This window comes from Anopheles nili, chromosome X, assembly GCF_943737925.1.
Source record: "Anopheles nili chromosome X, idAnoNiliSN_F5_01, whole genome shotgun sequence".
Classification (NCBI taxonomy): Eukaryota; Metazoa; Arthropoda; class Insecta; order Diptera; family Culicidae; genus Anopheles; species Anopheles nili.
In genome coordinates this window covers 7221309-7365487 of record NC_071293.1, presented here as the reverse complement: position 1 = coordinate 7365487, position 144179 = coordinate 7221309, and the positions used below count along the sequence as shown (strand labels likewise).

General features: G+C 46.4%; 4 protein-coding genes across 5 annotated transcripts; 1 reads left to right on the top strand and 3 right to left on the bottom strand.

The window, feature by feature from the left end:
• Positions 1–36791: 36791 nt before the first annotated feature.
• Positions 36792–42361, bottom strand: LOC128728810 (uncharacterized). The gene is made up of 7 exons (XM_053822457.1): positions 42322–42361; positions 42138–42232; positions 38489–39737; positions 37708–38411; positions 37124–37320; positions 36921–37025; positions 36792–36852 (listed from the first exon to the last, which is right to left on the bottom strand). Exons 1-7 carry the CDS (start codon positions 42359–42361, stop codon positions 36792–36794), a joined length of 2451 nt encoding a protein of 816 aa, XP_053678432.1.
• A 10096-nt stretch (positions 42362–52457) lies between these two features.
• LOC128728600 (uncharacterized) lies at positions 52458–124414 on the bottom strand. The gene is made up of 12 exons (XM_053822228.1): positions 124379–124414; positions 122790–123792; positions 94166–94213; positions 69770–69883; positions 67024–67166; positions 66395–66929; positions 65571–66316; positions 65146–65488; positions 60303–60401; positions 60010–60221; positions 58887–59958; positions 52458–53633 (listed from the first exon to the last, which is right to left on the bottom strand). The coding sequence occupies exons 2-12, from the start codon at positions 123168–123170 to the stop codon at positions 52458–52460; spliced, it is 4869 nt and encodes a 1622-aa protein (XP_053678203.1). The 5' UTR covers positions 123171–123792; positions 124379–124414.
• Positions 124415–125781: 1367 nt separating this feature from the next.
• Positions 125782–135926, top strand: LOC128729109 (ubiquitin-conjugating enzyme E2-17 kDa). 2 transcript variants are annotated; one of them, XM_053822759.1, is made up of 7 exons: positions 125782–125830; positions 128501–128563; positions 128650–128934; positions 132988–133051; positions 134670–134701; positions 135521–135704; positions 135787–135926. In XM_053822759.1, exons 3-7 carry the CDS (start codon positions 128911–128913, stop codon positions 135924–135926), a joined length of 444 nt encoding a protein of 147 aa, XP_053678734.1. In that variant the 5' UTR covers positions 125782–125830; positions 128501–128563; positions 128650–128910. The 2 variants fall into 2 exon arrangements, with proteins under 2 accessions (XP_053678734.1, XP_053678735.1); XM_053822760.1 differs by lacking the exon at positions 125782–125830 and adding an exon at positions 127326–127364.
• A 5859-nt stretch (positions 135927–141785) lies between these two features.
• On the bottom strand, positions 141786–142790 carry LOC128728598 (lymphokine-activated killer T-cell-originated protein kinase homolog). Its single transcript, XM_053822226.1, has one exon. It carries the CDS (start codon positions 142788–142790, stop codon positions 141786–141788), a length of 1005 nt encoding a protein of 334 aa, XP_053678201.1.
• Positions 142791–144179: the final 1389 nt, after the last annotated feature.

The window sequence follows — 144179 nt, the reverse complement described above, 5'->3', positions numbered from 1 at the left end:
CGAATCGGCAAACACGCTCGCATCGAATCACTGCGACATTTGCATCCCCTAAAACCCGCTCGACCCACCCCGTTGGTAGAAGCCACCCTCAGAGCCGTGAAACATTGTGTCTCGCCAGTAACCACCACCACCAGCAAGAAGGAGTGGCCCCATCGCGTACGGGATAGCGCACACTCGATGATGAATCAAAATAGTCACTCATCACGAAAACATCCATTGCGCCCCTGTGCCAGTAATTGTTCGTCGCCCGCCAGGCCCCAGGCTCGGTACGGGAAAAACGGGATTTTCTTCCCTTCGACCCTCGGCACCTGGAGTGCTCCTTTAACTCTGCCCAACCGCCTCCGGTGTTATGTTTTTTTCTTTCCTTTTTTTCATCGGAAAAAAAGAATGGCAGCAGAATGAAACACCATCAGCGTGCAACAAAAGCGCTAACGGGTGAGCAGGGAAGAGTGGGAGGATAAAGGGGTGGTAGGAGGAACCAAACAAGCCAAACCCACGTACCCCCCCCGCCGCACGTACATTCACTCCCACCCGGCAGATATGACACCCGGACCGTCGTGCCAGAGAAAGGGGTTCCTCGCTTGCCGCCGCGTTGAAGTCTTTCGATACGGGACGTTAGCTACGGTGCGCGGGCAAACCCGTGGCGGGCTGTATGTTGCCGTTTGCCACATCGTGGCGTGCTTTTTTTTTGGGGGGGGGGAAAGCGAACGGGAATAGAACCGATAGAGGGTGAGAGAGCCGAGAAAAGTCCCGCGCTCGGGATGAATGATTTGGGGTGACGTGCGATCGGGGGGGGGAGGAGGGCGATCGTGAGCAACACAAAGCCACCCCGCAAACCGTCATCGAAGGGCTAAAGCATCTATCAGTTCCGGGAGGATCTAAGCCCATTGTCAGGTCCTTGCGGGACTCCGATCGGGCCCTAGAATGGGGCCCAATTTACGGGCGCTAATCGGCTACGGCACGCCTAACCATCTGAAGGGACGTTTCGGGCGAGCTGCGAGAAGCACCATTCCCTATTGTCACATTCGTTGCGCCACGGCTGATAAGGGTGGTGTGTTTCGGGAGGGGTGGGGGAAGAGGAACGAAAAACTAATCATCGTAACGGGGCTCACCGGTGGAAAGCTTGACATTACAAAAAAAGAAAAAGCTCTACATCGGATGGGTACAGCTCTTTCATCAGACAAACGAAGTGGAAAATCCCTTTAAATCGGGTGGCATTTTTCCTTCCATCGATGGGTCGTTTTCCCGCGCATATCGCCAACCAAGAGGAAAATTGCAATCATAAAGAAAAAATAATCCCTACCCAGTGACCGATGCGAAGGCAAGCTTGCTTTGTTTTCGCAAGCTCAACCCCAACGCTGTTCGGTTGTGAGTTTTTCCACAACCTCTCGAGTCCAACAGCAACCAAGCCCGCATGGGTGGAAAAGCGAGCGATTTAAAAATAAAAATGCCGACCGATAATCGCATCCCGTACTCGCGCTGCATCCCCGAGGTCGCCACCATGGCGTGGTGATTTATATCAAACCCACAAACGGCCAGGTTTCGAAGAATTCGAGCACCAACCCTACGATCATGATGAAGATGAACATCGCCCTTTAGGTCTCGCGTCGCCGCGCATCGCCGTGCCGATGATTCCGGGCTTCAAGAGGGAAGGGCGAAAAATTTATGCACCGAAGAAAATCGATCTACCCGATCGCACGGTGTAGAACCATCACCCGTTTGTCGTGCCATGCACCAAGCGATGGCATGGAAATGGTTCCGTTGGGAGCATGGGAAGGAAGAGCTGCACGAGCTGGGGGCCGGGTGTGGTTAGATCGAAGACAAGAAAACGCGAAAGATTAACGCAACGCGCGCTGAGATTGGCCCAGGTCTTGATCACGGGCGATGATGATTTATGGGACGAAATTAAAGCGTTTCGAAAAGCGTCGCCCTTTCATTTATATTCTTCTATCACCCTCTCCTCCCCCTGTTTTCTACTTCTAGGCGAAGGGAGGCGATATTCTATTCTTGAGGGCTTAAAAAAAGGGCTCTTGCGAGAAGAGTTATCGCTGGCTCGTGATCGGGAGGTCTCCCTGCGGGGCGAAAGAAAAAACGCCTCTTCGAAATGATGGATGAGCTTGCTGGGAAGGGGGAAAGCGGGGAAAGGAAGGCAGAGAGGAGGGAGGGGGGGAGGACAAATCCTGACACCTTAGCAAAAGGATCGGAAGGTGTGAAATATTACAAACAAATCAATATTGTGGCCTCACACAGAAATGGCCGCAGAGGACGCTGAACCTGGAATTTCCACCATTTTTCAACGCAAATTAGGAACAAACGATGGAAATGTGAGTGAAAAGAAGCTGCAGTGAAGCTGGTGAGATGGGTGCGACTTGAATAATTACGTCATTTAATGCATCTGTTATTTAGTCTTTCGATAAAGCATGTTTTTAAATCTCTCCGAAAAAAAAACAACAAGCAACGAAAGCAACCAAAGTGTCAAAAGTTGTTTTTATTTTCTTCGAAATGTCAGAAACTGACCTCAAAGCCTCGACTCCAATAGGGTCCACCCCAGCAAGCACGCTCGAAAGTGGAAGAAATTTCAAGGTCCTCTTAACGTTCATTTCAACAAACGCAAAATGCCACCAAATGTCGCCATCGCGACGCTAAATGGGAAATGGGCTTATTTGTTTTGCCAAAGCACGTCCACAAAAGGCTCAAAAAAGGCACCAAAACTATTCCCTATCACCCAAAACCACTTTCATGTGCCGATCTGGATCGTGTATTCTAAATTTGAAACAAGTTTTCAAACGCGCGAAAAAAAAACCATCGCGTCGTTGTTCTTTAGCGCCTTTAGGAAAGGTCACTCGCGCTAGCGTTCCCGATTTACCTGTCCCGGAACCAGACCCGGATCGCGGGCTGCCCTTGGAAGCAGTCCTGTCCGTGCATGACAGGCGGCCATCTTTTTTTTTTGCCCCCTCCGCTAAACCCCCATTTTTATCGCACATAATTCTAGACCCCCAGAGGAATGGTTCCCAAAAAGTGGGTTAACGGATCGAAGATCGGCACATTATTTCTTTTCTGCTTTTCTTTTTCCTTTTTTTTTGACTTCCTCCCGCTTGGTTGGGGATTTTCTTTTCCTTTTTCTGCATTTCTGCGTCTTTTGTGTGTGTATGTGTATTGCTTTTGCGATCCGTTTTGCTGCTCAGCTTCGTGGCCCTTTTTTTTCGTTCCCACAAGGCTGCACAAATGTCGTTCGGTTTAGGTTGATTTATTTAGAAAGAACAACTCAACGCGATGGTCGCGGCATCATCAATTGCTGCCAAGCTTGGGGGAAGAGCTGACCCTCCCTCTTTCCCTTCCTCTTCTCATTTCCCTCCCATTCCCACCCGTTTGATATTGTATCATCTTCGAGCGCGGCTGGTGGCATACTAACCACGTAACATTTTTCCATCCAAACGCGCGCTAAAAATATTACCACACGGCAACGAACAGGCCGGACCGAGGATCTAACGGTAAATGTTCCTTAGCCCATCTATCGATGCCCCGATTTCCGTGGTAACTTCACCGAACCGCGATGGAGCGGCGATAAAAACGAACAAACTCGGGCGGAAGGCGAATCCACCTTTACCGGTTTTTTTTTCCGCACGCGCAGTTCGCTTCAGATCACGCTGCTGGAAGGGACTTTTCTTCCTCGAAAGCAACACAACAAACGGCATAAAAGAAGATCATCAACTGTCACGAGCCTTGGAATTGATTTCCGCTCGGATGGAAACCACACCGGACGCTGGGTGTGGGTTTGAAAGCGAACGAAAGGAGGAAAAAGAAAAAAAAAACGCAACCTTATTTCGCACCCGATCGAGATGTGTGTGTAAAGTTTTCCACGGGCGAGTCAGCTTGCACCGAGCGCCCTTTTTTGCGAAGGTTTAGGTTCCTTCGCCAGTCCTTTCCATACACGCGATCAAACCACGGATCGGTTTTGGGGCGGCACGGATCGGCTCAATTCTGACCCGCCATTCGAATGCCGAGCACTTTCACTTTCTCCAGCGTAGGGCCGTTGCGGTTGCGTAATCCCACCCGGTTTTGGTACCACCAACGTATGTGTGTCTGTGTGGACGGGTGCGGAATAATGGCAGCAAAACGGCGCGGGTCGCCAAACTGGCGCACAAATGTTGAGCTCCAGCTGAAGCAGGAAATGAAATAAGTCGCGAGCCCCCAGGTGCGGAAAAGCGCCCGTTTGGAGCCTTAAAGAGACGCGAGTTGAAGTGGAGCTTGTGGACGCGTACTTTCACGCAGCAGCATGAGTTATCGGTGGTGGTCCGTTGGCCGTTTTGGGTTGGATCGGCGAAAATATAACGCAAAGGTTGCAGGGTGGAGCTGAATGTGCAGGGCTTAAGGGCTTGCAGCTGGAATGGGGATTGAACTGTGTGGAAAATGTGGTACGAAATATGGAATACAATATGAAATGGAGATAAAAATAACAAGCCAAGATAGAAGTAAAGCAAATGCTAGCAAAGTAGAAAATAGTCAACTTTTTTAAACAAATAAGGCTAGCTGCAGGTGAACTGGTTAAAATGTTAAGTAAAATAATAATATAGGTCATTTCTTGATACAGCTCTCGAAACAAATGAGAATGCTTAAGAAAAAAAATATATTAGTCACTCCAAATGGTGTAAAATAATATTCAAAGAAAACATTTTGCATGATTTTTAAACTCGGAAACAAGAATGTGTGTTTTTATAGTTTTATTTTTAGCATTAAACCATTTTTCATATTTTATGTATAATAATCGATTTTAATTGAAAAATTCGAAAAAAAAAACTAAAAACTCTCTAAAAAGAAAGAAAACAAAATTTCAAATTTTAGAAAAACGTATTAAATTTGTATAGCTATTAAGCTTATGGCAAAATGTACTAAATGAAATATTTCGAAAAAATATAAATAAAAGAGTATTTCCTACAGATCAGTTTGACTAATTATTTTCATATTGCAGATTATTTTGCCTATAATTCAAAATTCCTACACTAGTGGTATACTCTTAATATACTCATCAAATCCACCTTTGCTCGAATTAATTACAAACACAAACATTGAGCCACACCAAAATTAGGTCAAATTTGTGGCATTAAACCGAGCGCGAAAAATCGATAGGATATATTTAACGACAAAACGTTCCGGAAATAAGTGGCAATCGATGCGTGACGACACGTTGCAGTAACCGGCAGCTGAAAAAGAGGGGCCCAACTTCGAGCCTGCACCATTTTACCATTTTCGCGCAAAACTGGGCACGTGTTTCGTGACAAACAATTGTCATCCAACGCGCTGATGGTGGTGAAATTAATATTCCACAAACAAATCACCGATCGGCAAGCAAACGGAACCCTCGACGGTGCTATTTGCATTTGCTGAGCAATTAGGGGTGGTTTTCTAGAACGCGAAGGTAAATAAGCAAAGTGGCGCTTTCTTCGCTTGAAGCAGATGTTAGCGCCACCCTTGGACGATGCCCCGGTGAATTTGCAGCACTTGCAGAGACCACATGCGATAAAAAAGGCTCTATTCGTCACCTCGCAACAAGCAGCACACCCTAACGGCCTTGATGTTAATGAAACCGAAAGCCACACGTTCCTTCCCAAGTGTGGGAACGGTAATTTTCAGAGAGAGAAAAAAAATGATCGTTCCATTTTTTGTGGATCCATCCCGAAAATGCGCCACCTGGAAAAGCCCGTAACGTAAACTGGCTGTAAGAGTGCGAAAAAAAAAACATCCGCTCGTCATGTTTACTAAACAAAAGAAACCGAGGGTTTTGGTGGGTTTTTGTGCACAAATATTGAGATACATTTTCGTCAGTGCTACCTAACGGGTGGGTAATTTATTTGATTTTTAACTTGAATTCGACCTTCCCGCTGTATGGGTGAGTGTGTTAAAAAAAGACGCCCAACTGTAAGGGGTGATTAGCTTAAGAAAAGAAGCCACGTTTGGCCTCAACCTTGCCAAAAGGAGTGCCACTCAAGCGAATGGTGCAATTTTGCCGCTAGCGTGTAACATTTCGCCCTCGCCCTTTACGGGACTGTGGTTAATATTTGTCATTCGCAATGTGTGTAAGTTTTTCAGCCTGGTTGCTTGAAATTGCGCTCATGATCATCGCTGGCGCAATTGGGGGAAAATATTTATCAACATTAAGAAATGATGAAACCTCCTCGACTCGGTTGAACGTGCAGGGTGCAGTTTGTTGTCAAACAAACAACATTTATTTGGTGGCTTGGAATCGAAATTGAGCCACAATGCGATGTTCAAACATGGCTGGATGGGATTTGTTTAAGCGTTCGAAGGAGCGGCTTTTAAAATTCATATATCCTACAAGATTGATAACTTTTATATTTATAACATATATTCATTACTACTATCAAGGCACTCCGGAAAAAGAACATATAGACCAAATCTAACGAAAACGTCACCTAATTGTAAAGTTTTGTAAACAAATATTTCACATACCTCTAGAAAAGGTTTTGGATAAGTTTAAGATGCGAATCGTTGTCAATAGTAATATAAATATAATTCAAAGATTCAAACCATTTTACGAAGTTTTTCGTCATAAGTATTTAGATGACATTGAATAAAATAAAATACACTTGCTGTTAATTTTCGTTCACTAAGTCAGAGTTCTAATCTGAAGAAGAATACTCATCCTTAAGAAGATCGTTCGTACAGCAAAATATAAGTAAAATTTGACAATCAAAAGGAGAATCGCAAAGATGATATATAATTTTTCAAACGGATTTAAAATTGAAACAAATCCGTTAATAAGAAAGGCGTGAAACGGAGTGTAGATGAAAGATACAAAATTAGTCGTTATGTTTAATGTACAAGTAGTCAAAATCTGTAAAATCAGATCTGAAATCCTTAAAAAATATTTTCCAAATCTAACAATAACCAGCCATTTAATAGGACACTTTTATATGCCGGAAAAATAATCCATCGTTTTCCTCTGATCTAGCAGATTTCAGGACGAAAACACCACTTCCTTTTAACCCTACCTTCAGTGTGGCACGTTCCGAAGGGCACGCTGGACGCGTTCGCCCTCGCCAGGACGCGTCCATATTCCGGTCGATTGATTGAAGCAAACAGGCGAGGCGAATCAGAGTTGATAGAGAGAAGAAGCGACAGAAACCGTGCAAAAAAGGGAAGTTTAGGCCCAGGAGCCTTTTGATTGGTGAAACAGCCACGGATTAGTGAATTAGCAACGCAACCGCGAATGAAAATCGGTCCCAAAGAATGACGCCATTCGCATCTCCTTAAGGTGCACGCTTGAGTTCGCAAACGAAATGTTACACAGTTTCTACACCAACAGGGCTTACGTTTTCTGCACCCGGCTCCAAACAGGATCTGGAAATAAAACACCGAGAAGGAAATCATTAATCGGAGGCTCGTTTGAGGAATTTTCAAAATAAATCAACACGCAGATCGCTCTTTAGTGTTCCGCATTCGCACACGTGAAAAAAGGAAGGAAAATGTTTGCTGCGGTTAAATATTTTCCATCACCCACCGGGTCGTTGTCACTTGGGTGGGAAAATCAACTACAGCAACATAGTGACCACCCTCGAGTTTTTTTGGCTTGAAGTGAGCAGAAAAGGAGCTTTTTTTTACCAAACCCACACACAGAAAAAAACAACCACACCAGTCCAGTTAACGGCTGAATATTCATGTTTGGGCCTTTGATTTCACCCAAAATATGCGGCCACCAGGTGCGTGCGCGCACCGCGAGAAATAAAACGAAATCCTGCGACACCCCCGAACCCCGACTAGTGACACTGGAGAAGGCCAGAGGTCAGTGGCCCAGTTTACGAAGGGTTCGCGACACCGCGCCGGAAAAACTGGCGTTGAATTTCCACACACCGAACTCGAGTGAGAATTGAAGGAATTTTTTTTCCCCCTAAACAGCGAAACACGCGAATGCAACCGGTGATGCACCGGGACTGGTTTTCAGGAACGGCCAGCAACCGAATTGCGCCACCGAAAAAGGTCCTTTCGGGGGTTTCACGTTGCGATTCCGCGTGTCATTTTCACGTCCCAACGCGAGCGCGAAACCACTTTCCACGAATCGCAGCTTACATTTCGTGTCGCAGCGAATTAGTAGCGTCTTCGGCGAGGAAAATGGATCGTTTTTTTTTCTGGAAAACGGAACCCGGGAAAAGGGCATACATGCCAAGTTCGGCCGGTCAAGCGACGGTTTTACCCCGGGGTTTTCTTTTTTTTCCCCGATTCCCAACCCACCAGCCCGCGGCTCGAGGCGATGTGTTGATTGTTATGATTGTTTCGGTGGATGATTCCGTTGAACTTTGACCCAATTACTCCCGAAAAGGCGAAAGGACGAACAGGCGAGAGCAGTTGCTTGGTTTCTTAGCGCTTTGTTGCGCCCTTTTGCTAGCGCTTTTTGCTTGTTTCTTTTTTATTTTCCTTCCACGTTGAGCATTTGCTCCTAGCGTGGGTGAGTCGATTTTGCCGGCCGGCGGCACTTTGTTTGCAGGGGTTTTCCTTTTACATTTCCTTTGAGTGAGCGTGTGTGCGCGTGTCGGTGTGTGATTCTAATCAGTCAATCAACCGGCACACGTTTGAGTACTGGAGGGTTTTTCGTTTCACCCCACAATTTCGTTGCTCTTCGTGCATGTACGAAGGACCTGCTAGTTTTTTGTTCCTGCTTTCGTTAAGATTGTTTTTTTTTAGTTTTTTTGACAGAGAATCTAAGGTAAAGAAATATATTGACTCAGGACACAGTAATTCGAGTGCACTTGAAAATAAAAAGGGCAGAGATGTGCCTTTCTTGTCTAGTTTTTCATTCCAACATTGAGTTTATTAACAATGATTAAATGATAAAAAATTACTCAATGATAAATGATTTGATATATTTTGATGATTGATGATTGAATTGCTCAACGTTTTACATAATAATAAAACAGCTATCGAGGAGCTAATTTACAAATTAAAACCCACCTCTCTTGCAGCCTAATAAAAGTCGCCACCAAGTACGTTTTGGAGCTCAATAATATTAAAAATTTGAAACGAATTCAAATCCACTTTTTTTTAGGCATGATGCCGAAGTAAACTGCAGGATCAAGAGATGTTATTTTGGGAAAAATTAGATAGAAAATACAAACAAATATATCTTTAACTTTTGAACAAATTCGAGTTTAAATTATAAACATGTTTATTTCAGTACTCTCTCAATGTCAGAGTCAATAAATATAATAAGAAGTTTGATTAAAACTATAGAATAGAATAAATGACGAATTTGATGATTAATCAACCTCTTAGCTCCTTTCCATGGATTTCTCAAGAACTTTCGAAGAAAAAATCCAAATAAACGACCTGCAATTTCCAACAAGTCAAAGTCAGTCAAAAAAGGAACAAATTTTCCCCGATCCCAGCAATATGGCGCCCACACTCAACGCCCACCAAACCAAGCGCTTGCTTGTCCTAATAACAATGATTGGGCGTGATGAATGGGGTGGGAAAACCCACCAAACTCGCCAACGGATGATTAATGCGCCCGGTGTTTTTCGTTCGAATGCAAAGCCCGCAACCCGCCACCAGAAGGGTCACGTTTTGCTAAAGGATTATTTCATTAAGGGTTGAAAAACACGCACACAAACGCACACGCACACAATATGAAACAAAACACGTGTGTGCGATTGTTAATGCCACTTGCGGAAAAGCGCTTCATTTTGAACCAACGACCTTTCTTGCCGGAATCGGTGACTTTGCAACATCGAACCACGTCAACAGGCGTGACGGAGGCCTGGACTTTTCCACCCCCTCCCACATCCTTGCGCACCCTGGAAAACCCCACCGGAACCACTGGCAATTTCGTCCTCGCTTCATTGTTGCGTTATAAATAAAACTTCTATTTTACTTTCTCGACCAACCGACCGACCGATGGCTTTCCCGGCCGTTTGCCCTTTTTCCGGAAATAAATAAATGCACACTACACACTCCCACACACACGCACGCACACGTATGCACTGCACCATACTGCACAGGGTGACCATCGGCGGTAATTTAGCTCACCCAAGGGTCCGACCCGGCAAAACCGGAAGCTGCCGGACGGAAATACACTACCACCCTCTCTGCCACCCTCTTGTGATCGAAACAAGCCCTTCACGACGATGTCACGTTACAGTAAAAGAACTGAAAGCCCTTTTTCCTCACCTCGAACGACGCTCCTGGCCCTCTTGAAGACGGCGTCCTTACGGCGACTGTTCGGTCGAGAGTGGTGGTTTTTGAGCTTGATTTAGCATTTGATACGGTTCACGCGATCGTTACCATTCATACGGAACATCCCCAACAACAGGGTGCTTCACGGCTGCCTTAATTCCAACCACAGGGTGCCTCACAAGCTGGTGCTTCGATGAGGACGATTTTTGTCGCTTCATTCACCGCCTTTTTGTTGGCTCCCGCACACGCATCCTCGGGCACTGCTCAGGAAAAATGATCACCACACAACCCGTTTTTCACGCTTTTCCAACTTTCCCTCCTCCTCCCGCACACCAGCCACCAGAACGCGCAACAGATGATCGCGGATTCGCTCGATCAACCCCCCGGCGGGGGAAGAAAAAAACGCGACACCCCACAGTCCGGGAGCTTTTCCTCCGAACACGGACGATTTTCCGCACACCGACCGGGGAAAGAATCGGAACACCGTCCTAACGGCACGCAGTTCACCGCTCGTCTAAGCCGCGGTCAGTGCCGGTCAGCGCATTTTTGTCGGCCGATTGCCGCCACCGATGGGGCGATTTTCCTTCTCACTCACGCCTCCCCTAAACAATCCGTCTTTACGAGGGGGAGGGGGAGGGGTGAAGTGAGACGTGTGCCACCGACATGCCGGCACACTCGCGGATGGAGCGTTCTCGGCGGGAAAATAAGAAGCGACAAAGAAAATCGCTCATCGGACGCTTCGCAGCGAGGAGGTCCTTTCTGGGGCAAATAACCCACCGTAAAGGGGTGGGTGCTGCGGGTCGGGAGGGGAGGTGGCGGGTGTCCAAACGGTCCACTTTCCACCCGAGCGGCCATGGCAACGGAGCTGACCACAACGAAAGGACGAACCCGAACGCGAAACCATCCACCCGAAGGACTCGTCCAGGAGGGTTGCGTATGTACGTGTTGTAATACGAAAAAAAAGGCACCCCACCAAAGAAAAATGCCGCCCAGCCACCGACCACGGAAGCGAGAATCCAAGGGGAAAATAAAACACACACACACACACGCATACATTTGCCAATACCGTTCGATCATTGGGAAGCTGCAAAACGGGTGAGATTTTTACTGCCTTTTAATGTGGCTTCTCTGGCGCGATTTGGATTCACTATCTCGCAGTAAAAAAAGAGCTCGCTATCTTAAATGCGCACCTCCCATCGCCCTCCCCCCCCGCGACACCGGTGGGATTAGCCGGCAGCCGTGGAAATGGTCGCTAATTCGCTTTTATGGGTCAATTAACGGAGTGGATGCAGCGCTCGAGTGGTGGTTTTTTATGCAGATGGATTTTTTTTTTTGGGGGGGCTGAGTGTGTTGCTCACCTTGCAGTTCTACGTGCTCCTGCCCTGGGATGGGTTTTGCATTTTTCTGTTCAAAACCACCCTCGCGCAGCTTTTATCTGACACCTTTGCCATTTGGTGGTGCAATAAAGTGCCGTAAAATTATAATTAACAAAACCACTTGCCCACACTCGGGTCGGGTTCGGTCAAATAAAAGGCTTTTTTTTTGTTCGGATAGCTATCTAAGCGGCGAAATATTTGCACGATTGTGCGTGGGGTGGGTGGTGGGTGGGCCGGAAAAAAAGGAGGGTTGAAATCACGTACGGTCAACGAGCGCCATGCCACGGTGTGTGAAGGCATTTATCAACAGCGCGTGTTATTGTTTCCCTTTATTTGTTCACCGCCGGGAAACATTTAACCTTCCCCCACCGCCCGGGGGTGGGGTAGAGGAAGTGCCAGGAAAAACCCAACCTTGCCCGATTTGAGCCAGTGATGAGCAACTTTTCCCAGCCCCCGGTGTTGGGGTTGGTAGTGAAAAATGCATGAAACGGGAAGGGAAAAGTCCCACAGCCATCTGTCAGTGACGTGATTTTGACACGTCTGCTCGCATGTCAAACAGTCGAGAGGTGTTTAATGTTAGAGAATAATTAACAAGGATTTTATACACGCTATTTAAGAGGTTTATTATTCCACTAATTATATGGTTTTTGTTATTTAAACCGCTATCTTTCCATATAATAATAACAAACTAAACAAATCGTCCATGACGTTTAATGCGTGATTTGAAATCTCTTCAAAACAAAAAAGATTTTCAGAGATTATTTATATTCAAGTAATTCAAGTTGCATATTCAATAACCTATTCTCTATTATGCCTCTTTCTTAATTGACTTATATAATTACAGGCGGATGAAAATCGTTTCCGTTTGTAATGTGCTAAAGATCCTTAGCAAAAAATGAATACAAAAATCAATGCATGTAGATTTGAGCTAATTTAGGTTCCAATGTGCAGGTATTAAAGCATTTTTTTACTACTAATGACAAACTATTTGCTACTTTTCGATTTAGATAAAATATTTAAGATCCTAATGCATCCCATGTCAACCAGGTAATTGATAAATATAATTAAAAAAGAAACGATAAAAATCAAAACCACTTAAAATAGAAACACATCTCCATCAGCCAGCGCGAGTTGCTCTTCCCTGATCCTTCCGTAAAGGCCAACCATGTGCGGGATGCGTGTCCTTCACGCCAAACCCAGCGACGGCACGCGACGCGTCAAACAGACAATCGCTCAAACTGCCCATTTTCCCGACCCCAGCTGTTCGATCGCTATCGGGCCGGCCAATGTCAGCCCGCGATGAGGGGCATTATTTAATTCTCGCCTCACCGATGGAAAGCGCGATAGCTCACGGCCTTGAAAGGCCACCATCGCGCTGGTAGATGGGGGAGATTTTCCACGCCTCCGGTATGGGGGGATGGGGGTGGATTTTCCCCGGCCTTGCCACAGATAGGCGTGCTCCTGCTCGTGTCTAATTTGTCTCCGGATGTGGCACAATTCCAGCTGACCTCTATCAAAAAACAGGAAGCAAGTAAGGACGCATCCTGTGCGGTGGAAAATGGCACCACCCGTTGGTGGGGAGCGGGAGGGTGAAATCACTTCATCCCACGTTGTTTTCCCTAATTCATAGCAATTTTCCTCTCGATTATTTTTCCCCAGTTCGCGGAGACCGTAGAGGGTTTTTGGAAAATGTAAGTCAAGGCACCGGATCGAGGCGCGATCTCATTCGCTCGATTAGTAGCGCACCTGAATTGGACAGGACACCCCCTTCCCCCTCTCCCTCTAACCCCCCCCCCCCACCCCTTTCCGCGTATATGGGGAGGGATGTTTAGCCAGCAAATCGGCGCGCTAATGGATTTTCGGCGTCGATTTTTTCGCCTTTACACATTAAAAACGAAACCGAAAAGCGAAGGGGCCACGGGCAGGTGGTGAGCCACTCCACTGACAGCCGGATCGGAATCGGAACAAAGTGGTGGTCATTAGTCATAAAAAATTATCACTCCCGTCTTTGTGGCACAGGGACACCAGCCGGCGCGCGGGAAAGCCAACCTCGCCACGAAAATCCAAGCCCGCCCGTGGGACGCAAACGGGTAGGCGGAGCGGGGTTTCTCGAGGGGAAGGAGGAGGGGGGGAGGGGAGGGGGGTACCCGATAAGGAGGGGCTTTAAACAAGCGCGATGGAGATCGTTCTGATTGCGTTTCCTTTTCGGATCGGCTGCCCGTCGACAAACTCCGTTGAGGGTGGCTAAATGGGTGCAGGGTATTTAAGCACCGCAAAGCACCTCTCTTGATTAACACATTCTAACTTGAATTTTAAAATTCCGGAATGAATTTTAAATTTCTGAAATATATTTCAACGGAACGATATTACCGAGTGATTAAAAATATACACCCTGTTTGTGCCTTTAAATGACAGATGGTTGAAGATTTTTGACACCAAACTTTATGTTGTTAATATTTTCTTTTAGTTCTTTAATTTTTTATCAAATTAACTGTTAAAATTTAATGTCAAAAAATCACCAATCATCTTAACGCCGATCGGGAAACCCTACCGGCGGCTCCATCGCGACCTTGGCGTCCAAGAAAAATGCCATTAAAAAAAGCAAATCCCCACCAAACATCAATCCAACAATCCGCTCCCGTCCATTATCAACGCCCTCGCTTCATTTTGCTTCGTCCTGATCCACCCGGGGCGCTAATCCTGCATTCCTCGATGCCGATAACGGGAGCGCGTGGGTCTTAAACCCCATTTTTCAACAGAACTCAGCGAAAGAAAATATCGAGTAGCATGGAAGCGAAGCAAAACAAAACAAAAACCCATTCCAAACAGGATCACGCGCACTTTCGTCCCCAAGGATGCGGACGCTCGTGCGGTTGGAATGTTTGGTGAACGAACGAAAGTTAAAATAAAAGCCAGCACGAGCGGTACGATCCCTGGATAAGGACATGAGGTCGCGGTTTGGGATGGGCAAATAAAAACGGTGCGGGAAGAAAAGCGAACCATTAACCGAGCGAATACAGGAAGCCACCCGGTGCGACCTTGAGCCGGAAATGTCCCTTCTGCTCCCATTCGAGCTGCTGCTTGCGAGGGTTAAGAGTTGGAATTTTTGTCCCCACCCACACGATTGCTTCGCGCTTCAAGGACGAACAAGATAACGCTAAGACCCGTACGGTGCGAACCGAAGGACGATGGTGAGTACGATTGGTTGGGGGTCGAAATGAAAAAAGGACACCCAAAGCTCACGTCACGCTCGGCACACTTCCCTAGAAAGATACGCCCTCAGCAGGACACGCCGGCCAAGGACACGCACAGGAAAGGGAACGAATTAAACGGAAAAAGGGCGCCAAACAGGACCAAGGATGACTTCACACATCCGGTGAGCGGTGTGAGTGAATTAAGCCGTTCAAAAGGAGACGGCCCCAAATTTAAAACTTCAACCACACGGGCGAAATCCGCACCACAAAACAGGAGACTTAACAGGGGGGTCCCTAACGAGCTCGGAATGGCGCAAGATGAATAATCCTCGCACGGGAAATGGTTGCCAGCGCTACCGTGGGTGAATGTAAATTGCCACTAAATTGGCATTAAATTGGCAATGGCTTCGCTTTTTTTTTTTTCGTTGTTTCGCTCGCGATTTCCTGCAGTCATTAGGGAGCTGGGTCGTTAGAAAGGAGCTTCCCCCTCCCAGATGTTTGTGTTTTTCATTTGCGTGCGTGAATCTCATGATGTCATTGGACTCACTAATCGATTGGCGCAATCTCTCGAGCACTCGGGCGTTCGAATTCCGCCCGATGGTGGGCAATTGGGAGTGAAATAATTACCACCGGTCGGTCGGTGGGGTATTATCGTGATGCACTTCGGTAAATGCAACCCCTCGCAGATGGGAGGATTACGATGATTGCCTGTGTATGGGTTTGTAATTAAGAGGAAGAAAAAACGACACTTATCGCATCTAGCAGGAATTTGCTGTGCAGCTCTACGCTGGGCAGAGTGATAGAGTAGTTAAGGGGGTGTTCTGAAAAGCGAGATTTTTCTGTTTTAAAATGTTTCAGCGCTCAAGAATATTCTGTAAAACGGGTGTTGTAAATAATTTTAAGTAGTTAAAAAGCTAGTTTTTGTGACACGGTATTTCTTTTGTGCTGTGTTTTATACTCCATGGTCAAATTATAATTTTATTTATTCTTTTATTTATATTTCTCTAAATCTTGCTTCGTATTAATCTCAGTTGTAGAAAGTTTGCTCAAATCAAAATCTTAATTTTAAAAAAAGATAATGAATAGTTAAGAAGCCATGTTAATTTTTCGATAATTTTTACCGACCATCTTTAGCTTGATTAGTTTTAAAATATTTTCACAAAACATTTATTATAATAAACAGATAAAATCGAATCTTTATTTCAATTGTATCCAAATAAATAGAGCTGATATTAAACGTTCTAGGTAATTCCATGTCTGGAATTTTCCTTATTCGGATAGCTTCTTACATCATGAACTTTGAAATTATCTAAATAGCACACATATGTTAAGTTTTGTTAGCTCGACGCTTCAAATCCCATTCGAATATTTAACATCTCATGCCTCTAGACTAGAATACCCCCTTAAGCTGGCAAGTCACTGAACTCGCGATCTCCAATCCGGCTTAACAAAGCCCTAAAGAGCATAATTTCTGTATTTCGGAACGGTGTCGCTGGCTCCACGACTCATCTACCGGTAATTAGCTAATTGAACTCTGCAAATAAAATACGCTTTTACGGGGACGGGTATTATCCCCAGCCAGCCAGGCAAACATTTCATCCCTCGCTCGATGAACTCACGATGAGTCTCAAAGTTCGATGAGTCAACGCGCGTTGGCACCGGCTTTTTGACCTTCGCGCGTATCCGTGGTCACCGTTTCTTTTTATTTTTTTCTTTAGCAGCCAAGTTCGCAATCGAAATTCGCGCCTGGTCGCGGAAATTTGCACGCAAACGGCGCGCCTCGCCCCGAAATATGTTGTAAATGGAAAGCAGAATAAAAAAAAAAGAGCTTAGCTTCGATTGATGGTTCGGGACGATTCGACAGGTCGGTCCCCGCGTCGGTGGGAATGGAATTTTGGGAATCGAAATTGTGAGTTGAGAAAAAAAAACTCACCCCTTTGGTTGATGTTTCAAAAGTCCAACCGTTTAGGGTACGACTTTCCGAACAAGCGCCTTATGGCGAAGATAAAACGAATTTATTATCCGAGACGATCAATTTTTAAACCCGAAATCAACTTCTAATTACACCTCAAGGATACTGCAACATATTTTACTACATGTTTAACTTAATCCCTACACTTACACGTAAGTGGTTCGCAAAGTTTACTGCTGATGGATTTCAAAACTCGGCATTTCGTTCGCAGCAAAATGCGCAAATTTAAATGTGGTCTTACATCAAATTAAATTAATCCTTCGTAATACGCCTTTCTTTATTACGCCCGTATCATTCCGATCCATAAACGTGATTGTAAAAACGCACACCGCTTCACAAACAAAACCGCTCGCGTTCATTTGCTCTCAAATACTGCTCGCGAAGCCTTATTGCACTATTAAACGCTAGCCGGTGGCGATGCAAATGCGCGGCTCGATACCGAACGAAAAAAGAAAAAGGAGAGAGCAGAAAAAAAAGGGCACACATCCGAGAGCATCCAACGGTGTCTCGTAAAAATATGGTTTAATTCAGTTTACGCCGGTGCGCTGCAATAAATTGCCACCCTTGTTGTTGCGCCCTGCACCTGCAACAGGTTGCGAGCCGCAATCACGGTTTCGCCATCGATCCAGAATACCGCGATTGGCCCCTGAAACGTTTCGATCGCTGGGAAAGGATGGGAAGGGAGAGTGAGACAGCGCAGGAGGGGGATACAAAAAAAAAAAGCAACACATCCCTCCAGTGACGGGCTGACGCTACGACAGCAAATGAATAAATCGCTTATCTTCGTCGCCCCTCGAGAGCAGCCTCGTTTTTGCATATGTTTTTAGTTTATTTTATTTTCCTTTAAATGGCCTCTTTCGGGCTCTTGTGTTCTTTGGTGCTTCTTCTTGGCTCCCTTCTTCTTCCTTTTCTTTGACTTCTTCCATCCCCGGGCACCGTCCTTCAGAAGGTGAGCCCGTTCGAGTGCCGGTTTTTTCTTTTCTGCTGCTTGTTTTAATTTCACGTTTCGCAGCCTCTACGCACTCGGTTTGATCTTGTCTAGCGGAGGAAGTGATTTCAACGGCTGTGGCTTTTCAAAACGTGTGTCGTTTGAGCGCAGAAAGAGCAACGATCTCGGTGCAAATGCAGCTACCAGTTAGAAAGGACGGCACGGGCGTCGGAAAATTGCTGTTGCTTCCGGTGATTTTTCCTGTCGTAGGACAGAAGGCTTCATCGCGGAAAGGACTTCTCCGAGCACCCGAACTGGGACTGGTTTTCGGTGGCGTGGTGAGGGATGAATGCCAAAAAAAAAAGCAAACCTCAAAACCCATCGTCTCAATCGCACAACTTCGAGCGATTCGCGCGAAGCGAAGAAAAAAAAAGCTCCCAAAAGCTGCCTCCTCGACGGCTTCGTGACGGGTTTCGAAAATGCCGTCGCGCGTAGGCGTTTAGATGGCGATGTTGGCGAGCTTAACGTGCCAAAAGAGCGAACCCAGGGAGGGCCAGCAAAATAAATAAACAAGCAAACAAAACAAAAACACGACACCAAAAATGAAGTTGTGTCGGGCAGCTTTTTTTTTTTTGGTTCGCTTGCGTTGGGGGCTTTTTTTTTTTGGTGTTGACCGCTCGTGTACAGATATTTCCCGTCACCGGTGTGGAGTGGGTAATTTAAATGATTTAAATATTCCACTCGTGTGTTCTTCAGTGGTTTGGTTTGATTCGACACGCACCCTCCCACCCCTGCCACCACCCTTCTTTGCCACCGAACCGATCGCTCAAATGTTGAGCAGTCACCTATGGCAGGATTTCATGGCTGCAAAGCGCCTCCGAAACGCTAAATGTTGGAGAAATTTATTTCGCGTTTAAAAATTGGCTTTTTGGAAAAGAATGCCATTTTTTGCTGCGTCCCGGATCCTTGCAAATACCACCGAAGTGTAGCGGGGGAGGAAACAACTCCAGCAATGTAGGAAAATGTAGCCTGGTTTGGTTTTTTTCTTTGGTATTTAGTTTCTAACAGATATATCAATAAACGAATGAATGCTGTACCAACTTTGAATGCGCGAGTTCTTTTCAAGTTATGTTGTAATTTTAATCAAAAGAAACAAATAAAATTAATACTTCGACTCTTGGATTGGATCCGCTTTTGTATGATTTTTATTGTCCTTCTTTAGTTCCAGAAGAAAATGCTTTTACTCGTTTATGGTGCTTTTTATGCCCTGTGGCTGTTGTTTGAATTATTTCCCATGCTTTTTCAAAAACTTGTAAATCTTCCAGCTTATTTTCCATATGAATGGATGTCATGCTTTCAAACTCCTTAGTAGCACTCTTCGCTTCATTTTGTTAACTCCTTATTTTCATCTTTTTTTACTTTATCCTTCTCCTGATTAGCTTTTATATTTTGAGCTTTTAATAGTATATGGAACTATTAATTTTATTGTTCTAATGTATATCTAAGGCTCTGAGTGTCTTTTATCTATCTTTAAACTTATATTTTTGTTTTATATCTTACTATCTCTATAACATTACATTACTTAAAACTTCGAACAACTATGAAAAGCTTTGAAATATATGACATGAATATATAATATAAAATCTCCATTATGAAATATGCAACAATGCACCGTAAATGAAGCCACAATAGACTGAGAACTACACACGAGCGGCGTTTCCAAAACCAACAACGCAACACGTTAACCGCCGAAAATGGATCATCTGGTACAATCGGAAGCTTAATAAGACGAAACAAAAAATATAGCATCCTTCACGCTTCTTGCCCCACAAGTTCGAAAATAATCTCGTAATTTTCAACCCTTTAACGATGCATTTAGGCGACTTCCAAAAAGCCCTAAGCGATTGCATCCAAAAAAAAAACGGAAAGCCATAACGCGTCCCCATGCCCCTGCAACACAGCCACCCCCGCGAACGAGACGAATCGAGATGAAATCGATCTTTTCTGCGTTTACCCACACGCACACACGCTCACATTTAATGCCCCCCCAAAAGAAAAAAGAAAAAGATCCCCATCAATGCCGGAGAAGAGACGAACCTCGGTTGGGAAACGAAATCCCAATACAACAAAAAAATCAAACGCCAACAACACCGAAACGTGGAGAGACACAAGAGGGAAAAGATCGATGACTCCTGTGACTCCTCTTCTTCCTTCACTCTTTCCTCCTCCTCCTCCACCTCCAGCCGCGATCGTCGCGACCGAGCGACGGGAAACTTCTTCATCTTCATCAGCAGCACCTAATTGGAGGCAAAAAGTTACTTATGGCAGCGTTTAGTGATAGACGTAGGGCATCGCAAGGTGGGAGCGAGAGGGCGGGGAAAAGTGGGGGCGTTGGAGGAGGAGGAAAGAACGAAAACGTTTTAGATCAGAACCTGCTGGCCCTATCTAAAAGGGCGGTGAAGGGCTCTTGATGGTGGAAATTTTCGGCCACAAACTCAACCGTCCATCCGGGAAGATAGATGGGCTATCTCTCTCTCTCTCTCTCACACACACACACTCTCTTATTCCTCTCAACGATGGAAGGGTGGCCTAACGGGTTCTCGACCGTTTGCTGGGAGCTTTCTATTGCCCGCAAAAGGGTGATCCTCCTGCGCAGGGCACTATCGGAAAGCGATCGGAATAATCGACCCTTATTAGAACGCGCTCGAATGCATCCCGTGCTTGAATAGCTAATGAGTGCGATGAACCGTGACTCCCAAAATCTGTGCCCACGGGATCGTGAAGGGCCCAATAGATACACATACACACGCGTTGGGTATATTGAATGGGAAGGAAACTGAAAGAAGCCGAGGAGCGATGTTGAAGTGACAAATGTTTGTCAACAAGAAATCTATTTCCCTGCAGCCGAAAAGATTGTTATAAATATTTAGAATGCTTAGAAAAGATGTAGCATCTTTAATCGCATAATCAAGGCGATGCAAGGTGATTTTAAATTTAAGAATTAATGTTAGATTGTTACTTTAATGAATTATGTTTAGATTCGTTTCCGAGATTTAATTATTTTTATTTTAATGCAATGCTCAATCATACAAAATGTTCACATTTTCAATACTCCACAAATTAACAATTCTTGCTTTAAATAAGCTATCTTATTTTTTTCCAGCGCTGGAAATGTAATGAAAACAAAAATCAATTATTCTGCAGGTAAAAAATGCCTACATTCTTTTAGGAAGGAGTTATTTATTTTGTATCTTTTTGGATTAAGCAATAGAATTTTCAATTTACTACCACCACCCAACCCGTGTTGACCCGCATGTTGTCCTATTTTCAGCACATCCTTGAATTAAATCAGGAAGCACACTAACCAACCTTCTCCGCCCTTACTAAAAAATCGATAATTTTATGAGTCCCCGCAGTAACAAGTGCCGCTTGAGGTAGTGGAACAAAACCGCGCTAGTAGAACAAGTTCCGCTCGTTATGGTTTTCCAGAAACGGTTTTCCAGGACCTTTCGAGGCGTTCGTTCTGCACCCAGGGAAAATTGCCGGATACAGGCCCAAAAAATCCGGCCGTAAAATGGGCGCTCGTAAAATGCAATTTGTTCGGTTTTTTTGTTACGCCTCGCAAAAATTTAACCCCTTCTTACCCCAAACCACGCTCACCACACATGCACACACACATACACACTCAAATAGTGGGAAAAAAAGAGGCAGCATTACTTTATTGTCCCCTTTCTTACTTTACAAGACAGGGATTTTTTTTTGCCTTCCACTCAACGTTCCCGGTGATTTATGAGTCCCTGTCTCTGGTTGCCCTTCCACCCACTCACCCACCCACACGTTGCACCAGCAGGAGCTGAGGAAAAAATGTGCAAATGAAGAATTAGGCGCTGGAAGGTTTCACACCCTAAGGAAGCCGATTGAAGCTTTCGACAACGAAACCGGACCGCTCGTGCGATTAATCATCATCCCACTGAGGGTGGAGGGGGGGGGGGGAGGGTGATGCAGAGGATAGGAGGTGCGACTCATTCATTTATTGTTTTATGAGCTGCTAAAGCGACCGTGGGTTTCGTTTGCGTTCTGGCCACAAATTTCCCTGAAGATCATTTCCATTTTTACGCCCTCAAAAACACAGTTCAATAATTAACCATGATAAAGCGTCTTCCACACACTGCGAACGATGTTTGTTTTTTTCGCCCCTCAAATAGGAAGCATTTTCCGGCAGCGGTGGCTAACCGTTTTTCCTTCGTTTCACTTTCACCGAAAAAAAGCGCAACAAAAAACAAAGCAAAAATCGCTCGCTTTGCTCCCAGCTAATTGGTTGTCATGATTTAGCGCTGATTTTCCCATCCCGATTACAACCACGGAAGAGCGAACGGGACGGAAGTGCGCACAAGCCCCCCGCCCGTAATTGTGCTTTTGATTTCGTGATTTTTCCGCTCTTTTCCACGCGGCCCTTTTTTTTTCTTCCTGCCATCCGATAATTGCTTCATTCGCGAACCCGCGAGCCAGTTGGAATCTGCGGAACGCGGAAATTCCGAAATGGGAGGAAAAAGCTGAGGTTATGTGGGAGGGAAGCAGGGTGGAAAAATCACGCGGAACAAAAAAAAGCCACCGTCGCTCCGGTGGGTGGGAAAATGCGGTCACGAAAATCGAACGTCCAGACTGTCGGTGCATTAAAAATGCGTCTCTTTCTTTTTTACCCTCTCTCTCTCTCTCTCGATCACTCGTTTCCTGTCTGTTCCCCTCCACCCTTCAACCCCTCTCGCTTCCCCTTCACTCGCTTCTCCACAAAGCATAGGGTGACACAGGAAGGTGGACAGTAAATCGCCTTAAAAAGGGGGCTTAAACGGCCTTAACGCTCCCGTCCACGCGGGGGCGACTGGCTAAAGCCTTAAAAACCGGATTTACCCGCCGGCCATTGCTCGCCTATGCTCGCTAATGCTCGCCTGTTATGCTCGCCTGCTATGCTAAGGCGCGTTACGCCGGTGACATTACACGCTTGATCGGTTCTAGACGGGATAGGGATGGTAGAGAAACAGCGGGGAGCCTGGAGGGGGAGGGGGGGTTCAGAAGGCCGCTTAGAAGGTGATTTCACTCCACAACCCGCTTCACCCCCTCCCCCCATCCGTGCCATCAAATCGCTAATCCCAAGCGACAACATCGATCGTCGATATTTGCTCCCTTTGGGGTAGTTTTCCCGCAGGGTAGTTTTCCCTTAGGTGTTGTGCGGAGGTGTGGACCCGCAAATTGGATTTGCGGGGGGAGGGGAGGAGTAGGGGGTTGGATTTGTCGTGTTTTTCTCCCATTTTTCCGCCTGGCACTGGTATGGGTTCGGAAAATTCGACTCGACACGTCTCGCGGCCGGATCTTACACCAACTTTATCGAACACAATCAATTTATTTGCCCTCTTGCGAGGTGTTTGTTTAATTTGTTGCAAAAGTTTGACACAATAGAGACTTTTTCCAAATCCTTTTGAAAGTAAATAACATATAAAATAGGTGAATTACTGCAGCATCAAATAGCAAATAAATGGACCATAAAAATTCATCGTTGCATTCGGCAATCGGCTCGATGGAGAAAGAAAAGGAAACCCATCGAGGGGTTACCCTCCAAAATTTAATTTGATTTCTCCCTCCCCCCCCCTCCCCCTCCTTACGAGGAACCACCCCCACCCGGCAACCCAAGGTCGTACAAATCGATATGGAACGGTTTCGTGACGCCACCCAAAAAAAAAACCGGCCCGCCTCGGGTTGATGAAGTGTTTATTTGGCGATTTTTGATGCGCCCCGGGGGGTGGGGGGTGAGTTTTCTTTGTTTTGTACCACCCCTTTTTCCTCTTTCCGAGCACATGGCTCAAAGAAGCGTAAAATAAGACACACAACAACAAAAAAAACTTCCCCCCGGGTTGGGAAAATCAGTGGGCCGTGTTTGTTTACAATTTCGCGCGCGGAAAAGCGGTTTAAAAGCGAAAGGGGGAAGATGAACCTGAGCGAAAAGGGGAAAGAGGGGTTTGTGAATGGAAAATGATTCAATTTTCACGCTGGGGCAGACGAAAATGATTCCCAAAACGAGAAGGGCGGGCCGTTTGCAATTAGCAGCTCGGGGGGAATTTTCACATCACACGAGAAGGGTGCCAATTTAGGGGTAGGTTTTAGAGGAAAACCATCCCTCGAATGTGTCACTTGAAGCACGATTTTCATCCCCCCCTCCCCCTACTCTAATTGATGCCATCCCTCTAAAGTATCGCGCAAAAAAAAACACTGCGACTCACTTCGCTCTCTCACTTCTCACGAGCCTCACGCTTTCCGACGAGGGTTGGTTTTTGTTTTCCCTAAGGATGTCCCGATGCGGTGCAGGCTCGTCGCTATTTACAGCCCTCACCCTGCCCTTCCTCCCACCCCATGCTCGGTTATGGACGTTTAGCACGCGGACCGATTTTATCGTCCTTTCGCTGCGAGACTCCCAGCCCCCAAAGGGCTCAAGGACATGCGTTCGGGTTTGCCGATCGAACGGTTCCTTCGAAGGGCTTCAAACGCCCTCCTTACGCACTTACCTGTGGACCAGGACCAAAAAAAAAGGACCTCCTACACCAGTGCACTTTCGCAAGGCACCGTTCTACAGCTGGGCCGTGGTTGATCGGTTCGTGGAAAGCAGCCAGACGCGTGAAAACCGCGGGCTAAACGCCAGCAACGGCAACAACAAACGCGCACACACGCACACGCACACGCCACACACCCACACGACAGTGTTTCGGAGCGCAAGGACCTCCAAAAAGCCGGTGGCACTGGTTTTTTTTCGGATCACTTGCTTTCGATATCGCACGGTTCCAATAAACTCTCGGGCCGTGGGTGGGGCATCCCTTTTTTCTCCCTCTTCTTTGCTTTTTCCTGCTTCCTTTTGTTTGCGTTGCTATTCTCCTCTCGCACACGCACCCAGCTTTTCCACCGCAAAAACCCTCCCACACACAGACGGGTCGCCAATTTGTTGCTCGGCACTTCGCGAAATGAAGAGAAAGAAAAAACCAAAACAGACGATTCGCACGCAACGACCCGCACGGGAAAGGAGACAATCGCGCGCGCGCACACACACACACACTCACACACGTACGGGCACGTTTAAGGGTGGGTGGGATGCCGCTCGGTGAATGCGAACCACCGAGGAACGGCAAGCGAATGAAGCACGCGGCACGCGTGTGTGTCCACCGTCGACGAATGGTCGAATGTAAATGCGTGGGGCTCCGAGAATCCGCCAAACGGTGGGCTGCCGTTGAGGCCCCAAAAGGGCCACGATCGCGAGCTAGCTTTCTCTGCCTTTCTCGCTCTCTCTCGCACGCACGCGTGCGCTCATAATGCTCTCGCTGTTTCGCTTGATCAGTCCACGGGGAGAGACAAATTCAAATTCGCTCACAGCTCTCACACAAAGTGACAGCGCGCATGGTTCGATCAACCGATCACCCGCGAGAAGCTCTCTCACGGGTGAGTGAGAGAGCAAGCGAGAGAGAGAGAGAGAGAGAGAGAGAGAGAGCAGAACGCGCGATCGGAGCAGGAAAATAAATCACCGCCACGGCAAGTACCGTTCGCGTCGCTGCCAGCGGTCCTTCCCGCAGGACAGAGCGTGATCTCTTGTGAGCTTTAATCGCGAGCTTTTTTTTTGTTTTGTTTTGCCCCGTTAGTGTGCGTTTTCCTGCCCGCCAAAGTGGGCGCAGAAAAATACAAAAAGGAGGGGGGGGGGGAGTTAGGGAAGCAAGTTCCTTTCGGGGATGGAGGTTGGGTGTTTTCCTCTCGCTTACAAACCATCGGTGCTTGCTTTTCGCGCACACCAACGACGTTTAGGAGTGGCTTTTCGTCCATTTTGTGTGTGTGAGTGTGTGTGTGTTAATTCTTCCTTTTTCGAAGTCGGAAGCTGGGCCCCGTTAGGAGGTCGAGTGTCTGAATAGTGCTCTAACGTCCCTGCTCTTATTGCGAGGAATTTTAGTTGCTAAAACATGACCCCGGGACGGGGTTAGAGATTTCGCTTAAATCTGGCTCGAATTCTGTCAAAAGCTCTCGCTCGAGAGGTTAATTCGTAGTCCAATAGCGCCCCGAAACGACCACAAAGCGCTCACTATCCTTTGCTTGTGTGTGCTGGAGAAATTCCCAAAGATAAAGGCTAAATGGTGTAGATAAAAGACGCACCGATCCGCTCGATCAATATTAGATGATCAAATATTTTCGCTTCCCTAATTGATCCACCGATTAACTTCGCGGACGGATAGGAGTTGGATGTATGGGGGGAGGGGGTGAAAGAATTTCTGCACCCCCTGAATGAGCCACCCCTTTAGGGACGTCGAACTCCATCGAGTTGCGATTTTTATCTAGCCTTCACCGTCGTCTTCACTGAGGTTTTTCGAGGTCCAGTTTCGCACGGATCGTCCCATGCTGCACGCGGTGCTGTGAGTGTGTTGGAGCGAGCAGCACGATCACCGAGGAAACATGACCTACTCGTGACCTCGGCAACCGCACCCGTCCCGAGCCCTTGGCGTGGCCCGTTTTTTTTAAGGGCGCACGGAAATTCTAATCCACGAAGCGAGAGCTCCATTTCCTCAACCTTGCGAGCGGAGGAAATTCATCACGATTGAACCCGCTGAACCCCCGCACCCCGGTCTACCAGGGACCCCTCCCCCCCCCCCTCCACCTCGCGTCATCTTATTCGAGATAACCACCGGCAACGGTTTTGGGTGAACGGGGAAATAACCGAGCGCCCGTTTCACCGCGCCGTGACACAATGTGATGTTTTCCCGACCCTTTCCGGTGGAACGCTACATTGTAGCTTGGGTTTTCCGTACCGTTTCGTCCCCGCGAGGGATCGTAGGTGAGGTTTGTGCTATCGCAGGCTCGAACCGGGACGGTGTACGAGAATGTTGAGATATCGCTCGAAGGCAAGCTGATGAAACCAACCTCGAGAGGCAGCGTGTTGACGGCTCTGCTGTCGGGGGTGTTTCTGTGCAAAAGAAGCAGCCGAGAGAGAGACTTTTAAGCATTATCTGTGATTTTTCTCACATTTTTTGAACCATAAAGTGGTAGAGCTGTGAAGTATAACAACACGAAAATGGTGGAAAAAAAACTCAAATAAAATATCATCGCAATACTTAACAAGTAAAGAACACTTTGTTCGGGATGAACGAATCTCTCTCCTCGTTGACGGTCAATCGATCAAATTGATAAGCATAATTAATGTCAGTGTCATCCAAGCCGGGTCAACGATCAAGCCGCATTTAGCTCCGTTTCAACATCGAGCAAAGGATCAACGGAATGAGATACGTTACCACCAATTGAGAGACTTTTTGCCCAATGGAAATAAAGTTCTTAAGTGAGTCATAAAGTTCAAGAACCCCCCCAATCGCAGCCCTACCTGAGACTTACAAGGTGCTTCACCAGCAGCTTCCAACAAGCGAACCCATGTCCCATACGTTAGCGTTCTTTAAGTGCGGTACTTTCAAACCATTTTGGAATGTTTATTTCGCTACGCACAACACCCATCGAAGCTTTATGTCCCACCAAGTATGGCCACTTCCTAGCGAGCTATCCCGCTGTGCCCCACAGGTAGCCGAGACTGCAACCGATCTCCTCTTCAACCAGCCGAACCGATGACCCTGTCCTCTGAGGTGGCTGGTTTGGCTTGGGGGGGGTAGGTTGAGTTTGAAAGAATACGATAATTGAAGTCACTCGCAGAGTCCACCGAACCGGGGATCTTGCGCTTCTCGCACATGTCCCGTTCCATTCGCTCCTTCCGGTGCGTGTGTGCGTGTTTCGTGGGGGGTTTGCATCTTGTGTTGGAATAAATTTACCACCAGTTCTGCCTTTCGAAACGGTAGATCTTCGCCATTCAGCTGCAGCTCGCCGGAACGGCCACAACGGCAGGGTTTAATAGCAAACGCAACATCCTGCGCGCTGGGAAATTCTGCGGGTTTTTTTTTTTTGGGGAAAGGGAAAATAAATATATATAAATTCGGATGCATAAACAACCACCGAAACCCTGGGAGTTTGCGAGCAGGAGGATGCCACGGGAAAAGCCCCAAGATTAACAGCGCGCGATTACGAACCGCAGCGTAAGCCCGGTAGCAGCAGAAACTTACGGACGTATCGATCGAGCGCGACGAGATACAACCGATACGGCAACCCTTACCGATGGGAGCCTCAATTTAACTGCATTCGCGATGGAAGCACCCTCCTTTTTTAGTGCTTTTTTTTATTTTGTTTTTTATTTCATTTTGCTTGCCACCAGCGCAAGGTTCGTCGCTTGCGGCCGAAAGTCTTTCGATTGAGCGCAAAATATTATCGACCCATTTCACGTCTTTCCCTGCTGGTCTTTGGTTGGCTTTTTTTTCCCTCTCTTCTTCTGCTTCTTCTTTGTTCGTTGCGTGTTGCTGTTCTGGATCGGGATCTTAATCGGGTCGAACCGAGCAGTGCGGGTGTCCCACGGTCCCACGGTGTTTCCCTTTTTTTGCTTTATGTATCTCTTCTATTCGTTTTGCCCCTTTCCCGATTACAACCAGGCTGCTGGAGCTTTTTTGACAAATTTTCCACACCCTGTGCTGCTGCTGCTGCTTGCTACAATCGCTTACCATCTCGCGGCGCATTTGGAAACGGAAATTAACGGGGGTTTTCCTTCGATCATGTGGAAGATCGTACCGGGTGGGTTTCGTTTCTCATTTGGGTTTTTTTTTTGCATAAGAACGCGAGTTAACCTTTTGCTGTTTTTCAACCCCCTTGCGAGGGAGAAAGGAACACACACACACGCACGCACGCGCGTTCGATGAATGATTGGTGTCCGGAAAGTGTGTCCGGCTAAATGTGAAACCAAAGGCCAGAGGAAAAGCGACCAAATCGATGGAATCGAAATGAATAAAAAGAAAAGCTCCCTCAACTAATGACAGAGCACTCACACACACACACACGGGGTTCTCGATCCGATCGGTGGCAGGGGGTTGAGCATTTGTTCTCCCCGAACTTCCCCCACTCCCCCCCCCCCCCGTTCCGCCTCCCGCACCATATGGCCCACCGGCGGGGTCGCCTCAACGTGGGTGATATGAAATTCCATCGTCGAACGCAAAAGGGGAAGGTTAAAGATTGTGGCTGGTAGATATTGAACCACGGCGGTCAGAACGACGGTTCCAAGCGGAAGACGGTCTCAGCAAGAACAACTGCCGCAGGCTTTCGGAGAGGGTGGTTAAGACAAAAATCTAACGGTGCCATTTTTCGGCTGCTGCCGGATGCGCGCTCCCCCGGGTAAAACGCGCCCATTAGAGAAAGCCGTGTGGGTAGGGGGTAGGTGAGAGGGTCGTGGAAGGGAGGTAGGGTTGGAAGGAAGGCAGGAGAGGAGCCGGGTCTCCCTGGGGGCACCATGGGCGCGAGCGTGAAGCGATCGATCGTAAATAGAAGTCTCGAGTCTGACCTCGAGCTGCCTTCTTTCACCGCCCAATGTTGCATCGAAGGTTGGTGGAGGTAGGTCGGTGGGTGTGGGGGTGGGGAAGGGAAGGGGAGCTTCCCAATTAGCTTGAGCTTCTCCAGCTTCCCCCTGTCCCTGTCAGCCGGGCAGGCCACCCAATCGAACGCGAAGGGCTATCGCGAGTTGGCCATCTTTTTGCGCGCGTTATCGAGACGGAGTCGAGAGAAGGTCGACCAGCAGAGTCGATGCCAGCGGCAGACAATTCGTCAATGTTGATATTGGGTACGGTACTTCTGGGGTCGTACAGCTGGCACCGTTTGGAGGATTCGCTGTTGGCGCGTTTGCTGAATGTGCTAGATCGAGCGAGTGAGTGGAGCCGATTGAGCGGGATCCGGAACGTTTACCGATCACTTTTAAGCTGCATACAGTTGGCGTATTTTCGCATATATTAGTGCCACTTCATCGAAAGCAACACGAGGCTCTATTTATTTTTATACATCGTTTTATGAAGTTTTTACTGTATATCTGATATAAGTTATGTTTAAATGATCAAATATTACCTTAGCAAAATTAATGCAAGCATACATAAATTGAAACAAACCGCAATATACACAAAATTATAGACAAATTTTGTGATTAGGCATGTTGTGGCAAATTAGGAAGATTTCAGGCATTATTTAAAAAGAAAACAATTACTTAAAGCTCTCATCGTAATATAAACTCACAATATGTTACTATTTATATGCGCTCGTGTAAGAGAATTAAATCACTAAACTACAGTTATTAGATATCTAAATTCAATTATAGAACGGTATTTTCAAATAATAATTTTAACCCTGCATTTATTTTATTGTTGTTTATAGAATATTTGTTCAACGAACAAATTAGTCACTATTATATTATATGTTGCTGCTAATATGTTAACATTAAAATTATATTGAATGCTGATGTACCTAGGTATAAATTGTATTGGTTGTTCTTCCGGATAATTATGCTGCAAATTACGGTAAGTGATGACTTTTTATGTAAGAGCTATTTGAATAAAATGTTTGCAACAATATTCTATTCCGAAAAAAGTGATGAGATTCAAGAAATTATAGCTTTGCCAATTGGTATTCTGGCGTCAGTTTCCTTGGAGGTCTAAATTTGTATGCTTCAGAGTGGATTTTAAATATTGCATTAACATCCCCTTTGGGCAAAATATATTGCGCCAATCAGACCTGAAACTATAAGGAATAGGTGCTACGAAATCTTCCTGAATCTTGATTTTTTTTAAACTATTATACAATTTGAATTCGTGTTCAATATAACAATTTAACAACGGAGTTTTGTAGATCCGCTTCCTGTCCATAAAACAATGACAAATTGATTCAGCACAACAACAAAAAAATCCCCAAGCAGGAAGCAAAACCCCGTCAATACGGATTTTGTTCTCATTTAATATTACTCCATTCCCATCCCGGCGGTTCGTCGCTTGTCGCCCGCGAGGATGGGCAATTTCCGGGCACCGCTTTTCCAAGGCGACGCCCGGCAATGGCGACGAAAAAGAAAGGTACAAATCGCGCCCACAAACACACCCAGACGGCCCCCAGACCGGCAGTTGGCCATATTGCGCCCCGGACGGAACGAACGGAGGTCAACGAATTGCACACGTGACGTCTGGACGCCTTCCTCGACCCTCGACTGCTGTGAGAGTGAGAGAGAAAGAGAGAGAAGGATAAAGGGAAGAGGGGAAAGGGGGGGGGATATGGAAAAGGGGTGTCTTGAGCACGATCTCGCCCCAGCAGCTTTTCGAGTGGTCTGAAACCACGGGAAAGCAGAAACATTGAGCGTTCCAGCCCCGGGGCAAAGTCCGCCGTTTTCGCGAAGCAAATTGCATTCTTGCATGCGCCATCGAATGGCATCTCGAGCGAGTACACGCACATTACGGTAGAGCGAGAGAGAGAGAGAGAAGGGTGGAAGGGTTCCGAAGGAAAGGCAAATGCATTTCATCATCAGACAGAGCAGAGAGGCAATTCGCTTTGCTGCGCGCGTTCAAAACGTCACCATCTCGTATTCACTGGGCTCGTGGTGTTTGTTCCTGCAGACATTCAAATTCCCCTCCACCTCCCCCCCCTCCCCCACCCTCCCATGCCCTCCCCACCGGTGGGTTTGGGATTCGCTAACGTGCGAGTTTATCCTGACTAAATACTGCCTCCTACGCACTGCTGCTAATTGCGATTGGCTGCGCGTGTGCCTTTTTTGTTTCCTCTTTTTACCAACTCCCTGTTCTACTTAGTTTTGTGGTGTTTGATGGTTTGTTTGCATACTTTATTACCGCTTTGATGGTTACTTTCTTGCGTTGAATGACGGCCGCGCTCTTGTGACTCTTGTTAATGCATTTTTTCTTTGTTACAATTATTAATTGTGTTTTCAGTTTCAATTTGAGCGTCATTTTGCTTATGTTTCCTCTTTATTGTGATGTTTTTTGTGCACTCTTTTGTTAGCATTTTGCAGTATTTGATTATTAATACGCATTTTTCTTCTCTTTGTCTCGTTTGGTTGAGCTTTTTGATAACTTTTGCGGATGGAGGCTTTCTAGAGGTGTTTTTTGTTTCTTTTAATTTTATGCGTTTTGTCCAAGACCTAACCGTTCCAATACGCACCACCCGGATCTAATATGAGAAGGCTTACTTCGGCATAATTACGCTTTTCCCACCCGCGAGCCGGATGAAGAAAGACCTTCGAAGGGAGCAACCACACGCAGCGGGCGTGTTGCGAAAATGGCATCCCAGCCCGTAACTCGATGACCTCCAGCCCGAAGACCACCGGAGAAGTCCCCAATGTCCGCTTGGCTCACCCAAACCAAACCCTACCAGGGGCCAGGGGATATGAGCACCATAAAACGTAAAGCTCACACTTTCAGCACCGTAGTGGGGTTTTTTTTTCTTTCGTTTTATGACCAGCAAACAAATCGCACCCCAGGATTACGGCTCTCGCAACTGCTGGGACCTCGTCCAGCGCCTGGCAGCAGTAAAGAACGACGGGACTGCGTGGGCGAAAGACGGTTCGCCTCATTTGGAGCAACGGGTTTGATAATGTCCCACGAAGAAAGAGAGTTATCCAGAACGATGCCGATGGAGTCACACATTGTAGCGAACGAGTTGGCTGGCGTGGGCGACGGCTTGGATGATTACAAATCGGTTTGGTTTCTTTTGTGCCGCTCGTCTTGGACACTTGGAGAGGCGAACGTAAACGTTGACGAAACGATCAGGATACACATTTAACCATTACCGGTGCGTTTACAATCGGTGTAGATTACAGGGCGATTGTCCTTGGATGTGTGCTTATTGTGATGGTGAAAATCTTCGTTGCACAAATTGTTTTATAGACTTGAAAAACAGTCTTTAAATGGCTGAAGAACGTGTAAATTAATTCCAGGCGCTTGTGGTAATCGAGAAATTTTGCAACATTTTAAGGATAATTTAAAGGAGTTAGCAACGAAACAAAAATGATACATTTTGAATAGCTACTTATGAACTTACAAAAATGCTTCGATTACCTGTGAAAAAAATATTAAAACATAATAACAGAAATGTAGAAAAATATTATAAAAATATGAACATGAATGTAAAAAAATTTTATGACAGAATAGCAAAAATGTAGAAAAATATGTTTTATCCCCAATTTTTACTGCAATAAGTTTCATTAGTCTCAGAGATTTCAAAAATGTGTTTTCAAAAACAAACCATTGAACTGAACGGTACAGCTTTCAGTTGGTATTTTAAACCAAAAATATCATCTAATGTTGTGGTTCAATTTTAACAAAAATAAGACAAACAGAACTATTCTGGAATGCTCAACCAACTAAAGCAATCTTCTAAATAAAACAGTTAAAGCACGAAAAAATGTATACAAAATACTAATTTTTAAAAAGTTGAATTGTTGTAGTTGCATTTCTCTGTATTTATGAAAGGCAGGACACGTGTCTTTAAATAATACAATTTGTTTTATTCAAATGTGCCATAAATGCATGTCTCTAGGCGATAAGATCGGCTTAAAGCGATTTCAACACCTCAGTATTATTCGTCACGATCGCGTACTTGTACTTTTCGAGTACACCGTAGACGAATTTATGACAGCCATTATTTGCAGATATTTGGACATAGTTAAGGATCTTTTTTAAGAGATGCTGCAGATGGCACTATCGATGGCGTTTGAAGGTGTTCAAAGCTGTAATATGGCTCACGAGGCGTAACGAATTTTATGCTTCCGAAATAACACAAAAAAAAACCAACCCAATGTTGCTCTCTCTCTCTCTCTTTCTCACCATGTCTCCCATAAGGCAGCAGAATTACCGCACGACACCGAAATTCGTTCACAACAGTATGTGGATCGACCTAACCGGAACGGTAGGTGAGGGATTGTATTTTACCGTCACGTAATAGCCCCCCCCCCCCACCCACATCCCCCTTTACAGTAGTTTGAGGCCCACAAAAGGGCGCGAGGGGATGCAGACGGCCAACCGAAACCGGTTCTCCCGTGCCGCGCCCCGGGAAACGTGAAAAGTGAAAGCCCTTATTTTGTGAGTGTGTGTTTTTTTTGCTTTTGCTCTCCCCTCCCCCCTCCCCCCCCCCACACCCCCTCAAACCATTTTTAACAGACGGGGCGTTTTCAAGCACCAAAGGATGCCCGGCTCCACAGGAACGGTAGCAGGACCTCGCGAGAAGGGGTCGCAAAACTTCGCCCAAATATCCCCGCGAATCGGCATGGGCATGGGTGTGGGTGTTGCGGGCTCTGCGAGCCTCGAGAAACGCCAGTTCCAGACATCCCGCCCGATTGCCCGCGACCAGGCTACTACCCCCTAAAACGTTAAAGATACCGGTTCTCCGATGGCTTGTTGGCCTATTCACGGTTCTATTGAAATTCACGCTTGGGCAGGAATTCGAGCTAAAGACGAAAAAGAAAAACAAGAAGCAAAACACACGCCTGAAAAGGTGAGTGGTGGCGGGGGCGAGCGGGGTTTTCAAGACGCCCAACCGACGGAATGATCGCGAACCGGTTCAACCACGGTGCATTGCGTTGGCTTTGGGGTGCAATTGAACGCAATTCCGTTTCGAGACACCCACCCCTGGTGGAAGGGTTCACGGGACACCCCCCACACACACACACGAACACGCACACTGCACGCGAAAAGTCAAAAAACAGCCGAGTGGGTTGTGAGGCGAGCGAACAAATGGAGCCACAAAACCCATCTGGAACCGTGCGCGAAATTGGTAGCACGTTTTTTAAGGTACACTTTTCCAGCTACTTTAAACAAACACGCGAATGTCCTTGTGGGGCGGACAACGAGGTGACCACCGGGCGTCTAATCCACCGGGAAAGCCAACCGGGAGAGAACCGGTTGTCCGCAGCAACGGCCATACTATACTATGTCGGTAACAGCGAAATTACGTTACGTTTCGCGAATGCGAATATTTATGCTAATATGCTGTCAAGCCGCGTGACAAACGACGGGCTGGCGCCAAACCTTCTTATGGATTACCGGTAAAGCAGAGGGACGTGTCCAACAAACGGGCGAAAAGCTTAATTTTGCACACGGTCAATGGGACTCTGTCAGCGTCGTTAGCACCTCATCGGTTTAGCGAAGGCCCCCTGGTAGGACAAGGTTTGATGAGTTTGCTGAAAGGTAGCTTCGGACGAAAGGCGAAACGCGGTTTGCCTTGTGGTTTAATTTAATTATTGATTTGTCTCTTGTGTCCTGGCTTAGCTGCTAAAAGAGGTAAGTTAAGAGGCTGAAACGAAACGCACTAAATTAAGCTTTCTTTCGTGCTTCGCTTTCAATCAACGACACACAAGCCACACATTTGCCAGAGTAAGAGATGTTATTCAATGTGTTATATTATCGTTATTGTGTCAACTTCGATGTTCCGGACCCAGCACGAGGGTTACCGGGCTAGAGAATAGCTCTACCGATCGAGATTCGCTTCAGATTACAAATCGCAAACGAACACCGGGACTCTGTTGCTCGGGAGGCCTGCACTGTCCGCTTCTCACATATATCTGCTCTCAATACTGGCTACTGCAAGACCTACTTCGATTCGCTCGGTTTTTAAATTACTTTTCTCGCTCCGGAACGCCGCAGGTCGAAATCGAGATATTGGGTCTGCCACCCGCCGGGTTGGCTCGTGAGGCACTCACGCTTTGATACATTTTTGTTTCCATAAGTCTAGCGTCATGCTCTTCTTGCGGCCGCTTCCAGACCTCCCGTGGACGCTAAAATACTATCGGTTCGTGCAAAAGCGGCTACGGCCGTGGGGAGGCAGAAAATTAGGCATCCATCAAAAACTGGGATACAAATTATTTGGAAATGAGCTGAACGGTGGAAACTACTCATCGGCATTTGCGATTGCGTAAAATGATTAATCTGATATATATATTCGCAAGGCTCGCAACATAATTGGTTTGATTTACGATGCGTTTCGACGCTTCTCTTCATTATTTTAACCTTTTTAAAACGCATTATGGTTGCTTCCCTAACAAATGTAGTTAGGGAACTGCAGTTCCCTAAGAGATATTAAAAAAAAGTGAAAGCATAATTCTAAAACAACACCACGGAAGGTCCGGAAAGATCAACGGCTTCAGGCAAAAGGATGCTGATGAGCGAGGAAGCACCTGGGACACTCAGTCGATTCGAAGCAGGGTCGAAACTGCTGTCTAGTTGAGGGGCCTAGTCTAGTGTATTTTTCTGCCTAACATTTACCCTAATTGAGTTGGGGAGCTGTTGGAGCTCGGGAAATACAAATTTCTGTTGCGGCGAGCTTCAGCTCCAAATGAGCGGGTTTTTGTTCGCTTTCCAACGTCACCCCACCATCGAGTCGGCGATCGATTTCGAGCACTTTGTTCATTAGCCTTAAAGCTTCTTGAGTCTTGATAAATATGTTGAGGTGATTGTGTTAAAGTTATTCGTTATTATTATTTCCGTTCGCTGCTCTACCCTCGTGTCTATACAAAAAACCCAATGGTGTTTCATCTAACGCCTAATGTCAACCCTACGCATCGCTTTGCGGCCTTCCGCTTGCGAACAGGGCATACTCGCCGCAAATAGTCTCACCTATTATTGTACCCGTTGCTTGATGCTGCTGATGCGCCTGATTTTCGTTTACAATTCGCTCGACCTGCCACTATTAACTATGCTGCTCATTTCCGCGGTGGCAAGCACCAATTATTTGGCAGTTAATATTTTTATACTTTCTTTCGCTAACGTCTGTGTTGTACCGCTGAATCGCATAATCCTTCTCGAGCTATACAAAAAGGGCTAACGCGGTAGGCGAAACGCTACCGTTACAAACAAACAAAATTACAGAACGAACAGAGGGGTGTTTGTTCCCTGGGTGTTTAAAATAATCAATTAAAATAAAACTATACATTGACCGGGTACATGCTACAGCTCGGGATAAAGACTTTAGAACACCCTTGACTACTTGCTTCACGGACGCCTACGTTCATCTTAACAACAAACATCAACAATATGATTACTATTCGACTTGATTGCTTTGTAGCCTTGTATGTTTTTTTTTTGGAAGGGCGACAACTAAACGATTTTGGCATGCCTTGCAGATTTCTCCTCATTGTAAGCGGAACCACAGTAACGCTTTCCTTGCATACGGTGTGCAGCGTAAGAAAAAGCTTCTCAACATCCCGCATGCTTTGATTTTGTTTCTCCTTCCTACAGCCTTACTTTAAGAGATTCCATGCGTTGTATAATACGCTTCCTTAGCTCGGCGAACCTGCAAGTGAAATGAAACGGCTGCACGTCAAGCTGATGTTCATAAAACACGCTGCTCGTACAACTTACTTCAATCGTATCCGATGCAGCTCACGCTGTTCCTCTTCATGGAATCGCTCCAAAATAGCTCGACACTCCGGGACGGAGAGATTCAGAAACTGTGCCACTTCGCTGCTACGCTCATTTACAAGCGAAAAGTGAAGAAAAGAACACAACATTCTCGGGGTTAATTGTACGTTTCTTTGAGGGGTTGAATATGTGAGTTTTGTTACCTTATTTCCTGCGTTTGCTGACCATCCATGAGGAACATCTTAGCGATATCCTCGTGTGGGCCAAGGATGACACGCGAAACCAGTGGGTAGTCATCTTCCTTCAGCTTCTTCTGCTCGCCATTATCCCGTACGATAAAGAGCGCAAAATTTTCCGCCTTCGACACAACCTTATACTTTTCCAACAGCAGATTGATCACCTGTAAGGGAGGAAAATCAAACCGGATGAGACATAATTAACATGTTCTAAGATCTTTATCATAATGTATTACATAAACAATGACCCATCAATCAAGCACAATAAAAAATCGATAATATAGTATAAAAGTTTGATCGATCGATCGAATTAGCATCAAATCTTTTGCTCTAAAAAGTTTCAAAACCCACTTCGTGGTCAGAAATTTATCACAAATCCTAGATCAAGTGCAGTTTTAAAATTGTTATTAAATTAGATCAGAAATTCAGCAAACTACATAAAGTATAATCAATTCTAACCTTTTTTTTGCACATTTTAGTAGATGCAGGAGGTTAAGTTCTTAATTGAATATTGAGTGAGAATATGTTTTAGCCATAATGCTGTAACTTACCTCCTGTGTGCTGACGAGAGACGTCACCCACACGTTCATCTGCGAACCATGTGGAGGCGTGAAAAAGGACGTCTCACGATTGTAAAAATGCCCGTTAATAGAGCAACGCCTCTTCAGCTTGGTCCGTGACCGCCGATTGCCGGACCGCCGCTTAATGGCGGTGGAACCCGTTTTCGGAGGTTTTCGCAGTATAACGCCATCCTCCGTGACCGGGTAGCCGCTCACGCTGTTGCTGTACTCCGATGTGGCCGTCGTAGTCGTCGCTAGAGTCGTCGTAGGCTCCGATGGGGTCACCCGAGCCGACGAAGGACTCTCGAGCTCGTCGTAACAATCCATACGGATGTGAATAGACGACGGCGGTTTATCCGAGGGTCGCAACGTTTCAGAACCGGCCGCATCATCCTCAGCATCACTGTCCATGAAGCTGTTGCCCGAATAGTGGTTGCTCTGTGACTTCGAACGCAACAGACCCCGATCGGCGGTCCAACTGTCCGTGTCCGTCCCGGGTGAGGTAACGCCACCGTTTGTGGTCGTCTCGGAGGAAAGCGCATCGGTTGGTGGTGCTCGTTGCAAGTGTAGCTGCTTTTTAGGTAACCCACCATTCGACGTCTGCCGGGTGAGGTGTTGCTGGTCCGGATGTGCTCCATTGGTCGGATGCCGAAGTGTTGTTTCATCTTCATCACCGTGTTCCACATGAAATGAACCTAACAGAAAGAAAAAGCGTGTCCTGTTAAAACTCCTCCAAAAGGACGAAAAAATCACAAACACCAATAAGCCTTACCCGTGATGTTGCCCGCAGGCAAAGAAAACGCCACATTCCGGCACTGCTCATCCGACAGGCTACGGTTCATTACGCCATCGTTGTACAGCTTAAGTGAGTCATTAATGCGTGCCGGATCGATCGGTTGGTTCAACTTCAGCGTACCATCCGTCGTTCCCATCTCCGCGGTACTGCTGATAAACTCGCGGCTCATTTGCATCTTAAACGCTTCGAAATCCTGCGTTCGGAGCGTCGCTTCCGGTGTGCGGAAATCGTCATCCCCATTCGTAACACTCGTGGCCACGCTTGTCGACGTGTCTGGACCACCGGTTGTCGTACGATCGCTGTCCGCTGACTCACCGGACGATCCACCGGTGGCCGTATTCGGTGTAAGCGTTTTATAGTCCGTATCCGTGACACTCTCGCTTGCGAGGCTTCGATCACCACCGGAACCGGTGCCTTGTGGAGACCCGGAACCAACCGGTAACGGGGATGGCATCGTTCGGTACAATTTCTCGCTTTCATCCAGCTTACGCTCGACCTGCAGCAGCTCATCAATCTCGTCCCAATCGAGCTGTTTCACGTCCAGCTTCGGTGGCAACGTGACGTACTTTCCGTGGCTTGGTGAAACCTCCTTCGAGGATTCACTCGACGATACCGGTTTCGAGTCAAAGTTCGAGTTTAGCTCCGATGAGAGGCTGAGTGTGTCGTACGAGATGCTCTCGGAGATCGTGGTTGTGTCGTTGTTGCTATCTGCCGGTTCTGTTAGACTGGAAGTGCTAACGCCCATCACACCCGTAACCCGGCCAGCTTGGACACCGGTTCCATCCACCGGTACATTCTCTTTTTCATCTCCATCCTCACCATCGTCGCTGTTGGCGTGCGTGTACGAAACCGGGTTGCTTTGGCGGTAGGAATTACGCTTACGAACCGTCACCACCGTACGCTGGTCGTCATCCTCCTTGAGATGGATCATCCCTTGGACACCCCAGTAGATGCGCAAGGCACCCTCGAGCACCAACCGGCCGTTTACCTCGCGACTGCGGATTTCCATGCTCTTATTGTTGTGGAATTGATTGTAACATTTCAGCTTCGACTCGAGGTGGCCTCGTGGGACGACTGGGCCTGCTGGTGACCGCTGGGTGGCTTGTTTTTTCTGATCCGGCTGACCGAAGCTCTTGTGTGACTCGACGCGGGTTCCGTGTCCGAACAGCAGTGGGCCAAATAACGCTCCATAGCAAGGCACGTGACAGTATGGTACGCCTTTATGCTGAGTGTGGTGAGAGACAAAAAGAGCATAAATGAGGAGGGTGTATGAGCTAAATGGGAGGATAAAACAACGCAGTAGATTTCATACAAATGGGAATGGATTAAAGTATGTATTTTGCAAAAATGTTTAAAAGATTTTCCAACGAATGTACGACTGCCTTAATAATCCCAGCATCAAACTAGGGAAATCTAAAGACCTAAAAATCGATTGTGCATTTTATGCTGACACATAAAAGGACTACAATACTGTAATTAAAACTATAGCCCTCGAAACTTGCTACCAAACAGCGTATTTAGTGTGAAACATTTAACAGGATAATTTAAGCAAAACCTAACATTCTATCCATTTTATAATTCTATCCGCTAGCCATGCAATCTTCTAGTCCAGGCCAAAAATTCAGTACACCATACTGAGCTAATTGGTTGTATAAAGAAGGTTGTATTATAGAAACCCATTGAGAACCGAACTATTTTATGCGAATGTTCACTTATGCAGCAGTAATATAGTCGCGATTATTTTCTACGTTTGAAGATGTTTTGGCAAACCACCTAAAAATAAGTTATCGACAAATAAACAATTTAGGCGGACATGACAAGCGAATCAACGCATACGTTCTTATATCAAATCCGAACCTTCCACATGGCGACCGTGAGATGTGATTTGATAAAAATGTTACTAGAAATCGTCATAGTATCTTGTGTTAAGCCCCAAACATTGGAAAGACTAATTGTAAAAAAGGCAAATACAGTGCAGATGCGTAAGTTGTAATTAAGAACCAACATAAAGCACATGCACATGTATTTAAACCACGAACAAAATTTAGTGATTATAATTCATAGGCAGTGCAGAGAAGCAGAGGAAAATTTAAACCGAAGAGGAAATGGACGAGGACTAAATTCATGGAGACAACCAATTGTTACCTGTGCTATCCTAAATTAACTCAATTAATTGTATTAGCCAATATAAAATTCCTACATATCTAAAAGATACGCATATCATATGTTTTAGCAATGATGTGGCTAGCTTAACAGCACTTATCAGACTTCAATGAAGGCAAAATTTTAGATCGAAACATAGATATCGCCGGAGAACGTAACATTTGTTAACGTAAGAATCAATAAATTGCTCAAAAAGTAGGGATAAACCATATATTAGAGAAGAAAAATACTTCTAACATTGAATTGAACATTGAAGCTTCGTTTACTATAAAGGTGCAAATAAAAAATCCATGCAGGCATATATTGTTATTACTCGCACAACGCTGGTAGCGGTAAAAAACCATATATATAACGTTTATAATCAGCTTTTTTTGTTATAAGCCTCTATTTGTTAATTTGATTTAAGCTTATATTTGTATTCGAAAAAGGAACCGTTTATACATTGTAAAATATGGCAAACAATAAAGTTTCACAAATAAGAACCTCATTTTCACAATTTAAAATGAATAAAGCCCTAATTATCTTTTCAATCATATAGCAAATCATACAATAGCCCCGCGCTTGAAGAAAGCTAATAAACTAGCATTTAAGCATAAAAACATTATACGGATATAGTTTCAAAGGGGCCACCCTATCCCTTACCGACTGCCCTCCTCTCAGTCCCCCTGCCGCCTAAACAAATGATAAGCACCAACCGCAAGCCCCTCAACCCTCCCATCGTGCCGTTTCCGCAAACCACCATCAATTGCTGATGGCTTATCTGCTTATGACGATGGCTCTGGTGTCACGGTCTCGAATGCCGTCGAATGGGCTGCGTAAACATTTCGCCTAGCGTTACAACAACAGCAATAAAAAAGAGAAAGAAAGCAAACACTCAATTCTTGAGCTAGCGCAAAGAAATCTTCCGATATTTGCTTATCTCTCGAACCCGCGAACGAGAAAGAAGATTACCAACAGGCTTTTCTGGCTGGCTGGCCGGCTTCAGCATTTCTGCTCGCGTCCGTTGCGGAACAAACAGGTTGCTGTGACCCTGGGCAACTCGGTGGGGAGGTCGGTATCATGTTTAAGGTTCCCTTCGCCCGCTCGCACACGTTTTACTGCCATCAGCGCATAGTTCGGCTCCCGGAACGGCTCGCAAGGGGACGCGCATTTTTATTTTCGCTTCTCTTCTGCTTCCCATCGACACCCACGGCCAGCGGGCTGCTTAAGGGTGGTTTTCGAGTGGGTGCTTCGCGTGGGGAGGGTGAAACGAATCGATGGCGGAAGGGATCGCTCACGCGCAAGCGCGCGACCAGAATGCTTAAGCAGCATAATTCACCAGCGGCGTTATGAGCCCTGGGTGGCGGCGATCGTGATGCGACAGCAAACATGATCCCCAGTTCGCGCGCCCTTTGGCCCTTGATTAGAACGGGAGGCAATGGAAAGGGAAAAACGACCCACCACGCTGGAATCGCGTACTCACTTCGGCGTGCTGTCCCGGGTTGAGGCGCTTGCCGCATTCCTCGCAGCGCAGACATTCCGGATGCCAGTCATAACCGAGCGATTGCTTGCGTTCCGCTGTCGGGAAGAGAATGAAAAAAAGAACCAGAAAATCAAGAATCATAAAGGGCCGGGCATGCCAATGGGAATACACGTGGGTCACTCACCGAAGAACACGGGTTTGCCGCATTTGTGACACTTCCACATCGTGCCGGAACCGTTCGCGTAGCGTGCAGATTAACCGGATTCCGTCATTCACGGATGCGATTTTTGGCCAGAGCACAGTGGGGGGTGCTTTTTTCTTCTCGGTGTGGCGTTGATCGATGATGGACGAACTTTGACGGAAGAAGGAATTGATCGTGAGGTTCTGTATGATTGCGAGCCCAACAGCTAAAATGGACCGGTTGATGCAATTACGCTGCAGTTTTCCGTTGCACCGGTTTCCGTGCAACGAACTCTAGTGCAGCTGCCGCATGCTCTTTTATGCTTCGTCAAACAGCGGAATAACAATACGCACATGCGTTTGTGTGCGGAAAGAGAAATAAACCAAAAACACGCACCGTTGGTTCTGCAAAATTATGAGAAGTAATTATAATCTAACACTGTTTTTTTTTCTCTAATATTTCGCCGACAAAAACGCGCACACACTTAGCATCCCGATGCTGAAAGGGCAAAGGGTTGACGACGTCACTGATCGGGAAGTATTACCCTCAACAGGCACGCGGTGCCACCATAATGTTCTATTTGCATTTCTCGGTGGCGTACCATTGAGCAGTTACACCGTTACACCGACCACCAGCGCCAACCGCCCTTTAGGTCTAGAATTGTCCCTTATGCTTCTTCTACACACACCCCACACGCTGACCTCGCATCGGAAACCAGCTACGCAGATAGACCTGCAGCTGCTGTTCCCTAGGGTGATGGGCTAGTCCTTCCTATCTGCTAAGGATCCCACGCCGCGGTATTAACCACCTAATGTGTTAAATTGTCTTATAATGCTAAGAATACGTTCTCGAGACGAGGGCGCTTATTCGCGCTGTATGTTGTGGAAAAACGAAAAATTCTTGGACTGCCCATTTCTGGCCCTTATACGACATGCATTACGTACCAGGTGATAGCTAAAGAAGCGACACAAATCAAACAATGTTTTCACTGATATTTTGGTGCTCTAATATAAACATAGTAAACGGCTTTGAAATAAGTTTAACTGAAAGATCGGTCACAGAACAGTACAATGAAACATAATTATACATTAAAAAGCACACACATCTCGACCCTTGCCATTCCTTTTTGGAATATTGCCTGATTGACAGCAATACCCTTAGGAAATGACAGCAACCGTGTTGTCAGTGCATGACTTTGATATTTAGAAGTGCGTTTATAATACTTTTTTCAACGCCTCCTTATTGCAAAATGCGACACGATAAGTGTTATTTATTACACCAAGTTATGTTAAAACTTCAAATAACTTCATCCACCACGTTTCAACAGGCCCTACACTTTGCTACCTTGTCCATTAACGTCTAATATTCATTTAGAAATACTTCGAAAAAACATGCATAATTGTTCTAATAACACATAAGCACATGCATTGTTGCCTGTTCAGTAGCTTATAATTTCTTGCTAAAAAGTACATTCAAACATATAACACAGCATCAGTGGCAAATATTACAATGGTCAACACTTATCAATACATCATTGAAAAATTAAATATAAATTTCCCATCACCTATTCAATAAAACTTCATTCGAAGATATGGTATGAAAAACATTTGATTCGATGATATGGTAAAATAACTAAAATAACGCAAAAGGATTAAATTTAAACCTATTTTTTCTTAGTATCAATCTTAACAATCAATAAAAAATCAAAAAATGTTTTTAAAGTAAGATTTGCTTGCAACATCCATAAGTTCGAAAAAAACTCTTTCTTTGAGTTAAAAAACTGAATCAATGCATTCTACGTCATTAAAGCCGGTAATTTGAATAATTTGACAGTTAACCTCTTGCGGTTGGCAAACCTTGCAACGATATCACGCACACACCTAAACCACTTTTTTCGCAGTTCAGCGTTACCTATAAAACGGCGCCAAAACTCTGTCACTCTCTTTTCTAACTGGGAACCGAAAGGTAGTGGGTGGTTTTTACGGTGGTACGAACTCAGCGTATTATGTACGTGCATTAGTGCTTAATAATAGCGAAATATAGCGCTTAGACGCTGGAAATTAAAAACTCCTCAGAGTGCATGTTATCAAGTGAATTAGTGCGTCTTTTGCTCGAAATAAACTTTAGTTTTTTTGTGTGTGCCTCTTGTGTGACGCGTCGGTTAAGTGAGGTTATTGTTCTAGCTTGGGTGGTCTGATCCAAGTTTGGGCGTCTCTTTCGCTTCACACTTGTAAGTTTCGCGCTTCCGAAAAGTAGCATGCATTATGCTGGCAACCATATTTGTTTTTTGCATATACCCATAGTTGACTCGCGTACATTCGTGCGTATGCTGCAAGTGGCGTGTCCTTCGTGTAATTTACCGGTGCGATTTATCAATCAACTATTTTCTATCAACAGCGCCATAGGCTACCGCCTTAGCCATGGATATCCATGGAGAGAACGCCGAGCCGGAAACGCCGGTGCGCAACCCGGCAGATTGCAACGCGTCCACCAAACTTGACAAACTTCCGTCCACTCCATTCCTGAAATTTCTCGGCTATGGTACCGGTATTCAGGTTGTGCGCATTCAGCGTTCCATGTCCGCGGATGTCGGAAGATCTCCATGGGCCATTAAAATGCTCGCGGGTCGAGGAGGGGATGAAAACGAAGTATTCAGAGAACGTCTCTTGGAGGAAGCGAAACTGCTGAAGTAAGTGGAAATGATGCAAAATGGATGTCATCGCAACCATTTTATTTTCTGGGGGAAGAGGGACAGTTTACTTTCTTATTCATTTTCTGTTGGTAATCTTTTCTGACGGTCGTCAATAGACGATATATTGTGCAGTTATTGCACATAATGGAAATAACTAAGCACGCTGGGTATTAGCTGATATTATAAAGTTCAAATGTTTTTTTTCAGAACCATCAACCATCCCAACATAGTAGGGTACCGTGGCTTTGGTACAATGCAGGAGGGTCGGAAGTACTTGGCGCTTGAGTGTGTAGGAGAAGTCTCGCTTGGAAGAATCTTGGAGGCACGTTTCAACAACAATACCGGGCCGTTGGAGGCACCGAAGGCGATGCAAGTGGTTTCAGAAGTCCTTAAGGGGCTCGACTATCTGCACACTAAAGCATTGATTCTACATGGAGACATGAAATCATTCAACATTTTAGTAATGAATGACTACGAGGTGGTGAAGATATGTGATTTCGGCGTGAGTCTACATCTAAAGCCGGACGGATTTCTTGATGCTGAAAATTATCCCACTGAAAAGTATGTAGGCACCGGCATATGGTCTGCACCGGAGGTGTTGGATGAAGATCCAAAAAAGATCAGCGTCAAGGCGGACATTTTTTCATTCGGGCTGGTCATCTATGAGATGCTAGTGTTGGTGCCGCCGCACACATTTCCGGGCATAAAGGACGAGAGCATTGCAACATCTGCGGAGTACGCTTCTATGCGTAACATTGTGCGCCCAACCAACAGACAGCTCAACATGACCGGGGATGTCATTGAGCTAGACGATGACGATGATGATGATGTAGAATGCGTGGAAATGCCTAACGATGCAACCGTTCCAGCGACAGGCTCTTCTGATGCGAATGAATTGAACGAACAGACGGAGCAGAAAGAGTCAACTGAAGGGGAGACAAAGGATCAAGGGGTTGAAGAGGCGGGAAAAGAAGTATCTTCTGGAGACGGGGAGATAAAGGTTCAAGAGGCTGAAGAGACAGGAAAAGAAACCGTTAAAGCTGCTGAACTAACGCCGTTGGTTGATGAGAAGGATGAATCTAAAAATAAAGAGAAAGCTGAAACGGAGGAAGTTACATCGGAAGTCTCCAAAGAAGTGGATCCTTCTATAGAGAATAAAATATCAGTCTCACAGAAGCGTAAACAGGGATCAACAAGCGACGTAGATGAGCTAGGTGAGCAAAAGAAAATGAAACACGACAGCGATCTGAACCAGGGTGAGGTTCCATCGACTAATGAATCTGTAGCTTCGGTTACATCCGGCCAAGATAATGGAAATGCCGATATGCCGAATACAGCGCCGGAGCCGGAGGCTACAGATGTTGCAAAGGAAAACGATTCGACGCAAAATATTCTTTTGGATAAGGATGAAAAAGAACTGCCTCTACATATGGTAGTAGCGAGAAAGAGAGCCGCGCCGCGAGTTGATCCGGATATAGTAACCATTGATGATAGCTCGGACGATGATGTGAACGTATACAATCAAGGAGAGGTACTTAACATCATTTCCGATGATGACGAAGACGAGATCTTTTCATATTCAGATTCGGAATCTGACGAAGATTGCGACGATGAAGAACATTGGGAATCTGGCTCGCTAAGCGGTGAAGATGTGGTAGACACTGACGAAATGATGGAGAGTGACGAAGAGGATGAGGAAGACGGGCCATACCTGAATTACGGTTGTCTCGGTACACGTCCACCTATTCCGTCAGAAATTACTTTAGGCGAAGAATACGCCACTCTGCTGGCGTTATTCTACGTCTGCACGATTTCTAACAAAGATGAGAGACCAACGGCAGCAGTCCTACTCCAAGGGCTCGAAAATGGTGGTCTGAAATTTGATGACCAACTGGCAGGGACGACTGCCACTTGCAGTTCAACATCGGGAACCACCGCCGTCGCTGCGGTTGAAGAACCGACAGAAACGGAAAGTCTCGAGGAAAAGAACGATAAAGAAAACAGCGGCCTCAACAAGGATATTTCAACGGACGGCGAAAACAAGCACGGTTGCGAAGAATCCATCAAGGATTCGGAAGCGACAATTCCATCCGCTTAAATGAGGATTGCACATGTTATTAGATTTCTTAACATTACTATCATTACTCTATTGATCATTACGTCATCATTATTTCCATCACTTTAATTTATATATATATATATATATTTTGGATTTTGAATTACGTTAATATACGGAAAGCCTTATGCTACTTATTTGAAAATTTTCAATGACATTAAAGGCGTTAAAATTAACATTTTACAAACCTTTAATGACAAAGTTCAATATCCGTTCTCTACAAATAATTTCATTCATTAATCATTTATTTGAAACATTGAACGACACAATTTTGGTTTATATTAGATAAGAGCAATGAATTCCAAATTAGGCACATCATTAAGAAGACATATTTTTTAATGCACAAAATTCTAGCCTGAGCAACCATTATTAGTATAATAATCTGAAGGAAAAGCTGAATATAATAGATTTAAAGAGCCCAATCAAAGTTTGAAGGATGTTCAGCAATGCGATGTTATTTGTGCGTAATTTAGATCGTATTGCAGTTAATTACCCAATATAAATTAGGAAGCCGGTTAGGTGTTCATGCATAATGAATGAAATATCTACCGAGATGCCAATTCCAATAGGTTGTAAATATTTAGTTGATTCCCAGCTAGGCTAGTTTGATAATAGAAAGTCGATAGTTGTTCTTTTTGTCTATATCTCAAGATCATGCAATCACCTCTAGGCTATTATTCTCTATTATTAATCACTTCTCTATTATTTCGTGAAAGCATATTTACAGCAGTATCCTGCTTATTCGAATAACACATTTGAGTTAACATAACGATTCAACGTTAATTAGTTGATCAATTAACTAAAAGTTGATTCAAAATTTATGTTTGTAGTGTCTTTTTTGCATTAGTAATATACTATAGCGTCGATATCGTTTTTCGTATTAGCTTTTTGCAGTTAATTCGTTCCGTTTCCATACTTTACATATATTTTTGTACGATGGAGAGAAAGCCTTTTTAAGATTAATGAGTATTTCTAGAAGCGCTTAGATATCTAAACGGAACATAAACACTCCGCATGCGTGCCTAAATGTGGGAGTATAATTTTACGCTCACTGGCGGTGTTGTAAGTCGTTATCTCAATTAACAAGAATAATTTACTTTGCAGATCTGGAATCAAAATGTGGAACAGGAAATGAAGAGAAATTTAAATGTTAATTAGATTATAATTTTTTTCTTTTTCTGTATAAGCTACAGTCTTTGCCATATTTTGTTTTCTTTAATTCAATTTAATTCCCGTTCAATTTTCATTGGTAGTTATAAAAGTAATATTTTTTTTGTATGAAATTATTATTAATAAAAAAAAGGATGGGAAGGAAAACTTATCTTAAGGATAGGCAGGAAACAACATTAGTGTAGTTAAAAAAAGCGAAACAAAGAGGCTGTCTTAGAGTGCAGAGAGTTAAATGTAACTTAGAAATCCCGTTATCCTTGGAGAAATGATAACAGCAGCGAACTGGGACAGCAATATTCGCACATTCAAGCACTGCGATGAAGCATTTCATATTTATAACAAAGCGAAACTAGAGCATTATGCGAACCACATTCTATCATTTCTCATCATGTCGAACAAATCAGTTGTAGAATTAAAAAAAACTGAATCAATGTTAGCGTTTAGTTCGATCGTTCATCATCGTTTCGCTTGGTTTGCAGAGTGAAGGGATTCATTGCAGGCTTTCGGCAGCCTATTGGTTTCGCACGCACTATTGAGAAGTGAGTTAATTAAGGATAATTGCGCCAAGACAGAAACGAGCAACTATAACTGTCAATCGAAAAAAAAAATTGTTCATTTTGTTCAATCGATGTAATTTTGTTTGAAAATAAATGACTTCGATTTGAAGTATGTGAGCTAAGGAAACCTCAGATGTGTTTCACTCTAATATTAATTGTATGTATAACGGGTAGACGGGACTTGCCAGAGGCGCTTCCACTCCTCTTGTCTGGGGACTAACAGTGTAGTGCTGCGAAAGTTAAATGAACCTGAAAAACTATCAGTATTTATGGTGATACGATGAATGTATCGATGCTCGCCATAACCAGCTGCCTGGAAATACTCAAGGATCAATTATTGCGTGAATTTGAGAGCCGGGATCGCGTCAGCTTTAGACGATGCTTGGAGAATCATGCGCTACTTTATCTCACCAGCGTCTTCCCGAACGTCCCAGAGGTTGATGTAGGTACATTTATAAGGGAACAGTTGAAGAACGATGACGATGACAATATTTAAATTACTTCCGTAGGCCAGAGACAAGATTTAGACTCGCCAGGCTCATGTGATCCTAATGGCACTGAATCTTAAATAACAGATAACGGATTAATTAGGGAATTCATAATTACCATAGCTGCTGATATGTGCTAAAATGTTAACAAAAAGAACAAGATAAAGCATAACAAGCGAAAATAAAGACATGAGCTTAAACAATGCAGTAGTATTGCGAAATAATTGTAAAAATATTGGTATAAGGTCCATTTCCCACAAATGACGAAAACTAATGTCGAAATATAAAATCTTCCAGCTTACCTTTTCATGGCACTCTCATGATTTGCAAAACATGATAAAATTCATACAAAAAATGTCTTCTTTCTTGAATGTTTAGAATCATACCTTCGTCTGATTATTGCTCACCAGCATTTAATGGAAAATGTTTCTACCCGGAAAATGCATGTTCTTTCGCATCCCTCCCTCCTCCCCCCCTCTCATCCCCAATGGACACGATACGCGAAAGGGTTTGATTTTGTTGTTGTTGCTTGTTTTATTATTTCCACTTTCGTTCATTGCAATGTTTTTTGCTTAATTCTTTGAAATACACAACTGTAATTTGAAATTTCAAATATATAACTAGAATTTAACATGGATGCGCATTTCGTGTTGTTTTCTCTCCCCCCATTCGTCCCTTTCGTTCCCCGCTTCCGGTCATCACCTGCGGGTATTTCATTTCCGTATTCCTAGCTGAAATTACACGCCGCGCACCACTCGCCTCCATTCGCAGTAGGTTAGAGTAATGACAGTACTCATCATCACCACTATCGTACCGATAATAATGATAATAGCCACGATAATGACAATAATAATTATATTAATAATAGTAATAATAATAATAATATTCGCAATAGCCTTAATAGTAGTAATAATCATAATCGTAATAATCCTGGTTCGCTAATCATCAATTCGTTCCGGCTTCGTCCTAGACGCACTAGACGCAGTCCTCAATGTGTTCGCTAACGTGTCTGAGTGTGTGTGCCCGTGCGAGTGCCAGCAGTAGTGCAGTAGTAGGCTGTAGTGTAACGGATAGTAGCAGTAGTTGGCGCCGCCTCTGCTAAGCCTCTATGTTCGACTGTTTCGGGAGAGCGGGGGGGGGAGGGGGTGGGGCAAAGGAATAATGCGGCTCGTGTTACACGTGAAAAGGACCTCTCAACTACTGCACCACCAACACCACACGCGAAGAGGAGAGCTTGCGTTTGTATGAGTATGTACAGAGATGGAGGAACACGCACGTCCTGGGGCTGGCGTGGGTGAATGGTGGGGGAAAACTAGGGGGAGGGGGTGATGGGTCTCAATCCGATTACATCCGGTTACACTGCTCTCACGCTATCCCGCTCTGATATTACATCCTTTCTGTGTTTTCCTTTCTCTGCCGTCGTTTTCTGATTTTTTTTTAAAAACGAAAGTGTATTTTTGTTTGTCTGTATTTCTTGTTTGTTTGGTGTTTATTCTATAAACCATTTCCTCTCACTGTCGCTTGCCGTTGAATTTATTATTTGATTTAGCATTAATATTACTCTTCCATAGCGATGATTTTCTTCTCACAGCAGGTCTGTGCAACGGGCTCTCACCACCACCACCTTTTTCCGTTCGCGTGTGTGTGTGTGTCGCTGTAAAGTGAAATCCTTGCAACCGAATGGTCAAAATGAGTTAACAAAGCTGAAAACGCAACCCTCAAAAGTCTAATACCACAAGTACCCCACTGCCACGAACCTAGTTACGCCCTGGATGGGTTGTTGGAAAGAGAAACTGAAGTATTGGACCTTTCTTAGACCTTTACCCTTTGCTTATATATTTACTTTCATACGTTGGTGGCGGATTGACCGAATAAAAAAAAAAGAAAACGAAGGAAATGCGAGTAAGCTCTCTCTCTTTTTGAGGTGTAGGGTTCACTAATTAATCACAATCCCTTTAAAACCAAAAGCTGGAAACGAAAAATAATACTTAACGTGTTTACCCGTCGGTGTTGCTCCCCAGGTTGGTTGGAAGGACAAATCAAAAGCCCCGAACAAAAGCAGCTACATTACGAATTTTGGGTGTTTATTCCTAACCACCTCCTACATTCGCGGATGGTTGGGAGATCCTGGACGTCCATTCGGTGCTTCTCTTACTTCTCTCTCTCTTTCCCACCCGCTAAGGTGGATAATTGCTTTCTTTTTTGTTTTTAATTCCATGGATTTCGCATAGGAAGCTCCTTTCTACCGAGTTTGAGGAATAGCCTTTGTTTTGGCTCTGTTCTCCCACCGTTAATATCTCTAGTGTAGTGTAATTCTGACGCTTTCCACATCCTTTTGCCTCGTATGTTTGCGTGGTTTTAAAATCTACCCATTTAAGCCTTTCTAAGCCTGCCAGAAACGCCTTCTAATATATGTCCCTAGTTTCTACGTTGCTTGTTGCCATCACTGATTTATGCACATTGCTTTCCCTGGGTTGAAGTAGTAGTTTTCGTTAAATGTCGCTGCTCCCCCGTGTGCTCCGCAAACGATTGCATGTCCTTTCGGTGTATCTTCATGCGCGCGTGTGTGAGTGTGTGCGCTCCCATCGTCTACCATCCTGGAATGTGAATAAGTAACCAAACTCCCGCACGTGGGATGCCATTTTTCGCTGACAAAAAAAGTGCGGCTCCAACTAGCCTGGACGTTACGTTCCCACGTTTTCGGTTTTTCACACAACGATATGTCATTTTCAAATAAAAAAAAAACAAACGAATCTACTCTAAAAACAGCTAAACCCTCGAGCCTCACCCCTGCCTCGCTGGTGGTGCTCGATCGCGAAAAAAGCACAACCCCCACAGCCACAACGAATTTGGAAGTATTTGTGAAAGGGGTTGGATCAGCTTCCGGCGGGAAATGTGAAACCGGTACACGTCTACGGACACTACGGCGCAGGTCGCCCGTGCCGACGCTGACTAGATTGTGCAAAGGACATTCCACGACCTTCAGCTGACCTTCACCCTTTAAACACACACGCATACAGACACACACACTGGTTCGCCCGGGGAAAGGCAACCGGTCGGTTAAGACTAATGGTCCGGTTGGACGGGTAAAATACTGATAATACAGCGCACGAGCTTCATTCGATTCCAATCGACCAAAGCATGCGCTTCCGATCGAGTGACGTCAACTCGGCCAATCCCTCACCACCGGCCGTACTGAGCGGTTCCTCATCCGGTGCATTCCGAGGCCGGCCAGCCACCGGCAACACCGGTGCTGGATGGTGGCGTGTTCCGGATTCCACAACGCACGTGCTCACCGCGTCAATGCTGTCATAGAAATCGACCCCATCCGACGAGCTGGTACCGGTCGTGCGAGCGATTGACACGGACGTGTTGGTGTGTGAGTTGGCCACCGGATGTACCAACCGGTTGACGTGGAAATCACCCGGCAGATCGTCACCCGGCAGAACGTACCGGCGTGGTTGAGGGCAATAAAGCAGACAACTTTGGCGGTCTTCCTCCGTGCTTTCGCTTTCCGACGCGAGCGTACCGGTACTGCTGCTGGTTGTCAACCCAACCACGGTCGGGAGAGTGGTCAGGATCCGCCCGGTTGATGCTGACCGGCGTTGCTGCCCACACGGACTCTCCTCCTGGCTGGCACCGCTCAGTTGCTCCCACGTTTTCAGGATGTGTGGATTGATTTTCCCCACCAATCGGCAACCGGGCGATGAACCGTCGTGTGGTTCGGCTTCCTTGAGCGACTGGAACGCCACCAGCTTCGTCCTTGGCACGATCAGTGACTCCGGCGTTGCGTTCGCTTCATCCGCAAGCTCCACATCAGCGGAATCCTCATCGTCCTCATCGTCAGGATCGTCCATCAGCAGCAGTGGGTGTTTGTACGCCAGCTCATCAATCTGCCGCTGGTGTTCTTCATGCTGCTGATGTTGCCGTTGAGGGCTGACGTGAAATATTGGTGGAGGTATCGAGCACTGCTGCTGTTGCTGCTGAGTGGCACGATTCTTCGCTGCCAGGTATTCACCGATCAGATCGTGCGTTGGTTGACACAGGGCGGATGTGGAGCTGGCCTGTCGGACGGTGGTCGTGGTTCCGGTTCGTATCGTCACGCTTCCGGTGGAGGTTTGGGATCTTACACGCACACCACCGACCGCCCGCACCGTGTCCGGGGTGGCGGACGCAATGTCGGGCAGGGGAGGCGGTGGTGAGGTGATACTTCCAACAACGGGATGATGAGGCACGTCCAGCGGCATGAGGGTCGGTTTTGCTACTCGGAATGTGTTGCTTCTTCGAGCCGCCTGCATCGGGGTTGGGTTGGAGATTAGATGAACGATAGAGAAGAGAGAACGAACAGAGAGAGAGATAAAGAGAGAGAGAGAGAAGAGAAAAGACAGAATGAATGTACAGTGGCAATGGTATGGTTGTAATATATGATAAGTGAAGTTTTAAATCGCTTTGTTAACCTGCTCTTACAGAGAACTAAACGATGGGAGTATGCAGTAGTAATAGTGCCGTGATTGCGCTTCTAAACATGATTTTTTGGCGGTTATACCCTTACAGACCTGTACAGAGTGTCTATGGTCCCCAACCCGCAAGAGCGAAATTATAAAAAAAACGTGATATAAAATAAGTAAAAAGCAGTGTAATAAGCACAACCTCGTCAAGTGCGTCAGTAGAGCGTGCACAAGCTAAGTAGGAAGAGAGAATAGAGTCCTGGGTGTGCAGGTGTTGCGCACCATTTTAGGTTAGCTTTTGTGCGGGAAAATCAACGCCCAACAGCACGTGAAGCTCAGGAACTCAGGAACTAAAACCTCCACCCGAGGACTACAGCGTCCACTACGAGTCGCTACAACCAAGCAGTAGGTAGTTGGGAAGGATGCGATATTTGCAGATGAAACACGACCGTTTGGAGGAAGCAAGCGCGTGCTGCTAGCTAATGTACATGCACCATACAATATACAGCCAAGGTGAGTTGGTGAGCTAGGAAGGAACGCGTTAGTAGTGATTTCGTGCGCTTCGCCACAGCAAAGGTTGTCCAACGTCCAGAGGAAACGGCCTACAAAGCACCGAGAGCACCCGAGCGATGGAGCGCCTGATTTGTGTCCGCTTTTTCGAGCAGGTTCCGAAGAAACGTCGGAACCCGGTAGTTGGCGTTTATCGGTGCTGGATTGTCTCTCCCGGCTGGCCTCTAGGTTACGAGTTTTAGCGATACTGCAACAGGAACGACGAAGGGAGCCATGGTAAGGATTGGGCGCTATGGAACGTTTCTGTTCTCGGTAAGATTATTGCTGACAGTTTTCTGCACACATTCTGCCTAAGAAGCTACTTTCTTCGAAGGGTTGGCACATCTGAAGGTACTCAAGGTTGTATGAAGGATAAAAGGTGTGGCGTTATCACGAGGGGTTGGAAAGGATCACACGGAGCAATCTGAGCACAGATATACCACCTACGACTGAAAGGGATCGATGCCGTATTTGGAGCAACAGGTGTTGTCTTGTGACAACAACGCATAAACGGAAAAAAACTGATACACAAAATTAAAAAAGTATTTATCGAACAACAAAACAAAACAAAAAAGTAAAATAAAGTAAAATGATCAAATTTAAAAGAATGAAACAAATATTGAAAAAGAAAATGCAGCAAGGCACGAAAGTCAAGGAAAGATACACGTAGGATTGGAAATAGTTCACGGTAGATGAGTCACGAGTGGCATGGAAAAATTTTGAGAGTATCTTCGGTAAAAAGAATTCGATATGAGTTACACTAATTGATCTACATTCACAGTACGAAATGCGTGTGATTTACAAAACGATGGAAAACCAAATGAAATGAAAGAAAATAATAAATAAAAACAAATAACTCGCCCATGTACGAAAGATTAAAACTCATGTGAACAGAATGAGCGAATTAAGGGGACAAAACTAGATGCACACGTACACGCGCAGCCACACAAGCATGCACAATGGCCGTGTCACTCAAACTAACGCTAGTACACCTGCTGACAAGTGATCGAGTCAGAGGGCTGATTTTGAAGTAACGTTGGTTCGGTGCTAGCAGAGTTTCTGAAATATATGGGTTCTATCTACGTTCTACTGCTTTGTACCTTGCTAAAGTGGCACAAATTGAACAAGTTCCTTAAAATCTGTGTCCAATCGTCCATTAATGCATGGCAGTGTTCTTGCATAGTGCCATTTTTTTATGGTATACCCTAATTCGTGTTTGTTTTACTTCCTAAATAAGGCGTGTGATTTGATGTGAGCTAACAACTTGTCCATATCTCTACCAACTTGTCAATATCCCCATCAACATCTTCTAACGACTATTTTTGAGCGGAAATGTTCAATCGACGTGCATGATCGTGTCTTTAACTAATTTACACTGACACCGACTAGACGGTAGTACAAAATTCTGTGCAACTCTACTTGCATCCTGTCTTGTTCATAAATACTGCCTACTTTTAGCACGTTTGAAACCAGAGAGAGAGCAAAAGTGAAGGGACTGACATGTACGCACTACACACTACCAAAAACGGGGATGAATGGGTAAATAATATGAAATGGCTTTAAGCTTTTCGATTGCATATTCTGGAATGGGTATTAGAAACGTGGATCGAATATGTCGTGGAATGAAAGGTCCAGATCCCTGTACAGGTCGGGCACTGACGATGTGCTACATGAGTGATCGAGTGATGGGAAAAAGTGAAAGTACTGTGAGGATGGACGTAAATACACACACACAAACACACGAACAAAATAGTTCTATTCCTACATGATGACACTACCCAAGGAGCTGAAAGTGAACCAAGCGCAGCAAAATGTGATGAAAATGCTCTACAAACTACGGATACCTCCTGAAGTATACATGACGGTGAGGGTAGAGCAGATAGCATGCAATGAGAGTGCGTTAAGTTAACAGAGAATGGTTGAGGATGAAGAAAAGTAGGGAGGAAAATTCATTTGAGAAAAGGAAAAACGAAAACAAAACTCCAATTGCGCGAGTATGCAGTTGCAAACTGTACATAAATGTAATATACCGCGTGAACTCTACTTAGGTTATGATGCACGCCAATTCAGTGACAAATGTATAAGATCGGGAAGAAATAGATAGATATCTATATAGACAAACAAGAGGGGGAGTGTGGAGATATAGAGAAAGAGAGAGAGAGAGGGTGGATGTAAAGTAAAACCAAAATAAATAACTAAACGCAAAAAAAAACAGGACTTACGAAACGAGAAGAAACAGGTAGGTACCACGCACTAGAGTAGCAGTAGTGGTGGTTGTGGTAGTAGCACGAGTAGTAGTTGGTAGTAGTAGGTGGTAGTGGTAGTAGTAATGGTAGTAGAAGTGGAGGCATTGACGGACTGTTCCGGGCTGATGGACCACGGGTGCTCACGACGTGCCTCCTTGCCTCGTACCGCTGGGTTTTGTGTGCTGTCCGGAAGTTTGCCGGATCCATCCACGATGTGGCCATCATCAATGAAGGCTGCCTTTGGTAAGGTCTTAGAGCAGCTTGGTACGTGCCTATTGATGTCTCCGGTGAGTATCCTTTATCCCCGTCCTTAGAGTGTTTGACACGACGGTGTGTTGATCCGTTATCCAGGCAATTTTGTGTCGTAGCTTTTAGCGGCCGTAGTTAGCTGCTGCTGCGCTATCGAGCAACAGGAGATAGATCTTGTTTCACGTGTACCATATCCTAACTGTGCAGGAACAGCAGAAGTGTGCTGCCTACCATCGTCTCCTCACTTTCATTGGCTCATTTTATCTTATCTGAATCCTTTTTTACGTACAAAACTTAGTCGAAATAGTGTGTGGGCGCGACACCCAACTCGTTCATCTCCCTTGTTGCATTGTATCGAACCAATTTGCTTTGACTATTGTGTCAACCGTGACGAAAGAGAGAGAGCCTTTCCCTGAGCACAGACGGGGTATAGGAGTCAACACCTGCAGGGCTCAATAACATGCGCTTAATGACAATTTTCCCCCCCATTTTGCCTCCCCAGAACCGAGCAGTGTACACAGAGATCCTTGCAAGAGATCTTGCGAACATGCACACACACACATAACCACGCAAAGAACACACAAGATTATGGATTTCAGCGGAGAACAGCAACATGGGTTAACAAATCGGTCGTATAAGTAATACAACGAATATGTTGGCAAACACACACACACACAAAGGGCTAGTGTAACAATGTAACGTGCAAAGAAAGAGAAAGAGAGAGAGAGATAGTTTAATCGCAGAACGTGAGATTTTCCTCAAATAACTCCTTCCGGCCGTTCCTTTCGCTGTTCGCTTTTCCATCTTTTGGATATCGCCAAAACATCGGCCTTTGTTGAGGTGTTATCCAGCACGGGCGGGCACAAACAGACAAACACACACACAAAACACACTCACACTCGAACGCACACACAACACACAGATTTGCAAGGGAACAAAAAAAACAACAACTAAAAATTAAGGACAAAAAAGGAAAACCCAACCCCCCCACGAGGGCCATCCTGCTGATCGGTTTTGTGGGGCTTTTTATGAGCCACATCCGTAATAACAACCAAACGAAAAAAAATCTAACCAGTAGTAAAAGCGAAGCGTTCTGCTTCTAAACTCTGTATTATTCACATAGCCATTTGCAGGCGGAATTCAGCCGATGAAAAAATTAACATTATTTAAGGGAGAAAAAAAAACTCACGCTTCAACTGTAAGAAGCGATAATTAAATATGAAAACGGATATGTTCCATTTGGCTTTTGTTTTCGAGATGCAGTACGCAAAGAGAGAGAGAGAAAGAGAGAGAGAAGCCGAGAGAAAGTGATAGAAAGCTCGTCCTTTCGGCGCTACGGCCACTCTTGCAGTCTGCCGAAACAACGTGAAAAGCAACCTATGCGCGGGGTCCCGTTTGCCTGAAGGGACATGCGCTGCAACATACCGTGTGTATGATGGGCCAGGGGTAGAGGGGGGTGGGGGGGGGGTAGAGTAGGTGGCCAAATGTCAAAAAGCATCTGCACAACTTGAACTTAAACAATTGTAAGGTTAAGCTTCAAATAAGGTGTAACGCAACCCTGGCGAGCGAAGCGACCGAAGAGTGAAGACAGACGGGCCACAGGCGCCCCCCGATGCTGGAGCATTTCCATCCCCCCACGCGCTCGCCCCCCTCCCCGGAAAGGTAGGAGTCCTGGCGGGAGTCCTGACAGGAGTCCAAAAAAGGGTGAAGAGTAAGGCCAAGAGAAAGAGAAAAAGACAGTGAGCGAAAGGGTTCCGTAGTAATGGGGGTTCGCAGGGTGACAGATGGATCCCTCCTTTCATCCCCCCCCCCGTTCTCGGCCATCTCCCCCACTGACGCAACTACACCCTCTGCAGCAGGGTGCCATCAGTTGGCGCAACCCTTTTAACTAAGGGACGGGGAAGATGGCGTGTTGCCGATGATGGTGGTGATGGTAGTGATGGTGGTTTGGTGGTTGGTGGTGGTGGTGATGGTGGTTGTATTGGTGCCGCTGCCGACCGCGCACGTCTTACATCTTCAGCCAGTTCCAGAAGGACGTGCCCCGGTTGCGTACCTTGACGTTACTTCCGGTACTGCTGGGTGTGTTGCTCCCATTTCCGGTCGACTGTGTGGACACCTCGTCCTGTGGACCCCCATTGGAGCCAAGGGAAGCGTTCGATGCGTGCCGCAACACACCCCCTCCTCCTCCTCCTCCTCCCCCGGTCGGGGTCATCTTCCGCTCGGTGCCACCCGTCGGTGTGACACCACCGAGCCCACTCAGCTCCTTCTTCGAGCCGGATTTGCTAAGCTGACCGCTCGACGCCCCGGGCGACACCTGCGCCGACTGCAACCGGGACAGGGAATCACAGTTCTTCACCTTGCTGGTGAGGGAATCGCGCTTGGCGCGTGGCAACGGCGAGGAGCAAACGGCAGCACCACCATAACCAACCGGTGGCGGAACCGGTGGTGGTGGCAACAGGGCGGAACCCTTCACCGCCGGGGTTGTCGTCGTCGTCGTCGTTGGGCCCTTCCCGGCCGAGATGGGTATCGAGGATGAGCGCAGCTTTTCGAACGACGGCGTGTCCTTGCTCGTCCGCCAGCTTTGAGCCGAATCTGGCCGGTACAAGCTGCCACTGCTGGTGCTCGATTCACGCGTCTGCTTTCCGGTTCCGGTTGGCTGGGAATGAGCCACCGCACCCGGTTGCTGCTGCTGGTGACCGAACGAACTCGAATCGGTTGATTTCACGTACAGACTGCCGGTGCTTTTGGTTAGGCTACGGTTCGAGGGTGGCCCGGAAGATCCGCTACCCCCGAGTGGCCGCTGTGCCGGGTTCGTCGGTGTGGTTGGGGTAGGTGTGGCGGAGAAGTTCCGCCCGGTCGGTGGCTTAGGAGCCGCCGATCCTTTCGTACCCGGAAGCGGTATTTTGGACGGTCGCCGACGGGGCGTTTCGGGAGCTTGCTGTTGCTGGTGAAGTTGCTGCAACCGACCGCCACCTATGCTGTCCCGTTCGGTTTGATCCTGTGCCGATTCCGTGCTGCTGCTGTGCTGTTGCTGCTGTGCGATGTCATCCATCGCGACCGGTGTCATCGCTTTCATCGAAGGTGTGGACACCTGCGAGGATTGCAAGCGCATCGCAAGCTGCTGGCTGTTCGTGGTGCCAGCTGCATTTGAGGAGCTTTCTGAGCGCAACGCCAGCAGCTGATGGTGGTGGTGATGGTGATGGTGGTGGTGGTGGTGGGGATGCGCGTGTGGTAACATCAGTGCCGTCGGTGGTGGTGGTGAAGCCGTACCGGACACACGTTCCGGGCTACCGGTGGCTGATGGTGGCGACGATTTGCTTGTCGATTTCGATTCGATCACGCGCAGTTGCGCCTTCGTGCCCTCGAGTTCGATCGATTTTTCCTTCAGCTGGAAGGGAAGGTTGCACGGAAGGATGTTAGTGAATGCAACAGGCTTTAAAGAGCGGGTGGGGACGATGGGCGTGCTTACCTGAAACCGGAGGTCGTCGAGGTCTTCTTTCGATTTTTCGAACTTCTCGCTGAGGAAAAGGCGCGACCGTGTGGCTTGGTCCAACCGTTGCTGTAGTAGCTGTTGAAAATGAAGCAAATAAGGTGTTGCATTAGTCGCACGATTACCTTTACAATTATCGCTGGGTCTCTCTATAAAACGAAGGTAATTAACTCTATCTGATTTTATCAAAAAGTGCATTTTTACTTCGTTTGAATCCCTCCAGGTTCATCACTTTGCACAGGCACATGTTTTTTCTTTTCTGTATTTTCCAGGGACTTCCAAACCGTTACGAAATTTCACGTTGGTGGACTCCATTCGATCGCGATAATCGACTTGTCACGACGACGTGGATGGGACCTTCCTACGGTCTTCTGTTCCCGCACTTTAATGTCCGAATGACGCCATCGTGCATTAACGGGCCCACCTTTAAAAGGAAAGTGATCCCGTCCCCGAGCCGCAACGCACATTGGAAATTATAAAACCACCTACACCCTCGCTCGTAGGGCGGCCATTGCACACGCGCATGCTTTAATGGGCACCATTTGGGAGAAAACTAACGCACGATCCTAACCCCTACGGTCCGTTTGGAGCTGTGGATGTGAAGCGAAGACCGCAGATAGCGAAGACTGCAGCACCAGCAAATGGGCGATGAAATTAAGCTCCACTCCGATGAAAATGTAAAACGAGCTGCCCTTTTCCGATCGCTCGAGCCCTATCGTTGGGTGTCGTGAGGGCCACTTTCTTTTTACTTCTAGATAATTTTTAATAACGATTAATAACGATCCCCTTTCTCTCTTTTGGGGAGGGGGTGAGCGATTTTTGGAAGAATTTCGATCGACCAACGCATCCCGCTGGGGCGCAGAGTCTTGTGGAGGTCTAAGGGCTTGGTAGATGTACTGTCATGTTGGAAATGGTCACTTCCGGTCAGAGCTGAACACGAGATGTTATGTTCGAGATGGTTGATCGGTGATGCCTTCCAACTGTTGGAAAAGCCGTTGATGGTGCGCTCTTTTTCTCTCTCTCTCTCTCTCGCTCTGAGTAAAACCGATTGGTTCATGTCACTTACGCAAAACAGCTCGGATCTAGCGTGTCAGACATCTTGGAGGTACTGGCGGAGATGTAACAATGGACTAGTCTTTCCAAGTCCACACCTTCACGTGACCGGAGAAAGGGAGCGCCATTATACGCACTGGACGTTGAGAAAATACTTCAAAGTACAGCTCACCGATAGACCGGGGGGGATCCGTAACCAAAAGCCCAACGAAAGACTTAGCGAATGGTCCGTCCTGTTAAACAAGCGATCGTACCATTTTACGGCGTACTACGGAGTCCAACCCAACCACGGAGGCAGAGTTGCAGAAGCTGGAGCTTGTGGGGTTTTTTTTGTGTTCGTCAATTTATTGACCCTCGTAATCTGCCATCCTTTCAAACAGACCTTCGGCCACTTCTTACTACCTCTGCTAAGGTGTATCTAGCGAGATCCATTGCGTTAGGTGGAGATCTCAAAGCTTGCTCTCAGGTCGATGCCAAATAAGGCGCTGACTGTGTGTTTTTTTTGTGTCTGTCTGATGTTCTTCTCCACCGCTCGGCCTAGTTACGACACACAACCGCGAGGCGGCCAACCCGTGATAGTAAACGCACCGCAAGAGCAGCAGACAAAACAACCCAAATGCAGCACCGAGCAGAGGAACGCACACAGTCAGTTAGTTACAAACTAAAAACTGATTAACTGCTCCGTTAATCGCACCAGAAGAACCGGTGCGCAAGCCACATGGAACGGTAATCATCCCAAGATGGAGCGGATGGGTTTCTTCTCGCTGGCCCGCTTTACAACATACAGCTGCCTGTTCCAATTCCTTCAATTTCTTCCCCGGCCTGAGCATTGTCGAACGTTTTTTTTTTGAACATTGTTTTCGTGCGTTCTATGAGCCACGGGCAGATGGCTGAGCGGAGAAGCCCGTTTGGGTTCGCATGATTGGGTACATTATTGGGGCAATTGGTCGACACCAAACGGAACGACTGGCAAGCTCCAGTTTTTGAGGTTATCAGTGATAGCCGCACTTTAGCGCCCACCATATGCAGGTGTTTTAAAACATTCTGTTCAAATGCACGATGAAAAGTGTTGTACACCATTAGACTTTAGATTTTTTTTCCACCATTAGACACAACTGCGGTGACACTGGAGGGCATTATTTCATCAACTACAAGCCACTTGTGGCGTAATAATAGTTAAATGTGGCGATAAAACACCTCATAAAAAAAGTCAACCCACTAAACGGAGCGTTAAAGGCGCGAGATGTAAAAGGGTAAAGAAATGCGAGAAGAAAGAAAAAAAAACCGCACACGCTATTTAAAGCCATTCTTCAGCGGGAATATAGCTGCAAGCCCCGCTAGAGCGGTTTATTCCCCCCCACCAACAACACGTCGTCAGCCATCGTGGGGCGGCAATCATATCATATCGTGAAAAAGAAAGATCTCATCTTCTCCATTTGGTAGCCGACGCCCGGCAATTAATCAGTTTTCGTTTCTTCCCAAATTGTGGCGTTAAAGTTTCTCCCCATTCGAGTTCCGGCAGCTTTATCCAGCGTCTATCCCGGCGAGAGCAAGCAAGAAAGAGAGTGAAGGAGACATTGCGGGCCCCGAAATAGCACGAAGATCATTTTCAATTCGTTCCCGCACGATGTACCAAACCGCTCTCGGGTGACGGCCCGATGAGGGGGGGGCATTAAATTAGATTGACTAATGTGGGGGGGCTTCGCTGTTGATTGGAAGCGCAAGTGGCAACAAAATGGCGCAAAGATGCGTGTTAATACGGCAGCTCCCGGGGGCTCCCGAGTGGACCTAACCTCAACAATGAGACTGCGTGTGGGACATATGTGAGTGGGACCGAGGGGGCTGAGGGGGGGTATGGCACACCTTAGGAATGCCTTTTTTCATTTTTTGTAATGCCTTTTTTTTCGCTCCTTCACGTGCCCTTCCCTCACTCGTCGCCCACTTCGCCCAGACGGCCGGATGCGTGTGCCGGGGTCACGTGGGTATAACGCCCTAATATGAGAAGGGAGGGGTGATTTTCACAATGCACAATTTAACAACCCCCTTCCCCATAGGTCCTCTTGCAAGTTCGTTTCGGGGAGGCCGACGACGCAGCATGCGATAAAAGGTAATGTGACGTGCTTTGGGTGCGACTATGGAGAGAAGTTGATCAAAAAAAAAAAAATTAAATAAAACAGATAGAACGATGTAGTCCACTGAAATATACGTTCGATTGGGTGGGTCCAGTCATTAACCAACTGCAGACAGGTGAGGTCTCTCTCTCTCTCTCTCTCTCTCCCCCGTACACACTACATCTCTCCAGGGGGTTGAGATGAGCACAAATGCCGTGAAATGAACATGCAATTTCCGACCACGCTATAAAAAGCGGAGCACCCGCTAAATGGGACAATCGAAGGCTGGGCTAACTGTCAGCTACGATAACCGTAACAATGAAGGTCGTTGACCATTAAATAGAATATTAATGCCAGTTGGCAGCAATGGGAAGGAACAAGCCGAACAAAATGGCTTCATTTGGGAAATGGAAAAATAAACAACCACGACGAGGTATGCGCACCGGAGGCGAGTTTCCAGTGCGAGCAGTGGGGCATCAATTAAGAAACTGTCAAACCAGCTTGATGAAGCGTCATTAGAACTCGAAGTGATTGCTACTGTAAGCTATCTCACCCCCTGTGTAGTGAAGCTCACCAGCAGTGGTGGTGGTTTTTTTGAACGTCCAGCGCTAATTTGCATGAACCCAAAAACCAATCTCACAGCACATCCGATTGCCGAACACGGCACCATAGAGCCGACGTTAAAACGGTTAACTAACCAAATCGAATAATGAACGATACCCCAACCTCCTCCAAATGTTGGCCAACGCAACGAAAGCTGCTCCCTTCTTAATAGGCTCAAGCATGACACTCCTCTTGCCGTGTCGTGTGCCCTGGGGAGAGGGAGTACTCAAATACTCCCTGGACACATAGGTTTGGGGCTTGACCGGCCACACCTGCGATGATCAACCCCTGCTGTGTGCGATCAAACGCGCCAAATGCTTCGGACACAAAAGCGGATCGAGCGCGCAATGATTGGCAAACCCTAATCGCGGACAAAGAACCCATCAAGCAACACAATACGCACACTCCCACCCAGCCACACACACACACACACGCTCGCAGGCGGCCGGTGTATGGGTGAAAATGATTCCAAAATAGGGGTTGCTAACCTGCGCACGGTGTAACGAGTGGCTTCCGCGGGTTTGCGCGCAAGGTACGAAAATTGGGGCCGCGCTTGCGTGCCCCTCCCCTCCCCTTTCCGCCCCGTGTTTTCCACTTTTCCAAACCCGACGCGCCATCCGTCGCGGCTCGCTGCGAACCGATGAGCAAACGGAACGGGGCCGCACAGTTGGCCTCCTAGCGGTATTGCACGTACGCAACATCCCCTGTGGAAGGGGGGGGAGGCAAGGAAATGCACCACCCGAACCGGGGGGCGGTACACACACACACGCGGGTGGGGGGCAAAAAAGGTAAAGAACAAAATTATACGTGAAATAAATTATACCACGAAGTGCGCACCGAAAAAACGCCACCTCGAGTTCACGCATGGGTTGCGAGAGACATAGTTAGAAGCGAGGAACACGGAACAGCTCGATCAACCCATCCAACGGACCTCGACCGACGTGAGGTGACCTCCACCGGTACCGGTAGCTTAGATAGTGAACCTGCGTTTGACTGACAACGCGGAAGCAACGCAAAAGCTCGTGCACAGGTGAGCGGCTAGAACAGAGCCCTACCTGGTTTTGTACCGTCACCGTCAACAGATGGCGCTGCAGCTCCAGGATGTTCGTCTCGAGCAGGATGGCGGCGAACTTCTTCGAGTCGAGCGAGCGCACCTTCTGCAACCGGGGCATTCCCAGCATCCCATCCAACCGACCGAGTGCGGCCTGTTCCGTCGTCGTCCGGTCCGTCGCACCGTCTGGTGAACCGTCCGGCGTTCCCAGTTCGCCCTCTGTCACCGCCTCATCGTCTTGTGGGGATTTACGGTAGCGCGGGCTCGACTTAAGTAGATGCGGTGATGTTTGCTGCTGCTGATGCGCCTGTACCGGCGGCTGACGGAGCTTAATTGACTCGGGTGAACTGTTGGGAACAAACGTGCAGAATGAGCGTTACATTAGCGTTACGGGACGTTCCGCGGCTGCTACCACCGAACAGAACCTACCTAGGCGCACTTCTATTTACAGTTTGCAGATGGAGATCATTAAGTTTACTACTCAGCTCAAGCTTCTGACTGTTGGCCACCGTGAGCTGCTTCTGCAGGTCGCGCATCGTCAGCGTGAGCAGCTCGAGCTCGTCCTGCATCTTCGCCGTCTGGATGCGGCTTGCGATCGTTTCCGCCTCGTACTCGGACAGCTTATCCAGCAGCCGGTCGCGCTCCTTGCGCAGGATTTGTACACTGTGGTCTTTGCCGTCGGCAAGCGCGACGCTTCCCGACCGACCACTCTGCTGTTGCTGACCCGCCTGCTGACCCGGTTGGTGCTGCTGCTGCTGATGATGATGTTCCTCAGCCAGCAGCGCTCGCTGGAAGTTTTTACCGGCGGTGGTACCCGCTGACACGACGACGGTGGCACCGGACGTGCCATGGGGAGCCACCGAAGCCGTGGCCGGGTTGCTGTGGTGGATGATGATGTTACCACCGGTACCGGCCGCCGGATGGTGATGGTGATGCAGGGTTCCGCCGGTGGCGGGCGTAGGAATTGGTACCGCCACCGCCGAATGGTGATGAACCGGTGGCGCATGGTTATTAATTGCTAAATTGGTTCCCCTAGTTTTCTCCCGCTCCAGGTGCTGCTCGACCTCCTCCCGGAGTCGGCTGCTTTTCCGGTGTATCACATCGAGCAGGTTCCAGAGTTCCCCGCCGGTTTCCGCCGCCAGTCGGTTGGCCGTCGTGGACAGGATGAGCGTGCCCTGGGGGTGGAGAAGGAAAAACCGCACCAAAATGTTAGCGAGCTTGCGCCGACGGTGCCGGATCCTAACCTAACTTACCTGTACGGCACCGCTCGTCGAGGACGCCGCACTGTGCGTCTCCTTCGAGGAGGACGTTTCGGTTGAGAAGCCCGAATCTTGTATCACACTACCGTTGTTGCCTTCACCGCTCTTTGGTTCCTTCTTACCGCTATGGGAGTTGCTTCGGCTGCGGATCAGCGAGGACGACGAGTGCTGCTGATGCGGGTTGCTGCCACTACTGCTGCCGCTGCTACCGTGCTGCTGCGTGTGGTGATGATGATGGGGATGATGGTTTAGCTCGGTCGCGTTGGCGTTCGAGGATGATGTCGAGGAGGCAACGGACGGGCTCGCCGTGGCTGGGTTACCATTCGCGGTGGTCGTTCCGATTGCGACCACTGACGTGCCGTTCGCACCACCGCTAACACCCGCGATCGTACCCGTGGAGGATCCGGTGGGTCCGGTACTGCCACCTGATATACTGCCACCAACATCGACGCAACCCACGCTAGCGCCGCCACTTGGATCTTTTTGCGTTAGTTTGCGCCGGATCCGTATTCCCGGTTCCCACTCGCGGCTGTGGAATGAGACAACCGAAATGGAGGGTGGTTAGCCGGGTTCGCGGTGGAAGCAAAACCCTAACCCAACTTTCTGGGGGTGCTGATGCTTACCGACTCCCGAGGGATGAGGACGATGGTATGCCGGTGAGGGTGCTGTTCGCCGCTGAGGAAGCCATCTTTGATTTAAGATCGGGAAAGGTTTCAATAACCAGATCGCGGAACTCCAGCAGAGCGGCGACTTCATTCTGCAAATCCTGCAACCGAATGAAAGTGCAATTAGTGTGAGGTTAGAACATTTTCTTTGGCGAGGTTTTATTACTGTTTTATACTGGAGCACAGTGTCTTGGGCCATTATGTATTAATCGGTTATTTGGTGGAACTATTCTATGGCCTAAATCAATGCAAAAATCGACAGTTTGCTTTCGATAGCGAATAAATGGCAAACTAGATGACTTTAACTCAGGGTATGACATTTCAAATGTCATGCGATTATTTATTTACATAACATTGATTTAACGGGTAGAATAAACATGGTTGGGTATTTTTACTTTCCCGGACAAACAGGTGATGCATAACACCATGAATAGAAAACAGAACAACTAATCCAAAAAAACACAATTCTCTCTTTCACTAGCGTAGTCAAGAAACAAATGGGAAGCGAGTTTAAGATGAAAATGACCTCAAAATCGTACTTTCCAATGAGTGCGTTTCCGGCATCTGGGGAATCTTAACAGACAATCCGCCTAGAGTGCCGCCCTATCGCAGCTTTTATTGGCAATTATTGCCCATAAATAGTTACCTCTGACCTGCTGCTGCAGCCAAAGCCACAAAGCCTCCGTTCGGCCGTGGGTCGAGAGGAAAATAGCTCAGATAGGAGGGTAATAAAATGCGAAAAAAAATCCCCAATTGCAGGCCGCCGGAATTTTGATCCGTTCTCTCGCCATGATTGATTGGTGTTCATCAAGCGGTGTACCTGCGACGCCACAGCTGCCGTTCCCAGAGGTGGCGACGACCCGACGGAAACGGAAGGCTTTTCATTTTGAGCCATCGCCATATGGAACCGCAGACACTCGAGCCAGGCAGACGTTCCCGGTGGGAAGAGAATTCGGGGTTTGGTCGATTTCGGGGAGAGTGCGCCCATTTTTGGGGGGGGTTTTTCCTAAAATTGGACGAAAGCGCGAGGCGTCCGATACCGCTCCCATCATTAGCGGACGCGCCTAAAAACTGCCGCGGGAGAAAGTCCCAACCCGACGCGTTCTCTGCCAATAGCGCATCCGACGTTGGGACCATCATTTCGCTCGGATCCACACGACGCGGTGTGGCTTTAAATTTAATGTTAAGCTAATTTGAGAAGGTACCAGCGGCTTCGCCACCTCCATTAGCCCGTCACGGACAAGCAGGGGAAGGAAACTTTGGGTTCTCCCAACGTCGGAATGGCGCTGTTAATCGCGTTTCGGCTAATGGCGGAGAAGCCAAACCACTGGTAGCGAGTGCATTGGAAGCCTCGCAAGGATCGGCTGGACGCAGCTACCGTACTGGGGAGCCACAAACGTGCCTGCAGGGTTGGTAACACAATACCACTTCAAGAACCTCACCACAGGGTTCTCGTCTAGCCACACAATGCAGGTGTGGGGCCGGTAGTGGACAAACGTTTGGTCACCGCATGAGCGATGCACCCTGAGAGCTAAGAAGGATTAGCAGACCCCGTAGTTGCATCACCATCCTCGTCGTCGTGTCGGTGCAATGTGCAACCAATCGATGGCGGGTGCACTGACGAGATGAGCCTGGTTTTGGACGAAGAGAAACACGGTACATTTAAGCTCGCCTTTCGCTTCCAAGCGGCACCATGATATGTTTCCATGTAAGGCAAACATACACTCCCTATCCGTGGGTTCTTGCCGTGCAAAAGGTGACAAGGTCTCCAGCGGCATCGTTACAAGTTTGCAAGCCCCTCAAGATGGCGCGTCAATTCCACACAAAAATCCACGATGATTTCACTGTAGGCTTAGGGTAAGAAAATCACGAACTGAGGAGGTGAATAATTTATTTTACTCAATTTTACCTCAGTCCCTAAACCGCGCATTACAACACTCTTTAGAATGTACATTCGTACCTATCCGTCTAGTGACGTTATCGCGTCAAAGTCCAGGTGACAGTTCAATGGTAAATAAATAATTATTTCGGGTCAGCAAAAATAGTCACGTAGCATGAATACGTCTTTCACCCGTACGCTTTAGACGTTCCAGTCATGTCCATGTAGGTCGGAATCTCAGAGCAACGAGTCTATCTTATCTTTACTTGTATATATATTGCATCCAGTTAGATAAACCTGAAATCTTCTGAAGCCGATAGCAAAAGGCTCAAATGCACCAGAAAAGGCAATCTGATAGCTAAGACAAAACAACATATAGCTGCAGCTTTTACGAGCATCGGAAATCAGGCCAGCCACTCAGCAATATGGCGCGAATTCCAAAGTTCGCAACCGATAAGATATACATCAAACAAAAGCTGCAACAAAACGCCGTTCTCACGGTGTCGCTAGAAAGGCGAACGTGCGGGAAGTGATTATCGGTAGTTTATTCAAATAACATGTTGGGTGGAAAAGGTGTGACTAATAAACGCATTCCAAGCGTGGTGTTGATATGATTTTATCACCAAACACGTGAGTTTAAATGCCATAGGAAAAATTGATACATCAGGAAATGAACTCTTAAAAACTGTCCATCAAATTGCTTTTCTGGATCGTTAGCTTTTCCGCAATATTACTTCAATAGTGAATGATGATTTGAGGAATATTTAAAAAGAACATCAAGTAAAGCAAATGCCCTAAACATGGAAAGGGCATCACACAACTTACCTGTAGTGACTTTGTTTGATCGGTGACGTGATGGTAGTGGTACGTCTCGGCAGCTGGAGTCCTCAATGGCACATACTCCATACCAGGTCGCGGAACAGGTGAGCACAGGTCACTCTAGGAAAAACACACAAGAGAAAAAGCAGGTTCGTTAGTCAGCGTCGTTCGTGGGTTCCCAAACTTTGGGAAAATAAAAATAGAAAGCACAAACAAAACCGCCCATCGTGTGGAGTAGCATGTTACTATGGATTTCCTTGTTTGCTCCGTCTACACCAGAGGGCGCTGCTTAATTGGGGATCAAACTGCCCCCATCAGGAAGGTCGCGATCGATCGCATGGAGTGGATTTGATTCACCTCACCCATCGATCGATCGCGATAAAGAGCCACTAGGCTTTTGGTGTTACCGCAACCGAATGATATAACTCGCCTCAGTTCGCCGATGGTTATTATTTTGGCAAGATAACACACCACGCCGCTCGAATGTGTGCGGATGTTTGCTTTTCCATCACGCTGGCGCGGTTTCATAAACGTTCATGGGGGCGCTTCTTGCGTGCCCACGCCTGGGGGTTGCTTTTCACTTTTGCGTGTGCGATTCGGGGGTGCCGAGAGCCGAAAAAAAATAGAGTAACTCCCGCTTCGTAACGCATTGCTCGTCACCTTTTTCCACCCTTCGATTGGCGTTACGGCGCAATGTCATTCCACGAGACTGACGTGACACACGGCGCACAAGCGAACGAGAGCATAACCACCGAAACCAATCGCACTAGGGCTGCACCAGCAGTACTAGGGCAGGCGCTCGTCGTGCTTGAGGTAGTGGGAATGGTGCAAATCGCTTTTGTCACATCCGATCGGTGACGGTGACTTTCGCCGATGCGGTTACGTTGGCGTTTGCTTTCACGTACACACCAGCGCTGCGGTAGCAAAAGCGCAACCAATAGGAACGTGATTGTTTTTCCTTTTTTTCTCTCCTGTACTTGTTTTTTTTTTCGACTTCACTTCTAAGTTGCCGGATAACGCCGGAGACCATGGATAGGGAGAAATTAAACCGAGCAGGGACAAGGGAATTGTACAAATCCGAGCCCAAGCGACAGCACCGGTGTAAGATCTCATTAAATTATTGAACAAGAGCGCCCCCTTTTAGACGGAGGAATTGGGGCTGGCTAATCTGGTCGCGGTCGCGGATTTCGCAGACCGAGACCGAGAAGGGGGAAATACCGTGCGGGGGGAATCGTGACCGCGAGGGAACCCGAAGGAAATCGGAAAATTGTCCATCGACAACCGATTGACAGCCGTCGGAAAATCCTCGAAGGGAACGCGCGCGCTGCGTGTTTTTTAACGGTGTGGAAATGGGCCGGGAACAATGTGGGGACGTTCGGTGGTTGGAGGCTCAAGGGAAAAGAAAGGTCGAGCACATGCGGGAAAATGTGTTAAATGCATTTAAAATCCCTTTCCGTAGGTGGGGAACTGCAATCGATGAAACAAAGAACGGCGGGCGTTACAGTGGCTCTCAAACATTTACTCGCTGGCGTGGTTTTTTGCAATTAACGAACGATGGGTGGATAGTTAAACTAATTGAGGAGTTTTCCAAGGAAACCAATCAACTCAAGAACGAAGGTTTTGTGAGAGTGGGCTTTAAAAAACAAAAAAAAACAAAAAAAATCGCAATACACCACCCAAATCACCAATCAATCTCTAGGCCACGGATCTACGGTCCGTGAGCGTGTGCCATAACGCAACCACCGCAGCCAGCGGCAAGATAATAATTAATGTTTGATTTTCGATTTTTCCACAACCCAAGCCCTTGAAGGCAAAAGGGCGCACCCCACTCACCACCACCACCACCACCACCCAGTGGCCTCTAAGAGGAGCCCCACGAGATGGTTCGGTAACTTTCGCCGCCGGCTTCTTTGTGCGCGCTCAAACCTCGAAGGCTGCCCGCACCGTTCTACCCCATTCCCTAACGGACGCGGTGCCCTTTGTCACCGACTCGACAGCAGCAAGCCTGAAGCTTGATTAACTCTGCCGGCATAACCCTGCGGATGCGAGATTTCGTCCTCGCGTAATAAGCGACCAGAGCCAGCCCGCCGCCGGTGTCGTGACACTAATAATGATTCCATTTTCCTATTTTCCGACCGGCCACTAATCACGGGCCGTACTCCGTGACCGTCGTGGGTATCGTGTCATCATCGGCAAAAGTCACACCACCGTGAAGGTCTTTCGATGGGGCGTTACGGTGCGTTACGTGGGGCGTTATTTGCGTGTTGATTTGCCACAAAAATCATTTGTTTTTTGTGATTGTTGATTGTTCTAAAAGCGATGCTTTATATTTCTTTCATGATTATAGCATACTTGAAAAAACAGAAAAGAGGAGTTTTCCATCATCGAAAAGGTCTTGCTAAGAAAAACGGGGTTTTCCACGCATAAAATTCATCGTACATTCAATTGTAATTAATCTCTAAAACCTCGCGATCTCCGAAAAGAAGCTACAAAAACCACAGCTCGTATCGTTAAAAAAATCAATCACACGCATTTTCTTCACATTTGCTATTTATTGATCTCAGTCACCTTCACCTTTTCCCCGAAAATGCGCAATGCTTGCGGCAAAGTCAAGCATAAATTGTTTTGTCGATAACGGCCGGAAGCGCCGAAGGCTCGAAAACCGGCTGACAAATGGACGCGACAGAAACAGGACGCACTTTGACGGGTGAACTGATTTTTTTTCTTTTCGCTATCCTCCATCGCTAACCGACTGTAAATCAACCCGCCAGCAGCAGAAAGATTTAAACCCCGAAAAAAAAATGCAATATGTGCAAGAAAGCGTGTGCGGACGCGGCCGCATTGAGTGGTTTTTGTTTTATTTTTATTTTAATTTATTTCATACTCGACCTTCACCACCTGCTGATGGTGCAGCTGAACATAAATCAACCTGTTGCGCTTTGCCAGCCGCGTCCAGAGGGTGATGGCACATTTTTACAACACCAAATCACCTTCAGGGGAAAACGAAATTTAAAACCAAAAGCTTTGTCTTTATCATAATTTCTCAAATTTTCACAATTAATTTCGCGATGCACTTCCTTCCAATGGGGGAGCTTTTTTTTTTCGAACCGTTCATTGTTCTCTAAGGCCATCGCTTGCTTTTCCTCACCCTGCCCCACCCCCCCCCCTAACCCCCACCCCCCTTACAATGGCACTCATCTTCATCCCTCCGGCAGGTGCGCAAGGGTAGAAGGGTAGAGCATAACAATCAAACTTTCTAATCGCATTTAATCGTCGCCTCTCGCTCGCACGCACCCCATCACCAGCGGCGTCTAATAACTTCCTTCTGCTTCTCATCTCGCTTGGCCTCCTCCCCTCTCTCTCTCTCTCTCTCTCACACACACACTCACACAGACAGCAATGAAAAGCTCCATAATCGCGCCGCAGCAACCGGAGCTAATAGTTACCGTTGGGTGCATACCGACCCACCGGGGTAGTGAGGCATAATTGAATTCTTCTACGAACAACGGCCAGCGTGAAGAAGACAACAACAGCAAAAAAAGATAAAGAAGCAAAAAAATTAACGAAGAAGAAAGCATCCCACTCCCTGCGTCCATTTCCGGCCAAGGCCCTTCGCGCGTTTCCGTGGCCGATTGCAGTTCGATTTTTATGAAAATTAATGCTGCGTGGGTGGAAAAAAAGGGGCTGCACTGCGGGGGTGGGCAAAGGGATCGCCGTGCGGGGGTGGGGGAAAAACCGAACGAAAAAAAAAAGAACAAAAGAAAAACCAAACAACCCACCATTCTGTGGTGCAACGCTGCCATTAATGGTTCGTGCGAAATTCAGCTGTGCCGCGTTCTTAACAGAAAAGAAAGAGCATCGCCACCAGGCAGGGATGTGGGAAGGGAATTGGTTAACGATGCACTTAAAGAATGCATTTACGATGCGAGCACATCTTCATCGCGATCGGGCACGCGTGCAGTTGGTTACTTATGTCGAGTTGTTGCACAATTGCGAGCCAACGAGCATTTGGGAAGGAGAGTGAGAGGGGAGATGAGTGAGGATGGGGGAGGGGGTGAGGATGGAAAACCCACCCACGCGATCGCCACCCTCACTACCACCACCACCACTCAACTCTGCTTCGGTCGAGACGAACGAACACGCCAAGGGAAATAGAAAATGCAGCCACAATTTTGCTAATGCGGAATTATGATTTTTAATGCGATTAAATAATGCACCCACCAGCGCAAGAGTCACCCTGTCCGGGGGTGGGTTGTGAGGGGAAGAAGGTGAAGAAGGGAAAGGGGGGCTACTTTCTTCGTACCGAGCACTCGGTACGAGCAGGCGTTAGACGATCGTGCACCAAAGATAGATCTAAAGCAGAAAAGAAGGAGTAATAGAGTTAGAGCGAGATCGAGAGAGAGAGAGAGAGAGAGAGAGAAAGAGAGAGAATGGGGTACGTGGAAAATGGAAGGCTTGTGCAAATGGGTTGCTTGAGATGCACAAAAGCTGCACCTTTGTGTTGCATTTCTGCAACAGATGAGTAGACAGGAGGGGTTGATGGGGTTTGGTTGGGTGAATATGGAAAATCCTCTCATTCGACGTCTCTCTCTCTCGCTCTATCACAGCCTCTTTATCTCTTTTCTTCACCCAAGAAGCCCATCCTAGCTTTTTGTCGCTTTTCTTCTCCTCGAATGGCTACAAATCGAACATCGAAAGAGAGCGAAAGAGATGGTAACGAGAGCAAAGGGATCCTCTCTCCCTCTTTTACCACCCCCACCCACCTCCCCCCTCACACCCTGCTCCATCAAACGAAAGAAAGCGACCCCACCCACCCACCCACCCACCCAAGCGCAATGAAGGGAACGGAGTAATGCAAAGGCTGACTCTTCAAAGTACGAAACGAGTCCACAACGGCGGCTCTAGGATAGTCTTTTACATCAGACGAATGGCGGATCTGGCCGTGTGGCGGAAGGAAGAAACATGACGAGCTGTGGGCGGAAGCCGCGACACCCGACCACACTTCCACCACCCACGGTTCCACGCCGTGTGGCGATGAATCATCTTCGTTCAACGGCGAATGCCCACGTTTCACGAGTTCTCGGAGCTGAGCGAACTCGAAACCCAACGGCGAGGCGATCGTCGCCTGGATGACGAAATAGACGTGTAGGAGAGGCACAAAAAAGGCGGAGAAGAACAACGAACCGCCGGGGGACATCGTTAGGGGTGGTTTCGTCCTCCCTTGGAACGGAAACGGGGTGCGTTTTGGGTGCATTTTAAAGGTCGTCGCGTTGGCCATTTTTTGGTGGGGCATTCACTTGGATTGACGTGTTTATTGTGTGTTGTTTTTCTGTCGCCATCCTTCCGTTTTGGGGTGGAATGCATTTATGGTCATTATTTTTTTGTTTTTTTGAGCAGCTCGTGGAACGTAAATTACATAACGATCGTGGTAACCTTGGACCTGACAAGCTTTAACGAACGCTTGGAGGGCAAAGGAGGATAAAACTTGAAAGACATAACCTCAAAACCTGTGGGAGGGTTAACGTGTGCTGAGCAAAAAAAGCTGTCTAATTTTTAGTAGCTAAAAAAGGAATAATCAAAATAACATTGCAATAAATACATCATGAAAGAGAAGTTTTAATCTCCCCAGGATAGGTGTTCAATTTCGCATTAACAGTCCCCTTAATCGACAATTGGTTTTCAAGAGCGTTGAGTCATCCGAGAGTACACCTTCCAGACATCCCAGGGTGCTCTCTGAGAAGCTAATAGCTACAACGCAGCCTAGTACCAACTGCTCCAAGATCACACAGAGTGGTCTAGTACACGAAATGGTCATACCGGCGATGATAAATGGTATCCTCCCACCGTGTATTCAACGATTCGCTCAGATCTCCAGGAGGTCAAACCCCTCCGGCACAAAGAAACCGCGAGCAGATGAACCACTGGATGGAGGTGTCGGGTTTTTGCAACAAACTCTGGAGTCTGGAGAAAGAGACAGGACATTGGGGATGAAGGAGACACAAACCAAGGCCGTGCGAGGGCGTTCTCAGGAAACCCACGGCACGTCTCGTCACCATCAATCCCATGTACGCTAAATTGGTTCGAGTAGGCCCCAATTGTCGAGCGGGCGAGAGTCGATGACTTGCCGCTCAGAATTTGCGTTACCTCGAGCGCCAATTCTGACGCACGCATGTTGATGGGAAGTAGTACTAGCAGGAGTTGATCGTAAGTTGTAGTAAAAGCGATATCCCATTCGACACAGCTCATTTTTTCCCGATCATAAATAATGTTGACAACTATGAGTGTTGCGAGTAACAGTTGTCGTGAATGATTTAGATATTTGAGAGAGTGATCTATTGGAGATCACTCTACAAAAAACTACATTAAATTTGGAGCTTGATGATCATCAAATAATAATGTTTTGAGAATAAATAGGGATTTCCTGAAATTCTTGCCTTATTAAAATGAGCTGCTGTTCTAGATTTGCTATTTTGAAATCGATATGTCTATCTAAATTTATTTGAAAGCCTATACAAGGAGTCCTCAACCAATCGCCATGTTCTGATCCGGGTTTAATAGGTTCTTTACACGAAAGAATATTCATCTTGTTAGCGATATTTCAAGGAAATAACTCCTCCTATTTATTGCCCCCTATCAATCAACTACACGTGACGTCTCGTCGCTCCCCAAAAGCACGCGGAATAAAACGGCAAGCAATATACGTGAAGGTGCGGCGTTTTGCGCCGCGAACCATACCCATTTGGGGCCGTTCTCGTGGTGAGGATGATTTTTCCTTAAAAGGCCACCCGGCCGCAAACCGAACCCGCGTGTCCTCGTTGAGAACAGCACAGGGCACAGGTTTTGCAACGTTTAGGCTCGACGGCACGCGTAGGGTTTGCTCATTTCGAGCTAGCGTTTTGGCGTTGCGCCGGACTTTAGTAACGCCTCAGTTACCGAACTAAAAACCCACAACGAAAAACGAAAAACGTAAAATGCCACACATCAACCCACTCCCCGGAGGTCGATAAATTTGGCACAACACATCGCCGAGGCCGCAAATTAACCCCCACCGGGGGCTTGGGTGAATCGAAAACTAAATAGCAATAATTTACAGCATCGAGCAATGCGCGCGCACATCGAATGCCCAAACATGGCCACCGGGCGTGGGTGCCGGGTGGTGATCATTTTACGATTAAATTGTGCTTTAGTTCGAAAGTAAACCGCGCGCCTCAAAACTCGCGCGACCGTAGTTCCGTTTCTGGGGGGGGGGGAGGTTTTTTTCTTCTTTTATTCGCCCAAATGTGGCTCCTTGCGCGTTGCTGTTTGCGTGTGGGAGACGGAGGAATATCTTCCCAAAATGGGCTTTCCTTTCCAATTAGTCGCCGGAAACCGTGGCGCTTGTTGTGTGCGGGCGTCAACCCTCGAGAGAAGGATGATTTGGTTAATTTGGTAACCGAAAATGGGCCGTATGTCGCTTGGACAGGATTTGGTTTGCGCTTTATTCGGCAAGGACCCTCAAATGGGACCTCGTGGGTGGAAATAAAATTGCATTCGACTCGCACTGACCTCAGATTGCGAAGGTGCAGCGAATGGACGAGTCCTGAATTGAACAACCAGATGTGTAAAAATGCACCTATTTGATTTAAAAAACATTCACATTTTACAAATCAAATTAAAGTGATAATAAAACCAAATGAAATTTAAAAAAATAAGCTGAAGATCCTATATTTGTGTGATGATCAAGCGGATCGCAGGTCTTCCAAATCGATCAACTCCTTTGGTCGAGACGAAAGCCAGACGGCACGTTAATTTATCTTCACATCCAACGAGAGAAAGAAACGAAAATAACTCGTCGCACGTCGTTCTACGGTGGAAATTCGAGCCCAAAAAAATCGTAACCCATCGGATGTAGCGTAAACAGGGCCGTACCGCGCTAAGTGAATCGTTCACTCCAAACACACACTCAAACAAAAAAAAGGAAAGCCGAAAACAAAACAGATACAAAAACTAAAACACCCTTTACACGCGCTTTTCCCCGCCAAAAACAATCTCCAAAACAAATTACTGCGCGACCGACCGGATCGCGGAAGGGCGCGTTTGTGAAGTTAAAATTTTCACCGGTTTTTGTGGTTTTTTTTTTGTCGAACAATTCGAGGACCACATTTCCGTGTTCGTTTCGTGTGGCCGAAACACCAAAATCGGGCCCCTCAAATCTCGATCAGAAATCGAAAGCGCATAAACGATGGAAAGCATAAACAAAACGAATAAAGAAAAACAACTCACGGAAAGGGTTTAATCTCTAACCAAGGTGTGAAGGGATAGATGGAGATGTTAAGCGTGCCGTTAAATACGTTGGCTAAGTGTTTATTACGATGTTGAAGATGTTGTAGAAGAAACAAAAGGCTTAGAGAAAAAGCATACTCAATTGTAACGATTTTTATCTAAATTTAAAAATTTTGTAAACAATAATGTAAACGATTTTTTAAACAGCACAACAAAAAAAAGGAAATAAAAGAAAAGTTTCACTTACAAAAAACGACAAACGTTTATTAACAGTTCATATAATATTTTAACTAAATTCCATACCAAATAAAAAAAAAGTATAAAAGCAACTCATATTTCACGACAATCCTACTTATGTTAATGATGCATTTTTGCCCTCTCCACCCGACACCATGAGAGTGTCACCAAATCAACTCCAACCTCCAACCAAACTCCCTTTCAGTCGAATCCTTGAACGGTGGCAAAATAAATGAATCCAAATCCGTTCCCAAGAACCAACCAAGGACCAAGAAGATGCACTCAGCCAAGGTGCCAAGGGTGATGCAACCGAACAACCCCACCACACGCCGGATGTTGCTGCACGATGCACCGAGGGACACCCCCCCCCCCGCACCCCTTCACCCCCTTTCTTCACCCCAACCGGGAGGCTCGAAAAGGGAGGTGACTTTCACACGGCCGGACGACGACCAGTCAGTGGCTCGTAGCCACCAAACCACCGCCAAGGGAAATAGAAACCAAAATAAACAAAACACACAACAAATGCACCCCGAACCAAGTGCGCGCGGTCGATTGTTTTCCATAAACCACCCCACCCGGTTTGTTTTTCTTTTTCTTTTTTCGCCAACCCCTGGGCGGGTGCAGGCGAATTTTAAAACCCATTGACAACGGGCGCCGCTCTCTAATGGTGTGTGCGGGTTTTTCCTTCTTCTTTTTTTTTGTTTGCTCCCGCAAAGCCGGCTACTGGGCGGGAAAAATGGCGGCATGGAAAATGCAAGCACACACGCACACACACACGCGCTCGATGGCACTGACCTCGTTTGCCTGGCCGCTCGCGGGTGTGCTTGTTTTACAATTCTGTTGCTGTTCTTTTTGTGCGGTTTTCTGTTTGATTGCGTTGTTTTTTGATCTCTTTTCCTTTTTTTTTCCGTTGCTCCTCCTTTACAAGAGCCGAAAGGAGGATCGATCTTACAAGGCGACCATGGGCATTGGGCGAGGGAACGCGGGCACGAACGAGATTTGATGGAAAGCTGCAGATATATTCGCGAATTGTGAGCAACCGGCCACGTGTAACGAGGAAATGCGCGCTCACAATGGCGCGTTTTCCCTTTTTTTTTTCTTCTTCTTTCGTCTTCTTCTTTCGCTTCTCGGCGTCGAGCTTAGCGGTTCACCCGGTGGAGGGCGGCAACGGGCGACGCGAATGGTGGGCACTTTCTTTCTGGTGTTTGGCGAGGTTTGGCGAAAATTCGCGATCGGCAAGGTCGGTGAAACGCCGAGCAGGCCGGGATCTTATCGCGCCGCCCGTCGTCTTTGGTTCGTTCGTTCCCGAAAAAACACACACACACACACACACATAAAATAAAACCAGTGCATTCAAATTGGGGTGGTTTTGCGGCAGTTAAAAGGAAAGTGCCGACATTGAGGGGTGGTTGGAGTAGGTGATAAAATGCCCGGGTACGGGAAGGAAAAAAGCCACCCCCGGCCGCGGGTGCGACCAAAAAAGCGAAGTGAAATCGCCAACGGCGCACGATTAGGGGTGCTGGAAAATTGCGGACAAATCGCGGATTGGTGATCGCGAAAAAGGGTCTGCGTAATTTGATCAACCCTTCTAAAAAATCCCTTCAAAAAACGCGCGAAAACCTCAACGTGTCTTTTTTTAAAACAAACGAAAAAAAAACGCGCTCGGAAAAGTGTTCGCTCGGAAAATAAGATGACGTAATGAGCCCCGTGGAAAATGGCAATTAATGTACGGTGCGAAAGATGGCAATAATTAATCCCACCGGGTGGCTTTTCTCTTGTGCATTTCCACCATTCAACCCAACGATGGGGGTGGGAAAAGCGCATGTGACGATATTCCTGTTACATTTGTCGCTGACCCCGCTGCAGTTGCATCGCTTCTTTTTGACCTTTTGTGGTGTTTTTTTTTCCTCTTTTGCTCATCGTAACGCGGCACGTGGCGACTAACCCCGTTCACGGGACTGTACTTCTGCAAGGGGCTTTTTCATGACCTCCAAATGACCTTTGGTCGTTCTGTTGCCACACGGTAGCGCAATAGTGGCGCTTCTTTTGTGCAATAAATGCATTATTTGCAAGCTTATAAGCCTCATGCTTTGGAATTTATTTTTACTTGAATTAGAACATCGTATGATTTTCAGATTTAGAGACTTTTAGAACGATATGACATGTTACCGCATTATAAAACTTTAGTTTCAACATTTAAAATTAGCACTCTCATATAGGATTGAAAAAATGTATTTTCAGGTTGATAAAATAAACAAATGTTTCAAAATAATTTCCCTGCGCATTGTTCGCGTTGCACGCGTAACTTTTACACAATCTCATCCACTCGACCCCACTTCGTCGATAGTTTTCCACCGATCGACCTGATCGACGATCGAACCACACTCTCGTGCGGGAAATTTTGCTCAATTTTCCAAATTCCCTCCCCCAACTCAAACCGATCACCGTACACCGTTGTTATCTTCATTATCAGCGTACCATTTTCCTCCCATCGACCTCAAGCGAATAAACGTGTGCGTGTGTGTGTGTGTTTTTTTTTTCACCTTACACTTCCTTATCGCCGCCACCCGCCGAAGGGAAAATGAAACGAAAGCTCGCCGGCCCGCGCATCTAACCGGGGCGGGTGAAGAAAGTTGTGACCTCAAAATACAGCAACAACAACAACAACAAAAAAAAGCCATCGAACCGAACCAGGCAGCAACATGCTTTTCGGGGTGGAGAGAAACACCGAGCCATCGACCGGGGACGGCGCGTATCAGCAAGCGCGCATATGAGCCCGCACACTAAAAAGGCACCGGGCGATAACGGGCGAAACAAAAAGGAAAACCACGGTGTGCAAAAGACCGCGAAGAAAAACACGAAAAAGCTCAAAGATCGACGGCGAAATAACGAAAACAATGGCACAGGAAAAGTGTGTATGCGTGCGCGTGTGTGTGCGTGTAAGTGAGTGTGATGATCGCGTTAGGGGTAGGTTTTTTTTTCTTTTTTTAATGTTCGATGGCCAACGCGCCCCCATATGTCATGGGGTGGAATGCTTTTGGGGAAAAGAAGAAAATGCTTCAAATATGCGATAAAACGTAGGTTCAAAAAAACGTACCAACGTCGATAAAGCCACCGGGTTGTTGAGGGGTTGAGAAATGGAATGGAACACAAAAATGCACATCCCGAAAAACGCTCCCACAGCGCTGCGTGGAAAATTCGAGTGCCAAACTGATGGCCGAAAAGAGGGTCGAAAAGAGCACCGAAAGGGGATAGGACAGACAGCTGTCGATGATGATTTCACTTTTATCTTTTCCGACGAATGACCAGCGTTTTTTTTTGGAGCCCAGAGGCAAATTTGAGGCTCGCGGTATTTTCTGGTGGCACCGATTTCACGAACCATTTACAACACCCGCGGCCCACCCGAAACGGCAAGCTGGTTGAATAAAAAAACTGCCGAAAATAAACGAGTGTCGGGGCTTTACATCACATTAATGCGCTTATAAATTGCTAAAACACACCACGCGTCGTATGGCTACCGCTCATATCGCGGTTCGTTAGCGTTATTATCTCGGTTCGCGATCACAAATGCAGTTCGGACGCACAAAATCATTATCGTGCATCATTAACTAATGGTTGCGTAGAAAAAAATTGGAATTAAAGCACTAGCTCCTCCTCGACGATTTATAAACCATCAACAGGCTACGTGAGTTAAACGAGATGCAGGGGACAAAAAGCAATAACGATGATAATTCAACGGTTTGCCACGTTATATAAAGTGATATGAGAACTATTCTGGCTATTTTGTGGCTAAGGTCACTTTAAAACAGCGAATGGAAACGTTTTTCATCGCCTGTAAGCTTTCCGCAGTTCTATAAACCCCTTGTTTAAATGAAAAACTTTGTAAGTGACATGCACCGCGTTGTTTGGAGGCAAAGTAAATTAATTAAAAAGGAAAATAGTAGATAATTAGAACAAAGGATTATAAAAAACTAGTGTCACTTTATTTCTTCGTGAATAAAAAAGAACCTAAGTGATGGAAAATGCTGTTAAAACATTCTTCCAACACAATGCTTCTGAGCTGTTTGCCTTGACCATTAAACATTTTTAAATACTTACTCTTCGTAACAAACATAATTTGGAAATTCTAATCTGCAAGCATTATAACATTTTGAGCAGTTACTATACTGAAATAACTATTGCAAGGCTATAGAAATAATTTGCTTTCGTTTCATTTTATATTATTGATTTATTGCAATTGTTGCCAACTCAAAAAAGTAATAGTTTAATTTAAAATAGCTAAATTTTACATTAATCATTGACATGTATGAGTGTTTCGCAACATACATAAACAGTGGGTATACTTAAAACTGTACATTTTTCTTACTTGACGTTTTCATTTCTTCGTAATCAGTTTAAAAATCATTCAATATTTTGCTTTGCTGGAATTTTTTAAACACCATGTATGGATTAATGCACAACTTAATTTGGCAACAATCTCATCCGGGCGCACTGAAATTCATTATAATTTATTGAAATCGATTCCGGCTGGAAATTCCCCATTCCCACCGGTACTCCTGGCCGCTTTCAAGCAAGCTGAGCAGCTAAACAAATGAAGCGAAACAAAAGCAGCGGTAGAATCGGCGAATGCCGACTCGCACTTTCTCCTCCCGAGGATCGCGCGACCAGCGAGGGAATCAATAATCGACAACGGCGGCATGCGAATAAAACACCTTCTACCGCCCTTTCGCCACAGAAAAGCGAAGACGAAGCTCACCTCGAAGGTGCGATTTATGTGCGCTGTGTGCCGAAAAAGAAAATATAGGTCAAACCAATCAAACCGCACAAAATCGGGCGGAGGAAAATTTTGACGAAACGATCATCGTGTCATCGTGCGCCCGGTGCCCATTTTTTTGTTTTAATGCTTTTGCTTTTGGAGAAGGTCCACACACCAAGGAAAGGGTGGTTTCTCGACCCACCTGGGGCCGGTTTCCGGCCGGCATCTGGCAACCGGTTTCCGTGCCAGCGTTTGGTGAAGCGAAACCACTGCGGCCTCTTGGGTGTCTCTTGATTGCTCTTGACCAACATTCGGGGTTTGACGGCGAGCTGCGAACGAGGTGCTGCCAATCCGCGAATCCAAAACGCACGAACATACGCGAGAAATTATGCTCCGGGTGGTTTTTCCGCGTCCTCGGAAGTTCAAGTTCAACAACATTCACTCTCACGCCCGATGAAGCGTGGACAAGGGATGAAATGGGTGGGGGAGGGGGGTATCGATCGCGGTTTCGATTGTGCCACACACACACACACACACACACGCGCGACATCCGAACACAACCCCTTTCAAGGGGGTGCTTTTAACCCCATGCATAAGGGGTTCGGGCGATTGTTTCGTTTAGTGCCGGAAATTGTTCAATAATGCTCCTTCACGGAACGTGCCCGTGCCGTGGGCACGATAAATTCGTGCACATGCAAAGCCCGGACACACACGCACACAGGCACAAACCCACACCATGGCTGCATAAATAGCAACACGGTGCAGCAGTAAGCGAAAAATTGATAGACAAAAGCTGGTAAAAACGCGCCTCGAAGCATTGTCAGCTGCTGAAGCATCGATGGTGGGACTTATCGATCAAACCCAATGTCGCTTGGTCGCGAGCTGGCAGGGCTCGAAAGGGCTTCCAATGGGTACCGATCGACGGGAAGGGCATGCAAACGACTTGCAAGCTGTTTTACGACTTCCTTTCGTGCGCGACCGTTTTTCCTCCACGATGATCCCCGGGGAAGGAGGGGAGAGAGAGAGTGGGTGGGTGGGGGCGAATCGATACAGAAGACAGAGGCGCCATTTTCTCGGAGTGCGAAATAAAAAATAAAATATCTCATCCCCAGCCGGCAGCAGCTAGAATGCGAAAGGAGACGCAGGACACGTTTGCGTTACGTCGGTCACGTGCGGCGGCGCATGTGGCGGATTTGGCGAAGCGAAGTAAGGAGGGGGAGGTGGGAGTGTCCAGAGGGAGGCATGCAAACGTGTGTGCCTGTGTACGTACAAGTATGTACAAATATGTGCATTCGAAACGATAAGCAATGGCCTCCTCGCGGCGAGAGCCCGTGGAATCGTGGAAGTCCGAAACGTGAGCGCATTCGGCACACGCCTGCAAGGGAAGGGGGGGATGGAGAGGGGGAGGGGGAGGGGGTGAGTGAGGAGAAAGGAGGGAGCTTGTTTGGCTGGCAACACTCAGCAAGAGGAGGTGATGGATGGATGGAGCCCGTCGATGTTTATCCACATCTGTTCGAGAAACACGACCCTCATTTTCCCACACTCAGATCGGTTTGCTTTTATTTGGGCAGGCAGAAAGGTGTTGGTGGGAGAAAGGAAGAGGTAATGAACGTTATCTTATATGCTTTCATTCAGATACCTGCAGGGACAATGAAGAGGCAATGCAAAAGCTTCCGACATATTTATTGCATCAATTGAATTCCGCTAGATAAATTAAGTTTACAAAAAAAAAGATTGAGAGAGGACAGTTATCAGAATCAAGATTCGATCTGGCATTCTACTGGGCAACAAAATGCCTAGCTGTTTACCATTAGGCTATCGAGGATAGTTAAAGTGGTGTATTAAAAACGTGATTATAAATACCGCATTAAATAAGACTACTTTCGTTAATTCTGATTTCAAAAGCATGTTTGCACAATTCGACGTGGAAATTAATATGGAAATGAATAGTGAATTAAACGGGAAATTTGTGCTTAATGCAGGTTGATTTTAAACAACAAACTCCATTCCAAACAGGGCTCCATAATGCAAGCGGCGTGATCTCACTCGATCGCATCCAAAACCTAAAGAAAATGCACACTTCACTGCACACCCAGGCTCTAACGCTAACTCCAACCAAACCTACCCAGCGCAGATAGCGCACTTTCGGCCCCACACCAGAGCCCATAATGTGGCGTTTCATTAGCACTTTCCGTAAAGCCCTTCACCGGCAACATCGGCACATCACTGGACGAAATTTTCCGCCGCGCTTCGTCACACATGCACTCGCGCACCGAGCGCCATAGCGTGGCCCTCCTGTCGTCACTGGCACGCGGTTCCGGTCCCAGTTGGCACCGGACATTGTTCTAGCCTCCGGAACATCGGCACGCCCGAAACGCCCGATCGGCTCGAAGCCAACACGGCGACTTGCACGCCGACAGGACGCGCGCGCGGACTCTGTTTGATCGATTTCCACGCTGCTTTTTGGGGGAAAAGTTCATAAATTTAGAGCACCCGAGTACGGTGGGGGTCGCAAACAGACCCAGCACAGGTAGGGCATAAATCAGCCACCCGGTTTCACCCTGCGCCACAGGCGTTGTTGATTGTAGATACACATCCACCCTTCGCTTGCTTCCCCAAAAAAAAAAAACGAAACCACCAAAGCACTGGGTAGTAAAGCCCTCATGGGGAGCCCTTCGGGAGGCGCCTAACGTGCGCCTAGCACGACGTACGGGGCTCTACGTTTAGAACCTGCCGTTTGTTGCCTCAAAAAACCCCCTGGACGCAAAACTACGTGAACCACGGGGATGAGCGCAACCCAGCGAAACGCACGCAATCTTCCAACGGCTGGTGATGAGCGAATGCACGCTAACGCCCTTCGCTGAGGGCTTGGGGGATACATTTTCTGGCGCTCCTCTTTCTGCTCGGTGGAAAGGAATAAATAAACAACCTAATCTCGGCGATGCCCGGGGGGGGGGGGGGGGAGGGGCTTGAAACGGTGTGTGAAGAGAGGCCATCACGGGGTGGACCTCTGGGGGTTGTCTTTGGTGGTGTGCTCCCGAGGGGCAATTTATCTGTTTATGGTACAATTTGCGTATTACGTGTCATAATTCACTCAGTCGCAGTATTTGGGAAGGCACAGAGAGAGAGAGAGAAAGAGAGAGAGAGACAAAAAAAGGCGCTGACCTTCAGGTCACCTTGGGGTGCGATGCGTCGAAGGCTGAAAGAATAGTCCGTCACTGTACAGCGTGTGACAGGAGAGTGAATGGCCCTTTTTCTTTATGGACCCGAAATTAAAGCGAAAGAAGCAAAAAAAAAAGCAGTAGCAACACCTAATTGAATGTAGCCGAAATTAATCTCACACAGAGCGGGAACAGCAAATTGGCGATGTTGGAGGAGGTGGATGATGATGCTCTTTTATCCTTTTTATTTGCAGAAAGCATTATCTTAAATGGACCTTTACGGATGACTAACGTTCTCACCCAACGCCCGAGGGAGTGTATTTTAAGCATTTGTAATTAAAAAACTAATGCAAAAGCATTGCAAAAAGCATATTCAATCCGCAATAGATGGAAAGGTAGCTTAAGTATGGTCATACGGCAAATGATCACCCCATGGGGCTTAGAAACAGCTGTAAAAATAGCTTCCTTTTTCTGATGACTAATAACGCAAAAAATACGACATCATCAGCCACTGCGAACGACATTTATCAGGGAATGATTTCGATTAACGTCCCCACGGTTTTCTTGTTGACGCTTCCGATCGTGCACCATGAAATATAATCGCTTCACCAAAAACCTTCAACCTAAGTGGAGCAACGTGTTTAAAATTGCATCAGAAAAAAAGACACCCAAATGGTCATTAGAAATTTGCACACACAAAAAAAACCGGCTGATGAGCCATAATTCACGGACCCGATCTTGTCAAGACCGCCGCGGAGGGAAAGAAATGAAAAAAGGAAGCAAATAAACTAATAAACAGCGTGAGGGAAGGGCAAAAAAACGGTAACGATCGGCCGGAAAAAAAAAATCGAGAATCGAATGGCGCATCATAAACACGCGCGGTGCACGCATACCCGCATACACATGGACGGGGTTTTTTGCGGACCTCCGAAACTCATTATAACTGCAAAAACGCCGGTTGATTTTTAATTTATTTCCCTGTTTTTCTTTTTTGGCGTGCCGCAAAAGCCCACTCATATGTTGGGTATGTTTTTAATTTTCTCTCGCTGTCTCTCTCTCTTTCTCTCCATCGGTTTCTTTCCATCAATTCCCTATCTCCCCAGACTACGAGCCGGTACGGTACACATTTTTCGTTGAGGGCCCAACGGCATAGAAAAGCGGCCCCTTCGGGAGAGACCATCCGCGGTCTCGTCGGCTTGATAGTGGCGATGATCAAAGAAAAGTAGCAAAAAAAAGGGAAAAAAACGGGAAAACTTTACGGGCCGAGGACCGTTACGTTTTTTTCTTCTCTCTACTCCTCCAGCACCACGGTTCAGAGCACTCGACGGGAGGGACGGCCGTTATCAATTTGCACTTTACACCTCGGCTTTTTTTTATATTTTGTTTGATTATGTCTAGCTGTTCAAGAGACGGAGAGAAGCGGACAAGGGAAATGAGATTAAAATGTAAACGAATTAAAGAAAAAAACATGCTCAACATCCAAATCATTCCCTAAAGCTGCTGGAGCGTTTTAACGGGCCAGCGTAACGGCCGTAACGTTGGAGCCCGTTACACAGCCAGTACGGTTACATTTTGACATCTGTCACCCGTCCGTTGGTAGTAAACGATTCGTTACTTAATGTAATGATAGGACACGATGTGTCAGAGGTTCAAGGACAATTGGGATTCCAAAATCGAACCCCACGAGGACCTTTCGCTGACGGTAAAGCAAAAAAAAGCAACTTCCCTTCATGATGATGTCATCGCGTAGTGGGGAGAAGTACAAGACAATGTATAATTTAAAACAACAGCACCCACACGAAAACCCTCAACCGCAGAAGGGAGACTCGCCACAAAAAAAACACCCCACAAAAGACGCGAGAAAGCAGCATAGCGCAAGGTACTAAAATAATGAAGCCCGGAAAAAGGGGCCGCACGTGGCATCGACGGACATTCCGCCACACGCGCGGTACAGACGACGGTCTGCAGGCGTACCTTAACGTGATGTCGACCATCGGTTCGTGGTCGTAGAAAATGTGCACTGTGGCAAATGCAGGACATTTACCCACGACCCACGCCTTTGCACAGGAGAAGCGCGAGCGAAGAGTTTGATCGATTGCTTTTTTCTTTTTGTTTTCCACGCTGCAGTTTCTCCTGAAGAGTCCTGAAGCGGCGCGCTGTAAATCACTGTTCCAGCTAATTTTGAGGGGTTATTTTCTCTGTTCGCTTGTAAGTTGGGTGCTGCTTAAATTCACCCCAGCTACGCAAATCAATAAAACAAACACCCGTAAGGCACCAAACGCGAGGAAGAAAAAACGCAAAAGCCCTTCCGAACACCCGTAACCATCATCCTCGGGGTTCAACAATTAAAATAAACAAGCGCATCAATTAAAAATGCATCGCAACTGCGCCACGCATCGTCTGGCGGTCTAGCAAACCTCACGATGCCACCCACCAAAAGGAAGCGTTCTCCACCGTACCGGTTTTGCGTGCGAATGTGCAAACTGCGGCAGGAAGTTGCATCACGCTTCACGCTTGCCCGCCGGTTTCGTTCTGACGCAAAAAAAAAAACAAACGCGTTTCGCGTGAATCATATTTTCCGCCCAATCGAACTCGAAACGCCCCGAGGAGCGTGCCGTGGTCCGGTTTTTTTTTCCGGGAGGCCAGTCTTCCAGCAAAACCCGGACCGACTGGGTGCGATGTTTCGTTCGCAGGGTCGAAATGGAACGTAGTTTAAAAATAGCATAATTGCATCCAACACACATACTCCCGGTGGTATCATCCGGCGTGCATGAGTGTTGCCTTCCGCCTGCGATCAGGTGGGATGATGACGGGGCGGGGGAAAACAATGAAAAAGAAGTCAGCAAAACCCGCACCACAACGCCGGCATATTTCCACGGCTTGCTTCCATCTGCTCGGGGGTGTATAATGCCTTATGGAAGCATATGCGCGCCTGCCGCTTCGTTTGATTGCAGTTCGTCAACCTTCCCTGCTCTAGGAAGCAAACCGGCGAGCAGTGGGAGAGAGGGATGCAAAATGGCACCCGCCTTCGTGGGTGCTTGGAAAAACCGTCGACTTCCGCGAGCGGATCGTGCGGCGCGTTTTGTTTGGATTAAGCCGTCCAGATTACCGACATAAATGGTATTTAATTTATATGTTCCAAGCTGGGGTGGCGCGTTGTGTTGCGCACGGTGGGCTCAATTTGCTTGTGGAATCAGCACGTTTGTTAGCTTTATTTGAGTTAAATGTTTGTGCACCTATAAATATTGACATAGAGCGCCAAATGTGCGGGTAAACATTTGCGTAGAGTGTTTAAGCGTTTAAATCAATATATTCGCCGCGGCAGAAAAAGATGCTGTAGCGTGAACTAGCCGATTGAGCTGGAATTTAGAACACTTTGAAGCTGGTTTCAAAATTCGAACATATCTAGTGACCATTGTAATTTCAAACATTATAGAAAATTAAAGCCTAAAAGTAATATGGTTTTTAGAAACTCTCCAGCAATGAGAGAACAAAAAAATGAGCCGTTTCTGTATTCACAATCTTTTTCTCGCATTCTATCTTTTATCTTGTACTAATATGAACTACCGAATGTCGACATTCGTTATCATTACGTTGTGTTCGTTGTCGACATTCGTTATTATTAGAGCGACATAGCCGCGTAGTTCCTTAACTAACAAATATAATTGAAAAATTTTAATGACATATGGCCAGTACGCATATAATTTTCCAACAGTAATGTCGATTATTCTAGTTCATGTAAAAATGCATTGTTTCTTTTTTCATTTCCAATTATATTATATACGACATTTTCCATTTGTTGATGGTATTAGTTGCTTTTTCAACCGAACATACCACCAAACATTGCAACAATTGCGATGGTCTCGAGCCGATACATTGTTTAAAGACGGTTCCTCGATTCCGGACGCGGTCAAGGCAGCACTCGCATGACAACCGAAGCCCACGCAACAAAACCCTCCTCCAAAAGCCTCGAACCGGGCTCCTCTTCCGGTGCGCGAACCGTACGTCTGCCGCCTCCACCATACCCGGCACGCCTGTGTTTGTGTGTATGTGGGCTGAGCCAACCGAATCAAAGACCGACGGAACTATAATTCATGGTCTCGACGTGAGCCGTCGTTTCGCCCGTTGCACCTCGATGGCGAGAACTGAGCGAAAAAAAGGCTGCCCCGCACACGAAACCGGAAACCGGCGAAGGTGAAAATTGGCGGCCAGACTGCAAGGGGGCTGTGGAGGGCGAACGAGGGAGAAGAAAAATCTGCAAGCTCATTACCGCATGCACATAATCTCGCACCCCCAACCGGTCCAGTAAACCACCACCCGAGAGCCCGAACCTGGTTTGTTTTTCGCCTGCTTTCCTATACCGCGCTGGCTGGCCGGGTTTTCTCTTTCCGGGCGTCTTTCATCGCTTTATTGCCAGGCTTATTGCGGCTGGGGTTTGCTCCTTGCTCGAGCGCCTGCCACCCATCGGGTCCCATTCGCCCACCGGAAGAGGAGTTTCGCGCGTCAATGCGCCAAGCTGGCTCCTCCTTTTTCGCCACTTGCCAATTACTGGCATTACTGCACTTCTGGCGCCTCGATGGCTGTTGGGATGGTGGAAGGTTTCCTTCCAATATACGCACCTTGGGATGAAGCCCGGAGGTGGTGATGTTTTGTTGGTTTCGTTTCGTTTTGAGTAAAAAAAAAACACGGCGAAATAAGGAAGCGAACGGGCACATGCGATCGCGATCGAAGGGCCGTGATCCGAGAGCTGCCAATTAACCTCGCTGACAATCGGGCGGGCTACAGCTGACAGGCTCTGACAGCCTCAAGGGAGGAGGTACGGAGGCTTACATACGCCTAGTTAATGCTGGAACATGAAAGTTCATTTTGGAAGCAAAATTATCTTTTCTCATTGTAACACAAGAAACAAGTAAGCAAGCAAGAGCCAATGTGTAAGTGAGAAAGGCAATAAAAAACCCAATAGAGAATAAAAGAGTTGTAAAAAGAGTTGTAAAAAGAGTTGTAAAAAGAGTTGTAAAAAGAGTTGTAAAAAGAGTTGTTAAAAGAGTTGTAAAAAAAGATAACAATCGAAATGAAATAAATCAAACAGAAAAAAGAATTGAATCGATAAGGAATCGAAAATATAACAACGAATGTTAGTATCATCAATTGTTGCAAAAGCATCAAGCAGTAATTTTGTAAGGAAAAGTGAAGCACTAATAAATGTTACAAAACAAAAACCTGGCTAATTTTCCTCCAAACTCCTTTACGAGCTTTACGAGCCAGAACTTCATAGTTTAACACTCATCCAATTCCCACGAAACCAACAGTTGGGAACTATTTCTGAGGCTAGGGAAATATTTTCCAACTACCGGAAAAGCCCACCAAAGCGAACACGAACACCAGCACCATTCGGCGCCTATATTTTGGAAGTGGACTGAGACTGGCTAAAGGTTCGAAGGGTGCGTTCCCTACATCCAGGCCACACACATCATTCTTTCCCACGCCCAACTCTCAGGCGCCGAAAAATGCGTCGCCTTCGATCTGCGGCTAAGGGCGGCGAGTGACATATTCGACTTCCAACACACCCAAGCGACAAACGGAAATCATTGACCAAAAAGTGGGGAGAAAAAAAGGAAGACAAAACCCTGGACTCACCCATTAATGATGCGCAAGCGGGTGCACGCCAATGGTTTATTTCGAGGGGTGTGTGTGTTTCTTTTTGGTATTTCATGCTGGCCATTGCTTCAACCACCTCAGATCGCGCACTGCAACAATCTCGATTTCACCCGTTTCATCATCGGCACCATCATTATCGGCAGCATCAACGCTTTCTTGTGCAGGCTAGCTGCTACACGAAAATTTATGTACCCAAAATAAAACCATAACAACCTCCTCGCGGTCGGAACAAGAAACGCAGCAACATGAGGAAGAAAAAAAACGCATTGAAAGCGCACTGATGAGCGGAAGAAAATGCATCTCACTTTTGCTAACGAGCCACCGAAGAAAAACTGCGAACCGGGCATGTGGGGAGAAATGAGTTGTCCGAAAATCGCTGCTCCCTGCTAGAGCTTGTGCTTGACGATTTGTGGCTTTTTTCTTTCACAAGCGGGGGGTTTTCCGAACGCAAGAGAAAGTGACACGAGCACAGAGCGGTCTAATGAAGCCGCGCGTGTAGTGTGAATCGATTCGGTTTCCTCATCAAAAACCACATCTCGGGCTCATTAAAGGCGGCAAGTCGAGGATGGAAGTGGGAAATTTAATGTACTTCTTCCGAAATGGCAGTGATGGAGGCAAATGAAGCCCAATCATAGGCACATGTTCACTTCCAGCAGAATGGAGCTGATTTAAGCCCAAACATTGTGGCTTGATTTTGAGTTCCAAGAATTTCTGAGCATCTTTGTTTCCAGAATGTATCAGGCGGTAGAGTGACAAACATTCAAGGTTCTTTAAAAAAACAGAAAGCATCCGTTATTCTCGAAACCATGGATCTAAAATGATTACGAAGCATTTTAAATTAAAATATTGGGGACCTAAACATCGCAACAACTCAAAGCTCTTTCAAGTCAACTCTTGCTACTTGAATCGTTGCAGGTTTAGCTGATGTTTTCCGATCTTCTTTGAAGAACCTCTTCACCAGAAGAGGTCAAAACCCTTTTTGTGAGTAGTAAACCTGCAGAAAAGCAACCAAAACAGTAGCTACAACCAACTGCAGCTGTACCGACACGTCTTCATTCCCATCTTGCTCGCTCTCCAACCCCAAAAGACACCCACGACGACGGGCTTCTTTCGCGCTGGAACCGATCGCAGCTGACCGAGACGACCCCGTTTGTTCCCGACTGCCTTTAGCTGCGACTCCACACAACGCTTCTTCTCAAACACATGGCCACAGCGTGGCGAAGGAACGTCACACTGATAAAGAACCCTCAGCCGGGAACGAAGAGGTTATCTTCTTTCACGCCGCTCTTCGAACAGCATAACGCTGGGCCGGGGAAACGCGAACCGAACCCCTAGAGTATAACCCACGACCGTGCGTGTTTGTGTGGGTGTGTGGCACTCGTCGCCACGGTCACAAGTCGTAAAGTGTTTTCAATTACTGCAGCAGCAACAATTCCAGCGCAATGGCACCTCGGGAAACTTCCCCGATCGAGTTGTTCTCTCGTGGGTTAGTCGTCGTGGCAACGTAGCATAAATAATGTTCATGCTACGGAGCATAAATAATAAAGCTGAAGGGTTCGGTTGGCGGTTTGAGGCCAGTTTGGTTCTGCTTGGGGAAAGCGAACGTTTGTTTCAACTTGAGGTCTGTTGGAATTGCCTAGCGAGGGTTATAATCCGTCCAATTAGTAACGCATTATGGCGCTCTGATTGCTGTACGTTTACATGGTTGTTTTAGAACCTTCCCTAGCAATGTGACAATACAAAACGTGTTACAACACCCATTCCAGTGTCATCTAACTAATGCTTTTTTTTAGAACGTTAAATAGTCGAAAAGCTATGACGATATTATCTCTAAAGCAAACCACAACAATGCTACATATTGTAATAATGAAACCTTCGAAAAGGAGAAAAAAAGGTTATCGACCTCACGCAAAGTGTCATGAATGGTAGATTGAGTTTTAAGCCTAAACATACAAAAAAAAAACCAACTTCACATTCCCTTCTTGAAGATTGTAAAGCAGCAAAAAAGCAAGCGGAAGAAAAAACAAGACAAAAGAGATAAACCACGTACCGAGCGGGATAAGGGCATTGGATAAGAAAAGGATAACTGGTTGGGCGACGTAACAAAAAACCCATAAGTGCGCGAAAAGCCGAAACAAAATAATAAACTCTACACGCGAGCATTAAAACAATGGCAAAACATTTGTGTATGGCTGAAAATAAACAAAGCCTTCTCCTCCCGAAGGACCCCAGAAAAAGGGCAAGGTACCGCACACGAGCATGAAAGACAAAAAAAAACCACCGCCCTTTGTTTGGCGCATAAATTAATTCGATTAGGAACGTATTTACCCGCGTGGGGTCTTCCTCCGGTTGGTCGAATACATCCAGCACACTCACCTAAAGGGAAAAAGAAGGGCGAAAAGGGAAAAGAAAAACGTATTAGAAACGACCTCAAAGCTGTTCGTTAGTGTGTGTTTGGAAAATAATATCATTATCCCTGTGGGAGGGAGTCACCCCACAGGTGTAGCTTGCCGAAGGATCTCCGAACCTCCACTGACCTCCCTTTCCGGCCCTTTCTTTCTCATCAACCCTAGCGGACAGGGTGTTGTATAATGATTAGGGGGTTGAATAAAAAAAATGTAAATCAATAATTTCAAAAAAAAACAAAACGATGAATTTTACCACCAATCCCACCGGCGGAGCGTCATTAGAGAATTTTGCTTAATGATCATTGATCGATCGTAACACACCCTTTCCTTCCCCGCAGGGTGCAATAGTGGGTAAGAAAAAAAAACGAGGAAAATGGAGAAAAAGCAATCAAAAGATGCTCTAAAGGACGAAGCCAGCGATCGTGCGATTGAGCGATGAATTGTGGTGCTTTTAAAATTCCTTAAATAAAATCCCCCCCTTCTCTCTTACACATCCCCTCTCATCCCATTGAAACACCCCTTACCCTCCTTACCACCCTTAAGCTCATCTCAACCCCGCTGGAGCGCTGGAGGGATTTAATTTTTATTTTCCAAATCAATCTCGATCGGGCTTCGAAAAGAGATTATTTATTGCGCAAGCAGCAACACCCCCCCCCCCTAGGGGGTGGCGTTACCTACCCACCGTTCACCCTCCCCTTCCTCTCACCGCCTGACTAATGCACCGTTATTAAGCGGATTTTATTCGGACGGCGGCGCTTTAGGCGGCTACCCGGCGTACGCGCGCGAGATCGGTGATTTGTTTCGCCGTCGGAAGGGTTCGCTGTGCGGAAAGCTAATGCGGGAGCACATTAGGTTCTCCCCCCCCCCCCCCCCCCCATCCCCACCTCGAGGGCTCGAGAGCGCTTGGACAATCGGCAAAATTGCATCCCACTGGCCCAAAGGGGTGGTAAAACCGCAGCGAATGGGATGCACATTTTTACGGTGAGAAGGTAGGGTAGTATGGGAAGCGCGAGGGGAAAAGGGCAGTTGTGAGCCGCGAGCGGGAGCCGGTTGCAGCATGGGGAGGCAAAAAATACAAAAAAAAGGGGGGAGGGGGGGCGCTTAGATAACGATTTTCTCTTCGACTTTTCCCACCCGCCCGGGCTTGACCGAGGCTAAATCGATCGATCCCTTCCGTTCGCCCATGGGGTGGCTTTCGTTTTCCTTTTGCCACCCTTCGTTTGGAAACCCCCGCGCACGTGCACCTGCACGATATATGGACACATTACCGGGACGGGGTTTGGAGCAATTTTTCTCCGATGTCGGGTAAGGCGCGTTTTTTTTTATTTTCGCAATGAAAAATCCGTTTTCCCTCTTCCTTGGGGGCATTTTTCATCACTTACGTTCCACGATTTCCGTGAACACTCGCTGCGCCAGACGGTAAGTGCATTCTGTGGGGTTTGTCTTTAAAGGTAGCATTAATTTACGCTCTCGGTCGGAGAAAAGCGTACCCTTTGCCGGGGCGAAAAGTGCATTTGAGTGGCAGCAGCGATTGCTTACATCAATCGGTGTTTTGGATCGTTCAGTTTCAAATCGTTCCCGTGAGATTGCGGTAATTATCAGACATGCAAAACCATATAAACTGCATTAGAATGCAATATTGAATTCGTTTATTTATGATTTCACTGCTTTTTATTCTGTAGAACGAAAAACATATCCAACCGAATGTGTTTATAACACATAGTTTGAGCGCGAAGCTGCTATAAGCACGTACATAAATGCTTTATAGAAATCATTAAAGGCATTGGAATGGTTACACTTTAAGTTAAAGCTCATAATCTCGTTAAAACGCGCCAATAAAATCAATGAATGAAAACATATTCCACACAAATCCCGCATCGTGGCTCATCAAACGCTTGACAGCCGTTTGTTTACGTTTCCAGTATCGCACATTTAAAAACAAAACACCAACAAACACCTTTTACATTATGCCACAGCTGTTTCCATGTAGATCAGTTATACATAATGCAACGAAATCGATTAACTTTTTTTTACCCTCCGCTGCCTTTTGCCTGCTTGGCGCTGTGACGTAACAACAATTGAGATTGCGGGCGTGTTTACTGGCGACGATCGACCGATCAGGATTACAAAATCGTGCCTTGAACAAACAAAGCAGCCAACCTTCCCACCCGAAAGCTGGCAGATACGACGGACATTGGAAACGGGCGGGAAAGAAAGCAAGGAAAAGGAATGACCGTAACGGAGCGGGAGATTACTCGAGCCAAAAGCCGCAAGGCACGCGTCAGCCCGCAGGAGCAGTAGTGGAATGCTGAAACAAGCGGGCGCCTAGTGGCGGTTTAATCCGTGGACTTCGAGCGCGAAAGCTAATTCGTGAACGGAAAGGTTCGAGCATTAGGGAAACTCAACAGCTTGCGGTGATGTCGGCACGATCTATTTGGGCCGGCGAGTTCCGTGATCGGGACCAACGTCATTAAGCAGGTGATAATGGAAGGTAATTCTGCTGCTTGACATTATAATAAAGTGCTGTCCTGATTGCTAGATAGAGCGTTGGAAACAGCCATTGATTAGAGCTTGCTGTAGCAGCAGAAGTTTAAAACACCTCCAGCGGGTCTTGTAGATGTACGCATTTATGTAGATTTGTAGCCACATTTTTAGATTTATGAGCAATTTTATGGTAGTCTCAAGTTACTTCTGAACGTTTTAGGAATAAGATTAAACCTCAAAAATACCTCATGGTCGTATATATACGATGGTATAGGAAGAAAACGTGATTCAAAATGCATTGGAATAAGAAATTAAAAATCAATATGGCCATAAATGCTGACAAATTGAATTCATGTAAGAGAATGCTTCAATGTGCTAGAATTGATGAATCATAATTTTCGATTCTTAAATACATTCCCCCGTTGAAAGCATGTCTTCATGTGCTTCTTAGTCTTGCCAGGACTCATGGCTTCTCTGATACTTGTTTTGTATGAACCTTTTTGGAAAACTAACCCTCTAAAGTAATGTCGTTTGCAATAACTTAAAATCCTAAACGACTTTTACCCACCACATTTGGAGGTTTAATGTGATGGAATTTTCTAGAGCATGCCCGAACACCTTCCGTACTCCTACTCACCCGTAACAAGTGACACACGCACACACACCAAGCAACACCAACGAATAAAAAAAAGGAAAATAAGAAAAATATCCGACAAGCTAAGGTACAGCGCACAGTCAATAGTTCACCCGCGGAAAAGTTAAAAAAACATCGAGGCAAAGCCATCTAAAATGGAAATAAAAGACTAGGTTTCCAATTGCTTCACGCTTGGCGCCACGGGTTGGTGCTTTCGCCCCCGGGAAACTTTCGAACACCCAAACCCCCGGGGGATGGGGGTTGAATTTTCGGCTCATCCCTTACCTCAACAGGGAGGGCTTGCTGGTATCGAACCAACAGCGAGCAACCAAGCGTATCGCGTGCCGTAGCGACATTAGAGCGATTCCGGTTGGACGCGAGGACCTTGTTTCGCTGGGAACGGAGTTCCTTAAGGTGCGATCGTCAGGGTCACCTTTCATCAGGACGGTACACACCGTGACGTTTTGCGAGGAAAATCGAGCCGCACCTTTGACAAGCCTTTGGATAGAGAAAGCGAGGTAGCGAGGCGGTAGATAAAAAAAATTCGTATTAGAGGGTTGCAGGGAGCAACGCGTGTCACACACACACACACACCTGACACGGGCGCTTTCTTGTGGTGGTGCGAAAGAGCACGACCGGTGAAAGCGAGACCGAAGAAGACGGTGGCGGTTCAAATCGATAAATGGGTCACACATCTGCACTCGTTCGAGTTTCTTTCTGTGCTTTATTTTTGGGGCCACCAACGAGCCGGTTTTGTGAGAACTTGCACTCGATTGCAACCCTCCAGCATTTAGGGGTTGTGTGTGTCTGCGTGCGTGTGTGTCGAGAGCTTTCACGCGGTTTAGGGTGGGCTTTAATTTTCATGCCCGTCTTTAAGCACGAACAGCTGTATATTATCAGGGCAGATTCATCCAATTGGTAGAGTCTGGTGCTGTTGGAAGGTTGAGTTTAATTATCCAAAAATAACCTCCCAATTCAGTAAATTAGTCAGCCAAATAAATCACAATTATATCTATAGAGATAGCAAGCAACGTGGTGAATCAATTTAATGTGATTTAAAGTTAAGAATTACATCAAAAATATCAAAACAAGTTATTGCATACTATGAATTTCCAGCAGTTTGCTAAAATGAAGCAGTTTAGTGTTCTCTATACACGGGAGCAACACTTTCACTACTGGTAATAGAAGTATAGATAGGTTTTTGAGAATATTTGCAATTCAAATTATGAATTTTGCTGGTTTTTGGAGGCTTTTTGAAGAGTCATAATTTGAGAAGTATTGGCATCAATTATATTAAACCTAGGCATTGAAATAATTAGTTGATAACAGTCAAGTACTTAATTAATTGTTTAAACATGTACAAATATATCTTTTACACGGGAAAATACGCTCAATATTAAATCGATGGCGGCGAAAAAAAATCAAAGTTTAATTAGATCACATTAAAAATAATAAACATGTATTATTCTATTTTAGGCTGCCTAATTTAAGCAAACACATATACATCTTTTCAAAATGATTCTTAAATTAATTAAAACGAGAGAACAAATGCCACAATCAACTCAAAGCTCAAATTGCTGTCTTTTATATAGGTTTCCTGCCACTTGGAGTCGCGGCGATGCGAACTACTGCCATACGGCGCCACCTGCCAGTTTTCACACTGAAATGCCATCCCTATCAATATGAGCGGCACTAAAATATTAATTTCCACAAAGTGTGTGCCGTTGTTTTCCCCTTTTTTTCTTCTCCACCATGACTTTAGACGCCTATCATTCTAACCTATCAATCCTTCAGAGGGTTCATTGGCATGCCCGTGGAGGTATGGAAACACGCCCTTCAAGGAATGTTCGTCTCACCCTCGCCCTCCCTACCCCCCCCCCCCCCCAAGAAAAAATAACCTCAACGTTACGCCCTCTCTCTCTCTCTCTCTCACTGGCATGGATTAATTAATTGATGGCAACCGATTCGCGCATTCCGCGTGCCCACGGCACCGTAACGCGACCATCCACCCCTGGCAGAGCAACGGGGGTTGAGGGGCGGAAGAGGGGGACCGAAAAATCGATCGACCAATCGACCATTACGCGCGCGAGCCACTGCGCCATTTTCATTTTCCATCGCGATCGCGATTGCAAACGGATGCGAGCGCGCGCGTGAAAATGAAATAACATCGTGAATCAAAGGAGAGAAGACGCACACACACACACGCGCACGAGCTGCTGGAGAAAGCCCAGTTCGAGTGCTTTCTGAAGGCTTCTTTCGCGGCTTTTCATTTTCCTTTTTTTTCCCTGTTTTTTTTTTGACGATAGTGGCTTCCGGGCTGAGAGATTTTGACTTTTCCACCGAAAGCCGAGTGATTTGCAGCCGTTGGAAGCAACATTAGGTGTACCACGAGCCGCGGGTAATTCGGCTCTTACTAGCCGCCTCACGTGTGTGCACTCTGACGCGTGCGGGTTTCGGCCATTTGCGATGCGCTTTTCCATTCGCTTTTCCCAAAAACCCCGCGGAGTGTTTGAATTGCTTAAACCGAGCCGAGGGGCTCGCGATCGGCATTAAGCGCGGTGAGGCCCCACACCAAAAATCACTCATGTAATGACCCTCCGCAACCGCTCCCCAGCCCCTGCCGCCTTGTCTCTTCCCCAATCGACCCCTCATCATCATCATGTTCGGTTCAACCAACTCAAAAAGCCAGCTGGATTTTTCGTTGCGGAATCGATGACGCGAAAGCGAACACCCGGCGAAAGGGAGGGGGAGAGGGAGAGGGGGGAGGGATGTTTCTTGCATGTGAGTTATTCTCTTTTTTGTTCGCTATTTCTCCACATTGCGTTGCCCTACTGAGGCGATGAAGAAAGGCAAGAGAAAGAACATGAAAAAAAGCACTCCACTTTTTTTTTCTGCGCGAGTTAGAAAGAACCAGAGAAAAGCGAGCGCTCCCGTGGGGAGGGGAAACAAGACACAGGGAGGGGCCTGCTGCGTGACATCCCCCCTTCCCCCCGGGGTCACCTTCCCTACCCCACACGTCCTCCATCCATCCGGAAAGGAGAGATTGTTGATTTTTCTTTTTCAAACCTCCCCGCGACATGACAAAAGAAAAAAAAACCGCGCCACCGCCCGGGGGAAGAAAAAGAAAATGGAAAGTGAAAAATTGGCGGAAACCTTTACGAAATCCTGTGCGGCCCCGCGAGCACCATTAATCGATGTAACGCGGACGGGGAAGGTCGTTAGATGGCGGTCGTTGGCGACATTAATGCTCGCGGGTGCGTAACATAAAAGGGCACGCGCAGGGCGGCTGGACTTTTTCATGATGAAGGCGGGGGGTGGGGAGGGGATGAGGGGGTTGGAGAAACAAGAAATGAACACAATCATCAACAAAATAAAGCGGCAAAGAAACGCACCGAAAATCCGCTGAAAATAATCAGCTGGCGATGTTTTGTTTTTTCGAGTTTCGCCTCCGTCAGTCTCGTGACGGAATGGCGTGCATTTTCTTGTTTGTTTTCTTCATTTTCCACGACCACAGGGAGGTGAGTTAATTATTTACGGTAATAATTTACACACGCCAGCGTTGTCAACGTCGCTTTAAAGCCCTCGCGATCGATGCACGCGATCCATTCGCGGTGAGGGGAGCAAAAAAAATAACAAGAGGAAATGGTCGGGAAATGATGTCGCCCGAAAAATCACCACCCCTATAAAGGGGCTGCGATTGGTGGAGTTTTCGGTGCGATTTTTGATGGCATTATTGCGCAACGCGCAAAAGTGCGTCTCTCAGAACAGTGCGGATGTAATTTACTAACGAAAAGAAAAAATCACACATATACACCAATTGGTTGGTGGATAAGCAGCGGCAAAGAGGGGTGGTTTTTGTGGACGAGCAGGAGGGTGCACTTGTCACCCCACTTGGGGGGGGGGGGGGGGTCGTTGCGTCATGATGTGGGGATGGTTGTGCTTATTGTTCGCTCGAGAGAGAGAGAGAAAAAGCAGAAAAAAACACTACATCACCGAGGAAAAGCGATGTCGCGCGATTGGAAGCGATCACTCACGCGGCGCGAGTGGAAAACCCACCCCCCCGGGGGCGAGTGGAAAAGGCCACCGAAACGTTTGGACGAAAATAATGCACCATTCGGCAAGGGGCAGAGCGCGAATATAATCGCCGTTCGGCGACAAATTATCTTCGCCCGAGCTCGCGAAAGGGAGAGTGAGTTAAAAGGCAACAGCAAAAAGAAACAAATTTTAAACACTTTACAAAAAAAAAAGCAAGTAAATGCTTACACGCATTGACGAACCACAACGGGGGGAGGGTGGACATTTTCCGCGAGGCGTCGAAAATGCAGACATTATTCAATCAAATTGTCAATTGACGGTGAAGCGAAAGAACACCATTTCGAATTTTTTTTTGTTTCGAAAGGCACTGGCGAATTTAAACCAACTGGGCAAACTGGGTGGTGGGGAAGGAGGGAGAGGATGGGGGGGAGGGTGAGGCCACGTAATGTTACACCGTCGCGTAACGCAGGATGTACGATGGGTTTGACGACAGCGAGAAGGATTTATGTTGCTGTGCCGTGGAAAAGTCAAACAGATAAATCAACCCCTAAACGAGCGAATGGAGAAACAACCCCATTGGGGAGGTAAGAAACAACAATAGGGGAGGGGGTTAGGAGGGGCAAATAAAGAAAGAGAGAGAGAGAAAAAGAGAAGGTAAAGGGCTAAGATAGCTCACTTTGATGAGGAGATATAAATTTCCCCAACACGGGCGATGAATTTATAAACATATTAACAACGATTTATAAATACGCCCATCATACATAATCGGCAGCAGCATCGTTTTCTTGCCACAGGGTGATTCAACGCTTGTGAAGTGGAAAACGAAAAATAAAAAAAAAACACCGTGTACCAATTTTTAATAACATCAAACAATTTCCCGATGATCGCATCGCTCCCTAGGCGCCCCGTTGCGATCCGATAGTTTGTTGCTGGATAATTTGTTTACCGCGCGTGGCCAATACGTTTCGTTACGATAATAACGGTTGGAAAAACGCCTTATGACGGCATCCTTCTGCCGTCTCACCCCCGGCCGGGGGAGAAAAAAAAAAACGACGGTGCAGAAAAACAAATGACGGCGACGATCGGGCGGTGGCTAAAAATAGAACCGGCTGCAAGCGGCCAGCAAACGAGACCGGCCCCGAACGGAGATGATGATCACAAACCATGCCCGGTGGCGTAACGCACCCTGTAACGCATCGCAACACCGTACGGGCGGAGCGCAGCAGCGCAACGAAAGCGTTCATTTTACGCGGGGGAATGTAGGCGAAATATAAAAACCCACCACTAATGGCCGTCGAACACGGAAGCCTTCGACGGGGCAGCGAGATGGAAGAAAAGTTAATACGATAATTTAGCTCTAACAATAAAGCACGCACGAAACACTGTTCGATTCGGAAGAGTGAAAATACTCGCGAAGCTGGTATTAATGCCAACAAAAAGCAGATCGGCTGCTCGCCGGGGTGAACGTTATTGCAGGTGACACAACGCGTTTATTGCATCCTTGTGAAGATAACCTTTTACGGTGACGCGCGCGCGTTCGTGCGATTTTTATCTACAATTTTACGGCCACCCGGTGATGTTGGGCAATAGCTGGCGTGCCAACAGAGTGGAGGCAATTTTTGCGGACACCTTTTGCAAGAAGTTCGCTTTTCGTTGCGAACTCCGCGAGCAAAAATAAACCCCCCAAATCCAGAAGCTTTATTTTGACAACTGTACCACCCTGTGCGTGCGGTGCATTGTCACTTTTTCTGACAGTTGCGTCTCGCGTATCCCACAATAGTAGCGTTTTCGCTATGTCATGGAAATAAAAGCACCAAAGCCAACCGAAAGACGTGGAGCTCCGATAGCGATGGATTCGCTTTCACGTAGGGGCAGAGGAATAAAAAAACATCGAGCAGCAAAGTGAACCTGACGCAGCATTTCCCCCCCCCCTCGCAGCCGGTGAAACGAAGCCAAACGAAGGCAGGGCAAAGTGCCAAAGGGGTTGCTACCCCTGTGCGTGTAAAGGTCGCAAACGGTGAGGGGTGCGTCATTAACATACTAACCCTTTACCGTCGCGAAGACACAACAAGATCAAATGTAACCGTGCCACACTCTCGCGTGGATGCGCTTTTCGCTCTCTCTCGCTGTGTCTTGTCTTACTTTTTCTACTTTTTATTCAGCCTGCCTCGCCTGCGGTGAAAATGCACCGTGCCGTGTCGGTTGCGCGTCAGTTGGAGGTCAAAGGGCGAGAAGAAATAATTACACGGTGCCAGAAAAGCGTGCAAAGGAAGAAAAGGGCCACAGCGAGATCGCGCTCGCTCGAAATAACCGCCCGCGAAAGCGCGCGCTGCATCGGTGGGCGAAATGTGAGCCACAAAAGGCTTTGGCGCCGCAGAAACGTACCGAAAATAAATTCACCCCAAAATTTGTGGACCAATTTTCACAAGCTCGTGTGCTTGGCGTGTTGGCAGATGTTCGAGCTGGAGCAAATTTTCCCACAAACACACACGCTTGCGCCAGATAGAGATCGCTTAATTAATTACGTGCGTTTTCGGTTTTGTTTTGTGATACAATTTCACCGCAAACTGAAAATGCAACGCTATCACGCAGCGAACGACGATTTGCATAATCAGCGACACCATTTAATGGGGGTTTGATGATGTTTCTGCGCTGTTTCGATTTTTTTTTCATAGTTAAAAAAAAAACACCCATTAGAGAAACGAACGTTACCCATTTGCGAAGGTTTTGACCAACACTGTGCCACTGTACATTGCAATTAATTCCCGTCAGCTCAGCTGTAGCAGGTTTTGAAAGATGAAAAGGTGATTTTATTGACTTTTAAGACAGAAAAATGAAACTCTTTTAAAAATCAATCAGCACACTTAGCAAAAGCCGTCAGGTGAAACGCGTTTTTAGGCCGTTTTTTTGGTAGCCAGTGTGTAATATTTAATTCAAACATTGCTTGGGTAGACAAAATACAAATTTCCCTCAAATTGAATCCCCTCGCGGGGGGAATTACTGTCACTGGGGAGGAATTTTCTCGCAAAACCCATCAACTCGAACGCACCATCTCGCTCGCCCCGTACGAACACCATTTAAGGTTGCGTAAAAATGGCAAACGTTTAACAGACACGCCACATTTTCGTAACCACGCGCGTTCGCTGTTTTTTAGATCCAACAACACGGAGCGGCCAAAAATTATTTGCTTGATGGAAAATGCCATTAATTCCATCGAGAACCATCGGTTGGCCTTCCCATCCTTCCTCGCACGTTGCTCACCCGCCTATTAGGCTAATGTGATCAGTAGTTCGGTCCGTTGGGAAGGAAAATAGTATAACAAAAAAGCACTAAAGCCAAACCCACCGATCGAATGGTATGAATCATCTTCAGCAGGGCCACAACATGCCACAAAAAATAAAAACCCCAGGATACAGTGCTGTCCCCACCAGTGGCGGGTTTTATGAAACAGTTCACCTTCCCGGAGGGTTTTATCGTTCTCGTCAGTAGCTACTCGACTTTAGCGTTCTTCTTGTTTCGTTTCGATCAAATTTTTTGCTCCCGGCTTGATTTAAAACACACACACCAAACCGGTACGCGTGGATTTAAATGCGAACTTGCGTGTCTTGCGAGAAAAACGACCACGAAGCCCTCGAAAAAAAGGGGGCCACACTCGAGCGCAGATTCGTTTGGGAAAGGAAGTCCGCCAAGGTCTCGCAAAAAGGCAAACCACGTGAACGCGCACTCGTTTGCCTTCCCCGAGATTGGGGTTGTAACATACTGCCTGCTGGGCTGGTGTGTAGGGTTTTTGTTGCCTCCAAAAAGTTCACCACCGGAGATGGAGACGCGGCACAATGGCCCCGCGAGGTGATCGCCCGAGAAACCCTACCCCAAGGGCTCTGGTAGGGCAGGTTTTCGGACTGAGAGCTTCACGCCTTGAGCGTCACTGGAACCAGAAGTAGCGCAAGGTTAGCATCCCTCGTGGTTCCCGAAAAAGGCGAAAACCCTCCCCACTGTATCCCGCAAGTTCCCCGTTTTATAAGGCGCACGTTAAGCTGCGTGCAGGTAAGATGCTTCCACACGCGCTCGTGACCTTGGAGGTCTTAAAACCCCGGGCTCGTCAACCACTTCCGTGGCCCGTTTGGATTTTCGTGCCAGTTTTAAAAACCTCCCCCCCCCAGAGCACACGCATAAGGCTCGCGCGCGCTTAAAACCCGCTCACGGGTGGCTTGGGAAAGAAAAAAAAACACAACGCAAAACCCGCGGAAGTGGCCCACTCGGGAAGGCGCACTCGATCGATCCGGAAAAGAGGTGAAAACGAAGCTGCAAACTGGAAACTGGCAACCGGGGCAAACCGAAAAACCGGTCCCACGAGGCACGCGAGAGCAGGATCTACTGATGATGAAGCTGATTTAGTGACACACTAAACGGGAGAGAACGAGGGGGGGAGGGGGAAATGAGAAAAAAGAAAATGCCAACCCCCTCCTGGCCACACAACCGGGATATTGAATTAATAAAAAAAAAACCGGGAGCCAAAGAGCCGGTAAAGCGCGAGCGGGAGAAAGTGCGAAAGTAAAATGGTCCTCCCCCTGTGACGTGTGTGTGTGTCAACCGACCGGAAGGGTAGGATTAGAGGCGTCTGGTTTTTCTTTTCGTAACCGAGCAGAAGCGCTGGCTGGCGAAGGAAAATTAAACCACAACCGGCAGAGCTTTTGCGACTCATAATGGCTCACATATTGGCGCGCAATTAAATGCTGTGACGTACCGCGAGAGTGGAAGAGAGGTAGGGGGGGGGGGGGGTAGGGAGGTGTAACACATCTCGGGCCGTGAGATGGCACCAACCGCAATCTCATTAACGCAAGACGAACGAGCCGTGATCCTTTGCATTAATCACCCTGGTGCAGGTGAAAGGAGTTAACGATGACAAGGAGGGGTGATAAGGAGGTATAGAAGGGGGTGGGAGGGGGAGGGAGTCCAGAAACGTCTTCCGGGCGTTGAACATTAGCATCTAGGTTGCATTTTCTCTCGGTCTATAGCTCGTGGTTAAGTGAAAAAAAAGGAATCCCTTGAGAAAGCTACCATTCGAAGGGGCAATTTGACGTTTCTGATCCTTCGCTCGGTTATGTTGCGATACATGGAAAGCCTCTGAACTAACCTCACAAAATGGGTCGAATTGTGAGTGAATGTGGGGTCGAAAAATTCCTCCAAAACAACGTCTAAAAGGAGCAGAACTTAAAGCAAGCTGGCACAGTAATTTTGGCCCCTAAAAGACAACCCAAAAAAAAGGGCTTAATTAAGTACTTCACGTCAGTACTAATTGTCGCAGATCATAGACACCATTCAGCGTCATTGTATTGGTATCTCATTTCGCGCTCCCACCAAGGCAATCAATTAAAAAAAAGAACTAACCGCCCCAGGAGCCTCACCGCAACCGTTCGAGTGATGGTTTAAGGTCTCTTCAACAAAAAAAAAAAGATTGCACACACTTTCAGAGCAAAGCAACACACCCAAAAGTGGGATCGAAAAATCGCTTGCCAACAGACAACAGGCGGGTGGAAGAAGAAGAAGAAGAAAAAAAGCAACACACAATCCCACCCCAATCGCGAATATGGTGGCGTGGTTTCGCGGTTTCGCCTACATGACCACGCACGCGCAGGAGGGGCAGGTTGGGAAGGCAGGATAGGCAGGGAGGGGAAGCCGACAAACCCCTCCCCCCCCCCCATCAACCCGTTCTGTGGTGCGCAATCAACATGCAATGTACCGCAGCATTGTAGAGCTCGATTGCATGCACCATCCATTTTACAGTGGTTCCAGTTTTACAGGGGATTTTTTTTTCTCCAGCTTTGGTGCTTTACCGGATACACACACACACACACACAGTCTCTCGCACGGAGAGTCAGTGTTCGGAACAGTTCTGGCACGACCGTACGACTACAGTAAACAACCCAACCGAGGGGAGAGGAGAAGAAGAACGAACTCATACACCGAAACTATCGGCCGGATTGGAAATGAGATTTTAATTAGTTCCGCAAAACGAACCGTGCAGCTGCGAAACTGAGGTAAGCAAAAGCAACAGCAACAAAAAAGCGCGTGCTTGCCTTCTAGCTAGTCTGGAATAGGGCACGGAAACGTAACGAAAACGAGCCAGCAGAAGCCAACGCAAGCGAGAACAATAAGCATTACATCGATGGTGCGGATGTGCAGCAGAGTGCGTTTATGCGGCGTTTTTTTTCTCTCACTTTATCTCTCCATCCCTCTCGAACGTTTCCGCTTTGCTGGTGCTTATGTTTAGCCCCACAAAACACCGTAAAACACCGCGCGATGGCGCGAACGCGGCGAAATCGAAACAAAAGACTTCAACGCCACATTCCGGAACGACGGCAAGCGACGAACCCCCCGGAGGGTTTGCGATGTTTCCCAAAAGAGCTTGGTATCGCGTATTTTCACCCCCAAATTCGGCACGAAGAACCTCTAGGCCACCTTTTACGTGAAACGGCGGCACAATTTGCTCATCACGTACCGATGCACCTTTTTGTTTCATACTCGTTTGACGTGTTTCAATGCACTGTCGATTTACCACCGCATAAATCCGCGTGCCTCGCAGCGTTAGTTGATAATGTAAGCGAAATCGTCATCAGCGATTGGGCGCGATATAGAAAGAAACAAAAATCGAGGTGTTCAGTTTATTCCACCCCATTCGGTTCGCCCTTATCAGGCGAGCTCGGAGGTGAACGCATAACGAGCCAAATAAGGTGTAACGAAACAGAAAAAAACGGGGTTTGATTCGCGATTGCGATAGCGAACGAAAAAGGTGGGCCCCCCCAAGCTGCACGTTCGGGTGAGATGGGGAGCGAAATAATCGATCAAATCTAACGTCTCAAGAGCGGAAAAATGCGTGACAGAAGGACGTCTAATGGTACGAATTATGCGCATTGGCAAGCGGCCGATTTCCTCACAATGCTAAAGTAAGAAGAAAAAAATAAATCAACAACAATCCGGCAACCTTCCAAAGGCGCACCTTGGATTCAGTCAACTGCGCTTCCTCTCCACACTCGATTTTTCTTATCTGTAGACCTTCTGATTAGGGGGTTAGCTTCGACGTCCGATTTTTGCCGCTTGGTTGCCACTTTCGGCCATGCTATTCACATCCGCCGGTTTCCGAATGGACCAGGGGGCTTCACGAGGGGTGAGTAGGGGGTAGAATTACCCCCCCCCCCCAACCCACCCCAAGAACACGTCACAAAAGCGAACAAATCTAACACACACAAAAAAAAGCGATCATAAAAAAGCATCAGTGTGATGTGATTTTTTGCCGCTTCATTTTCCCTTTCGAATTCCAAACTTCACGATCTGATTCTTTTACATGCCATTCGTTGAAATGGGTTAGATGTGGTGGTATGCGTACACCTAGTAGTGGTAGAAATCAAGCATGAAAAGCACACGTTTAGTGGAGTTTGCGTTGTAACTCTTAACCGTAGATTTGTCGGTTGAAAACCTGAAAACTGAGACATCATTAACGTTCCACAATTCCGCGACGCGCGAATTTTCTTATCTTTAAGATCACACTTCACTATCTCGCGGTCAATTTCACACCTTCCGTTCGATCGATATCTCCTTTTCCCCCCATCTTAATAACGCGATAAAGACGATCAACGATTAATGAATGAAAGAAAAAAAAACCCATCACAATCGAGATATCGAGATCCTTCGCAACACATAAAACAAAACTGCCGCTTCCAAGTGTGAATGTTGCACCCAATTGAGCTTCGTTTGATTGTGAGCTGGTGAGCTTAACGGAGGGGCAAAGTTTGCCGAAAACTGCACCACAAAAAACAAGTGACGAAATCCTGCAAATACCTACGATGTGTCTCAGCAGCGTGCCGATGTTGGCGGCGAAACATTGCACGGCCACGAAGAACGCAGGCACCAGCACCATTGGCACGGGGCCGGGCCGGCGCAGGGACGGCCAAGTGGCGGGGCGGTTACCGCCGGCACCCGGTACGAAACAACCGCCGGTTCTGCTCGATGCCGCGAAAGGGCTGCTGGGCCTGCTGTTGCCGCCCGCTCAATGCCCGAAATCGTCCTGCCGCGCGCACGGCTCGACGGCCCCACAACATCGCCAGTTCCGGCGGGAGGGGCGAGACAAAACGGGTGGTAGGGGGTAGGGGGGTGTGAGGGGGATACACAAAAACTCCGCGACAGGACGAATCACCAAACGCACGTGGGAGATTGAATTTAAATGGGGTTAAAGTTAAAGAAAAAAACCGTGTCCAAAATGCACACACGCCAAATATCCTTTTTTGAAACAACTGCGGGGGGGGGCTGGGTTTACCAAATGATGAAAACCGAAAAGAAGAAGAAACAAAAAAAGCAACGCGCACAAACAAAACCTGCACTCGGCTAAAGGATGTGCAACGCGCGGAGCTGAAGTGCAGGCGAATTGCTGCCGAAGCCGCGAACAGAAGAACTGAGCGGATGGTTTTTTGCTCGACACCGGTCGACTCCTAGGATTATGGTGCCTTTTTCACACACACGCACGCACGCACACTCGAGTGGTGTAAAAAGGCATGACACGCGCGAGCGTGTCTGAAGACAAAATCGACCCCCGAACGCACACAAAAGCACCCTCCTCCTCATTCATGTAAGCAATGGATCCTGGCGGTCATAAAGAGAGAAAAACCAACCCCCGCTTACGGTCGGTTAGCTCCCCCAGGGGGACGTGGGGGGAGCCACGGAGGGTGGGTGAAGGTTTTTGTTTAAGTGTGTGTGTGTTTTTTTCTTTAAAAAAAAATAATAACTTAAGACGATCACGCGCGCCACCAACACGATCGCGTACCTTCGAGGGACACCCAAGGGGAGCAAGAGCGAGAGGGAGAGAGGTGGTAACCAGCAAAAAAAAACCTACACGATAGAGAGAGAGAGAAGACATTGGCTAGGAGGAGGTCACCACAGAAAAAGGTGCCGTGAAGGCGATGAAGAAATTCTGTTTCGAGGACGAAATGAACCCCCCTGGGAGGGTGGGGTGGGTAGGGTAGTAATTTTCCGCGCTTTCCATCACTGGTGGCTTCTTCGTTTTCTACGCCTCGCGCGACCAAAACGCGGTCGAACGGAAAACGGGGACAACACGCCAGCTCAAGCGGATCCGTCCGTGGGTTGCGTTGTGGAATTTAGCTGGCTGGTAGGTCCCTTGGGGGGGGGGGGGGTTGTGTGATGGCGAGGGGTGGGGGGGCATGATGCGAGGAGTCAAACCGATGACGTGACTGATGATGCTCACGTACACCATCATCGAAATAACCGCTCGAAAGGAAGGTCACTTCGATGTCGAGGATCGAATTTTCGTGCGTTTTCTAGCGAGGAAGGACGGCGACGAGGGCGGGAGAGGAGGAGGGGTGGAGGATGCCGCACATGTGTAGCAGACGGTGTGTGAAGATGTGCGAGCGAAGCGAACGAATTTTACTGTTTTTCTTGGTTTTTTTTTGTTTAAAGACTCCCGCAAGGACGTTGAAGATCGCTTCGAAGCAGCGATGAGACGCGCGCTAAAGAGAGGGTTGAAAGAGAAGGGGGAAGAGGAGGTGAAACCTACCCGTAACAGCCTTGACGGGGAGGAAAAAGCGGCCAGGGGGTCAAACGTTGGAAACATATCGCCACCACAATCAACTTCAAAACAATCAACCGTTTAAATCGGCCGTTTTCTAACGATCAAAATACAAACGAAAAAGGCGAACGGCGAACGGATTCGATGCAAAAACAAAAGAAGCAACCATCGCGCACCACTTCCGGTTGGCTGACCAACCGAAAACAGGCCGGAAGGAAGCGCGATACGGAGCAACGGCGCACGGTGTCCTTGGCAGGATGCGCCGCGCACAGATGCGAGGGTGACATTGATTTATGAAACCAATTTACAACCGAGCGGAACCGCTGGCGTATCTTAAGTGCGTTCGGTGCATTAGCATAACGATCGGACACCCCTTCGGAATGGAGCGAAAAGTATACACAAACCGTCCGGCGATAGCGAGATAACGCGTTTCGTTGCCCAATTGTTGCGGTTGATTGTGATGGCAAAAAAACAAAACGAGTAGACGACGACCTCGAGTGTCTCACACGCTTGTTGGTGGAGGAACCGATCAGCAACACCAGACGTTGCTTGAATCAACAGTTGCGAGGAGAAAAACGGTCCGATCACGCAGGGATCCTTTCGAAAACGGAACAATAACGCATCCGGGTGGTGGTAAACAAAGAGCTGTCAAAATGAATCCGTCAACGAAGGTCAGTGTGGTCCGTTCGCTTTTCGGGGAGTTTTGATTCCCATCATTTATGGAAGCAAATTGGAAGCTGGCAGTGTGGCTGGCCCATTCTTATTATTACTTCTGTTTTTTATATTTCGTTACTCGGACGTTTAAATATGATTTTTTTTGTTTCCTTCTGCTCACAAGACAACGACATTCTTTTGTACATTGAAATCATAAAACGGCTTAGGTGGATAAAGTTCAAAAATAAGCTTAAAGTCAACAAAGTGCAAGGCTTTTGAAATGCATTGTGCTTTAACTCTTTATCGTCCGAAATTATCAATTTGATAGCGCTTGTCACAACATCCCGACCGATCGTTTATAACCCTTTAGCCGAAAGATCAAGATATTTTAGATTGCATTCTGCTTCGTTCATGAACGGATTTGTACTCAAAAATACCCTAAAAATCGCAGCTAACTTCAGCCAAACCAAACGACCCTCAGGTTCGTGATTTTCCGCTAGTTTTTCGTCCAAAAAGCGTACGATAAAAATACCTTTCGTTGCACTTCATACACCATCAACTGCACCGACACGCAACGGGGAAATAAAACGCACAAGCGGAAGCGGAAAAAACGCACCCAAATATCACGCGGGGAGGCTAATTTGCGGCCAAAACACGGTGCCCCGTTATCTTTCGGCTTCACCTCACCCGAAAAGGGTTTTCTTGCAAAAAAAAAAGCAAAACACAAACACACGCAAGCTAAAAGGGAAGAAACACAAAATGCCGATCAGCCCCCGGCGGACGAATCTCGATCTCGGTTCGATCGAAAGAAATGTGGCGCAGGAAGATGTACTTTATCCGCACCATATTGCCTTCGGCATGATTGGGGTTGGTTCCTCCCCTAAGGGCAGGGGGGTGAGCTTCACCCTGTAAGCGTGTAAGGGAGTAGGAGTTATGTAAAGGATGAAATTTTGGGTTCTGCTACGCCCCAAACTTAAGCCAGCCGTTAACTGTGCAGTTACAGTTAAGAGGGAGGAGTGGGAATCCAACAAGGGCATGAGGAGGGAAATTAGCGCAAGATAGATAGAGAAAAAGAATGGGAGAGAGAGAGAGAGAAAAGCCAAAAAAGCGAAATAAAGATCTGATTGAAAACATTCCCGCTACCGTAATGGAAATAATAATCACTCCCAAAATGCACCCGAGCTGGAAAAAAAGGAACCAGCTCCAGCATCCGGACCGGGAGATTCGACCATTGACCTCAGGTCGAATTCCCCTTCCTTTTCTTCCCTTCTACACCCCACCTTTTTCCACTCCAAGGCGCATCTGAATCGAAACAATCGGAAAAGAAAAACGCAGAGCGGACAGGAAAGAGCATCTGTATTTCTAAGGCAAAACGGAAAAAAATATTAGGAAAAAATCTTGGATACTTCACAGGAGGGAAAACATTGACCCCTCCCCCCCCCCTCTCCCACCTCATGCTCCATCACTCTCTTTTCCTCCAAGGAAGCTAAGAACCTCAGAGGTAAGAGCTAATGAAGTCACACCGACCGTGTGGGGTGTGAAATTTAACACCTCTAGCTCCCGGGCTCGGCTTCCCCAGATTTGTTGTTGTTCTTAAAACCCTCCTCCCTCTCCCCCTTTCTCTCATTCCCTTCCTCTAGACGGTTGGGAAATTTTCCGGAACGCACCACGAATGTTTAGAACGCCACCAACGGTGCGGCTCAGAAGCGCTCTCGAGCGTCCGGTAATTAATCACCCGAACGGAACGGATGTGAGGGAGAGGAGGGGAGGGGAGGGTATGGGCAGGTGCACGGGAAGGGGTGGTAATAACAAATCGTACGACTTAAAGTCAAACACCCGGCCACACATCGCTCGTAGGGACAAACTCTTCGAGGATACGATGTTTTTTTTTTCATGCAGAAATTGGCCACTGAATGTTAATGAATTGTGAATGAGTGTAAAAACACGCTTTAATCCAATTACACACTTAATTATTGCTATTTGCGTGTTCTCGTATCTGTCTGATGGTGATATAACGATCGATTTGACGATCATTTTGAAAGATACTCCCAGTTCAAGATGAAAATCTGGCGTTATTTTGAGAATCTTTGACTGCAGGTTCACACACAATAATATTAGTAAAATGAATAAGATTTTTATGTTATAAGAAATGGGATGCTGCTTTTCAATCGTTGAGATGTTGTAATACTTCCTAAAGATCGGTCGCTTTAGGAAATTGTAACATGAGAAGAGAAACATTACAACATTTAATTTTTCCTACTAAAATTAAAGTTTTTTTTGTGAAGAATGAGTAGAATGTGTAAAAGTCATGGTAAAATGGGAAAAGAAGTGCAAAATATGTTTATTACGACAACAAACAAACAAAATATAAAGCGATTTTTCTATTTCAGCACTCCAAAGATGGCGAAAGAAAATTCAGGGAAAGTGCATTTCCTCAAAACCCTTTCGAGTGATTTACCTTTTTTCTGTTGCGGATACTGCCTGCTGCCCCATTCACCGGAAGGAATGCAGCGCGAGACGCTCAAGATAAGGCTCCCTTTAAGGGCCAGGACACGTCGAAAAGGAACCGATCGTCCCGAGACGGTGTATTTTCGTTCGATCCTTGCCAACACGCCTTCAACCGGTTGCCCTACGTAAAGTGTTTGATTTCTTCTTCCTTTCTTCTCTCACTCTCTCGCTCTCTCTCTATGATTTTGAATTGCCTTCTCTCGCCCAACACCGCGTGCTGGGCCACCACTCCTGCCTTCCGCCTTCTACTTGCACTGGATGCAGCTTCCGTTTTCACACACGCACACACGCATCACTACAAGCGCACCGTCGGTGGGCGCAACGCGGGTAAGGGGAAGGAATTCGGTGCGCCTCGTCCTGCGCGCGATCGTCCTGCGATCATATCGCCCCTTTAAGGGTCCTTCCTACCGGAAGTGCATCGACTTTCTGCACCAAAAGTGCACCCTGCAGTGGATGGGTTCGTGAAAATGGAAATGCAACGTTAGCCTTTTCTCTTTCTCTCTCTCTCTCCCTCTCTTTCTATTTCAAAAGTACGTTCAAGGACGAAACCTCCCAGCAAATGGCATGTCTCTTTAAAGGAATCGATTTTCTTTTTTCCCCCGAGTCGAACGAATTTCCCACACCGTCAATTTCGTCGAGGGAAAACCTATCATTATTCGCTACCCTCGTTATTAGAGGTTCCCCTCCGTTTTTCAACCCATTAACCTTTTGCGACACACAAAAAAAAGCAAATAATCGCGAAAAGGGGTAGAAGAGAGGTTTTCTTTCCCCCGCCCCTCCTTCACGCTCGAATTCCGTCACTTCGTCACTCGAAAAATCTATGATAATGGGTTAGTTTCTCGTTGGACAAATCATTTCAACGGCATCATATTGTTTTTCTTCTTTTAATTCATCCTTTCCATTGCGCGAATTTATGATGCATTTTTGGCTGCCTCGGAATTTTGTCCAATTGCAAGAAAACGGTCTGCAAGTGAGCGTGGCAGGTGGGGGGGGGGGGGGGGTAGGGGGTTGAAAAACTACCCCCAAAACACAGCTCGCGATTTTCTTTCTCAATTATCGTTCCCTCGCGCGAGGGAAGCGAGAAAAAGAGTGAAAGATTTAGTAATTGAAGGAAAAATCCAGCTAAATATTAAAAAATGATAAAATGTAAAACCAAAAAGCTTGACGCAAGGAAAAGCCATTTTGAAATTAAAAAGGACTAATGTATAGGCACATGAATCAATATCAAGCTTGATTTTTCAATTCTGAATCAAAAAGGAAACGCTTTTCTTCTCGCTGGCTAAACTGAGGACCCAAATTGAGCCCTCAACGCACAAGAACACACGCACAGGCACGCTTAAATACAAATTAGTGAAACAAAACCAGGTTGATTGTTGCAGTTCTTTTGATCGTGGGTCAACACCAACAGGCGCATCCGGTTGATTGTCGATTGGAACAAATTTCCCTCTTTTTCGCTTTGACGATCGAACGATCGAACGATTTCAACCATGAGTCCTACCACCGGATGGAGGGTCGATCTTCCGTCTCTCTTTCACTCTCTTCTCTCTTCGCTTTCCCCTGAAAACTCACAAGACGATCGCGAGTTGTCGAAAAGGACAATTCATCACTCGGAATGGGGAGAAAAAAAAACAAAATTCCACAACCACAAAAGGATGTGTTCACCCGCGAGAAGGAAACCGGGAATACAAGGAACTGGTAAACCCTTCTGGCAAAGGAAAAGGAAACCGATCGAACCGGAACGGGAAGCAGACGCAATTAAGTGAGGTACCTCTGCATGTTTAGCAAGCGATTGTGGCGATTGTGTTGTCTCCGTGCAAAGTACGGAAGGAGCTTTTCATGGTTGGGGTGGGTTTTGTGGATTTTTCTTCACCAACTGCTGGTACCCACACATGAGTAGAAATTAACTGACGTTTAACGGAACCCGGGAGACTTTTGATAGCTCGCGCAGGAACGAAAATTGAATAATCCAACGATCGCCATAATTGGGGTGGACATAAAAATAGGGCTTGAGGGTTGGTGAATCGATCGACGAGATGGCCGATGGTAGGTGATGAGTCACCACGACATACGGCCTTCCTCCCGAGGGGAAAACAAAAACCCACCCAAGAGCGAAATCCGTCACCCGTGGGGAGCTTTTCCATCAACCACCGAAATGGAAACAAGTAACAACACTAACACACGCAGCACAAGGTTGGCAACCCCGAAACAATGGTTGCACGACCGAGCGCGGAAGAAAAATCCCAACAATTATCCGCCGGCCCTTTCGCGGGTTTTTCCCCCCGTGGGGAGGCATATTGGGGGGTGGTTTATTTCGTGGATGCGAAGAGTGAACGAGAGAGAGAGAGAGAGAGAGAGAGAGAGAGAGAGAGAGAAACTCGATCCACAATGCACGTTGCACACGTACACGATGCACACACCGTCACACTGGGCACACATACACACACACACATATATACGCACGAAGTACGCACACAAATCACAAGCTCCAAGCGCTGCTGTGATAAGCGCAAAATGATTCTTGAGCTAACCTTTGTAATTTAGATTCTTCTTTTTCTTTCCTCTTCAAAGCACATCCGCCATGGATTGACGAAAGGAAGTCGTTTGACGCACACGCGGGTGCCACACACACACACACGCACGCACACGCGCGTACACGTACTCACACGGTTGGGAAGCGCGTATTACTCAACTGACGGCTGGTGAACATCTGAGCTAGGTTTCGTTGCTGCTCGATGCCGCGAATGCATTTGCACGCGGTCACTCACGCTCTCTGCCCCACCAGCTGCGCAAGTGGCACTCAAATTGGCACTCACATTAGCGGCGCACAACATCGACCGATTGCCGAATCCACTCGATTGGAACGAACCGTTAGCGATTGTCGCTTTTTGGACGTTAGTTCTATGTTCTTTTATTATGCTTTGATGGACGAAAGGCCGTATTCACTCCTTTTCGAAAGAGATAAGGTATTTTCAATTTATTTCCATACATAAATTGAGAGTAGAAGCAAGAGTTATAGTGTAACTAATGGCTAGGTGCACTCGTACGTTGTGATCTTTTCAAAACTTTATCCATTAGACTGCTAGCAGTCTGTTTTGTTTCGTTTAGTACGTTAAATCTTTGATATGATAAGTATGATATGAGAGGATAAGTTGACAATATAATTTCAAAGCAATAGAGAAAACAACTTCGAGTAAAAATAAACCCAATGGAAAGGGAGCAATAAACAAATGATTCTAGTTTGCCGTATTTTCATCATCTTTGATCGCAAAACTTCAAATAGTAACAACCGTTCATAACAACCAAAAAGATGATTAATTTATAGCAATTTGATAGACACTTCGAGAGAAGTATAATTTACATTTTCTTTAGTTAATAAATGTCTTGAGTACAAATAAACGTACTAAACGGCATATTTTGATAATAACGGTATATTTTGCGACTAAATGATGCTAAAATATGTTATCGTTTAAGGTATCTATTTTAAGAAAAACAAAACAATTTGAAATAACTAATAAATTAAATAGTTTCTTGCCAATAACACCACAAAGTGTATACGCCGCTACCAATAATTGAGAGCCAGAAAAGCTAAGCCAGACACTCACGCCCTGGCTAGCGAACCAGAGCGAAACGAGCGCGAGCTCCAACGCGCACGATCGAGAGAGATCGCGCGAGGAAACTCAGAAACGATCGCCCCGGAACGGTACTCCCCAGCTAATTACAAACGGGAACTCACCGAATCAGCCGTTCTCTCACTCTCGCGATCAACCGCAGCAGAGTTCCTGAGTATTTAGCTCACACTCAACAAGGGTAGCTCACAGATTGCGCCGGTTAAAGGAATTTTATGAACAATTTCCCCACCCCCTGGTGCAATGTTCTGATTTAATGCAGTTTTTTTAATCAAAATGAAGCAAATAATGTCACTTTCCCTACAACGAAACAAGACCTTGATGCTGAGTCATCCTCCTCTCGTGGTTGAGCAAACGTTCAACTGCAGGTGCATCGCAATCGCAGCTATTTACAGTGTGCCATACCGCCGCTTGATAGCATTGCTCTATTACGAATGCATTTGATAAGCTTAAGAAACGTGGCACGTTCGTCACGCTGCAAAGGTCGCGAATTTTCGCTTACCCTGTGTATAGAGTAAACAGGGAAGTCACCGTCCATATTCACCTGGTAGATAAAACCACTCCACCGCCAAACGTCAGCGGTTTCGGTAGTGTTGATGCCACCGACAACCGGAATAAAAAGGGTACGGGTAATTATACGCCGAAATCGAGCAAACGTCAAAGATGATCACCGGGCCGATAGTAGCCTAGTTTTGTCCTGCCCTCAACCACACGGTGTGTGCAGGTGAAATCAATCACAAACACTACCAACAACGCGAATTGGTTCAGAAAAAACGCACCTCACAAACCTGCTGCTCATCTACCTACAGCGGCCATTATCAATCACCAACGTCAGATGATGCCTCTCTAACGGGTTCAAACACCATTTCTCTTACTCTCTCTCTCTCTCTCTCTCTCTCTCTCACTCTATGCCTCTCACTGGCCTTCATTTACGTACGGCACCTATTTTATCCACTTCTAATCGTAAACATCATAATCCCACGCAGCGTGAGTTACCCTGGTTATCAAATAATTAACCCAAAGCGCCGGGGCTGGGGTTTACTTTCTCTTTTCCACCGATGCCGGGATGCTCATTCGATCACTCGCTTGCTCCCGTGGGTGTACAGAAGTCAGAAGACAACAAACACACCTGACAGCTTCCGATGTTTTGCTTATCTCTGATAACCGTGGGGGGAAAATGACACTCCCCACACCTGATCGAAGGGGGTTCAAATTGACAGTTGCCGATCGCGCGCATACAAACGTGTGTGGGATTTTGGTTTTGGTGCTATTTTGGTTGTTAAATCTTCATTGGCGATCAGATGTCGTTACACAACTGCATCTGCTTGCCTTTGAGCATGTGTTAAAGGTAAAAAATGTAATCCACACGTCATTCGACATTAAACCATTTCCGTGGGACGTCATACCGGTTGCCAATCATACAGCAAGATTGTCCAAAAACGCAGGTCAACCACCTTTATCTGATCAGAAATGAATTTCCACCAGTGATCGATGGGGTTGGGTCATTTTCCGCGATGCAGGTGAATTTTGGAGCACCGAACGCTTCGATGGAGGTTTTTTTCCTTTTTTTTTGGGTTGAATTTCCAACCCAACAACCTCTCAACCACCCCGTAGTCTGATCTCCGGCTGGATTGACAAGCACAGCAACAAAAACGACACCCCCCCGAAGAAGAAAAAAAAAGAGAAACAGATTATCGGAGAGATTTACGAAATTCGCCCGCAACGGTGCCGGAACGTGTCGACAGAAGGAAAACAGCAATTCCATCGGCAAGCTTTTGACCAAACCGAGTAACACACGCGCGCACGCGGAGCACCGAATTTCCGGGCGAAAGTTTGAAAACGGAATCGAATTCCGGGGGCCTGCATGGAAATCATTAGCCCGGCTGATGGACGTGGGGAGGGAGAGAGGCGGGATGGTCTAAATTTCGAGTTTTCCAGCGCAGCGTTACACGCACGTCGATTTGAGGGACCTGCTGCATGTTTAAGCCATTGAAAACATGTCATAATAAAGCGCGCGAGCTGAGAGATGCTCGAAAGCAAGGGCTTCTGTATCTCTGCGACGTTTAGAAGCGGGTGAATGAATTAAATCACCATTTTCCTTTGCGTAGAAAATCACCTTTCTGACATTAATGTTCAACCCAAAAATTATGGGAGGTCGCAAGGCAGACTTGAGACAAAAGTATGTTTAAATATATCTCTTTCAATTGCAAAATTTAGACTAATCGTGTAGAGGTTAATAATTGAAAATCCAACATCTATTCAAACATATCCGGTGCATCGAACAAGACGCGGGTGTCCTTGGTTAGAGTCCTTGATCGCCTTCTAACAGAACGGTTCACGGATTTCCCGGCTCGTACCAATGCCACGACCAGTTACATTCATTCCAGCACCTTGCATAGGTTAGATGTTTCAGAAAATCCTTTTCGTTCACCCCAAGAACGACCTTCAACCAGCCGTGTAAGACCTAGCGGGTCTTAGTGAAGCGAACAAGCACCAAATTCAAACGCGCAACACCAAAGGGGGCTCGCAAACACGCAGCTTAAACAATTTTGGGGGGCAAATTTAAGCCCCCCTCTTTGAAGCTTCGGTTAAAGAAGGAGGTAGAAGCGCACTATCGGAGCAGTTTGCGTTGTGCAACGATGGTCCTATACATCCACGATGGATCAAGATGGATCGAGTAATGTGCAGAAAGCAACAAAAAAAAATCCTCATTATGGCGAACTATCGGGAAACTCCATGGAAAATGCGCTGCTGGCAAGCGTATGCGCGTGAAGGAGCGATTTACACCAAACCAAAGGAGAGAATGAGAAAGCTTTACGGCTCGTAAAGGAGTGCAAGGCGTATATTAACCAAATCGCTTGGCTTAGCGAGGGTATAAAGGGTGCATAAAAAAAAAGAAGCTAATCGTAACATCAACGAAAACCCAACCTCGCGCATTCAACGAAACATTGAAAACGGGGCACTACAAATAGACCTTCAGCGGGTTGTTCGTAACACGGCAAAAGATGTTCGACAAATTACACCGCCAGCGCCAGTTTGATGTGTAAATGTAAAGTCAAACCGATGCCACCCAACACGGGCACGCAATTATCCTTCGGCAGCATGCCTTGGGTGGTTTTAAAAGTTTAACATTACATACGCAATGTCGCTCCACTTTATATGGGCCGTGCAATAGTATCGTTTTTGCACGGTGTTTGAATCACGCCACAGGTGCAGCTGATAACCGACGATCGATTGAATAATGCTTGGAGAAAAGAGTAGAAATGCCCAAAAACCCGGAGATGGCATTCGAAATCGAAAGAAAATGTGTCGCCTCGCTTTCCTTTTGCTTATTTCTGCTGTTCCGTACAACATTTCATCCGTTCGATCGATTGTGATGGCATTTATCTACAAAATGGTCCAAAAAATTACTTATAAGTCAAGCATAACTCGCAGCACAATATAAAAGTTGTACACCAACAGGAATCTAAGGCAGATATATAATAAATCGTCAAAAAATCATGCTTAAAGTTCTGTTAATTTTAAAATTTATAGAAAAAGCTAGTAAATTTCATAATAATGAGCTTTCCCATGTATAACAATCTATTTTTAACCCGTATGTGAAGCTCTAGGATTAAATAAGTTGATATACATGGGTAGATACTTCGTATAGGTAATATTCATTATCAATATATAATTAATGAACTAAATAATATATCATCTATAACAAATTTTCTAAATGGTTTAAATTTTAAGATGACCCATAATTGTTGGTGTATTAGCAATTGCAATAGTTTATGTAACCTAATGTTAAAAATATCAAAAAGAAAATGTCATAAAATATTTAAAAATGCAATGCATAAATCCTGTTTGTATAAAATAAGGAAGTCTAAATGAACATGAAAATACAAAATCAATTTCATCACTATCGAGACATTATCGAGAGACCCACAAGTGAACTTCTGCCATTCAAAGTATCCTTCACAGTCTTTAAAAGAAAGGACACATTAGCTAATGGTCGAGGGAAGAAACATACGTCTCTAAATTAGCCAAACAATTGTGGGCTGTTACTAGGCTTACTAGAAGTTCTTGAAATCCAAAGCCCACATACAGACCCCCCCACACACACATGCGGATAGACGCATAATCCGTACAGCTGCGATGCGAGTGGATTAGCACCGGTGTGACAAAGTAAAGGACTATTCGTATCGCGAAACGCCTCAATTACCTCGTTTGGCGTTGCTGCTGCCTGCTCGAAATCCAATTAAAATGTCCAAATCACCAAAAGCCGATCCCCCGGCCACACGGGTGCGGCTGTTCGATTGGTGGTGGAAAAATGAGCAAGCTAACAAAAAAAGGCCGCCACGGAGTGAACCGATGCTATGAAGCAAAACTGGTGGCGAAGGTTTTACCCTCGTCCAAACCGCAAAAACGCAGCTTGCTCCACCGAATGCGCTTGCATGGATCGAAAAACAAAACAAAAAATGCGCCCGTGGTCTAATTAAGGCCATTATTAGAAGGCTAATGGCTGGTGGCGCGGGAGTTGCGATGTGAAAATTCGACCGGAAGGTGGCGTTCGTGCTCCTGCGGGAAGGATCCGAACGCTTGCCATTCGCAGAAGGGAGCGTATGCCCTTGGAGCGGGTTCTTATCATGACTGCATCGTGAACTGACGCTCTGCCCGAAACAAAACTCCCTCGCCGGAGGTTGCGCGCGCTAAAACGAGGTGAGTTAATTAATAAAAAAGTTCACTCCACACCGCAGTTAGCTAACGCTTTCGATTCTCCGCCTGCCAGGGACCAAGAAGGGCACCGCAAGCGTTCGAGAACCAGCTCGATGAGACAAAACCAGCTACGGATCACAGCTCAAACCACAGCCGAAGGTTGCGGTTGCCTTCCCGTACGCCACAAGGTCGGTATGCCAGCCCTAACCTGAACCCAGATCGCTCGGAATTGGATGTTTTTTTGTTTTGTTTTTGCTGCAAAAAGGGACAGGGAAGAGAGAGAAAAAAAAGCAATGAGCGATAGAGAACGGGAAAGCCCGGAACCTACCTTGCTGAGATAAAGCGGAAGTGACGTGCAGGCGCGTTTCGGTTCATGCTTGTTGATCGTGGCTTGCAGGTGGCGTGCGAATGCATTTGGGTATCGGAACAGCTGCAACCGACCGGAAGCCGGAAGCGGACCACCCGCTGGTGTCTCCGTGCCCGCCCACCGGAACTGCTCCTGTGGTGCTTGTTCCGGTTGGCGACCGGTCAGCAGCGGAACCGTGGGTTGCTGTGACGCCTGCCAGGGGTTTGGTCCAGGCGGACCGACCGGTTGCGAGGGTATGATGGTCGAGATGGAGGAATCGGCCACGGGTAGGGCGGTGTACGGATCGCAACCAAGCGATTGCTCCGGCAACACCAACGTCCGGTCGAGCTCGTTGTCGGACATGGTCCCCGGATGGCCGAATCGTGGGATCGCTTGCCGGTCTACTGACCGGTGGTGGTGCGGCACCGCAAGGACATCCGCCAGGCGTCACGGGTGACACCGGCACCGGCCATGGCCGGGTGCGTCATCGGCGACCGGAAGGAAGCACCAAACCGGATGCTGGTGTGGGTGATTGTGGGTTGATTGGAGACACGGCCGCTGGCTCCCCTTACTGTCCTGCCAGCAGTCACACACACACACACGCGCGCACCACACACACACACGCGGGCGGGCGGCACTTGGTTATGTTGATGTCCAATTATTTACGGGCGTAACACTTCCCTCCAAGAGAGCTTCGTTTTTCCTTCGTTTTTCTTTTTTCTCTCCCCACCCCCACTCTTGTTCACCTCTTCTACCCGCCCCACCCCGCGTTTATCGGGCCACTGTTTTGTGTTTCTGTTTTTCTGCTTCTTCTTCTTCTTCCTCTTCTTCCCTTTCCTCCCTCTTCTTCAGCTTACGTCTCACGCTGCTCTCGACTTTCGGTGCGGTTTTTCGCAGCGAAACGAGAGCCCACGGTTCGCTGGTAATGCGAAGCGGTTCGCCGGAGGTTTTGTAGACGCTACCCGCCTCCAGAAGGTCGGCCCGGCTGGTGGGTGATGATGAAGAAAGAAAAAAAAAAGGAAAATGGAAAATCCTTGACTCCGTTAGCCGCGGATTCGCGCTACGTTTCGGTGCTCTCGGGCGAAAATGGGTGTCCTGTCTTCCTGCAGGGTCGGGTCTCCGCTTTCCACTTATATTTCGGGCAGGTGGTTCTCCGACACCCCCGCCAACCCCGGTTCTGCCAACCCAACCGGGCCCACCAGGGGTCTGCACACGTACGCACCAGACGAAGGGCTCAGCGCGTAAAGTGAATGGGATTGGGGTTGCCTCCTGCCCGTCTGGCTGCACGGCGAAAATGTGTGGAAATGCGGGGCGATACCAGGGGCGAGCGGGGTTGCATGTGCGAGTCGAAGAGTGGTGGGTGGTTTGGGGGTGGCCTCGCAACGGGCAGAAGTTATGCTCTGGATAAGAGATGGAGGCTCGAGTTTCGGTCGGTGCGAGGGCTTTCTTTTGATTTTCGCCCGGTGGGTGACACTTAGCGAATGGCTACACCGACGGTGGCTTAATTTTGCAACACGAAATCACACGTTTCACTACACAAAACAAAGATACAACGAAAAAATGAAGCTAACGCAAAGTTTGCTGGTCGCTGGTTACAACTACCACCATCTGCAGACTTTCGAGGCCGTGTCACTTTTGAACGACGGCTTTTTTATATTGCTCTACTGCCGTGCCTGTACACTGCGCTATAGCTGTCTTGCTTGCTTCAACGAAGGGCTGATTGACCGACATGTAGATACTGCTCGCTCCTATCCGCGGGTTGCTTGGATGGCTAAGGTTGTCAGATGAGAATGCCGCGTTTAGGAATGTAGGGCCCATTTCGCAACTTATAGCGTATGTCTGTTGATGTCCCCCTATCGCTAAACCATATTCCAATGCATTCGTGGATGTGGATTATCATTTTTCTTTGCTTAAATACAAATTACTTTAACAATATTACAAAAAAACATAAACAAGTAAAGCAATACAAAATATTTAGTCCTTGTTGTAGCAAGGAGGAAGATGCGATGTGCACAATGTGCCTTTTAAATGATTTAATTAAAAAAAAATCGAAATCAAATTATTCTTCGGTCTCACTAATCTATTTGTTCCTTTTTTTGTAGCATGTCTCTTTTCCTTCTTATATTTTATTATTAACGTATTACTTATACTTTAAATACTTGTTTTCTGTTTGGTATTTGACTTCAATCATTGGCCATTTGTCATCCATTTGTTTTAACGGTCAATTAACGGTGGCACGGCTGTTAGAAAACATAAATATGTATATGTAACGATATTTATCATATTTTAATATTGTATTCAAATCTAAAAAAAACTCTCTTTCCTAAAAAATCCTTGCTCGAATGAAGGCCCTTTTCCAAAATTACTTTATTTGTCTTTTTGTGAGTTAATATTTCCACAGCAGCGAGAAGTGTTGTTACAGACTGTATTTAAAAGAATCCTCGCTGTATAGGATTTTTTGGTTTTGGCTTATGGGTTTTCTTTTCTTTTCATTCCTCTAATCCTTTGAACACGAACGATATTCGTTCTATCATATGCTAATGTTGAGGATAGAATGATTTTGTACTGAAACCGCTGTACAGGTTTGCACCCAGCCTAACAGACCTTTAGCAAAACTTAGATGAATGAGCGTCTAAGATAAGGATTATGATGAATTATGATGATTTAACTCATGAGTGGATTTGATTTTTTTTTCGGAAAGCACATTTTTATTTGAATTACTTGTGCGTGTTCATGACATTGGCTTGAAGAAAATACGATGAGTCAGGCACAACGGGTAGACAACAGAGCTTAGAGTGCAGTACATCTTTTCGTCGCCATTTAGCTCACCAGAAACAACTGTAATGCTACTAAAAAGCTGAGGCAAGATAGACTGGTTGATAGCTGTTGAGAATTGTGTTGGTTTAGACTGCTTAAACTGCCAACGGGATGTGAATTCTACCCGTGGTCGGCATTTTCAAGCAACGTCCGGAACAGTCGAGCTGGTGATGATCTCATTTCGGAAGGGCAGCTTCGCGTTGAAGGTATTGCAACTTTATATTACCATCGTTTTTATCTAATATACACAGTTTTGATTCTAAAGTCTGAGCATTTGATCGTTGAATGAACGAGCAGTGATAATACATTGATTAAGAGTAGCTCGCGATTGTCGTCAAAAAGCATTTGGAAAATTTTCATATGGTTCAGGATTTTTCCTAATGCTCTGACCGGATTTCGGTATGTGAGTGCGCGTGTGCGAGTGTGTGTGTGACGGGAATTCCCTGCAGGAACGTCACGTCGACTTCACTCGTCTATCAATTTCGCCAGCTGGTTAAGGGTAGTTGTGCTCGCTTCACGTCGATGAAGATTGCGGTGTGACAAAATTCATCTGATCGTGTTATATACAGGAATAATTTTAGCTTGAAGTTAATTGAATAGCATCGTTTTTCGTTTTCGTATCCGTATCCGATCGGTGCAACGATCTGCTGACCTCTTCTGTACAGGGAAATTGTGTTTTTCTTTATTCTTGATAGTCGCAGGGTTAACATTATCAGCTCTTTTCCCATCGAGACATTCCAGGTATCTTACATCCGCGAACCATTTTTTGTGCCATATATGCTTTTTGTCACGTATTTTTGTGCTAAACAAATCACGCGTAGTTCTTTCCTAATGCATGTATATTTGTGTTTTCGTACAGTCGAAATGGACCTAGCATATAACATTTCATTTGGTTGATAATTGTATCGCGTCGTCAAACTTTCTCCTTCGACTGTCTTGTTAAGATAAGTAAAAAGACATTCATGAAGAAAAACAATCGTTACGTTGTGCTGAGTTTCATAGAAAGCAGCTTGTTACACTAAAAATAACAGTTGTCGGCGTTAGTTGATTTAATTATATGGTTCGTCTCATTTCGAAGGTGCGTAAATAACTAGTTAAACTCATCTATTATCGCTAAAAAAAACATTTGAAGTTTTTACAGCGAAAATGTTAGCAGCATCAAACATTACAGCTACTCAAAATGTCGGATTCTACATCATATGCTGATCAAATTTACGATAAGCATGAGAGGTTTGCTGAAGAAAAGTTCTTTATTTTCGATCGCACAAACGGGCTGCAATTTCATAAAGTACATAGGATTTGACGTTTGCAACTTTTGCAACTCGTTGCCTTCGCATTGGTTTAACGTTCTCGGTCATCGCTTTACGCGTACCGATCTCTTGTTTGTAGGCGTGCAGCCCGAACCTTCGCCAAACCAACACCGCAACGGCTGCGTGCGAGTCGAGCAGTGCTGGTCGAGCAGTTGCTGGCAACATTGCCACCGTCGCATGACATGAACTGCGTTGGTATGAGTGTAGCAGGCAGGCACACTTTGCGGCAAGTCTTCCTGCTTGCTTCTTTCAAGCCCAGTCATCATCGCCATTGGGCGAGCGCAGCCATCTTGATAATCTCTTTTGGTCCGTTCAGCAGAGTAGAAGTGCCGAATTGCTGTTTTTTGTTTTTGCGTTTCTAATAAGTGGCGTTAATATATTGTGTCACGGGTTTTTTGCCCGTTGCGGAGTGATCGTACTTCAGAAGGTTGTAAGTTAAACGCTTTGCAAATATCTATATCATTCGATATCGGGCTCAGTGCTATTGCATGAAACAACCGGGCAAGGCCTTCGCCGTAGACAGAACGATGATGGCGGACCTTACATGTATAGGAAAAAAGTTTCTCGGTAGCGCTAGCTCTGCCGATACAAGTTGTACTCCCGGAAAGTGTGCAAGCCTTTTTCCTACCTCAAACCTTTGCGTTTTATATGCCGTCCAGCCGTCACTGCGCTATTGTTCAACGGCATCGGTTGCTGGGATGAGTCGCCCTCATGAACCTTTTGCTGGCAAAAATTTCCTCAATTACGTATACGGTTCTGTTCCCTCTAACTTGTGAAAACAACTGGCAGCGCTTCGCGCATTCGTAAATTTCGTAGGAACACGGAATATGAAAGCGAAAAACTTGAACGGTAGCGTCTTTTTGAGGTTAACTTAGCAAAAGCACGCACCATCGAATTGTACTTTAACGAATAAAAAAAAAGCTTAGTAATTTTTCAGTAGTATGGACGAGGTGTGAGAACAATTTACGGTTTTCTACGGAGAGAGAGGTTATGTTTCATTTATGTGTCGCTGTGATGGCTGCGATTAGGTTGCCGTAAATCTACAATATGTGAATCATTTATTGAAATATTGCAAATCTTTTCACTTTCTAGTTTTTGATGTAATTGAAATCACTCAGTATTAGTGAACTTTGAACAATCCAAACGGAGCATGATATTACGACGAATATTATACTGCCCCTGACTCTACATCTATTGGTGTTTTTTTTTTATCAACTTTTTGTACATAAATTAAGGTCGTGAGATTGATGCATCTCAGTAAAGAGCAATCGTGTTTTTTTTTCTGGTGGTCGCATCGGATATGGGTATGGTGAGAAAATGGGCTTCCATTTTTTTTCGCTCTCCTCGACGGTTGTTTTATTGACTGACGTTTTATTGACTGACTGACTTGTTCGAACATGTTTTAATGATCCTTTTTTTTTTCTTCTTTCATTTTGGCCATCGCCTTGCGTCCTTGCTCCTTCGCGTCACATGTGTGCGACACCTACACACTGGTTACTGCTGCTGCTGCCGTTCTTCTACCATAAATGCACCTGATTTCTGCGCCGCATCTCATCGGCTCGTTAGTGATCGTTTATTTTGTCAAACAAAATTGTGTACCCTTTGATGTGAGAACAGACTGACTAACCGGTGAGAGCAAATACCATATTTGCACTTATTTATGGAGCTTTAAATTATTGCGGTGATAATTTATAACAATTCATCAACCACTGCAGAGTAACGGAAGCGGGAGCCTTAGCGGCACACGAAAGTCCGAGGGCGAGAGAGAGAGAGAGAGAGAGCGAGAGAAAAAGGCAGTTGTGATCTCCAATCAACAAATTAAATCGCGGTGTCCTGTGCTACTGAACGTCAATCAACAACACGAATCACACTCTCTCGCAGCAAAGATCATCTTTGGTTTAATTCTCACGTTTGAGAAACACAAGTGGGCTGCCCCTTCAATTCGAGAACCCGTTCTGTGAATCTAGGGACAGAAGATGGCGTTAAAAAGAATTAATAAGGTACGTGTGAGCATACAGTAAATGATAACGTTGTACTTTTATTCAAATTTGCTTATATGAACATTCAATCGATACGTTGTATTATGCTATTTTAAACGTGTGTGAAATGGATCGAAATGTATTCTTCCGGGAAGTAATTGGTACAAAACCTGCTGGTTGTAACAAATAAGCTAGTTGAAGTCATTTATTTTGTTGCATTTCAAACGCTTGTAATATACTTTGCGTTTGATTAATGATTTAGATAAATAGTGATACTTTTCTCCTATAAAATGTTTTATAATTTGATTTTATTTTGCGGTACTACATGGTTCTTTTTTAGAACTCGAAAGCCATCGAAGGCTATTGCTAGAGGTCTCATGCCCTAGCTTCATCAGTCAATTGTCTAGAATTTCTAAACAGTTCATGTCTTGCTAATATGAGTCTGATTTATCCGGAATAGATGTTCGCTGTGTAGTTAGGAATGTATTTTAGCAGTTAATGCACGTTTAACAGCAAGGCAAATGGAAAACTCGTTGCATTGTTTTGTGTTTTTGCATTCTTTTGCACCGATCTGTAGTTTCCAGCAGAGGCTGTTGCTACGTACAAAGCTTCTTTAGGGATACGGCCTGATTATGAGTTGTTTTTGAAGCAACCCGTTGTAGAATGCTTTAACAAAAATCGCGGTCTCTGTCGATCAGGCCCGGAGGGAAATTATTAAACTTCTCGCCCTTACAGCCCTTCAACAGACACACACACACGCACACATACAAACACACAATCACATTCCCTTTCAATGGTTTGCAAAATTTAGACACCGGATTTGGAAAACCGTCATTCCTCGGGCTACGACCGATTTCAGGCTGGTGTCTACGTTGGTGGTGGTGGTTGTGCGGCGGTGCTATAACTGCGCGGGCCCATTCTCCGTATCTCCTTGGGAGGGGTGGGGGGGTGAGGGTGAGGGTGAAGCACGGCGCACAAACGTTTCCACCGACACAAAGAGCACAATTGCGCCTTTGACACAAGTGCGCGGTGCAGGAGGCGAAGAGAGGGAAGCTTATTCGCCCATCGGGTGTTGCGCTTTTTCCTCTGCCGAGTGAAGGTTTTCCACGTACGCGGGGCGGGGGGGGAGGGAGGGTGCTGGAAAACTTTCGAGAAAAACACACACCGCACAATCGCCTAGGCAGCGGCGCGCTGGTAGAAAGTGCCCACTGTGCCTCACCCATACACCACGACACTTTGGTGGCAGCGCGCGTGTACGTAACCATCGTGGTGTGGTTGTGTGCGAAGCCATTGGGCATGAAAAATCGAAGCCAGCGGGTGCGCGCACGAGATGGAGCGAGATAGCACGTACAAGGGCGCACACCAGCGTTAAACAAGTGTGTGTCTGTGAGAGAGAGAGAGAGAGAGAGAGAGCGTGCGCACACGCGAGAGAGAGAGAGAGAACGATGGAGAGCGCACTTGACACTCGCGTGTCAGAGAGAGAGAGAGCGTTGTGTGTGTGTGTTGTCCTTAGCTTTTAAACGGCGATCATGTGTGGCTGGGATGGAGAGAAACGAACGTCCTTAGAACCGAATAGACCAAACAAAAATGAAGAAAATCACGCGTAAATCTTCCCTTTTCCCGATTAACTGTTGGGGGGTGCGACCAGGGGGTTGGTGGCAGTTTCCCTTGGAAGTGTGCATGTATGGGGAGCACAGTAGAGAGAGAATTGCACGCACAGTAAAGCTTTTTTTTTGTCGGTGGCCAGATGGCACACACCCGAAGCAATTGGCGAGAATTTACGTGGAAAACGGAAGCAGTCAACTTCCCGAATCAGCAGAGAGAGCGAGAGAGAGAGAAAGGGGGGGGACATCTTAAATTCCTTTTTGTTTCCCCACGACGTCGTGAAGAAAAGCGGGGAGGTTAATAAAACTCCGGGGTCGCCCTTGGAGCGTAATGACACGATTTTGCTGTCTCTACGTTTTTGCCTTTACGAAGGAGAGAGTGGAGAGGAGAGGGAAGAGGGGGTCTCGCTTTCCACTTCTTTCTCCGCAAACGCCCTTATCACACTCTCCCCCCCTCCCCCACCCCTGCGTCAAGTGGTTGGGGTGGGTGACGAGGAAGGATTTCCCTTTTTTTCTTTTGCTTTTTCCTTGCGAGCGAACGAAACATGCGAGAAAAGCTCTCTCGCGAGCTGTTGGGGGGAAGTATCGAATTTTTTCGAATTAATGCGAACCCTCCTAGAGCCCTTTTGGGCACGTTTTTGTCAGCCACCGCAATAGCGAATCGGTATATTCCCGAGATTCACGACATTTGGGAAATGTAACCGAGAGCGGCTGTTAAAAATGGAGTGACATAATCGATGTTTTAATTGCTTTATCGATCATTTTATGTGCATGCTCTTTCGGTTAACGCATGCGAGAGCGAGAGAGAGAGAGAGAGAAATTAAGCGGGAGTGAGAGCGAGAGAGAGCTAAGGAAAACAGTGGAAAATGCGCCTCATTTTGAAGGCTCTCTTTTGGAGTTTTCCCCAGCCTCCACAGATGCACGTTTTCCTGCTTCTAATTGTATGTGTGTGCGCGCGTGTGTGTGTGTGTTTTTCTCATCCGCTCATCGTTTTTATTCGTCCCCGTTTAAGATGGTTTCGCTCGTGATAAGAAGTTTGCGTTATGTTTGCGATAACATCCGCTCCCCCCCTCCCGCCACCCGAAGCATATTTTTTATATCGATTTTAATTGAGCCACGATTACGTGCATGTGATAAGAATACAATTGTTTGTAAAATCTCGCTACGATGAAGGCGCATCGCAAATGTGTACGTATTTTTATGCTTCACTCACGCACGGAAAAGCGTATTGTTGTTTGTTGGCAATTTTCCGACAAACACCGGCTTTTTCTCGTGTGTGTGTGTGTGTGTTTGTATGCGTGTGTGTGTTACCGCATGCCAAAGAAACATGCATTTTTGTGCACTCATCAACAAAACGCCACGTAAACCGTTTCTTGCCTTCCTGATCTTGTGCCGTTGTTGGTGTTTTATTTTATTTTATTTATTTTTTTTTTCACTTCAACCATTCCGTCCTCTGTCCTCTTCACGAGACTCGTCTTTTCACTCGCTTTGAGGTTAAAACTTCACACCAATGACCCTGGCAAAAGGTGTGTGTGTGTGTGTTCGTTTGTGCGCACATGTACACACGTACGCGAAGGGCAGATGAATATTATTTTTAGCCCAGGAAGCGAAATGAAACCGCGCGCGCGTGTGTATTTCTTCTACGCAAAACGCCTCCTCGGCAAAAAACGCCGTTGTGACGCAGAGTGTTGGCCAAGAACGCACACACACACACACACCCGATTGTGTCTCAAAATCGCACTTCCTCTCTTGGTTGACGAGGAGGAGGAGGAGGAGGAGACAGGAAGAGGAAATGCTATCTGAGACCTCCCTTTGGGGGGGATGAAGAATTCGTCCGTCAAATTCGCACATCAGGAAACGAATCCTTCCCCCGGCTCGAGTTGAGGAGGAAGGGTGGAGGGGGAAGATGGAGAGGGGGCTGTTGCAGCAGCAGCAGTCATCAACCTATCAATTATGCCTCCGGTTGCAACACACGCAACATGGGGACACGAGAGAAAAGTGACAGAGAGAGAGAGAAAGAGAGAGCGAGACTTTTACGCGAAACAAATCTAGTTTAGCTGTGTGAAGCAAAAGAAAAGCACACAGATTTTCTAGAACAATGCTCGACAATCTCGCCCCCCCCTTCCTCCACCACCACCACCACCATCATCCCCTTCCGTCGAACGCAGAGATACGACGTGTTTGTGGTCTTATCCCGCAAGGCCTGATCTGGGCCTTTTTGAGCCTCAATAGCCTCGTTTTAAATGATACGTGATTCGCGGTCTATAAATAGATCCAAATGCATTCATATGTCTCTGATAGGTTTGTGGAATTAAAAAAAATGAAAAACAGTAGAATAATGCCTCAAAGTGGGCGGTAGAGGAGTACAAACCGGAATCGGGAAACTTTACGCTAATATTATTTATTTCTCACTCCATTTCCATTTCATGTGTTCTTGCTGGCTGCGCTGGATGTTTGCTGAAACTGATAGGAACTACAAGACTTGGGGAGAGACCCGCCAGCACAATGTTCAGCAGGTCCTGTCGGCGATGACCGTAAGTAGATGTTTTTCTCTCTAATCGTTCTTATTTGGCGGCAGGTTCTTATTTTAACTTACTTTCGGCTGCTAGTTCTTTATAAAAAGGCGTGGGTTGGTTGCCGAAGGACATTCGCTCGCCTTAGAGCAGGTTGAAATAGTTTGCTTTTATGTTTTTATTTTTACAAAAGTTTGCTTTCGCATACGCGCATTAATCTCAACCACCAGTCTGGTTCGTAGCTTAGTATTGGCGGGTGGAAAATTGGCTTCTTAACATTTACCTTTGACACGTGGTTTTTTTTTTTGTGTTTGCCCCTTTTGTTGCGGAACTACGTTATCTTATCGCAACTGCGGCGCGAGATGCTGCTTCCCACTATAATGGGCACAATATTGGGACTGTTTGTGTGTAGATAAAAATGGTTTTTACCACACATGCGATAGTGGAGCTCCGAGAAGAGGGTAGCTGCTTATCGATGTGTAAGAGGAGGATTTGTCCTCGCCGCCGAGGAGTTAAAAAGGTTGCTCAGGCCATTTGAGCCCGCGGTTTTCGATTACTTGCGACGCAAAAAAAAACACGGATGGTTGGCTTTTTTTTCTCCCTCACATCCGCTGCACTTCCGCTGGCTTGATAAACCCTGAACCTCCCCGTGAAGGTATTTCCGGCCCGCGAGCGGCATCGGGGAAAAAGGCACCTGATAATAGCCCTGTGCAATCTTCTAACAATCAAAACAACACACGTGGTTCGTCCCCGAGCAGAGCACGCCTTCTCTTCACCTTCCGCCACTATTTCGAGAGCAGAAAATTCCTGCAATCCGCGCCCGCTTTTCTTTTAAAGACATGTGACGGTCAGACGGTCGGCGCGAGGACGAGAAGAGAGAGAGAGAGAGAGAGAGAGAGAGAGTTCCTTCAATATCCGCCCGTTTTGCTGCGCTTGGGTCGCGTCTGCGCAGTTTCCAACGCGAAGATGGCAGCAGTAGGTTGAAGTCGGCCCTGACCTAACCCCTCGACTAAAAACACACACACACTCATGTGTGTGTGTGTGTTTAATCGTCCCTCCGTTACAAATAGATATGGATGTAAAATGGTCGAGTTGAGAATTGATTGAAGGCGGGTGACAGGGGACAGGCTTTCGGGGTGAGGAGGAAGGTCACTAGCGGGCGTAAATTTTTTTTCTTCCTACTAATGCAATGTTAATAAGTTGTTATAAAGGTTTTTGACACTCGATTGTCGAGTGAAGCAAAGCGAAACAAAATGGAAAAGAAAAAAAAACCGGCGAGCTTTTTTTCTAAGGGCCAATGAAGAAAGTAACGCATTAAAAATGGGATGCAAAATATTGAGTAGAATATCGAAATATTGCGTAGAATATCGAATGTTTGCTAGAGATATTAGCAGTTCAGTGGGGAACATCCTCGGCGGGAATCATTAGGAGGTTGCAACTAATAGGGCAGAAAACAGTTTTCCAGCTATTGTGGGCTTTTTTTTGTTTGTGGTTGAAGCAAACGAAATAGTTACGATAGGTTGAGCGATCGATATAAGGCACACTTTACTCCTCTCCGCCACGCGGCTACCCGGCTACTTTTGTGTAAGCGAATGATTAATTATGCATTAATGTGTCTTGTGCATTTTTCCTCTTTTAGTGTTTCACTGGCAAGCAACGATCATGGGTCCGGTAAGTATCTAAACGTACGGTGTTTCCTGATACAAAACGGAAGAGCTAGCAGTGCGGTATCATTTATAAGCTTCTCTTTTTTTTATCCAACTAATGTGAAACATGCTCGTGCTATTGCCGTCGAGCTTTTTGCGCATAATTTATGCATTCTATTAGCGCCATCCTGATATGGCTTTTAATTTGGTTTTGAGCGGTTGTAACTAGCGTAATCTTGTTTGCTTTTTTATTTTCTACCGTACCAAACTCAACACAACCATGCCCATGCTTGTTTCGGGAAGGTGCGGAAATTACAAATACGACTATTTTTAGGAACGCGCTGATCAGCCGATCACAAACCGATCAATACGGATGGTGTAAAAAAAATAAGATGTCAATCTTTGTACTTGCCGTTGGTTGGCAATCAAAAGCTATTGGACTTTCGTACCTTTGTTGGGAAATTTTTTATTCAAACGATAAGCGGCACACTTCGGTGGAAGCTGTGTTGGAAATATTGTAAAAAAAAGCCTTTGAAGCAGGCTTCTTCTCATCAGGCGAACTGAACGTAGTGATAACGGGTCGTTTGCAGCTTCTCATACTTGTTTTGAATGTTTGGTTTCATTAGCAATCAAAACAATTCTAAATCAGTAACACGTGCGTCGTCTATTCAGTAATGGGTAGAGGTGCAACGTGCACATCCTTTTAAGCCTGCAGGTCTCAGCGCAGGACGCACTTTTGGTTGCAATCCGTATGAAAATAAGCTCTTCCGTTTGTACAATATGCACTGCGAGTGGCGTAACGAGTTTAATAATATTTTCTCCCCTTTCTCCGTTAACTTTGCAGCCAGACAGTCCTTATCAGGGTGGCGTATTCTTCTTAACAATACATTTCCCTACAGACTACCCATTTAAACCACCAAAAGTGGCTTTTACAACACGCATATATCATCCAAACATCAACAGTAACGGGTCGATCTGTCTCGACATCTTAAGATCTCAATGGTCTCCCGCCCTGACAATTTCTAAGGGTAGGTTTGAGGCTTTTGGCCGGCGTTTGGCAGCATGTTTCTGCTAGAGTTTTCTAACCTTCTCCTCGTCTCACAATTGCAGTGTTGTTATCAATTTGCTCTCTGTTGTGTGATCCCAATCCCGACGATCCGTTGGTTCCAGAAATCGCCAGAATATATAAAACTGATCGGGAAAAATATAACGAACTTGCCCGGGAGTGGACAAGAAAGTATGCTATGTGATGCGTTCCAGACGAGACCATGCAGCAAATACCCTACACCTACACGAACGACAGACGCAGGAGCAACCGCGTGCAGTTTAACATCTACTACCAGCGCAGCAGCAAGCAGAACCAGTACGGTCGTAGGAAGCAGTTCAGGAACGGAATCAAAACCAGTAGCATCATTGGCCGCCACAACACCGGCGCGCGTAAACAGCAAAGCAAATCCAACGAGGAGCGTGGCCCCTTCTACCATTACCATTACATCCGCAGCACGGACCGCTCCGTTCATCAACGTCCTCACCAGCCGCAACAGCGCAGCAGCAACTGGTGCGTGTGCGGCCAACAACAATCCGGCAACAAGAACGCCCGCCGCAACCGTACCAGCACCGAACCGCCGTGCGCCGACCGCGTCCAAATAGTCAGTGCCGATCGTCGCCGCTGCCGCAGCAACAGCAGCAGCTTCTTCGAGCTGATTTCCAGCAACCGCAACACCAACAGCAGCAATACTACCCGTAACTACATGTACAACGGCGAGTGCGCCGGCGACGACCGTTTGTTTGGAGTATTTCAAAACAATCGCACCAAAGCGGACGCCGGTGGTGCGGCACTGATGCAGGATGACGGGAGCTGGGGCGGGCAACATCTCCGTCTCGCACGTGCAGCAGATGGTAATCAGTTAGGTTATTATTTTACTTAGATGTGCCAGGGCTTTAAGATCAGCAAACCCGTCGCCATCGATACTGTATTACAAGTTATTAGTATATCGCTTTGAATGAATCACTCCGCAGGAAAGGATGTTTTTTTTTTGTTTGTTTAATTTTCCCTCCCCCCCCCCCCCCGTTCTCCGCTGTCGTTTTTGAGTAACCTTTCATCCCCCCCCCTCTTGCCTCTTCGTTGTCTTCGTTTTTTTCTTCTTTCTTACTTGCCGTTTCGCCAGGATCCACTTGCCATCTTGCAGTTCGTGACCCTGCGTCGTGAGTTGGAACTTTTTCAGCGCACGGGGTGCGATTATCAGGAGATACGAACACACACACACACATACACGCACTCACATAGGCGCACATAGCAGTAGTGCGCAAGATAATACTTTTCCTCTCTTCTTTAATACTCCCAAATGAACGCAAATCAAAGCGACAAAGCAAATTAGGAAAGATTCTCAGAAAGGAAGATGAACAGCTTAGTAAAAAGTGACACAGAAAAAAAAGCACACGAGAGGAAAAAATAAGAGCAAGAAAGAGAGCAAAGCGAAAAGAGAACTGCGCTTTTATTCAGCGTCCTTAGAGGACGAAGGATCCAGATTAGAGCCGATCGAATTGAGCCAGCTAACGCTCATGAATGAGGCACAGTCATAATACAGCTTTCTTTAGTCGCTAATCATTTTTAAGTTTATTTATTGATAATTGCCGTCTGCTTACTGATCATCTCGAGCGAGACGCCCGGCGCTCTCTTTCTCTCTGTTTTCTCGTGTATTACAAACACACACACACACACACCCACGAAGACATAGGTACACGCATACACCACCAAACCGCGAGGGTTGAGGAGCTTGATGTAAAAGCACTGAATTAGCCGGAAAACCCTATCATCCGTGAATTCGATTCCCGGACCCTAGTGCAGCGATCGTGGTTTTGCTTTGAATTTTGTTTTTAGAGAGATGACGGAAAGGAAACGGAAGCTAACGTCCTAAGAGACTCAAGAGAGTATGTGGTGTGGGTAGTGGTGAGGAGGGGTAGGGGTTTGCTAGAGATACGATGAGAGAAAACGAGAGAGAGAGAAACAGATGAAACACAACACGTGCGGCAAAATTGGTTAAGGAGTAAATCTATAGACAGCTTAGGTAAAAGTGCGATCGTGTGAATGATGTATCAGAGAAGAGCAAAACTAATGCAAGGCTATGAAAAGCAGAGGAGAAAAACGAATGAATAGGAAGATACGCGAGTTGAACCTACATTGCACTGTTTGGTAGGCATTAAACACGTTGACTGCCATGTGTGTGGCCAGCCATCCGCGTTAATCCTGACGATGATACTCTTCTTCGCAAGCGTTGAGTAGGGGGGAGAGGGCACACAATCGAACCGACGCTTAAAAGGGCGGTGCATTTGGCTGAAAACGGCAAAACCATCGTACGAGAGAGATTTTTTGTTTTGATACCAACCTACTATCTATGGAATTCCTGTGGTATTCCTTTAATCCATGTATTGCCAATAGTACTTTATCATACGCAAGGGAGCTAGATTCAATGGGGTGTGGAAAATGTGCGAGTTTTCCCACCAGCCGTGGCAGTCAACGTACGGGAGGCTACACTGGGCATACACACGCACTTCTGCGAGCGCATACGCCGTGACTGGTTTCCAGTCGGAATGGAAACTCGAAGTACCCACGGCTAGCACACGTTTAACAATTTTCCCATTCATCAGAAACAACATTAACACACCCCCTTCTTCGCGACACGTGTGCGAATTTAAGTTGCTCTACTTACATCGACAAAGAATCTTCCAAATAAGCAAGCATGAAGAGTAAAAAAAAAAAGATTTGTTTTAGGGCGTTTCACAAAGGGATTTGCTGTCGAGTCCTTTTTTCTTTTACCTTTCGAACCACCTTTAATGTTCTCTTAGCCCATTTACGGTGATCGCACATGTAATGGCTGCGTGCGTGCGTATTCACACTTGTAGGCCATGACAGCTCGAGTGCGTGTGTGTGTGTGTGTGCGCGCTTCCTAGTGTAGTCGGAAGGTCCTCGTAAGGGCGGAAAAACTGTTTAAGCAAACTGACAAACTGCTAGCAAAGAGCATGAAAGAGTTAGAAAGGTCGAAAAAGAGAGATAGATAGAGTGAGTAAAGGAAACAAATGATTAATAGTGCCCAGAATACTACAAACACAAGGCAAGGATAAATTACATTTATATTACACTGTAAACCTCTGTTTTTTTTTTGGTTTTTCGTTTCTCGAATCTTCCTCTCTCCGGTGGTGTCGTTTTCCCGGCGCGTTGTTACTGCAACCAGCTGTTTTCCACTCCCTTCAGTTCGGTGGCTCAGGATGTACGCGCGCGTGTGTGTGGCTGTAGGTGTGTGCGTGCGTGTTTGGGCATGTAATGTGTTCCTTCCTCGTGGCTCGTGGCTCGTGGCGTATTCCGATACGCCAGCTAATTGCGTGATTTGGTTTCATATTTGACGAAAACTTCGAATGGGGCTTTTGCACTTGAATCGGTTTATACATTGTACCCCTCTCTTTGGTCATATCGCGGGGTGTTTTTTTTTGCTGCAGATGAAAACGAAATGTAGCTTTTATGTTGCATTCCTCGCCAATCTGCTTCGTCAATCAGGTGGCTTTCTCCTTTTTGTATCAGCTTTTAATTGTTCCCCTAATGAAAATGCACTCAAGTCTCTTAACGGTTGGAAGATGTTCTGAAGAAAAAAGAATATGTATTAGTCTTGTGCAAACTGCATCAACGGCTACTCTGGTGAGGGTTGTGTGCATCTGCAATCGTGTTGTGTAGAGGAAGGATTTTGTTTCATCTAATAATGCCGTCATTTTGGGCGTTTTAGGAGAGCTATCTTAAGATTGGTTAAAAGGACTTAACAATGGATTCACTTCGGTTATCTTTTGTTTATTCCATCTTATGGACAACAGTACCTATACTGACCATACTCGAAGTGTCAATATGAATTTCTTTTTAAGGAAAATTCAATGATCCAATACAAACTGCTCTCTGTGGACCCATCCCGGGCATAGGCAATGGTTCATATCCTGTTGGTTTTAGTTTTCCGTTGTTTTTTTTTGCATTCTCCCACGTCTCCTCTCCTTGTTTTTTGTTTGTTTGTTTGTTTTCACATACGGTTCGGTTCCCGCGCCGAGCCAGAAATATTCCTGCGCTAATCTAACGACATAAACCATATACCTGGCATATAGAGCGGACTGCTACCGTGCAAGATTATGAAGATACGATACATAAACCAAGCAACACAGCAAACAAAAAAAAATCAATACAAATCATACTAAACGTTTACTCTTTTAGCAACCAAATAAAATAGTAATGGGCAAGTAAATTGGGACGCGCGCTGACGTCCACGCCGCGCCGGAACAGCGCGGCCTACTTAAATGGTCACACGGCAGTTGAACAAACGCTTACTTACGCAAAATACAGGCAGGCAGGGCAGCATACGCAAACAGCTCCTGGGCAAAGATCCACCAACTGGCCAATGCAACTGATGCGCTGCTCGAGCCAGCAAGGAAAGGGCTGCACGTTGCAGGACGAAAATGAAAAAGGAGCAAAATGTGTTTGGCGATTATCAAATGGCTGCTGCTGCTGCTGCTGCACTGTTGCGGATACGCTGACAGGGTTTGAGGCAACCACGCGATGCTATCTCACTGCAAATAACAACTCTTAGCGACAAAAAAAAAGAAAAAAAAACAAGCAGAAAAAGGACACGCGCGAAGTGGGGGTGGGGAAGGAGGAAGAAGGGAGGCTAATAGAGAGGCTAATACCCAAAAGTACGTTGTGTGTGTGATGGGATTTGAGCGGGTGGCACAAGCAACACCGAATGTGGCACGGCGCTACTCGAACGAGCGTGTGGCTGGTAAAGGCGCAAGGATAACGTGCCTCTCGTGGAGGTGTTCGAGCCACTACGCAGACGTATACGGTGATCCGAGCGCCAAACCCCGGGCCAGAGGCTGCATTTTGAGTGCACGCGGGATGGTTCACCCTTCGGCCCTTCCGGTCCGGGAATGGCGGAATTGCCGGGAAGCTTGGTGGCGAGCTGCGCGAGAACGCGGTGAAAGCAGGAACACAGCTACTGAACGGGGGTGTGTGGGGGGGTGGTGTAAGCTGCACATATGAGGAACGTAGGAGTTAACGGAGGCGTTGGGATAAGGGCAGGGCATGATGATGCGGCACGAGAAGGGCTCGGAACAAAATCAGAAAAAAATGATATGAATCGTGTTTTTTTTTCTATAAGTCAAATTGAATTTAAATTAAAATAAACAGAAGGAAACCCGACTTCAACTGGTGTTGTGTATGTCTTTCTTGTTCACGCCGCCTACGGGAGGTGATCAGAATAATGATGTTTAAATCTTTACAGGAAAGCAGCAAAGTAACTTCTACAATTCAAGGATAATGATGTTTAAATCTTTACAGGAAAGCAGCAAAGTAACTTCTACAATTCAAGGATAATGATGTTTAAATCTTTACAAGAAAGCAGCAAAGTAACTTCTACAATTTAACATCTCTCATTCGCCTCGTACTGGGATAAAGAATCATCAAAACTTCGTGCTTCTATCAGGCTCCAGTTCAAACATATATTGCTATCTACCGCAAAGATATAATAATAAAATTAACTTACATGCACGGTGCCTAAACAGATACCAATGCCAGCTGCAGTGATCTACAAAGTATATGTTTCTTTCATGTACCTTTGAATCCCGACGTTTCGAGCTATGACAATAGGAACAAATTTGTTTAAATTTCCGGAAAGAGAGAGGGTTGTTGGGAAAGGACGGAGGATGTGGTAAGGTGGAGGGCCTGATGAAACTATTCACAAAAGCTAAAGCCAATGTCATATATCCTAAGGTTGGAAACGGTGCGATCGTACGACAGGAAGAGCATGTAGATACATATTTGTATTACACCACCTATTTGTAAAAATACTTCCTCATGTTTTTTTACACAATATGAAGACGAATGAAATCGTCAAAACCAGCTAGTATCTTATATAAACGAAATATTGTTTCATGTTCTGTTTCATGGTAATGTTTATTGAGTTGTTGTGAAGGACAATTTGTTGAAAATTGATATTAAACATTGGTATAAGCAAAGTATTTGTTTTAACATGCTCTCATGTTGTTTAGTAAGTAAGAATGAGAAATAAATAACAAAAAAAAAATTAGGGATTCATCCCCGTCAGATTTGGATCACGTTTTGGAACATAATTTTTGAGCCCGAAGAGCAGGGTTAAGGCCGATGGTCTCTCATCTTTGTTGGAATTTGTGCAGACGAAGAATAACTCCAGCATGGTTGCGTATTCTTCGCCTAAAGTAATTTCTGACGGAATAGGTGGACGTGTACCGAGACAACCGTAATTCAGGTATGGCCCGTCTTCCTCATCCTCTTCGTCACTCTCCATCATTTCGTCAGTGTCTACCACATCTTCACCGCTTAGCGAGCTAGATTCCCAATGTTCTTCATCGTCGCAATCTTCGTCAGATTCCGAATCTGAATATGAAAAGATCTCGTCTTCATCATCATCGGAAATGATGTTAAGTACCTCTCCTTGGTTGTATACTTTCACATCATCGTCCGAGCTGTCAATGGTTACTATATCCGGATCAACTCGCGGCGCGGCTCTCTTTCTCGCTACTACCATATGTAGAGGCAGTTCTTTTTCATCCTGGTTCAGATTCGTTGGAATACCCATGTCGTAAAACACTTCCATACGTTCTGCTTCGCCAAAATCTTGTATAATGACATCCTCTCTATTGAGCTGACTGCTGGATGGGAACACGATGTTCCGTTTGGCTGAGTACATTGTGCTTGCTGAAACGCATTCGTCTATCATGCCCGGAAATGTATGGGGCGGCACCAACACTAACATCTCATAGATGACCAATCCAAGAGCAAATATGTCTGTCTTGACGCTGATCAGTCTCGAATCTTGAAAAAACACCTCCGGGGCGGACCATAATGCGGTACCTCCATACATTGCAATGGGGTTTGTTACGAGATCAAGGAATCCGTTCGGCATTAAAATTCGACTGGCGTCGAAACCGCAAATTTGAACCCGCTCGAAATCGTTTTTAATCAATATGTTCAATGATTTTAAATCGCCATGCAGGGTCAACTCTTTATTGTGCAGGTAAGCAAGCCCTTTAAGGACTTCTAATGTCACCATCAATGACTTTCTTACCTCCAACGGTCCGAGACCGGTGGTAAATCTCTGTTGCAAGATATATCCCAGCGAGGTTGAGGTATACATAAGCATATAGCATATTTGAGCTACCTTCTTTTTTCCAGACGCACGGTACCCCACGATATTGGGGTGATTGAAGGTTCTGAAAAAACAGTTGAACATTATATCAGTCAACATCGTGAATCACCGTAAAGAATGCTTAATTATTTCTACAATGCGAGGCAAACTGCATAATATACTGGCTATTTTCATCCGACAGAGAAGAATACTAACAGAAAAAGGAATATGAAAATGCGCTGCCGTCTTCCAGCACATTCACGTTTCGCAGAGAATGATATTTTGCGCCATTTTATACTTACTTTAAAAGTTTCGCTTCCTGCAAGAGTTTTTTTTTAAATGAGCCGCTCTCGATGTTTCGTTTCCCGAGCATTTTTAGTGTCCAAGGAGATTTTCCTTTATCCGCCGCCATGGAACGTTCGATACGTACGATTTGGATGCCTGTGTAACGACCGAAAAACCCCAAGAATGGCGTGCCCGGATGATTTTCTAGGTGCTTCCACGCGTTGCATTTTTTCGGGTTGCGCAGCTGCATTTCCCACTCAGTATCGCAATTGAGGTCCATGGCTTAGTTATACACTTGTTTTCTTCTCTTATTGTATATAAAACGGTATGTAGTCTTTTATATTAGTACTACTTTGTAGAAACACGGAATACTGATAGTACTGAAAACTTCGAACTGAAAGCTTTCAACTAAAAGAATGACATATATACTGCGACTGCCCTGTTTCCCCAGGGGCATGAAATCCGATTTTTTGGGGCGATTGAAAAATATTTTATTTATTTGTTTATGGATGGCGTATAAGCTTTTGCAGTGAACACATTGACAGTTAACCATCAAAAGAAATTTTACTTATTGGGTGTTGCGTCGCCCCAAAAGTGGGTGAGAGCAATTTTTTTGGAGGCCGTGTAACCGACTTTTCTGCACCCTTTGCGTGTAGCCGGCACTCAAGTGGCACGTTCTCGAATCGTCGTTTTCACGTGTGGCGCCCATTTAACAGATTGGCAACCCGCCTTTTAGCGCGTCAAGGCTGTCATGATGTGAATGTACCTTTCAAATGTTGGAATATGTTAAATTGTTTATTTTGACATAAGAAAATCGGTTTTTTTGTTACAAAAATGACCATTGCGTACTCTTTTTGTCTTTTTGTGGCGTGAAGTTTTTGTAAACTATTCTAGCGTTGATTCCGAGCAAAAGCTAATTTTATAGTTTACGGTAGCATTTGAAAGCATTTCTCAAGGTATAAAGTGGGGCAACCTCGAACAAACCTCGGTTATAGATATATTTTTAAAGAACTTCCAGACGCGGCTAGT

Coding starts and splice junctions, on each gene's coding strand:
- LOC128728810 (XM_053822457.1), bottom strand. CDS start 42,361: ATGTGGAAGTGTCACAAATGCGGCAAACCCGTGTTCTTCG. Junction 38,412..38,488: donor GCCTGCGGGCAACATCACGG/GTAAGGCTTATT, acceptor TCTTTCTGTTAG/GTTCATTTCATGTGGAACAC. Junction 37,321..37,707: donor CTCTCGTCAGCACACAGGAG/GTAAGTTACAGC, acceptor CCTCCCTTACAG/GTGATCAATCTGCTGTTGGA.
- LOC128728600 (XM_053822228.1), bottom strand. CDS start 123,170: ATGTCCGACAACGAGCTCGACCGGACGTTGGTGTTGCCGGAGCAATCG. Junction 66,317..66,394: donor CGACGAGCGGTGCCGTACAG/GTAAGTTAGGTT, acceptor CTCCACCCCCAG/GGCACGCTCATCCTGTCCAC. Junction 65,489..65,570: donor GTAAATAGAAGTGCGCCTAG/GTAGGTTCTGTT, acceptor TGTTCCCAACAG/TTCACCCGAGTCAATTAAGC.
- LOC128729109 (XM_053822759.1), top strand. CDS start 128,911: ATGGCGTTAAAAAGAATTAATAAG. Junction 133,052..134,669: donor AGGTCCTGTCGGCGATGACC/GTAAGTAGATGT, acceptor TTCCTCTTTTAG/TGTTTCACTGGCAAGCAACG. Junction 134,702..135,520: donor AAGCAACGATCATGGGTCCG/GTAAGTATCTAA, acceptor TTAACTTTGCAG/CCAGACAGTCCTTATCAGGG.
- LOC128728598 (XM_053822226.1), bottom strand. CDS start 142,790: ATGGTGACATTAGAAGTCCTTAAAGGGCTTGCTTACCTGCACAATAAA.